Source organism: Balaenoptera acutorostrata, chromosome 2, assembly GCF_949987535.1.
Source record: "Balaenoptera acutorostrata chromosome 2, mBalAcu1.1, whole genome shotgun sequence".
Classification (NCBI taxonomy): Eukaryota; Metazoa; Chordata; class Mammalia; order Artiodactyla; family Balaenopteridae; genus Balaenoptera; species Balaenoptera acutorostrata.
The window spans coordinates 184,439,139-184,574,835 of NC_080065.1; the positions used below are offsets into that span (position 1 = coordinate 184,439,139).

General features: G+C 60.1%; 7 protein-coding genes and 2 long non-coding RNA genes across 15 annotated transcripts in view; 5 read left to right on the forward strand and 4 right to left on the reverse strand.

Moving 5' to 3' along the window:
* The first annotated feature begins 11,099 nt into the window (after window positions 1-11,099).
* On the forward strand, window positions 11,100-29,992 carry ONECUT3 (one cut homeobox 3). Its single transcript, XM_007176662.2, has 2 exons — window positions 11,100-12,285; window positions 29,700-29,992. Exons 1-2 carry the CDS (start codon window positions 11,100-11,102, stop codon window positions 29,990-29,992), a joined length of 1,479 nt encoding a protein of 492 aa, XP_007176724.2.
* Window positions 29,993-34,797: 4,805 nt separating this feature from the next.
* ATP8B3 (ATPase phospholipid transporting 8B3) lies at window positions 34,798-55,810 on the reverse strand. Of its 3 annotated transcripts, XM_057541685.1 has the most exons (29): window positions 55,682-55,810; window positions 54,250-54,308; window positions 53,680-53,771; window positions 53,152-53,265; window positions 52,075-52,173; window positions 51,686-51,747; window positions 51,192-51,264; window positions 51,013-51,083; window positions 50,536-50,618; window positions 48,549-48,707; window positions 48,027-48,115; window positions 47,321-47,511; window positions 46,989-47,197; window positions 45,841-45,869; window positions 45,597-45,753; window positions 45,047-45,235; window positions 44,853-44,965; window positions 43,089-43,253; window positions 42,873-42,984; window positions 41,911-41,986; window positions 41,560-41,680; window positions 40,891-41,275; window positions 40,566-40,789; window positions 38,147-38,230; window positions 37,762-38,001; window positions 37,450-37,588; window positions 37,071-37,198; window positions 35,466-35,789; window positions 34,798-35,372 (listed from the first exon to the last, which is right to left on the reverse strand). In XM_057541685.1, exons 2-29 carry the CDS (start codon window positions 54,296-54,298, stop codon window positions 34,887-34,889), a joined length of 4,263 nt encoding a protein of 1,420 aa, XP_057397668.1. In that variant the 5' UTR covers window positions 54,299-54,308; window positions 55,682-55,810; the 3' UTR covers window positions 34,798-34,886. The 3 variants fall into 3 exon arrangements, with proteins under 3 accessions (XP_057397668.1, XP_057397669.1, XP_057397670.1); XM_057541686.1 differs by lacking the exons at window positions 54,250-54,308; window positions 55,682-55,810 and having other exon boundaries at window positions 34,798-35,789; window positions 53,152-53,263; window positions 53,680-53,729; XM_057541687.1 differs by lacking the exons at window positions 53,152-53,265; window positions 53,680-53,771; window positions 54,250-54,308; window positions 55,682-55,810 and having other exon boundaries at window positions 34,798-35,789; window positions 51,686-51,736; window positions 52,075-52,153.
* Window positions 55,811-56,048: 238 nt separating this feature from the next.
* LOC103011527 (uncharacterized) lies at window positions 56,049-57,794 on the forward strand. Of its 3 annotated transcripts, none has more exons than XR_009007218.1 (3): window positions 56,049-56,097; window positions 56,590-56,883; window positions 57,319-57,418. It is a non-coding gene; the product is annotated as an uncharacterized LOC103011527 (long non-coding RNA). The 3 variants fall into 3 exon arrangements; XR_009007217.1 differs by lacking the exons at window positions 56,049-56,097; window positions 57,319-57,418 and adding exons at window positions 56,224-56,276; window positions 57,710-57,794; XR_450496.2 differs by lacking the exon at window positions 56,049-56,097 and adding an exon at window positions 56,224-56,276.
* Window positions 57,795-58,404: 610 nt separating this feature from the next.
* Window positions 58,405-79,137, reverse strand: REXO1 (RNA exonuclease 1 homolog). The gene is made up of 17 exons (XM_057541279.1): window positions 78,857-79,137; window positions 67,583-69,136; window positions 67,369-67,541; window positions 66,301-66,405; window positions 65,063-65,273; window positions 63,142-63,305; window positions 62,861-62,992; window positions 62,673-62,796; window positions 62,015-62,128; window positions 61,769-61,906; window positions 61,550-61,663; window positions 60,861-60,934; window positions 60,547-60,657; window positions 60,014-60,129; window positions 59,708-59,846; window positions 59,395-59,515; window positions 58,405-59,302 (listed from the first exon to the last, which is right to left on the reverse strand). Exons 1-17 carry the CDS (start codon window positions 79,011-79,013, stop codon window positions 59,214-59,216), a joined length of 3,636 nt encoding a protein of 1,211 aa, XP_057397262.1. The 5' UTR covers window positions 79,014-79,137; the 3' UTR covers window positions 58,405-59,213.
* A 2,966-nt stretch (window positions 79,138-82,103) lies between these two features.
* On the reverse strand, window positions 82,104-92,929 carry KLF16 (KLF transcription factor 16). Its single transcript, XM_057541562.1, has 2 exons — window positions 92,245-92,929; window positions 82,104-84,449 (listed from the first exon to the last, which is right to left on the reverse strand). The coding sequence occupies exons 1-2, from the start codon at window positions 92,699-92,701 to the stop codon at window positions 84,148-84,150; spliced, it is 759 nt and encodes a 252-aa protein (XP_057397545.1). The 5' UTR covers window positions 92,702-92,929; the 3' UTR covers window positions 82,104-84,147.
* A 458-nt stretch (window positions 92,930-93,387) lies between these two features.
* Window positions 93,388-97,470, forward strand: LOC130707350 (uncharacterized). The gene is made up of 3 exons (XR_009007246.1): window positions 93,388-93,614; window positions 95,283-95,440; window positions 96,829-97,470. It is a non-coding gene; the product is annotated as an uncharacterized LOC130707350 (long non-coding RNA).
* A 5,847-nt stretch (window positions 97,471-103,317) lies between these two features.
* Window positions 103,318-108,243, reverse strand: ABHD17A (abhydrolase domain containing 17A, depalmitoylase). The gene is made up of 4 exons (XM_007176577.2): window positions 107,746-108,243; window positions 106,430-106,624; window positions 103,899-104,078; window positions 103,318-103,796 (listed from the first exon to the last, which is right to left on the reverse strand). The coding sequence occupies exons 1-4, from the start codon at window positions 108,075-108,077 to the stop codon at window positions 103,571-103,573; spliced, it is 933 nt and encodes a 310-aa protein (XP_007176639.2). The 5' UTR covers window positions 108,078-108,243; the 3' UTR covers window positions 103,318-103,570.
* A 24,770-nt stretch (window positions 108,244-133,013) lies between these two features.
* Window positions 133,014-135,697, forward strand: part of SCAMP4 (secretory carrier membrane protein 4) — a 19,236-nt gene continuing 16,552 nt past the window's right edge. Inside the window, exon 1 of the mRNA XM_007176578.2 lies at window positions 133,014-133,108. The gene's annotated coding sequence lies outside the window, so the exon portion shown is untranslated. The remainder of the gene's footprint in view (window positions 133,109-135,697) is intronic.
* ADAT3 (adenosine deaminase tRNA specific 3) overlaps window positions 133,023-135,697 on the forward strand; it is a 6,718-nt gene continuing 4,043 nt past the window's right edge. For 2 of the 3 annotated variants that reach the window (XM_057540817.1, XM_057540818.1), the window contains exon 1: window positions 133,023-133,108. The gene's annotated coding sequence lies outside the window, so the exon portion shown is untranslated. The remainder of the gene's footprint in view (window positions 133,109-135,697) is intronic. The other variant, XM_057540819.1, reaches the window with a different exon arrangement.

Here is a 135,697-nt window from a genome sequence, read left to right on the forward strand (position 1 = left end):
ATGCCCGATCAAAATGCAGAAAGCAAGAGCACGTCACACCATGTATTAGTTAGCTACCGCTGCATAGCAAAGCATCGCAAATTTACCAGCTTGGAACAACACACATCTACGATCTGTCAGGCTCTGTGGGTCAGGAGTCAGGGCACTGGGTCCTCTGTTCTGGTCCCACAGGCCACAGTCAAGGTATCAGCCAGGCTGAGTTCTTTTCTAGAGTTCAAGTTCCTTTTCCAAGCTCACGTGGATGTTGACAGAATTCAATCCTTGTGGTTGTAGGACTGAAGTCTGGGTTTTTGGGGTTTTTTTCTGGCTTTCAGTAATGAGTGTGCCAACACGTGCTCCCCTCCAGGGACCCCTCACAATATGGTAGCTCACCTCTTCAAGGCCAGCAGGAGAATCTCTGCTGGGATAGGGTCTTATATAACACAGTGTAATTATGGGTGGACACCCATCACGTTTGCCATATTCCACTGGTGGTACGCAAGCCCACACTCAAGGGGAGGGGGTTATACAGGATGCAACACCTGTGGGTGCAGGTCCCGTGGCCATTAAAATTCTGCTGAGCACACCCTGCTCGGGCACACACTCACATGCACACATCCAGGACCAGGCTTAGCAATGGCCACAAAAGTATGTGTGGCCATAAGTATGAACATACCGGCAAGTGTTTCTCTTTTCGCATTGCCTGCTGGGGAGCTCAGAGCCAATACTATGGCCCACCTGCTGGGTTTAGAACCACCTGCTGTGGGTTTTATGGACTAACTTCTCTTCCAGCTACAGCTTCTCTCGACCTCATTTCTAATTTATTTTCTCTGGCTGCCTTATCTCTCTGCAACCTCCTCCGTCCCAACTTTCTGGACCCAAAACAGGCTGATAAGGACAGCAGTTCCCATCTGCTCAGCAGATGAGCACTGTTCTAAGGGCTTTACATGAATTCTCTCATTTCATCCTCAGTAAAACCCCCTCTTGCAGTTGAGGGAAATGTTGCACAGAGCGGTGTGAGAACCAGCCCAAGGACACCAGCTAAGAAGTGGAATAGAGAATCCGGATGAGAAGCTGGGCTCAATCCCAGGAGATTGGGTTTGAGATCTTAGGCTATAGGCACCCATCACGGACCTTCAATGAAAACACGTACAGAGACTGATCTGCAAAGCAACCTCGGAGAGGGTTGAACCAGCAGGAAGGCTGCCCAGCCGTCACCTCCTCCCCGATCCTGAACCCACAGCTGGACTGTGGGGCTGCCCCAGCATAAATAATCTTCTGCAAACGCGCCTCCACCCACACATCGATCTGTGGGCAGGACGGAAAGCGCTGCTTCAGGGAAACAGTTGCTCCAGCGAGCAACGTGAAGCCCCTGCACCAGCCTGCTGGGGACCCCCTTCCAACCCCCGGACAAAGGCCCGGCCCCATGCCCCTCCCAGAGCCCCCCCAAAGGGAAGATGAGGGGCCCAGGGCTGAGGCAGGATGCTTGCTCACACCATATGTTTAGCTGTCCTCAGGGACTGCACAGGCCCCAGCCTGCTGCTGAAGCACACTTGAACGGACCTTCCGGGCAGGTGTCCGTCCCTACTGAGCGCCCCTGGCCTGAGCGGGGCGATGGGGACACCAGGGCACCCCAAATCCTGTCTGTGCCTTCAGGGGATGCCCAGGCCTGGGAGAGAGACAGCAGGTAAGAGGCAGGGCAGCCCACACACTGGTTGGAGAGCAGATGGAGTAGGACAAGACGGGATCACAGTGGGGTCTCTCAGGGTGTGGTCCTCAGACCCCCCAGTCCCCTCTTCCAGAGCTGCCTCCGTGCAGCTTTGTGCAGCCCCGGCTTCCAAACACAGGCCTGAGTATGCATCCAGCCACTTTCATTAGAACAAAGGCCCTGCACTTCCCTTGAATCAATTCGCAGTAATTCAACGTGATCCCCATTTTACAGATGGGGAAACCAAGGCACAATGAATTGGGTGTGTTACCCAGAGTCCATCAGCGGGGACCTGAGTTCACACCCCAAGTCTGTAATCGTCAAGGTAGCTGGGGAGCTGGGGCCTCAGTCTGCTCACTCATAAAAGGGGAGTGACCACCCTGGCCTTGCCCACCTGCCGGGATTGGGGGCAGGAGGTGAGCTGAGGCCCACACCTCAATGATATCCAAGGATGCTGAATCCAGGGCCCCAGCCCTGCCCCTGCCCAGTCATTTCTGCCCCATTCAGAGGAACTGGGGAAAAAATAGCCCTGGGAAGGTACAAGGAACAGAAAATCAGGGGCTTGGTACACAGAGGCAGACTGGGAATTCCAGAACCAACACACAAAACCAGGGCTGGCTAACCAGAGGCGCCTGAATCCACCACCACGCGCCTGGCACTGCCTCCCTGGAACCTCCTGTGAAGTGTGGCCGGGGTCCTGCGGGGCCTTCAGGGGAAAGGAGGAGCCTCCCTTTGCCTGCCCCTCGCCCTTCTCTCCTGCCTCCTCCCAGGATCAATGTGCAGATCAATGCCAGGCTCTGTCCTCTGGGCCCTGCTTCAGGGACCCTCTGCCCCCCACTCGGTTCGCTCTCCCTCAGACACAGCTCGGTGGCTGCGCCTGCACAAGCATTTCCTGGGCATCACCCAGCTGCCCTCGGGTTTGCACCGTGTATGTTTTTTTTTTTTTTTTTTTTTTTTTTTTTTTTTTTTAATTCACGTTCATTTATTTATTTATTTATGTATGACTGTGTTGCGTCTTCATTTCTGTGCGAGGGCTTTCTCTAGTTGTGGCAAGTGGGGACCACTCTTCATCGCGGTGCGCGGGCCTCTCACTGTCGCGGCCTCTCTTGTTGCGGAGCACAGGCTCCAGACGCGCAGGCTCAGTAATTGTGGCTCACGGGCCCAGTTGCTCCGTGGCATGTGGGATCTTCCCAGACCAGGGCTCGAACCCGTGTCCCCTGCATTGGCAGGCAGATTCTCAACCACTGCGCCACCAGGGAAGCCCTGCACCGTGTATGTTTTGTGTCCATTCCACAGATGAGCACGCTGGGGCGCTGAGAGGGTCCGTGAGGTGGGTAAGGGGGCACTGGGGTTCATATTCAGAACTCACCCTTGACCTTGTGGGGGTGAAGCCCTGGTACCAAGGACCCTGAGCCAAAGAGGCACGCACAGGGGTTGGCGCCCCAGGGGGCTGGGGTCAGTGGCTCCACCGAGCAGCCAGCACAAGGCTCAACCTTCCTATCTGTGAAATGGGCCGCCCCTCAGAGGGATCGAATCAGCCATGGCAGCACTTAGCTGGCTTGACATGGGTCGTCCTCCTGCACCCTGTCCCCCACTATGCTTCTGAGACCTTCAGAGGGCTTTTCCCGGGCAGCCGAGAAATGCTCACCACTCTGGGAGGCAGGAGCCTGGGTTCCGCCTCAGTTTCCTCACCCAGAAAACAAGCAAGGGGTCGACCAGATGACCCTCGGCCCTCCCCAACCCCTCCCCCTCCTGCCACTGCTATGGTCCTGGGGAGCCCCCACCCCCCAGGCCTAGCAGCCCACCCGGGGACCCTCCTGATGGGAGCACATCTCTGATTTCTCTCTCCACCTGGGCCCTTGCCCTCCCGTCTACCTTCCCTCTATGTGGAGGGCAGGCAAGGAGGGGGCTGGAGGGGTTCTTCCCCCAAGTTCCCCTGGGAGACACAGCCAGTGGGAGCCTGGTTTCTTCCCTTCCGATGCACAGGGAGTTCGAGTTCGATAATAATAGAAATGTTATGTTGTGTGTGCGTGCATATGTGTGTGAGTGTGTGTGTGTGTATCTTAAGTGAAGAGGAGGAAGCTGGGTCCCTACCCAGCCAAAGTAGGGGATTTATTACAGAGGCAATTACACAGGGAGCCGGCAGGGACTGTTGGGGGCCAGGGTGCTTGTTAAGGAAGTGGGTTAACCAGCAGTTACAGCTGTTAACACCGGAGGGGAGGGGAGTGGAGAGAGGGCAGGATGGGGAAGGGGAGGAGAGAAGTGGGGGAGGGAAGGAGGGGGAGGAATAGGTGGAGAAGGTGGGGAAAAGGGGAGGATGGGGGAGGGAAGAGGGAGGAGGGGGGCATCAAGACCCCCCCTCTCTTTCCTGGCAGACCCTCTCAGTCTCTCCATGTTGGGGTGTCTGGGCCAGGCTCTGCTCTCCCCACTCCCGGGGCTCCCCAAAAGTCAAGCTGGAGAGAGCTCGAGCGGGACTGCAGTGGCCTTTTCTGGAGGAGCCCAGTTGACCCTACCTTTCCCCAGTTCCTTTAATGATTATCTGGCTGGGTGGGAGTCATGGGGGAGGATGCAGGAGCCCCTCCAAACTTTAGTCCCCATGGCCTGGCTGCTGGTTCACAGGCCCTGAATAGGGGACGCCCCGAAAGTGCAGGCTGGAGTGTCCCTCTCAGTCTCCTCGTCATCACCCCCCCCAATCCCTGGGACTGTCCGAAGTGCTGGGTTGAAGGGAGGGACCCCAGGCAGGGATATTCTGTGCAGCTGGACCCGGTGCCCCGCAGATTCGGCTGGGACTTCAGCATTGCCGCCGAGACCAACTCTATCCCCAGCTGGACACACCGATGTGTCCACAACACATGCAAACTGGGCGCACACTGGGACTCAGGCCTGGGGTCGGTCGGCTCACTCGCTGAGGGCCTGGGGCAAATCCCGGAACCTCCCAGTGCCTCAGTTTCCTCATCTGAAAAATGGGGATGATTAGCGTTGCTCCCCCAGAGTCATCTCCCCAAGTGCACAGCAGGCATTGCTGGGGGTGGGGGGTGGGAGGGCAGGCAGGTAGAACCGGGTTCTGCTGGGCGCATGACCCGCGAGGGTTCAGGGAACCCCCTCACGCCCACACCTGGGGAGGGAGGAAGAAGGCGGCAGCTGATAGGAGGAAGGAGAAAACTGTTTCCTTCCCGCACACCTCGGTGACTCACCTGCTGGGCTCAGGAACAAACAGCTCTCCCTCCCTCACTGTCACCGCCCTGGGGGGAGGGGGAGTCATTCAGCCCCCACCACATCCATGAGGACGCTTCTTTGTACAGACTGGGGTTGGAGGGAGTTGTTCTAGGGGCCACTGGGACCCCCTCCTGCTGGCGTCCCAGCCCAGGAGAGAAAGCCCAGCCCCACTTAGCCTGGCATTCAAGACCTGGCTTTGACACCCACCCCCTCCTGTCAGGTCCCAGTTTTATCTCATTGACTCATTTAACAAATATTTCCTTGATGAAGGCCTGCGAGCTAACGCCAGCCTCCTGCCCCTGCTCCATCCCCTTCTGCCCCAAGTTAGAAGGGGTCTTTCCATCCCTGGACTCAACCTACCTGACTCAAACTCCTGCACGTCCTACAAAACCCAGTCTCGAGGTCCTCCCCTCCAGGAAGTTTGCTCCTCCCCCCCAGTCCTGCTCTCAGGGGCATGAGTGACTGTGTAATCTTTGTCTCCCCCTCCGCAAGTAGAGGAGCTACACCTGGAGGGCGGGGGCTGCGGCCTCAGCTCTGGGGTGGGGACTGGGGCTTTGTTAAATCAGGTGAACAGCCCAGCTCCGTTCCTCCGTCCTTGACGTGTAGATTCTGCCTGGCGGGGCGCGCACCCCGGTCCCATTCTCAACTTCTCAGCGTCCCTCAGACAAGTCTCCTAGATCCCCTCAGCTCCCAGGGGTGCAAGCAAAAGAGACAGACCTAGAGGGCAGCTAGGAGGTAGGGGGCGGTCAGCCTTGGGGATGGGGCCGGGAAGCCTCCTCTGCCTCCCCTCCCCCTTCCTGGCCCAGCGGAAAGGGCACGGGTGTGTTCAGATAAATGGCGCATTAATGGGGCGCCAGGCCAGGGCGAGGCTCCCGTGCCGGATGCCGCGGAGGGTAACCCACCGGGGCGGGGCGTCGGACCCTCCCCGAGTGGGAGGGGCGGAGGCCTCCGTCCCCGCTGGGCCTCCGTCTCCGTGTTGGGAAAGTGGGCGCTCTCCCAGGCCTGTGCTGCCCACCCCCGCCTCTGTCGTCTCGTCCTGGGCTCTGGGGATCCAGGGCAGGACCCTCCCGGGGTCGAAGCTGGCGTGCTCGGGCTCAGCAGAGCCTGCGCTGCGACCCAGACCAAGGTAGCTCCTGGAGGTACCCCCAGGGTCAGCCCCGCTGCAGTCCGGCCGGGATCACCCTGTCTGGGGCCTCCCCGAACCCATCCACCGCGCCCCGCCGCACCCCCAGCTCCAGAAGCCGCGGGCCGTCTTTCTGCAAGGAAGAAAGCGTTGTGCATTAAATATATATATATTTATATCTTTACTTGTCAAAGGAGCGTCCCTTCCGGGAAGGGCCAGAGGACGCTCAGGACCGCCCAGGGGTGGGGGGACTCGCTCCACTGTCGGGGCTGGAGCTTGGCCGCGGGGGTGGCCCGGCCCCTCCGGAGCGGGCGCCAGAAGCGGGTTTCGTTGCGCCGGGGAAGTCAGCGGCCTGCGATGCCCGGGCCGCGCGGTCAGCGGAGTTAGGTAGTCGGGCGCCCCCCTGTCCCATCCTCCAGGAGGCCGCAGCCCGTGCCCTGCCAGGCCTGGCCTCAATTTCCCCGACTGCACACCGCGGAACAAGGTCGAAGTTTCCTCACTAGCAGGGGGTGGGAGGGTGGGGACGGACGGGTTGTGATCGCGAAGGAGCCGAGAGACCAGGGGTTCGGGCCTGAGGGGGGCGTCTTCGTGTCCCCAGCCCCTTCTGGCTGCGCCTCCAACTCGGTCTCTCCGTATTTACAAGGTCGGCGTCCTAGGCTCCAGGCCCCCAGCCCAGCTCCGGGACCTGCACGCGATCCCCGGCGCGCAGAGGGAGCGAAAGCAGGCGGAGGGGGCGGGAGGAGAGCGAGCAGACCTCCAGAGCCCTGGGGTACCCTAGCCCCTGCGGGTCACTTTCCAGACCTGGCAGGAGGTGCGGGCCCAAGCTCCGCCATCCGGGCGCCCCGCGCGCCAGCCCGGGCCTGGCCGCGACCACCCACCCGGAGTCGCAGTGGTGGGGGTGGAATTCTCTCCGCTATCTGTGCCTGGAACTCCCGGGCCCGCAGAGGCCGAGCTGCTGGGGGAGGGGGACGAGGACGCGGGGCCCCAGAGAACCCCCCGCCGGCCGCGGGCTCCCGGTTCCGGAGCCCCGGCGCAAACAAGCGCAGTGTTTGCGGAGAGCGCGGCGGGCGGCTCGGCCCAGGAGCGATGAGGATTCGATGGAGCCGCGCGGCGTGGCGCGGGCAACGGAGCCAGGGCGGGCGCGGGGATCGATCGGGCGCAGCTGTCGCCGACACGCCCGCGGGAGCATCCACCCCGCGGGCTAGCGCGACCGGGCGCCCAGCGACCGCGGGCAGGAAGTTCGGACGTTCTGCCAGCCAGCGGCGAAACCCCAACGTCGTGGCGCCCCAGGTTCGGCGCTGGGGTGTCCACACACCCAACGTCCGAGAGTGGAACCTTCGGGCGCCGTGAGCGCAGCCGGGCCGGGACCCCCGGCCGGGCAGGAAAAGTCTAGCGCCCTCCCCCCACACCCCCAATCTAAATAAAATCCTCCGACCCCGCCCGAACGAAGGCGCAGGAGTCGGGCGGAGCACGTGGGCCCAGCCAAGTGCGAGCCGGCCAGGAGTTGGGGCGTCTGCAGGTTTGGGGGACTGTACCTTAGGCTGACACGGATCTCGGGCTGGGCGGGACTGGAGGGGGACATTAATCGCCACTATTTATTAAAACCTCGCTCTAAAAAAAAAGGAAGGTGCGCAGCGGCTGGTGAGTTTCATTTCCGTGGGCGACAAATCGAATCACAGCATCAGCCGCGAACCTTGCAGGGGCCTAGCGGAGGCCAGGAAAGGGAAAACTTTGAGTATAACACCCCGCCCCCTATATTTTTGGCTGCGATCTGGAGCCAAAACAACAAGGAATGTTGCCTGTCCAAGAAGAGAGGAGGTGGACGGTACTGATTCGAGTTGGGGCGGATTGGGGGTGTTGAACCGGAGGAGATGGCTGGGCCCCCCGGAGTGGGGAGGAGGCCCGAGCCTCCCTGCTGCTTGCTGGACGCTGCAAGCCCCCGGGTTAGGGAGATGCGGGGTTGCGCTTCCCGGCTTCTCCCAGGCCCGGCTGTGCACAGAGAGGGTGGGCATTGACAGAGGCAGCCCAGCGTGGGCCGAGGCACCCCCAGGCGCAGACGCTGGCTCCAAGCGTCAAACTGCAATTTTCCTGGACGGGATACTGAGGCCAGAGAGCTTCCGCCACGTGGCCAAGGTCGGGGCAGGGGCGAGGATGCGGGTCGCCCTGCCCCCATCCAGCCCACCCTTCCCCCTGCCGCAATTTGCCTAATGACCCAAGATCGATCAGGGCCCGAGCCACCGGCCCGTCCGTGGTCAGCTCAATTCTATTTTACTAATTACTAAAAGGCCGCTGGTGGGGGAAGCCGGTTCTGGAGCTCCAGGGGGCTCTCCGCTCACTCTCTGGAGGGTGACAAATTTTTGCTCAGTCTCCCAGGGGGACCATAGCCTCTGCGGGAGTGGGATCCCTGTCCCTGTGGGTGTCTGAATGTCCAGCCTAAAAGGGGTGCAGGGCTGCACGCACCTGGATGAGACTGGTTTCCCCGCCAGGCATCCCCTGCCGAGTGGAGGTACTCAGGGTGTCCTGAGGCAGCAGAGGGGAGGGGGCCCCTTCATCTCAAAGCTGCTGGTCTCCCTCTTTCAAAATGGACGCTTTCCCCGTTAGAAAAGGCACACATGCTTGTTATAAAAATGAAAGTGATAATCAAGCTGGAGGAAATATTTATATAAAGATGGAGGTAAAAGGCTGCATGGTCCTGACCCCCACAGAGCACCCCTTGGTTGACTTTGGGGGTACTTCCTTCCACCTTAGCTTTCCCACCCATAGAGACCCCCCCCCCCGCACCCGCCTGATCTGTGCTTGTTGGGCCTGGGATGCGATCATTTTATGAAGGCTGATTGATTTTTAGATCCCACGATTATTTTCAATTATCTGTGATTGGTGGCGAGTGAGATGGGGGGGCGGGGGGCTGGAGCCCCGCACAGCCAGAACCCAACCTCCCAGACTTGGAATCTGCATGGGGAGGGGGATATTCACTTGTCCAGACCTGCCCATCTCTGACACCTCTGTTTTCCTACCTGGAAGATGGGTGTACTGATATATAACCTGAAATTATACATAAATCCTGAATTGAAAAGTTCATGGACCTGGACCTGGGGGCAGTGTTGGCCCTTGGGAAGAATATCAGAACGATCACTGCCACACTCTACCTTGGGCCTGAGGCAGAAGCAAAGCAGCGATGCAGCTTCCCCTTGGGGCTCGGCGAAGAGTGTGTGTGCCTGGGAAAGAGTAGGCAGCCACTAAATGCTGAGTCCTGAGCACAAGGCGCTAAGAGGGGTCCCTTTTAGCCCTATCCCACCCCAGGACTTGGCTCAGGCCATTCTACTGTCTGATCCTCCAAAGCTGGGGATCAGGTCATCCTGGTTCCCCAACTCCCTCGCACTCAGAGACCCCCACCTCCCTCTCCCGCTATGATGGAAAACACAGATGTGCCCCAGGCTCTCAGCTGGGGCAGGTAGGAAGGCACCCTCCTCCCCGTCAGAGAAGGGGAAACAGACACAGAAAGGGCCCTGGCACAGGGTCCAAGCCCAGTGGCGGTTCAGAGAATCAAACCTCCAATGCGTAGCCACGTCTACAGGGGCGGGAATCCTGTTGAAGGTGGTGAGGGAGGGGCTGCCCCAATGGTTTGCGGGGGGGGGGGGGGGGAGGCGTAACTCGCTGATAGGGTCTTCCCCTCCCTCCGCCTGCAGATTAGAGCCCTGGTCCTCCCCCTGAGGTGGGGGTTCCCAGGGTACCCTAGCAGAGGGCTTATTAGCTCTACCCTTCCCCTCCCCGTTCTGGAAAAGGCAAAGGTTACCCCCTGGGGCAGATGTAGCAGGGAAGGAGGAAAGGGTGGGGCCGGTTCGGGGAGTCCCTCCTCACCCCACACTCTGGCCTTCAGATGGGGACACCCCTTGGGGTCTGGCTTGGCCACTCCAGACTCCCCTCCCTGATCTGCATCTTATTCCAATAGAGGGATCACCTTGGGGTGGGGTCTCTCTGAGTGTGGGAGGCCCTCTCATTTATCCCAGTTCCCAGGGATCCCTGGGCCTCACCTGTCTCCACGTGGTGAGGAAGAGGAGCACCCTCGCTCCCTCCTAAAAGAGAAACCCCAGGGAGAGCGTGGAGCTGGACCAGGGGCTTCGTGGGAAGCTGGGAGGATGTGTCTTCGGCCTGCCTGCTCTGGAGGGGGAGAGGGGTTCTTTAAGAGTCACCCCCATGCTGCTCCCACGCTGGAGATGAAGGAAACTAGAAGGACCTGGAAGTGGGAGGTGCCTTGGGCACCCCTGAGTCCAGGCGCTCCATTGTACAGCTGGGGAAACTGAGGCCCAGGTGCCCACACATGGGGCAGATCCAGACACTTGGGAGGCACGGGCCATGACCCAGCCTGAGGACCCCCCTTCAGCACACTCGCTCCAGAGAGACCTTTGTGGGGGGCTGTGACTCTCTGCCTGTGCTGAGATAGAGGGCGGTGAGCGAGCAGAGGGCCCACCTCCTGGGGGGTCTGTGTGGGTTGGGGGGAGCACGATCACAGACCCCCACTCTGCCACACTCCTGCGCACTCCCTAAAGATGGACTTATGGGTGCCAGGTAGGAAAGTAACCTTCACGACCCTCGGGAGAGACAGGGAATCAGAGACCCAGAGACGAGGTCCCCAGTCCCACCTCGGCAGAGTCTGTCCTCGACCCCCGCCCATTGTCCTCGGGTACGACCAGTCCCCAGGGGGCACGGCGGAGACAGAGGCAGGGGACCCCAGAAGCCCGGAGTCTGGCCCACTCCGGCCTGCCTGGCACTGAAAGGGGCCGGGGCGGGCAGAGAGCGAGGTGGCGGGAGGCGGCGGCGAGGGGAGCCGGTGGGCGGGGGCACTGACGTCAGACCCGGGCCCGGGCGCCGGTGGCCGCTCCCCCGCCACATCCTGGTGGCCGCGCTCTCAGCCGGGCCGGGCCGTGCGCCGCTCAGCCGGGCAGCCTCGCGCGCAGCCACCGGGGAGCGGGCGGGGGCCATGCGTCGGCCTTGAACGCGCCGGGCCGGCGCCAAGGAGCGCGCGCGGCGGGCGGGCGGCCGAGCCGGCGAGGGGCCCGCGCGAGGCGGCCGAGCATGGAGCTGAGCCTGGAGAGCCTGGGGGGCCTGCACGGCGTGGCCCATGCGCAGGCGGGCGAGCTGCTGAGCCCGAGCCACGCGCGCTCGGCGGCGGCGCCGCACCGCGGCCTGGTGGCGCCCGGGCGCCCCGGCCTGGTGGCCGGCATGGCGAGCCTGCTGGACGGCGGCGGCGGCGGCGGCGGCGCCGGGGGCGCGGGCGGCTCGAGCGGCGCGGGCGGCGGCGCCGACTTCCGCGGGGAGCTGGCGGGCCCGCTGCACCCGGCCATGGGCATGGCCTGCGAGGCCCCCGGCCTGGGCGGCACCTACACGACGCTCACGCCCCTGCAGCACCTGCCCCCGCTCGCGGCCGTGGCTGACAAGTTCCACCAGCACGCGGCGGCCGCGGCCGTAGCCGGGGCGCACGGCGGCCATCCCCACTCGCACCCGCACCCGGCGGCCGCGCCGCCCCCGCCGCCCCCGCCGCAGCGCCTCGCGGCCAGCGTGAGCGGCAGCTTCACCCTCATGCGCGACGAACGCGCGGCGCTCGCCTCCGTGGGCCACCTCTACGGGCCCTACGGCAAGGAGCTGCCCGCCATGGGGTCGCCGCTGTCGCCGCTGCCCAACGCACTGCCGCCCGCGCTGCACGGCGCCCCTCAGCCCCCGCCGCCGCCGCCGCCGCCGCCGCCGCTGGCCGCCTATGGCGCGCCGGGCCACCTGGCGGGGGACAAGCTGCTGCCGCCCGCCGCCTTCGAGCCTCACGCCGCGCTGCTGGGTCGCGCGGAGGACGCGCTGGCCCGCGGGCTGCCCGGAGGCGGCGGCGGCGGCGGCAGCAGCTCGGGCGCCGGGAGCACCGGCGGGCTGCTGGCGCCGCTGGGCGGGCTGGCGGCGGCCGGAGCGCACGGGCCTCACTCCGGCGGCGGCGGCCCGGCCGCGGGAGGCGGCGGCCCCGGGGCGGGCGCGGCGGCCGAGGAGATCAACACCAAGGAGGTGGCGCAGCGCATCACGGCGGAGCTGAAGCGCTACAGCATCCCGCAGGCCATCTTCGCGCAGCGCATCCTGTGCCGCTCGCAGGGCACGCTCTCCGACCTGCTGCGCAACCCCAAGCCCTGGAGCAAGCTCAAGTCGGGCCGCGAGACCTTCCGCAGGATGTGGAAGTGGCTGCAAGAGCCCGAGTTCCAGCGCATGTCGGCGCTGCGCCTCGCAGGTAGGAGCGCGGCGCGTACCGCCCGACCCTAGGGGTCCGGCTCGGGGCTCCCCAGCACCAAGGAGTGCGGCAGCGGAGAGCCCCGGCTCCCTCCCCAGTCGGCGGCCTTGCGCCCCGCCGCCCTCTCTGGACCCCCTTGCAGGAGGCTAGAGCGTGATCTGCACCCCTGCCCGTCAGTTCCGTCAGCAAAAGGGGGAAAAGAATTGTGCCGCCGTCCCTCCCGTAGACTCCCGCCCAGCCCCTCCGGGAACTGGGAGGGGGTCCCTGGACCCTTTTTAGACTGCTGGAGGATCCCCAAGCTGCCAGCAGGGTCGCTCATTGTGTGTGTGATGTGTGTGTGTGTGTTTTAGGGGGTGGGTGCCCCAGACGCGCCGCCGCTTTCAGCTCGGGGTGCCACTCCCCTCCTCCCAAACGGCCCCTCGCTGCGCCTCCAGCCCCGGGGCAGAGCGCCGGGACTGTGCACCGGGTGCCAGAACCTTAGCAGCCAGGGCCGGGCCCGCGCTCAGCCCCCGGCCCCAGCGCGCGCTTCTTTGTAGCTGGGCCTCCGCGATCGATAGCCCCCTCCCCCTCTCCGGCCGCTGGCAAAGGTCACCTGAGAACGGGCGGGGGAGGGGCAGCCCGGGGGACCCTCGGCCCGCGCGGCCCGGAGGCCTTTACACCCCAGCCGGCCGCCCGCCCCACGCGTTTGCTCCTGGTTAGGGTGCGCGCACCCCACCGGCCTCTTTTCCGTTTTGTGTTTCTCTCGTTTCTACTTCTCTTTCTGTCCGGCGAACTGGGGTCTATTTTTTTGCTCGATCTCCCTTTTCCTCCTGGTCTCATTCTTTCTCCTTCTCTCTGTCCCGCTCCCTCTCTACCTCTCTCTGCCTCTGTCTCCGTGTCTCACTCACAATGATGCTTATCCCCCCCCCTCGCTCCCTCCTCCCTCCCAGCTGACAACAGCTGGGTCCACATCTGCCCCCAGAGAGCCGACGGCCAGGACCCCTTCTCCTGGGTGTGCGGGGTGGGGTGGCAGGAGAGCCCCCACTCTCACCACGGTGGCCTGGCTTGTGTGTGGGGGGTCTTTTCCTGGCCACTCTGGGGAGGGGCTGCAGCCGCCGCAGCCGCCCCAGCGGTGGGGACAATAGCGGCCCCGGGCGCCTGATCGATCGATTCTCTGCGCACAGGGGCGAGTGGGGCTGGATGGAGTGGGCTGGGGCTCGAAGCAGGCACCCCGTAAGCGGGGAGGCAGGGAGGGACTTGGCTGTGAGGGGCCGGGCAGGGGGGCTGGGGAAGAGGGGGTGCCGTTGGGGGATGGAGAAGGGTCGGTGTTCGTTGCTCCCCTCCCCCCAGGCGTCCTGGACAACCTGGGGGACCTGCACCCACACGCGGGCCTCAGTTGCCCCTTCTGCAGAGCAAGGTGACTGCCTGAGCCTCGGATAGGCTTCCTAGATTCTCCACATGGGGGACTAAATCCTCCTTTTATGTGGCAGGTAACCAAGTGCGTGGGAAGGTGGCCATGAAATGTTAGAACTGGCATCAGGAACCTGGACGGTCTTGTGTAAGGGCAGTACCCACTCTGTCCTGCTCATGACACATGCAGTGACACAGGTGTGCTCACAGGGGACACTCAGTCACACCAACACACAGCTACAGCCTGCCGTGTGTGATGCAGGTGATTAGGGAGCAGGCCAAAGGCATGGCTTTGACGCTCAGGTACTAAGCAGCCCTCAATGAATGGGGTCACTTGTGAGGTTTGACTTATTGCACACTGGCCACCTTCGGCCTCCTCCCCCGCACATGTATTTTGGGGACATTGTGTCTGACACGCGTGTACCCAAAGGACACACCACTTTCCATTTTTGTCCACCGTCACTGTCATGTAACTAACTGGACCTCTTTGTGGTATTTGAGTGGCACACTTCGGGGCCACCCAACAGATTGGCCAGGGCGTCTTAGAATGACAAGCCTCAGGTGAGAAGTCCCTGTGGCGGGTGCCTGCTGTGAGGGATCAGCGCCAGCCATCAGGGCACTAGCTCCCAGAGTCGGTGTAAGTACGGGGAGGGCAGGGGAAACTGAGGCTGCGTTTGCATCCCAGCCGGGCCTCCCCGACTTCTGCGGCGGCAGCCAGACGCCTCACCTCTCTGAGCCTCGGTTTCCCCTTTTGAAGTGGGAGTCAGAATAGTGGCCGTCTCAGGGGTACGTGGGGGAAATGGAGGGGATGAGCGCAGGACCTGGCACATGCTCAGGCCCAGGGGACATTGAACCGCGACACCCGGCCTGTCCCCGACTCCTCCAGGCCGCAGCCCACGCGTGACCCACCCACCCCACGCCCCGTCCGCCTGGTCCGCGCGCCCGGCCCTGGGCCCCTGCCACACCTCTAGCGCGTTCAGGACCCTGTCCACAGCGCGGGGCTGGCCTTAGGATGTCAGAGGTGGCCGGGCCGGGGTAATTAGGCACCCACCGGCCGAGAGGCCTTTAGTTCCGGTCGCTGCGCAAATGAAAAGCGGTTAAGTGGCGGCAAATCGCAGCGGTTGGCGGGGGAGGCGGGGCGCATCCCTCCCCAACGCGCCGACCCACAAGCGACAGCACAAAGCACCTCCCGGCGCCCAGACCTGCACAGTCCAACCCCGGCAGGGAGCACTCACCGCCGCCCTCCCTCCTCCGCCGCCCCATCCCGGGCCCAGCGAAAGCCGCCCACCTTCCCGGGACCCTGCAGCTCCGCGTTCCAGTCCCACCCCCTCGCGCTGGCCCTCCTCCGGCCTCGCCTCTTGGCCGAGCTGCTCCGGACGTCCCGTCCGGTAGTCCCGTCCTTGCGCTGGACCAGGAGGGAGAAAGACACACGCAGAGACAGAGAGAAAGAGAGATAGGTAAGGAAGGACAGAGAGTGGCAAAAAAAAAGAAGAGAGAAAGTCAAAGAGAGAGACAAAGAGACAGAAAAGGAGAGACTGGAAAGGGGAGTTGAGAGGTCCCAGCGGCTGCCCGTCTGCTGGCTTCCACTAGTCTGGATCCTGTCACCTCCCAGCTCCCCCGCCTCTCTCCTTCCCGGCTCTGGGGCTGAGGAGAGAAGAGCAGTTTCTTTGTTTCTCTGAAGCACCCAAGAAATCTGGCCAGGTAGACCTGAGGGTCCCCCACTCCGTTGCCCCCAGGCCTGCCTGTTCTTTGTGACTCAGTTTGCCCACCTGTACAATGTGTGTGCATTGGGGGAGCCAGGCTCTGGGTCTGACATTCTGAGATTCTGGGGATGGCCCATCCTGCAGCCCCCCCAACCCCACTGCCCTTGGGGGGGGTCTAGCCCTACTCCACCCCAGGATCCTCAGTCCCACAGCTTCGGAGCCGCCGCCTCTTCGAAGCCCTCCCCGACTCTGTCTCAAACAGTAATTACGGGAGAGGGGCTGGGGGAGGGGCTGGCGGACTCCGCGGGGGCGGGGCGGTCGATGAATTCGAATTACCGTCTCTAATTCATCACCGTCGCCGGGTCGATAACTTCGGCCGTCTTCAAATATTGTTTAAATTGCAACTCCGGAGGAAAAGTATTTTTTTGTAACTGATCAGAAAATATATATAAAATATCAGATGGTGGCGATTGAAAGAAGGGCCCTCTCCTCCTCCTCCTTCTCGCCTGCTGATGAGCCCCAGACCCAGAATCCCTGAAGGTTGTGGGAGACTGGCTGTGGGGGAAACTGAGGCAGAGAGGGAGCCATTTCCGGAGGTGACAGGGGTGGGCACGGTGAGGGCAGATGTCAGGGTTGGCGGTGGCTTTGCAGTGCGGTGGCCAGGGGCCTGGAGTCTGGAAGGGATGGTGATGGAAAGGGGAAGGGCACACCAGCTGCCCCCCGCCAGGCTAGGACAGGCTTTTCCCCCACCCCTCCCCCCATTCTGCAGCCACCATCCCCGGATAGGTGTTGAATGGGGGGGGGTCCTGAGGCTGAAGAGACTCAACCCACAAGGTCCAATTCCGGAGTCCCACTTGGGGGGACACTATCCATCCCCCCGCAAGCACTCTTGACCCCCTCTCCCCTCCCCCCATCCCCCCACCCCCACAAAGACCAATGTACCTTCAGTAAAACCTGACCTTGATCCACCCACAAGGGTCCACACCTCTTACAGACCCCTCCAAAAAGCCACCCCAGCAGAGAATTTGGAGACCTGGCCTCACCCGGTCTCTGTCACTGACTGATCTTGGGTGAGGGTCTGAGTCTCAGTTTCCTCATCTGAGAAATGGACAGAATCAGATACCACCTCCTAGGTGTTTGTTGAGGTTTTTCTTATCAACCCTGGCCCCCCCCCAGAGCCCCTCAGAATGTATTCACAGACCCTGTACCCTGAGGCCACATTGCTTAATCACCCACTCACACCCACATCTCCTTGTCTTTAGGGAGGACCTGGCAGCCTGTGCTTTGTGGGACCCACAGAGAGTGGGCAGGGGAGCCAGAAGGGGTCTGGGACCTGGAGGGGACACTGCAGGCCTCCTCAGGGAAGCAGGGAGTGGGGGGATACTGTCTGGGGCTGTGTGTGCCAGGGCCATGAGGGGCTGTGCATGATGCCTTGGGTCCCCCAAACCAGTCCCTCCTTCTAGACCACAAGACCCAAGTGGGGCGGCACCAGTACCCTGCCCAGGTTCACTGATTCTGGCTTCCACTTCCATGCAGAGGGGGAAGGAGAGGAGAGGGGTAGGTTGTCAGATATGGAGGGGGCGGGCTGGGATGCCCGGAAGCCCTCCCCCTCCCCCTCGGTTCACTCACCAGAAATGAGGGACCTTTTAAGCCAGTTTGGATATTGAGCCCATTTTACAGACCAGCAAGCCAAGGCTGAAAGAAAGGTGCTTGCCAAAGCTGCACACTCAGGGTGACTCAGAGCCTTTAGTAAATGGGGCTTGAGATGCTCAGGCTCCCACCTCCCTCAGAGATGGGGGGACATTCCGGGCAGGTGGCCCAGCAGAGACAAAGGCTGGGAGGGGAGCTCAGTGGACTGAGGCCAGGGACAGGAGGGAGGCTCTCAAGGTCATGTCAAGGTCCAGTTTACAAACCGCTTGGGTGACCCTTGGGCCGGGAGGGCAGGCCTGCACTTTTCCTTCCGACTCAGAGTTGGACAGGATCACGGACCCATATGAGTCCCCCCAGGGACCACCAGAGACCCTGGGGATGGGGGCCGGGTCCCAGTGTCCTCCTGCCGAACTCAGAACCACCCGCTTCTGCTTTTCCTGGTGAACTGCCCCCTCTTGGCTGCCAGCCCTCAGGGGGAACCTGGGCCCTGAACTGGAGGTCCAGCCCTCCTTGGACCTCAGTCCCGATAATCCCTTCCTGCCTGAGAGACAAGGATGGTCGTTCCCACGTCACAGAGAAGCACACAGAGGAATCTGCCGGGTGAGGGGCTGGAGCTGGGCTTTGGCTCCTTTATTCTGAAGTCCTTAGCTGAAAATCCTAGGACTAACCAAGACCCAGCCATTCTCCCTAAACTCCCTCCCTATCAACCATCACCACTCTAGTCTGAGCAGCCCACCTCTGGCCGCTGCCTTCTCCTTGCTGGTCTCCAGGCTCCACTCCCTCCCCTGATGTCCTCTCTCCAAAGCTGGAGGGGGCTTCTTACAGTAAGTCAGAGCTCATCATTCTTCTGCTTAGTACCGTGCCTCGTGGCTCCCAAGAGCCCAGAAGTAGAGGAAACTTCCTGCCACGGCCCTAACTTTCTGTCCTGCATCAATGCAGGTGGAACCACCAAGGACAAAGGCTGGGAGGTGGGAAGCCAGAGCTGCTGTAAGGATGGAGGCTGGACCGCTGCGGCTGGAGTCTTTGTACGTAGCAGCAGCGAGCTCAGCTTAACCAGGGAAGCTCAGGCTGGTTTGAATCAAGTGTTTAATTAAATATGGCCCTTGATCAATAAGGAAGGCTGTGCTCGTGGGGGAGGGAAGAGGCTGGCCGGGAGCCAGGGGCAGCCTGGGAGACCCACCTGACCTTGGGCAGTCCAGGGACACCTGCGGCCTCAGTTTCCCTTTTCTGAGTAGGTGTGGACATGGTGGGGCTAGGAAACGGGACTCTCCTGCTGCTGATGTCTTGCCCTATGGACAGATGTGGGGTAGGCCGGGGGTTTAGACCTAAAGAGTCACACGCACAAAGCCACAGATTGTCAGCAGATGGAAACGGACAAGGAGAGGCGCCCATGACCGGCGCGGGCTTCTGGAGAGAGGGGACGGAAGTGTAGACGTGCCAGCGACACAGTGTAGACGCACGCGGGGAACGCGAGCGGAGATGCGAAGGAACGGGGATGTAAGTGTAGATCCTCCCGGGACACAAGTGTAGGCGCCCACATCCACACTAGGGCAAGTGCGCGCAGACGCCGGCCCAGGACCCCCACCGCCCTCCGGTCGGGTTCTGGCACATGCCGGCGCTGGGGGCGCAGGGAAGAGCCCACTTCCCTCCCCCGACACCTGCGCTGGCGCCTGGGAATTTTTCAGGGGCCCCCAGCTGAGCCGCTGGGCCACCTCTCCTACCCATCCGCTTCTGGGCAGCTGCTGTCCGGACCCCACTCCCTAGAGCTGGGGGGTTGGGAGAGGGTCGCGTCCGCCCGCGGTGACGGAGGTAGGTGATGGGGGACCTGGTGCAGGCACAGCGGGTTTCATGCTTTTCTACGCACCATAGCGCATCCGCGCCCACTAGGGAAGACGTCTGTGCCTCAGATTCCACCACCAGGCCAACGCCGCCCCGCAGTGCCGGCAAAGCCGCGGAGTGCAGCCGGGGCCGCCGCGTTCCGCACGTCTGTCCTCAGCGGACGTGGGATCTCACAAACCCGAAAGGATCTAGCGTGCATCCGCCCTCCACAGGTTGGAGGGACATGGGCGCACGCAGCCCAGTGTAAGGACCCGGCCCCTTGCCCTGCACACCCGCGTCCTCCGAGCCTCAGGGTCACCGGCGCGCCCTCAACAAGCGCCCGCATCCCACCCCGGGGGAAGTCACATCCCACCCGTGGGGAGCCGCCTCTGGGTTCGCCTCCTTCCGGCCCAACCCAGGGCGGCGACGGACTTGGCGCGCTTGGCTGTGCGCTCGGAAACGTCGGGTCACTGCTTCTGGAAGCAGACATCACAGCGCGGGGGCCCAGGCGCTTGGGGAGGGATGCACGCGGCGGCGGTCAGGCCCGGGACTGTGGACAAGGCGCTTCCCCTGTGCACCTCCGTTTCCCCAAATGGAGACTAGAATCCCCAGCCCGGCTGAGAACGAAGCACGTAAAGAAAAGCCTCCTGCGCGCGTTGGAGCAACGGCAGAGTCCCTGCTCGCTTCCTCCACCTCCCTCCTGTCTACCCACCCTGTTCTTTAAAAAATGCTGTATTATTTTTTTCAAACAGGGGACACATTCGCCAAGTTCCAAATTTAAGTGGAGCAAGTCCCCTTTCTGTAAACCACAGTTTGTATTGCTCCTTCTAAAGAGAGGTTACACTTAATCCGGCAGCCATAATGCACGTACTTTTCCTTTTCCTTTTCCTTTTCCTCTTTTTAAAAAACACCGGTTCTGCTGTGCTTTTGCTTCACCGACACCCGGCACATCCACATCAGGAAAGAGAGAGCCTCGAAGGCATTTTTGCCTGCTGCATAGTATTCTCTTTGGCCATTTCCTTCTGTCTTCAACCACGTCCCTGCCCAATGGACGTTTAGGACGTTCCAGGTGGTTTGTCGTCGCCCCCAGGGCCGCAGTGAGCACGTGCAGCACGACAATTTTGCCTGTGAGTTTATCTGTGGCTTAGGTTCCCAATCACTGAAATGCTGGGTCCTCCTCCCCCACTCCCCCCCCCCCGCCCCCCACCCCCCACCGGCCTCTTCTGCTTTGGCTTCTCTATGCTTTTTCTTATCACAGAAGGTTCCTTTCCTGTCATCTTTTTCAAATCCATTTCCAACTGTCGGCCGCTGTGACTCTTAACATTTTTTAAAAAAATAAAAGCTCTGTGTGCACCCGCTGATGAGGTTTGCCCCCGAGTGCCTGAATGGGGGGGCGGGTCTCAAGGCGTGAGAGCTGCCCCTGGACACCCCCGTCCCCCCGTCCCCAGGCGTTGCAACCACCAGATGGAGCCCCCCGGGAGGGGCAGCCCAGAGCCCAGTGGAAACGCTCATTTCCCTGATAAGTCTTTGAAAGGCTCAGAACTAATTTGAAAATGGGGCCATTAAAATCCCATCAGGGGAAGCAGGGGGGGTGGGGAGGGAGGCTGGGTGACAGCCAAGGTGCGTTCAGAGGCTGGGGGAGGGGGAGGTGTGGACCTGGCGGGCAGGGGAGGGGGAGGTGTGGACCTGGCGGGCAGGGGAGGGGTGGAGGGGCAGAGAGTGGAGAGGCATCGGAGACAGAGGAGGGGCTGCTGAGACTTCCAGGGGGTCCCGCATCTGAGGGCAGGGGCCTGGCTCAGCACCGTCTCCCTGGAGATGACTCCCCTCCCCCCACCCACGGGAACCTCTTCCCGGTGCCCTGAGGGGTGCAGGGTGTGGATAAAGCGGGGTCCGAGGCATGTACATGCTCCAGGCTCCCCTCCGAGTGACTCACTGTGTGACCTTGGGCAAGTCATTCACTGTCCCTGGCCAGGGGAAGCCAGCGGGGGATGCTCAGGGCAGCTCAGCCCAGTGGGGACAAGCCGCTAGGGCGGTGGCATCAATGTGGCCCACATCTGGGGCTGGGCAGCTGGTGGCCAGGGTGGGACGTGTCACCAAGGAAACCGGTCATCATCCCAGCCGGGGACCCGGCTCCGTATTGAATTGTCTGCTCCGAGAAGCCGAGCTGAGCGCAGGAGGTGGCTGGAGGGGAGGGAACCGGACAGTGGCTCTGGCTCCCGCTCCCACACCACCACCCCGTGCCCAGGTGGACGGATACTGGGAAGGGGGTGGTACAGGCACACGGGGCCGGGGCCCTGGGGGCAGGCAAGAGTGGCTCCGTGGTGGCTTTGACGCTGCACAGAGGGTGACACAGAGGGACGAGCACAACTGCTCAGGTGCCTGCATCGCTGACTTCTGGGGCCGCCGTCCGGCTGCTGTCCTCCCCTGTCAGACCCAGGCTTTCACGGCGGGGCGGGGGGGTCAGCCTCCTGATGCCACCCGGCTTCTGCCTCTTCTCCTCCCTGGACTTCACTAGCCCCTCTCCCTGACTGCCCCAAATGTCCCCGATGCCAGCTCGGCCTCCAGTTCCACCTTCCACGCCCAGATCTGTTCCCCCCTAGCCGGGCTCATGTCTTCCCCCCCAGATAGCCCAACCCTGCCCACCTCCATCCCGAGCCGCACAGCGGGGGCAGCTGGCAGCCCCGTCTGGGAACAGTCAGTCATCGGTTTCCCTGTATCTGTGCGATTATTCGGGTGACGTGTTTTCACACCACATCGAGGCTCCGTGGGAGCTTGCACACAGTGCACGCAGGAGGCGCTTGATAAGTGTGTGAGAGAAGGGGGGAGGGGGGAAGGAGTGAGCAGCTGCGGGGTCCGCCCTGGCCCGCATTTGGAGCCAGCTTTGCTAACCCTGGCGACCGACCACTGCGCAGTTGGGACCCTCAACCCCACGGACAGATGGGGACATCAGGACCAGGGGTCCTGGGCCCGCTCTATAAACCAGGAAACCAGTGTCCACAGACTGTGTGCTCAGGGCCACTCGGCCCCTGGAGCCCAGGCCCAGCGTCCCCGCTGACGGGGAAGGGCAGGGCAGTGGGGCAGCTAGCAGGCCCAAGGCCGGAAGACGGACGGGAGCCACCCCGGGGGTCTCGATGGCCCATCCTACATCCTGTAGACTCAGACCCAGTGGGTTCAGCACCACGCACACTGGCTGTCACACCCAGCAAGTCACGTTCCGCCCTTGATTCTTCACACTGCCTCCTCTGTCTGACATCCACACTGTGTCCCCAACCCACGTCACGCTGAGGCCTGCTGGCCCCCGGGTCTTCCCCCGCTGCCCACTGACCGGCCACATCCTCTGAGCCTCTGTCCCCACCGCCCCTCCAGGTCCCCGCCCGCTGCCCACCTGTCTGCCTGTCGCACCGAAGCCTCTGGCTACCCTCCCAGTTCTCCCCGTTCCTCACACGCGTGTGGTCTGCTGTGCGTGGCTACCCCCCCCCAGTACAGCAAAGCCGCACCGCACACACCGCCTTCCACCCGGCCAGGCGGGCACACCCAACTGATGGGGGACAGACAGACTCCCGCGCGGTCAGCCGGCTGGGGCCAGGGATGGCCCAGGACGGGCACAGCAGGGGCACCCATCCCCCCACGCCACCCACCCAGACCACAGTGGGCCTCTGGAGGAGGAGAGGAGGAAGGCGCAGGGTGCCAGAGGGGAGGGGGAGACGGGGGAGGAGGGGAAGGAAGGGAGGAGGGGGAGAGAAAGGGAGGGGAAGTTGGGGGAGGAGGGGGGAGAAGGAGGGGGAAGGAGATGGGTGTTTGTCAGGTGGTGATGGGGGTGAACAGGTGCAACCCCAGTTCCCTCCAGTGCGGGCCTGATCCTCTCCATCCCCTGAGGGGCGACTGAATCCAGGGGCACCCCCCCTCCCCCGCCTGCTGCACAGCCCCAGCTTCTCCCTGGCTGACTGCGGACAGGCTGCTCCCTGCTGAGGGCCCTCCCTGGGGTCCCCCTGCTTTACCGGGCCCTCCAGGGCAGTGGCCAGCCGGGTCTTCCTGCGCAGGGTCTTCTAGTCTGGGCTGAGTCCCCTACCACCCACACAGGGGTGTCAGGCATTGGACAACACAGCCAGCCAGCAGCCTCCTGTGGATACACTCTGTGCTGGGCACCAGAAGGCTCCTAGGGGAGAGAACTGGGGCTCTGCTGAGGGTGAGGGGAAGAGTTTCCTGGGGCAAGGGCAACTGGGGCTGGGCCTTGAGGGATGTCTAGGAGTTCTCTGGCTGAGGCAGCCCAACTCCCTACTCCAGACCTCATTTTCTCCATCCCTCCCCCCTCCAGGAAGATTCTAGGGAAGGTGCTGAAGCTTGAGGCCTGCCCCGAGAGGGGGAGAAACTTCACGGCTGCCCTGCAAGTGGGGCCCAGAGCCTAGCTCCTCCCCGGGGCCCCCATATGGGAGCTGGGAGCCTCATCTCAGCCCCACCATTGCATTCAAGACTTTTCTGGCTAAACCCCTTCTCAGAGCCTGGCAAGGCAGAGATCATGATTAAGACAGTTTTCCATTCGAGGAACCTGAGACTCAGAGACCGTCACCACGCAGTAATCCACGGTGGGGGGCGGGTCTGACTGCCCTCTTGGGCCCCTGGAGGCGACCAACTTTCTAGAAAGGCAGGAGGGACAGAGGTGCCATGGGAGCAAGTCTCCGAGGGTCTGAAATGAAAGGGGACTTGAGGGTCCCCCCAACTCACCTCCCGTTGCCGCCACCTGAAACGCAGACCAACAGGGCCCACCCTCCTACCTGGAGTCCCGGCCAGCGCTGGGGCGGGGACGGCCGCCCTGCCAGTCACTGCGGGAACCGCGGGCCAGACCAGCCGAAAAGCCCGCCGTTAGTGCCTGCTGGGCTCCCCGTGAGGCGGCTGATTTGGGAAGAAGGTCTCTTCTGTAACGCCTTTGATCTCCTCCAGGGCCTCTGGGACCCCCAGGAGCCAGCCCCAGACCCTCCTCATCCCTGGACTCCAAAAAGACTGATAGCAATGAGGGAAACAGGATGGGGTGTACCTACCACTGGGGTGTACCTGCATCCCCTCCTCCACCTGCATCACTTCTCCCTCCATCTCCTCCTCCACCATCCCCTCCTCCACCTGAATCATTTCTATCTCCATCATCTTCCCCACCATCTTTAAGATCAGAGCATCTCGGAATCAGCAGCTCCAAGTATCAGATTCTCAGTCCCTGGGGTCATGGAGGGTGGACAGGAGAGAAAGTTGGGTCCAAAACCGTCACTCTGTGGCACCCCTGGATAGAGTGGGAGAATGGTGTGGAAAAAGGAAAGAAAAAAGCAGAGGAGGGAGAAAGTTGCAGTATTAAATTGGCGGGGGGGGGCGTCAGGGTGGGCCTCACAGAGAAGAGATTTGAGCGAAGAATGGAAGGAGGCAAGGGAACAATGAAGAAACGTGGGAAGAGCGATGCAGGCAGGGACTTCCCTGGTGGTCCAGTGGCTAAGACTCCGTGCTCCCAATGCAGGGGGCCCAGGTTCGATCCCTGGTCAGGGAACAAGATCCCACATGCCGCAGCTAAGAGCCGTCACAGCCAAATAAATAAATAAATATTTTAAAAATAAAAAAGAGCGATGCAGGCAGAGGTGGCAGCCAGTGCAAAGGCCCTGAGGTTGGACTGTGCCGGGGGATGGGACCAGTGTGGCCACGGAGGAGTGAGCTGAGTGAGGGGCAGCAGGAGGGGGTGGGAACAGAGAGGCAGTGGGGGCCCAGGGGCCGAGTGAGATGGGGAGGGCTTGGGCAGCTGATGTGCCCTGAAAAATGTTGGAAGGAGGCAGAATGTCCCATTTTGCAACTGAGGAGACTGAGGCAGGCCCTGCAAGGGAACTGACCCACCCAGGGTCCCAGAGCATGTATGAAGGCCCACCCCGCCACACCAATCCCGCAGGCCAGCCCAGCTGGCTCCTCCTCTGCTGGCTGTCATGGCAACCGTGGTTGGTGGTGAGGGCCTGTGTCTGAGGCCACTCCCTGTCTCCCCACCACAGGCTGGGTGGCCCTGGTGAGGGAACCTGGGCTGAGTCCCCCTGTGCTGGGCACATACAAGGTGGAATCTAGGATGGGGTTTGATGGTGTCGGTGAGGATTTTGGAGGAGACGGTGGTGGAGGTGATAAAATGGAGGTGATGGTGGTGGAGGTACAAGTGGAGGAGGTGATGAGAGCAGAGGTGGTGTTGATGACGGGGTTCGGCTGCGGAGAGAGGTGGTGGTGGTACAGGTGGTGGTAATGGTGGAGGAGGAGGGGCTGGTGGTGGAATTGATGCAGATGATGGAAGTGATGGTGGTAGATGGACACCGATGATGGTGGAGATGAGGTGATGGCAGAAGAGGCGATGGAGGTGGAAGTGATGCAGGTGGAGGAGGTGATGGTGGAGGAGGTGATGGAGAAATGATGCAGGTGGAGGAGGGGATGGTGGAGGGGATGGTGGTAGAAGTGATTCAGGTGGAGGAGGCGATGGTGGAGGAGGTGATGGAGGGAGAAGAGATGCAGGTGGAGGAGGGGATGGTGGAGGTGATGGTGGTAAGACTGATTCAGGTGGAGGAGGGGATGGTGGAGGGGATGGTGGTAGGACTGATTCAGGTGGAGGAGGCGATGGTGGAGGAGGTGATGGAGGGAGAAGTGATGCAGGTGGAGGAGGGGATGGTGGAGGGGATGGTGGTAGAAGTGATTCAGGTGGAGGAGGGGATGGTGGAGGTGATGGTGGTAGAAGTGATGCAGGTGGAGGAGGGGATGGTGGAGGTGATGGTGGTAGAAGTGATTCAGGTGGAGGAGACGATGGTGGAGGGAGAAGTGGTGCAGGTGGAGGAGGGGATGCAGGTACACCACAGTGGCGGTCCCCACTGGAGATCATCGTGGAAGAGGTGGCCGCAGCAGTGGCACCGCAGTGTGAGGCTGCTGGCTGGTACCATGAGCACATCCCAGGCTGCTCCCCCGGCTCCTCTTCCCCAGCCCTGCTCCCTGGCCGGTCCTCTGGCAGCCTTGGTTTTCACTTCTATGAAAGGGGCTCATACCCAGACCTCTCCTCCTTCTGGGGCTGCCTCCAGGGGTGCAGTGGTTTTTAGGGCTGGCTGAGGTGATGCTGGGCGCTGGGGGGCATATTGATGAGGGGCAGGGCAGCGATAGTGAGGACCCGCTGCTGGGGGGCTTTGGGGCACCTCCCATGCCGGCACTCACACCCCCGCCAGGGGCAGGGGCCTCCAGGCCGGCGCCGCCGGGGTCTGTGGGGGAGGGAAGTGGTGACAAAAGCTGCTCGAGGTAAACAGCTCCGACTGGAGCCCAGATCGATCCGGGCTGTGAGGAGCTGTAATTAGATTGAACGCTGGGAAGGGGGGCGAGCGGAGCCTCTTTTTGCTGCGATCGACAAAACGCGAAGTTTTTTCACCACTCTGCTTCGCCCGGCCCCTCCCCCAGCCTCTGCCTCTGGGGCCCCCATTAGGCTCTGGATTGGAGAAGGGGGAGGCTGGGGGCAAAGAGGCGACCCACATCTTACCTCCCTCCCATCTGCCAGTCAACCTTGGCTGCTGTCTTGCCCCTGCCAGGACTTGCTGGGCAACCTTGGGCAAGGGGCTTACCTTCTCTGAGTAAGTAAGAAGGAAAATTCCTGCCCTATGGAATTATAAGGCACTGGACTTGTAAAGCTCTTGCAAGCTAGAGCATTGATACAAAGGAGCATTTGTATCTCTGTCCCTAGTGTAAATGCATAGTGAATTCATGAGAAAATTGCTGAGAATGAATGAATGCATGAGTGAATGAATGAATTGACAATCACAACAGGAGGGCAAGAAAGGCCTCTTTTGGAATGTAAAGGCCTGGCTGAGTTTTGACTCTTCCCTGGCCTTGCTGCCTGAGACCCAGCTTTCCCTTGAAAGAGTGGGGGAGGTGGCCTCCTCTCGTGAGCCTCGCAGGCTGGCCAAGTTCCAAGGAGATGGGAGGTCAAGGCAGTTCCTTGTGCTTCCTTCCAGCATTTCTTTAAGCAGATAAAATATGAACAAATGTTCTCACTCCCCTGTTTTGTATACAAAAGGCTGCCCGGTACACTGTTCATCTCCTAGGTTTTGTCTCATACAGTACCAGGATTGCTTTTCCTTTCTTGTACAGCTGTTTGTTTTTCCAGGAGTTAATGATTGCCAATCACAAACTCTTCCTACATCCTCCAACAGAATTCGAAACCAACACATGTCAGGACATTTCCATTTCCCTTGGTTCTTCTGTTCTGATCTGAATGGGGCTGTCCTCCATGCCCTTGGTGCCTTTGTCATGCTGTCTTTCAGGCTCTCCCTTCTTCATTTGGGGGAACTCTTTTCCTTTTCCTCTAGGTTGAATCACATTTCCTGATTCCCACACCTTCCTTTTTTGATTTACTTCCTCATTTTGATGGAACACACCCTCTAGTAGCTTTCTGAGAAAAGTCAACTTCTGGAGACCTTGAATGTCTGACTATATCTTTAGTCCACCTTCATGCTTATGTTTGGCCGGTCACACAATTCTAGCTGAATACAGTTTTCTCTCAGAATTTTGAAGGCATTGTTCCACTGGCTCCCAGTTTTCAAGAAGCCCAAAGCCACTCTGATTCTTAGGTCTCCAAATGGCATGTGGCTTTCCTCTCTGGGACCTTTTATCTTCTTTTTCATCCTGGGTCCCTGACATTTCATGAGGATGAACCTCAGGGAGTGTATTATTTTTCATTCATTGAGCTGAGCATTTCATGGGCTCTTTTAAACTGAACTCTCGTCTTCCAGCCATGGATTTTTAAAATATATATATAAAATTTATTTGGGCTTCCCTTCCTCTAGTTTTGGATGGCCTCTTGCTCAGATGACAAACCTGCACATTCATCCTCTAACTTTGTTATCACCTTTCCCTCATTTTCCATCTCTGTGTCCACTTGTATTTCCAGGGATATTTGCTTTATGTTCCAATTCTTTTTTTTTTTTTTTTTTTTTTAATTTTTTGGTTCAGTCACATGGCCTGCAGGATCTTAGTTCCCCGACCAGGGATTGAACCCGGGCCCTTGGCAGTGAAAGCGCCGAGTCCTAACCACTGGACCACCAGGAATTCCCTACGTTCCAATTCTTACGCTGACTTTATTCCAGCTATTATATACTTAAATTCTAAGAGCATTGTCTTCCCCTTTCGTGGTCCTGTTTCATGGATACAGTATTTTTCTCTTACCTCTCCAAGAATCTTACTTATAACAGTACCTGACCTGTCTGTTTCTTCTGAGAGCATCACCCCTCAATCCTCCTGCCATTTTTCTCACTTCATCTCTCTCTCCTTCATTAGAGGCTTTTCTGAAATGTCCAGTAAGCTCTGATCATCACTCTTCTTTAATCATGAAACCTGAAACAGCCAATCAGAAGCCCCGTGTGTGTTCCAGGTCAGAGGGGGCCAGGGAGGGGAACCTGTCGTCCCCGAGAAACGAGCCACAGTGCAGGGGACATTCATTTATTTTTGCTGACGTGTGTGGACATTGATCTGGCATGTCATCGGGTTCAGACTGTCCTGGAACCAAAAAAAGCCAGCTTTGCGTGTGGTCCCAGCAGGCCACTAGGTCTGGCAGCAGGGATCTGCTAGTACAGCCTGTGCCACCGGCCACTATGGGGGTGACAGAGTCGCTGGGGCAAGCGGTTGGCGGGGAGGCAGGATAGGGCAGGTGTCCACCGCCCACTGCCCCTGACTGGTATGTGGATGAGGAACTGAGACTCTGATAGAGTTTGTGCTGATGTCACCAGCCCCCGGGGGGAAGTGGCTGGTGAAGCTCATCTTTTCCACCCACTGGCCCCTACGGCATTGAGGGGAGGGGTCCGCTTTGGAGCTGGGGCGGGGAGGAGCAGGACCACAGGCTCCAGCCCAGCTCCACCACCCTGAGATGTTGCCATTTCCCCTTTGCAAGCATCCACCGACCACAGGGCAGCCTCCTGCGGCCTTCCCGGTCCTCCGTGCCAGGTGGCCCTGGGAGAGGGAGGGCTGGCCTCGCAACCCCCCTTAGATCCTCCCAGCTCCAGAAGTTCCTCTGGGGACTTGAGGGGAGCCAAACCTCAGTCTCGGTCTGCTGGTGGGGGGAGGCCAGAGTGGGGGCTCAGATACCAGAATCAGGCAGTGGATGCCCATGTGACCCTGGTTCAGGGTCCCTGAGCTGGCCAGGCGCCAGAGGACACCAGGGAAGGAAGCATGGACTGTCACCCCCTTCTGAGAACCCTCTTGCCCCATCATTCCAGGGGGAGGTTACTGGGTTTTGTGACACACCTCCAAGGACCTATGAATTAACCACTTCTTTCACCCAGGTCTACACTGAGCCAAATAACTCACATGTAGAGTTTCCATGTCATTTCCCCCAGCACCCCCCAGGTGTGGGCTGCAGAAGGGAGGGCGGAAAGCCACCAACACCAGTGGTGCTCTTGAGGTCAGGATTCTTGGGGGGGTGGGGAGGGGTTTGGGGATATGAGGCTGGGGAGGGGGCCAGCATGCAGAAGGGGGATGGGAGGGGGTGGCGACCCGTGCCTGTGGAGGTGTGCTCACACTGTGTCCCCTTCTGTTTCTCCCCACCTCCACATCTGCCTCCTCTGTCTCTGTCTCCCCGCCCACGACTGTCTGCCCCCCTTTCCTTCCATTACTGGTGGTCTCTACTCGCTGCCTCCTGGCCTCTTTCTGTGTCTCCCTGTCTCTTTTGGCCCTGTCCCCGGGTCGTCTCTCCCTCCATCTCTCGCGTTTCCCGCGTTATTTCTGTGTGTTTCCTGGTGTTTCTCCGCTCCGGGACGTGTGGCCTGTCTTCTTCCGTCCGGCCGCGCGGTGGCGCTGCGTCCCGCTCGCCCGCCCGCTCGCCCGCAGCCTGCAAGCGGAAGGAGCAGGAACAGCAGAAGGAGCGCGCGCTGCAGCCCAAGAAGCAGCGCCTGGTGTTCACCGACCTGCAGCGGCGCACGCTGATCGCCATCTTTAAGGAGAACAAGCGGCCGTCGAAGGAGATGCAGGTCACCATCTCTCAGCAGCTCGGCCTGGAGCTCAACACCGTCAGCAATTTCTTCATGAACGCGCGGCGCCGCTGCATGAACCGCTGGGCCGAGGAGCCCGGCGCGGCCCCCGGGGGCCCCGCCGGCGCCGCGGCCACCTTCTCCAAGGCATGAGGCGCCCCGCCCCCTTCCCCCCCCTTCCCCCCCCTCCCGCGCCCTCCCAGCCTCCACGGCCCGGGCGCTGCCCTCCCACGTCCCCCAGCCCCAACCCTGCCGGCCCGGAGACCCGCCCTAGGGGGCGCCTGGAGGGGCTGCCGTCCGGGTTCCCACACCCAGGGAAGGGACGCAGCACACCCCCAGCCCAAGTGCACAAAAAGGGCCCCCCTCCTCCCTCCGTCCCAATCCCCTTCAGGCCAAAGGAAGCCCTCCACACACCCGCCCCAGAGGGGAGGGGGTGACAGAAAGGGGCTCCCGGGCTCCCTTTCAATGCAGGACGCCCAGGGGGCCTCGACGAAAACCAGGGCTCACGTGTCGTCCCGAAAGCGGGTCAAGAAGCACATACTAGAAACATAAACCGGGTATTTAAAAAAGGAATTTAAAGAATAACCCCTCCTTCGCCGGCCCCCCGACCCCACGGAAGGAGGCAGGGAGGCTTCCTCTCCAGCGGTACCCCCCCAAACCCCCGCCACGGACCCTTCCCCGAGAACTCAGCCCCTCCAAAGTCGCCAAAGCCCACGTCGACCTGGAGCCTCACGCTGCCCCCACCCCACCAAGACCACCCCGGGTCCGCCGGCAGAACTGCCTCCGCAGCCAAGACCCAGCCGCCCCTCCCGGCAGCCGGGATTCCTTGTGCCAAGAATTGCCTGCCTTAACGTCTGGGGGGGGGGCCCTGCAGCGGCGACCGCCCAGCACCCACCGGCGAGCACCCTTCCCCACCCTGTCCCAGACCGGAGGGGACGGCAGCTCAAACAAGCGGGTAATTCCAGACGCCTCCCTCCCCACATCCCTCTGCCACTTCACTTTACCGCTAGGCACCTTGATGAATGACGCGCGGGGAGAGACAGACCCCAGGAAACAGAAGAGAACACCCAGATTCCACGGAGAAACGGGCCCCGGGAGAGCAGGGGCGCACCTGAGCCTCTGCGCGCTGGGGTCGCGGCGTCGCGGAACTCCCCCGGAACTCCCCCCACCTCCCAGCGCTCGGGGGAGCGGCGCTGGGCCTGCAGGGGCGCAGGGGTGAACCTGTACTGCTGCTGCTTTTTCTCCAAAGAGAGAAAGAAGATGATGAACAAGGTGGAATCTGCTTGCTCTGATTTTTGCCAAAAGAAAAAAAAAAAAAAAGACAAAGGGGAAGGAAGGGTCAGAAATGAAGATGAGCACGCCCCCCTCCCCCCAACCTCCCCTGCTCGCCCTCTCCAGGTGACCTCCAGGACTGGCCGGCAGCTGGGTCCCAAGAGCCTGCTCCCCCGCCCAGGGCTCAAGAGCTGGAGGCTAGAAGGAACCTCTCCCCACCAAACCGCCTCCCACCCCCTGACCACCGCCTCCCAGGGAGGTGGCCACACCCCTCCCCTTTGAGAATGCAAGAGACATTTCTAATGAAATGCCCCTCCTCCTCCCCAGGTTAAGGCTACCTCACTCAAATGTTCATGTCTGTGATTGGAAAAATCACGCCTGATACCAAAGATTTCCCCCAAGGACTTGTGCTGGATGCTAGGATTCCCTTGCCTGGGGACCAGGTGTGGGCGAGGGTCTGCTTTGGGCCCTGCCCCCCAGGTGCCACCTGTCCACCACCAGAGAGAGCAGAGAGAGAGAGAGAGAGAGAAAGAGAGACAGAGAGAGAGAGAGGGAGAGGGAGGGAGGGAGAGGGTGGTGAGGTCGATGAGTGCCTTTTTCTTGAACCAAAGACGTGTGTGAGATGCTCTCTTGTCCTTATCGACTCGCTATTCTCCCCGCTTTTCAAGCAACCGGATCTGAGTGATGCTTCTAGAACCTTTGGGTGTTGGGGCAGAATCCTAAGGGTCCCCATTCCCGCTCAGCAACCAACCCCTCCCCCCAGACACACGTACACACTCCTGTGCACACACTGGTCCCACCACACTGAGGGCTGGGAGCTGGGGTCTGGGTGGACACAGCCCCTCCCTCGGCCTGCCATGAACACATGGGCCCCACTTGAGAGAGCACCTGCTTTCTGGGGACGGGGCTTCTCTGCTGGTTAAGTCACTTGCTGGTCCTGCATTCAAGGCCCAAGGGTCAGAGGCCAGGGCCTGGGTTTGTCCCCTGTTGGACACCTAGGAATGGACATGGGACCTTTCTGGTGATGGGATCCCTCAAGCCCCAGTGACACCGGTCACAGAAGCGTCCCTGACTCCTGCGTCCCTTTCAAACACCCTCCTATTACACATGCGCACACACACGCATGCACGTGCACACACACCATCTCCCTTCTGACGCCCCCCCCCCCCAGCTTGGCCAGCGCCCCAGCCCCCCTCGCCCCAACACCCAGCTGGTTGTCACATACCAAAGACCATTCTCCACACAGGGAATGACACCTCCAGCACAGCTCCTTCGAGCCTTTGACAATTTTCTCTGAAATACCTCAAGATATTTAATGTATAGTTTATGTGATTAAAAAAAAATCCTTAGCTAGTTTTTGGAATACGTGACTTGAAGCTTTATACTGTTAAATTATAATTTTGCAAACGATGGTATGTCATTTCTTTTGGTGAGCTCCGTGGGAGACGCGTTGAATGTCAGGGCAGGGGAAGCTGGGTGGTCAGAGGCAAAGGGCCGGGGGAGCGTGAGCGAGAGAGAGAGTCTGGGAGCGCACGAGGAAGGACTGGCGGCGTTTACAGATTTCTTATTTCAATGAGTCCTTTAGGAAAGAGAGGAGAGAGAGAGAGCGTTGGATACCTTTCTGTTCTCTGGCGTGTTCTGTTTCTTGTTTTTTGGAGTCATGTCGTATAAGAGTATTTATTATTCTATGTGTTCTGTGTTCAAATGTAATTTAAGAAAAAAAAAAGGAAGAAAAATGAAAAAAAAAGACGCAATGGAATTTGATTTGATGCATGACTAATGTACTTTTTCTTGAAGATACTGTACTAGGTGGAAGGGTGGGGGTGGGGCGGGGCCGCGGGGCTGGAGCCCCGGGGATTCCGTGTCGCATCTTGTGTTTCATGCCCCAGTCGGTGCTGTTCGGTGCTCCTCGGCGCTGCTCTGTGTTAATATCCCCCCTTTCCAAGGATCTGTGTCCAGCCGGCGGTGGGTGGACGGGCCTCAGGTGGAGAAGGAAGGCGGCCGGTGGTGGGGCCTCCAGCTCCTGGCGCCAGAGTCCCTCCGGGTTCTGGTCCTGGGGCACCAGTGGGCGTCACTGCCACCTCGGGCACCCCGCCCAGTGGGTCTCATGTTAGCATGAATTCCCAAGTGTCTTGTTCAGAGGAGACAGACAATCAGCCAATTCGAGTCTTGTCGCCTAGGTTTGTGGGGGACGGGGTGTACCCCAACTTCCTCAGATCTGAAGGGCCCTCCTGAGACAACCCCCCAAGGCAGGCACCTGCCCGGGCTCCACCCAGACGCCCCAGCTCCCTCAGTCCTGGCCTTCACCTTTCTGTCTGGCCTGGGAGGTAGGAGGTGCACACCTGTGGAGCCCTCCCTCCCAGCCCCCACTGGTACCCAGAGAACAAAGGGGCCCCCCAAAAAATCATGAAAGGGGGCTCTGGGACAGTCTCCCGGACTATGACTCTTCTGCCACAGGGCCCATGCTCCCACCAGGGGAGAGCCCACTTTCCAGGACAGGCCCCAGGTAAGGTGGGTTTGGGTGGCCAAAGGGGGTCCCTCACACCCTGAAGGACAGAAGGCCCAAGTTTGGAGGGCTGGGCCTGGGGGCGCAGGTTCAACCCACCTGCAATGAGGGCGGGGGGTGTGGGGCGTGTTCCGGGGACCCTGCACCGGCTGGAACTGGGGCCACTCACATTCTTGGCCCAAAGCAGTTTCAGCCACACCAGCCCATCAGCTCCCTGGGCTCCTCTTGTATCCCTGGCAGGCCCCCCAAGGGCTGGTCTTTGGGGGGATTGTCTCCACCAGGGGTGAGGGGGGCCAAGAGGCCACGTGGCCCTGAGTGTGTAATCACAACTGGACACTAGGGCTGCTTTCAGGGGACACACGATTTGGGTCATCCAAAGTCCTCCCCCGAACCCCCAGGGCTAGAGGGAACGGAGGCCCCCTCCACCCTACCCTCAGGCGACAGGCTTAAAAGTTTAAAAAAATATATCGTCATCGTTGTGAACCATTGCTGTGCTGGATTTGTTGTTTTGTTTCCCTCCAATAAATTATTTTCTAGTCACTCACCTGGGCTTGTGCCTTTGCTGAATGGGGGGGAGGGGCTGGTGCAGGAGGGGGAGGCATGGGGCTCACCCTCCATGAAGGAGGAAGGGGACGAGGGAAAGTGGAAGCGGGCCTCTCCCAGCCCACCCCTCTCCGTTCTGAACTCAGCCCTCCCTGAGCCCCCCCTCCCACAGGGCTCCACCCTCCACGGGGCCTTTGGGCCACCTGAGCCTCAGGATCTTGCTGGGCTCTGCTTCTGAAGTGTCACTGACCACTGCCTTCTGGAGCCTAAAGTGTAAGGTGGTTTGAGAAGAAACCAGGGCAGCCCAGTGGAGGAAAAGGCTGGGTGGTGTCAGGACTGGACCTTATAAACTGCCCTGAGACAGGCCAGCAGGCTGCAGGCAGGAAGCCAGGGCTGGTAAGCAGAGTCTGCTCAGCACCTTTCTCCCTTCTGAGAGCAATAAAGCTTTTATCCACATTATCTACCCCAGGGTAAAGAAAAAAACCCAAAGAAACCCAGCTTTCCCTGCAAATCCCCCATCATGCCACTAGAGGTCACTGTTTTGATTTTTAAAACCAGAAAAGAACTATTCCGTGGGACATCACAAAAAGAAGTATAGGAAGAGAGAGCCTCAAGGAGACCTGGGGTCAGACAGACCGTGGTTTATTAGAGAAAGAAGAGCAGGTGGAGCCCCTCTCTTTGGGGGAAGGCCTCATGATGCCGGTGACACTTACTAAGCCTGGGCAGTCACTGCTGTTCCTCAGGCGAGGGCGGCAGCCCTGCCAGATCAGGTGGAGTTTGACCCTTGCTGGGCCCTGGCAGCCACTCCATGGGTGACGGCTGCCTCTCCACAGGTGAGGGCTCCACCTCCACTGGCTGCTCGCTGGTGGATGATCCTCTCGCAGTTGGTGGCGGAGTTTCCATCAGAGCAGTGAGGTTCGAGTTGGAAACTGGCACCGTCCCCTCCTTGGGGGGCCCGGGCTCCTTTTGCCAGGTGTATGGCCAGTTCTTCCAGGACAGTTTCCGGATCTTCCAGAGGGATGTCTTCTCCTGCAAGTGTGCTGACTGGCTCTTCAAAGACAGCTGGCTTGAAGGCAGCATCTGGCTCTCAGAAGATGTCATCTGGCTCTCCTCCGCTGATAGTGGTGTCTCCTTGGTAGGTGGCAGACTCTCGGGAGTATATGGCCACGGCTCATATGACAGTGACCTCTCCTGCCTCTTCGGCAGCTTCTCCTGGAGAGACCCGGACAGCCGGTTTTTGGTGAGAGAGTGCTGGCTCTCCTGATAAGGAGAGGACTGCCCATCTACAGGCAAGGATGAGCTCACCTCAGAGGCAGGCTGCACATCCTCGGAGGACACCTTCCCCTGGTGCTGGCGCCTGTTCCTCCCCAGGAACGACATCTTCCTGGGGTACCAGGAGGAATCCTCCATGCTCGAGGGCAGTTCATCAGGTGGCCTCGTGTGATCAACCAGCATGTCGCTGTTGACCCCTGGTGACCTCCGCAGAATTGTGCCCTGCGTGATGAGGTCCGCATAGCCCTCCCGGTGGGAGAAGGCATAGCTGGAGCGCCGGGTCCGTGCCTCCCGGAGGACATGGGGTATGGGCTCCACGGTAATGATCTCCTCACTTGTGGTCTTCTCCTCCTCCTCCTACAGAGCAAAGGGGAAAGCAGGAGTCATCAGGCTCCCAAGCCATGTTGACTGCTTTCGGGTCACCTGCCCCTCCAGTAGGGGCCAATCAGAGCCCTTGGCCACCATTGATTGGCGAGGCTCTTTCTTACCCAAGTTGACCCAACTGGAGTCCTCCATGGGACCTGACTTTTTTCTTTTTCTTTTTTATCGGCCACACCGCACAGCATGTGGGATCCTAGTTCCCCAACTAGGGATCGAACCCGTGCCCCTTGCCGTGGAAGTGCAGAGTTCTAACCACTGGACCCCCAGGGAAGTCCCATGGGACCTGACTTTGGACCAGCCCATCAGATTCCTTCCCTAGGACCTGACTTTGGATCAGCCAATCAGAGTCTGGGGCAGCCCTATGTCCAGCCTGTGTGGCTGAAGGTGGCAGGTTTGTGGCCATGTCCTAGTCCACCATTCCAGTCAATTCTGGGGCCCAGCCCAGCTGAGACCCATCCTTCTAGATTCTGATTCCATGAGCCAGTGAGTCCTCTCCCCCACCATTTTTCATTGTGGTAAAATACACATAACTAAAATGTACCATTTCAACCATTTTTAAGTGCACAGCTCAGTGGCATTAAGTCCATTCACATTGTCGTGCAACCATCCCCACCATCATCTCCAGAACTTTCTCATCTTCCCAAACTGAAGCTCTGTCCCCAAGAAACACTGACTCCCCACCCCTCCCCCAGGCCCTGGCCCCAACCATCTACTTCCTGTCTCTATGGATGTGACTCCTCTGGGGACCTCCTGTGAGTGGGATCAGACAGTATTTGTCCTTTTGTGTCTGGTTTATATCACTGAGCATCATGTCCTCAAGGTTCATCCACATCGTAGTAGGTGTCAGAAACTCCATCCTTTTTAAGACTGACTAGTATTCTTCTGTATGTCTATATCACATTTTGTTTATCCATCATCTGCCGACGAACACTGGGGTTACTCCTAAGTCCCCCTTTCGCCTGCCCCATTTCCAAGTCACTCCTGTCACCTCGACCCCCAAGCCCTAGTTACTTCCTGGCGGAAGTCTGACGGCACCAGCACTGGCCTTTTGCGTGTTTCCACTGCCTCCACCCCAGGAAGTGCGGCCTCCCCACTGGGGCCCTGAGGCCTGTCCTCTGGGCCCCCTGGGGACACTGGGCAGGTGTCTGGTCTCCATTCTTGTACCCCCAGCTCTGCGTCTCTGTCGAGTCCCCGGCTCCCAGCTCAGGCTCCAGCTGCTGGGGTCCCACATATGCGGTGGGTACCCCCGCCCCTCACCTTGGGCCCTGGCTTCTGGAGGGCTTGGTAGATGATGCGGAAGGCCAGCACGGGCAGGGTGTTCAGTGACACGTTCAGCAGGATCACCAGCAGGATGGGGGGCTGGGACAGCACGCTGAGGTCAGCGTCTGGTGACAGGGCAGGGTCATGAATGGTCTGGGGTGTAGCCTCCCCAGGGCCTGCTTGGTGCCCCTCACCCCCCAACGCCCCATCTCCTTCCCCTCCCTTTACCCCAGGGATGCCTTTGTGAAAATTCCCCAAAGACACCGACATCCCCTGCACACACACACCCCCACCTGTATGGCCAAGGAGACCGAGGTTCAGAGAGGGTGCTCCGACTGGGGTCCCCCCCACTGCCCCGTCCCTGCTGGGGGCTCACACAGAAATGGGAAGGTCTTGGGGGAGACTTTGAAGAGCCAGATGCTCTGGGTGAGCCAGGTCATGACCCCGTAGAAGCCGAGGCTGAAGAAAATGGCCAGCACAGACAGGACGGTCCAGTACTTGGTGATGAGGATGATCTAAACAGGGAGGGGGCGTTAAGGCAGGGGGGCCAGGAACCCCGGGGTGGCTCTCCGCGGGGAGGGTGGCGGCCTGGCCCCTGGGGCCCGTGAAGGGGCAGGTCACTGAGCGGGGAGACCTCAGTGCCTGTCTGAGGTCCCCGGGGGTGGGGTGGGCAGGCGGCCATGCCTACCTCCATGGTGATGGACAGCAGTCCCGACAGGGCCACGATCACCGCGAAAGACTGATAGTCACTGAAGCTGACAGGCCCAGCTGAGTCCCGGCTGATCCACAGGGTCATGAAGAAGTTGACCAGGGACGTGGCCGTGCCGTGGGCGATGGCTTGGAGAAAGACCCAGTAGTTGAAGAGCTCGTCCTTCTGGCCCGCCATATACAGCTCGGGCAACTCCAGGCTCCGCTCGGCGCTCACGTCCTGTTGAGTTTGCAGTGGGGAAGCCGGCTCTCTAGGGACCGGGTGGGGACGTCCCCCACCCCACCCCAGTCCCCCAGGAGGAGAAGGTGGGGCAGAGACAGGAGCGTCTACAGGGAAGCAGGAGGCAAGACATGCAGCTGCTCACCTGCTCGAAGAGCCCAATGTAGAGAACCGGGAGGGTGGTGTATAGCAGGTTGAAGAGCGCCAGGAACCAGCCTTCATACAGAGGCTGGGTGTGGGGTGGGGGAGAGGGGGAGAGGGGAGGGAGAATGAGGTGAGCCTTCAGAGCCAAATGGCCAGAAACAGAAACCAGCCTTTACCTGAGGAAACCCACCCAAGCTAGGTCGGCACCTGGAGAGGATTCCAGGTGACTTTGAAAGTCAAGTTGCAAGCAAGATTGGGGCTAAGATCAGCGCCACATTAAACGATAAAGACTGAAAGATAAAAGGCAGAGAGGGGCTTCCCTGGTGGCGCAGTGGTTAAGAATCTGCCTGCCAATGCAGGGGACACAGGTGCGAGCCCTGGTCTGGGAAGAACCCACATGCCGCGGAGCAACTAGGCCCGTGAGCCACAACTACTGAGCCTGCGCGTCTGGAGCCTGTGCTCCACAACGGGAGAGGCCGCGATAATGAGAGGCCCGCGCACCGCGATGAAGAGTGGCCCCCACTCGCCGCAACTGGAGAAAGCCCTCGCACAGAAACGAAGACCCAACACAGCCAAAACTAACTAAATAAATAAATTTATTAAAAAAAATAAAAGGCAGAGAGAAAAAGCACGGTCTAATTCTTTTAAAGCAGCACCTTTGAGCCTGTTCTAAGTGGATGACTTCAATAAAAAGCTACAGGAGGGAAAACGGCTAGAGAGTGTGTTTTTAGATCATTTTCGATTTAGGAAATCACTGATGGGTAGGAGAGTTGGAAGAGACCTCACAGACAAATAGCCCAGCTCCCTTCCCGAATGCATGAATCCAGACTAGTTAAAAGAATATCAGTTTCACCACTTTATATGCATTCTGGGATTGAGCAAATAAGTAACGATCAAACTTTTGACCAGAATCAAGTTTCTCACCATTGGAGTTAAGAGTCACAAAGCAGTAAAAGGAAAAGGCTAAGCTGAGCCTTGTTCTGTGGGTCAGGAATCAGAGGTATCGGTGTGAACTCACATACACAAAAATAGATAGATGGATAGGTGCAGACAGAGATATAGATTTGCATCTAAACATGGGTTAATATGTGTGCATTTCCTAGCTCTGTCTACTGAGAGGGTAATGGCATCCCAGTAGCAATGACACACTAAGCACTTGGATCTTGGTGTCTAGCTACCATTCTCTGGTGAACAGAACCAGGGCTCCATATGGGAATGGCTCATTCCAGGGTTGGGGCACGGAAAAGACAAAATGGGCCTGGAACCTCTTGTAGCACCAGGAAGTGAGGATGTACTTGGAGAAGAGCAGGCACATGACAAAGGGGCAAATCGGGGACAACTTGAGCAACAAAGCATAGAATAAAATAAACACCCACGAGTCCACACTGATGGGAATAAATAATTGAATAAATAAATAGGGGAGAAGGAACAGTTCTTCCCATGGAAGAATTCCAATTAACAAATACAGAAAGACTGGACACTGTCCCCTCTAAGATCAGGAACAAGACAAAGGTGCCTGCTTTCACCATGGCAATTCAACATTGCACTGGAAGTCCTAGCCAGAGCAATTAGTCAGGAAAAAGAAATAAAAAGTATCCAAATTGGAAAGGGAGAGGTAAAACTATATTTGCAGAGGACAGGATCTATATGCAGAAAATCCCAAAGGATTCACAGGAAAGCTACTAGAGCCAATAAACAAATTCAACAAAGTGGAAGGGCACACAGATCAACACACACAAAAAACTGTTTCTATACACCAGCAATAAGCAATCTCAAAAGTGAATTACGGAAACAATTCCATTTATAGCAGCATCTAAAAGAAGAAAATATCTAGAAATAAAAAGTAAAACAAAAATATATATATTTATGAGGGGTGCTGCTGTAAAGCTCTCTCTCTAATGCCTGGGCATTAGTGATGGGAAGCTCATTCCCTCTCACAGTAGTCTATCTTCAGACAATTTCCTCACACATAGGGGACATCACTGCCCTACAACTCCTCTAACGCTCTGGAGAGCACAGCTAGTATTCACCATGATACTGTCAAGAGTCTTGAAGTTAGGGACCCAGCCCCCATAGTCTTATCTTCTCTCAAGTTCAAGCTCTCGTTCTCTCCCCTTGAAGGATGTATATTTGGAGCACCTGTCCTGCCCTTGCTCCAAAGCTCAAATTTGCCAAATATCCCTGAAAATGCTTGGCACTGAGCTGGGCATGGAACCATCCCTTCCCTTCATCTGGAATCTACAACTCTATGAATGCAGCCAAATAAAAGTCTGTGTTGCTCTGTGACTTCAGGCAAGTTCTGTCCCATGAGGACCCCAGAGTCTGAGCCTGCCTGCTGCCTTCCTGGAGGCTGTGGGAAGGACACGACAATCCCAGAGCCCCCCCCCCCCGCCCCAAGAGGGGAGTTCCCTCCAGCGCACCTGGGCAGTGAAGCCGCTGTAGAAAGCGAACCAGATCTGGACCATCATGCTGGCCAGCGTCTTGTAGATAAAGTAGCGCAGGAACTTGCAGACGCGCATGTAGGACCAACGGCCATGCACCAGCAGCAGCCGCCGCAGGAAGCAGAACTGGGCCAGCACATAGTCGCTGTTCTGCACCGCCTGCATGCCCTCCTGACCCGCCAGCCCCACGCCAATGTCCGCAGCTGCAGGGGCACACGCAGTCTGTCGGCCCCGGGCCCCTAAGCTACCACCCCCAACTGCTGCCGGCCGCTGGCCTCCCCCCGCGCTGCTGCCCGCCACCCACTCTTGATCATGCTGACGTCATTGGCCCCGTCCCCGATGGCCAGGGTCACCACGTCCTGGTATTTCTTGACCAGTGCCACGATCAAGGCCTTCTGCTTGGGCGTCACCCGGCAGCAGATGACCGCTTGGCACCGGGAGGCCAGCTCCACGAAGGCCCGCTCCCGTCGCACCTCGGCGCTCTCAAGGGCTTTGTAGCCCTTGTCCTGCGGTGCCAGCCCCGTGTTCCACAGCTGGATCCCAAGGACCCGCCACATCAGGGACAGGCGCCTGGCCTGCAGGAAGTCCGCCCTCTCCTCTCCGGGCTCCTGCCAGGGCTCCTCCTCATCCAAGCTCACGTTCTGGACCAGGGCCCGGGGCTCCTTGCGCAGGGAGAGCAGCAGCTGGTCCTGGCCCGCGGGGGACAGGGGGCGCGTCACTCAGCTGCACCCCTCCCCTCCAGGAAGGCCCCGACTGGGCCCTCCTCTCGGCTGGACCTGACTGCGTCCTTCCCTTGCTCTCGCCCTGCTGAGAACCATCTCTCGGTGTGACACTTCAGGCCCTTCGCCTTGGTTGGTCCAGCACCACATCTGGGGGCCTTTTGGTGGAGGCCGTCCCCAGCCCCAGACCGCGGCTCCTCCCAGCCCCCTCCCAGGTACCAGGGCCCCGCTGCCCGCCCTGGGCTGACACTGACCAGGAACTCCCCGTTAATGACCAAGGCCATTTTGACCTGCAGGGGGAGCTGTTTCTTCAGGTGGCCCTTCTTGCCACCCTGCAGGCTATTGTTGCTCTCCCAGTAGACCTCCAGGATCCGCCTGCAGGGGTCCAGCAGGGGCTCAGCCACACCAGCCACACAGGCTTCCTTCTACCCACTCCCCAGCTGTGCCTTGGTTTCCCCCTCTGGGAGCCCCCCACCAGGCAGAGGCTGAGGGCATTCTGCAGACCCCAGAGCCACGCCTGGGCCATGGGCACCCCTGCCCTGCCCCCACCCTGACGCCCCCCAACACAGGCTCATCCACCCAACCACCCAACCCCCACTTCTTACACAATCTCCTTCTCCTCCAGAATGATCATGTTCTCCGAGAGCAGCTGGCAGGCAAAGCCGATGTTCACCGCTGTCTCTGCAAACCAGCCCAGCTCAGCCCCTCCACGGCCCCCTGCCTGGGGGCCACGCCCACTCTGCACATCACAGCAGCATGCCCCTCCCCCTGGCCACAGCAATTGGTTTGGAGGAGGGCATGTGACCAGGCCAGCCAATGAGAGTCAGCCCTGAGACTTTGGTTGCAGCTCTGAGCAGAGGGGGCTCCATTCCACTCGCCTGGCTGGAGCTGGACTGCCGGTGGGAGGTGGGTCTGGGACCAGGGCCAAGGGATCGTTAGACATATCATGCTTAGGGCCTCAGGGCACTTCTAGGAACCCACAAAAATGAATTAATTTGTTTAAAAAAAATAAAGAAGCGGGAAAAAAATGAATATAAAAATCCAGCCTGGATATTTGTCTTTACACCAGCACAGCTGTTAAACGTCATTCTAAATATTTTGTGTGTACGTGCCTCCTGCCCACAGAAGTTCTAATGCAGCCCTGCGGGCACCCAGGCCCAGTGGGGCCCCAGAGAAGCCTCAGCGGGGTGGAGTCAGAGCTCCACGGCCACAGGACCTGAGGCTCCATTCCAGCTTGGCTCCTGGGTGGCTGGGCAACCTTGGCGGGTGCCCATGCTCTCTGAGCCCTGCTGGGCCATCTGTGAGGCAGGGGTAATGAGGGCCCCACCGCATGGCGCTGCCAGGGGGCCAAACCCCAAGGAGACGCTCAGCATGGCAGCGGCCCACCCGAGGGAGGCGCCCAGGGGACCCCAGTCTATTGTTCCCGGTCCTCCCTTCCCAGGGACAAGGTGGAGGGCAATGCTGAACTCAGACAAGAGGGATGGGCCGACGGCGGTGCCTGGGCAGGGGTGAGCTCTCCCCGCGCCTCCCTTCTCCCCATGTTGGGGGTGGCCGCCCTGGGACCCACCTTGCTTGTCCCCTGTGAGAACCCACACTTTGATGTTCCCCTGCTTGAGACACTTGATGGTGTCGAGGACACCGTCCTGGAGCCTGTCCTCGATGGCTGTGGCTCCCAGCAGCTGGAGGTGGGCGTGAGGACAGACTGAGCAGGGACCCAGCTCCCTGGTGGGGCTGAGGGGCTGGAGCTGGGGTGCGGGCGCCCCTCCCCCTGAGCTCCACCCACCTGGAGGTTCTGCTCCATCTCCTCGTACACCTGGTGCAGGGCGTGGGCACGGTTCTGCAGCAGGATGCTGGCTTCCTGGTGCCGCTGGCGCCACTCTTCGTACATGTCTTCGTCCACCTCCTTGCAGGCCACGCACAGTGTCCGCAGGGTCTGCTCGGCGAAGGACTGGGCCCCGGGCGGGCAGGCGGCGCTGCCACCCCCGCCAACCCCTGCCCCCTCACCCGGGCACCCCTCCAGCCCTCTCTCTCTGCCTGGGGTCACCCAACCTACCCGCCACCCACAGTCTGCCTTCCCGGGCAGGGGGAGCTGGGACCACGTGCCGCCCCTGCTCCACACCCGCTCTGTCTCAGCGCGCACCCCACCCCCCCACCCCCCTGAAGATGCCCAGCTCTGTTTTGCCCCCAGACCTCGCACCTGCCATTCCCCCTGCTTTGTGAGGCAAATTCTAACTATTCTGCAAGACACTCCAGTGCAGCCCTGCCAGAACCCTCTGCCGTCAGGGCTCCCCCAGCCCCAGACCCCTCCCTCTGCCTCATTTTTCAAGGAGCTGAGGCCTCTGGGGTGGGTGGAACCGGAAGGATCCTGGGGACTCTGTCTCTAGACCCCAGGGAAGACCCAGAGCTCGCTTGTCCCAGGGGGTCCCATCGTGGCTCCTTCCTTCCCTCCTACGCCCCAACTCTCCCCCAGGCTTTTTGCTTGTTGCCCCGGGTCTTGCTTCTGTTCCTGACTGGAGGTGAGCTTGAGCGGCCGAGCTTGGACAGGTCAGGAGCTCCAGACAGGCCTGTGCTCCTCTCGTGCCTCAGTTTCCCCATCCACTCCATAGGCGGTTAAGCCAAGCCGTCTTGCCGAGCTCCTGGGCTCTGGGTCATGGTTCTGACTGCACTTCCTCAGTTCTGGGTCACAAACCAGATGCCTGCTCCCCACCCCCCCACCCCCGGCAGAGGTAGAACAGGGCAGTCTGGGAGGCCCCCGTGTGGAGGGACACAGGACATTTCTTTGCACAAACAGCCCCGCTGGCCCCTGTGCTGGGTGAGGCTGGGGACCTGCAGGGTCAGGGCTGGGCCAGCACGACAGGACAGCCCCATGTCAGGGTTGGCGTGGGAACAGCTCCCTGGAGGTGGGGACCTAAGGCTGAACCTTGAGGACCAAAGGATACTAACTGAGCGCCAGAGTGGAGGAAGGCATTCCTAGCAGAGGGAATAGCGTGTGCAAAGGTCCTGAGGCAACACCTGAGCATGGAGGAAACTGCAAGCCAGAAACTGGGGTTCCGGGGAACCCCTCGAGGGCAAGGAGGGACCAGGCTAGACAGGACAGCAGAACACAGAAAGACACAGCCTGGAAAGTTGGGCCAAGGCGTTTGGGCTTCACCCATGGAGACAAAAGTTTTGGGGCAGAGAAGGCTGAGCGTGTCCTGAAACCTAGGCCTGGCTGGGGTAAGGGGGTAGCAACCAGAGCAAAAGCCCAACCACAGGGTGTCCTTGCGTGACTGAGAAAAAGATGTTCCCTTTGGGCAGGTGCAGCTTGGAGTTTGGCTCTCTCTCCAGCCTCTGTGTGTGTGTGTGTATGTGTGTGTGTGTGTGTGCGCGTGTGTGTGTGTGTGTGTGTGTGTGTGTTGGGCAGAACAGTGCACAACCTGATCAACTGTACATGGCCGCCCTGGGTACCTGAGGCCATTTCTCTGCACACTCTCCTCTCCTGCCCTTCTCCTCCTGTCCCTGTGCCCTTGACCCTGCCCCTCCACCCTCCCTTCCCACAGGGACTCACGGCCAAGGCCTCCTCCGTGGTCCGCTCCATCAGGCCTTTCTTCTGCAGGCGCTCATAGATGACTGTGTCGGCCCCTTTGGTGTACAGGTAGATGGAGCCCTCGGGGTTGCGGACTGTGGAGGAAGAGCCCTGGCTGCCCACACATGCTCCCCTCCCCGCCTCCCCCCACCCCACCTGGAGCCACGGGGGCTCACCCAGCACCGACATCCGCTTGCGCACGCTGTTGAAGTCCATCATGGCCAGGACCTGGTACACCCGCTCCTCTCCCAGCTCCATCACAGTGATGCTGTTCTGCGTGCGTGCCAGGAACACGTAGCCGAAATTCCGGGCCGCCGTGACCAGCGCCTCCTCGTCTGGGGAAGCTGCCTGGTACAACAGCTGGTCTGGCCCGGGAGGGGGGTGGGGTGGAGGAGGGGGAGGGGGCTGAGAGCCTGCCCTCCATCAGGGACCCACCACCCACCCATCTGCGTGGCCTTAGCACAGGGAGAAAATGGACACAGGAGGTGCCCGTCAGGTATTTGCGGGATGATGGTCTCTTGCGCCGGCACAACCTCTAAGCTTGGCTCCCAATGTCCATGACCTCCTCCTCCCTGTGCGATGACAGGCCCGGACACCCTCTGCGGAAAAGGTTGGGGCTCGGGCCAGGGGCCTGCGCACCCTCTAACCCGGCTGAGAGGGGCCCGGGAGTTGGGCGGGAGAGTGTCTCAGGAGGCCAGGGCGGAGGCAGCCCCGGGGCAGGCTCACTGTTCTTCTCCTGCACCATCACCGTGTGGCAGATGGCCAGTACGCGCCAGAACTCGCGCACCCTCCGGTCCTGGTTGGCCCGCACAGCCTGCAGGAGCTCCGCGTTGCGGAAGTGCAGCTTCCCGTCGGCAAACTTGTTCCAGAGGTAGGGGTCCTCCTGGGGGGCAGTGGGGGGACAGGCCAGCCCTGGGTGGGTCCCTGTCCGTGCCCCCACCATCTGGGGCTTCAGGGCGGCCGGGCTCACCTTGAGTAGGGTGTCCTCTTCCTCTGAGCCTGGGGAAAGACCCTGCTTCAGGCCTCAGCTCCCGGGCCCTGCATGGGGTCCCACAGCGCCCCCTCCCCGGTCCGGGCTTCCTGGGGACGCCGGATGCAGCTGGACCAGCCAGGCCTGCGCTCTGGACGCAACGCCCCAAGCAGCCAAAGGCCCCAGCCTCAGCTTCTGCCCGGAGGAGGCAAAGGATGCAGCCCCGTGTCCCAGGGGCCCTGGGAGGGCGTCCCAGAGTGGGGCTCAGCCCTGTGGAACATGTTTTAGTTTGACTTCCTCATGGTGTCTTTTTTTTTCTTTTTTTTTTCCTCCCCTGCCATGCTGTGCAGCATGCGGGATCTTAGCTCCCCGACCAGGGATCGAACCTGTGCCCCCTGCAGTGGAAGTGCAGAGTCTTAACCACTGGACCACCAGGGATGTCCCTGGTGTCCTTTTAAAATTTGGACTTGGCTACCTGCTTTGAAAACTCGGGTGATTTCACATGAAAACCCGGGTCCGAAGCACTTCTAGAAACATCAGAGGACCCAGCCTGGGGTTGGTGCCGCTCAACACAGGCCCCAGTGCCCCCCATCACTCCGAGAGCCTGGCTGAGGGTCAGGTGGCATCTACCCGAGGGTGTGGGCCCAGGTCTATTTGTCATGCTGGCGACTGCCCAGCGGGGTCCTCTGTGGGCTCCCGGTCTACACCGTGTCTGCTAGTTATAAACTAGACTCCCTCTGCACCAGTTTCTGTGTGGCCTGCGAAGCTAAGAATGTTCTTTGCATTTCTAGATAGTTGGGAGAAAATTGAAAGAGGAATATTATCTTGTCTGACACGTGGAAATGCTATGAAATTCAAAATTCTTCGTCCCTGCGAGAGGCGGCTGGTTTCCCAGGAGAGAGAGGGGGCTGTCCCAGCGGCCAAAGATACTGACTTGTCGTGGGTCCTTTACAGGAATAGCCTGCCGACCCCCAAGTGAGAAGAAGCCCTTTGGCAACGGTTCTGGGGCACCAATCTGGGCGGGATGCTGGGTGCGGGCAGCACCCACGGAGGTCTCAGGACGGGGGCGGCCCTGTGTGGCGGGTCCCAGTGGCGGCGGCGGAGGGCTGGTGGGCCGGGGAAGGTGGCCGGGCGGGGCGGGGCCCCACCGTAGATAACGCCGTTGATGCAGCACTTCTTGAAGGTCATGACGTTCTGTGTGAGCGTTCCCGTCTTGTCGGAGAAGATGTACTCCACCTGGCCCAGCAGGTCGTTGAGGCTGGTGCTTCGCGCTTTGGCGGGCAAGTCCTGGGGCTCGTAGTACATACGCTCATCCCAGTTGATGAAGATGCTGTTTCCCAGGTGGATGAACTCGGCCCTGCGGACGCAAGCGCAGACGCGCGCGCACGCGGGGTCACCGACCAGCCCGCGGGCCGGCTCGCCCTCCCGCCCCTCCCTCCCGGCTCAGCAGAGGGCGGGGCGCGGCGGCCCCGGGGCTCACAGGATGAACATGGCCATGGGCACCATGACGCTGAGCAGGACGAGGAAGCCCCAGAAGATGAAGAAGGTCTGGGTGGCCTCGCTGCGCACGTGCTGGGCAGACACGTAGTGGTGCTTGGCCTTGAACTCCCTCACCTTGTACCGGAAGCCCAAGGTCAGGACCGCGGAGATTACCACCATGGACAGAAAGATCTGCGCGGCGGATGGGGGGGGGCGTTGGGGCGCAGCGTGAGGGGGCCCGGGCGGCAGCGAGACACCCCGGGGACGCGCCCACGGGGACACGCGCGCGCTCAGTGTGAACGAACAAGCACAGAGAGGGGATGCCCCCCCGCCGGGCTTCGTGGCTGCTATTATTTAAATTATTATTTCGATAACTTTTAAAAAGGTAAAGTTGGTTAGGCAAAAAATTAAGGATTGTTAAACGTCCGTAGAGGATAGGTGAGCATTTTATTATCTCCTGTGGGTTTGGAAAATGTCAGGATCAAATATTATTTTATAAAAACTTTTTTTTTTTTTTCCCAAATGGTCATTCTAAGAAAACATTCTCTGGCCCGAAGACCTGTCCGTAGGATCAGGCTGCATATCTGGCAGAGGAGGGAAACTGAGGCCTGGAAGATGACAGCCGGGGCTTCTGCATAGGGGGTAGGGCCCTCTCCTTCCCCTCCTCCGTGTCGCCCCACCCAGGGTAGGGGCTCTGGGAAGCTCACCAGGACCACCAGTCTGTTCATCAGATGGTCTATCTTCGTTCTCTTCAGATGGATCTTGCCACAGTTCTTCATGATCTTTGTGTCAAAACCTGCAAGGTTTCCATCCATCCATCCATCTCTCCATGCATCCATCTCTCCATGCATCCATCTGTCCATCCATCCATCCATTTATCCATCCACTCTTCCATCTACTCACCCATCCACCCGTCCTACATCCCTCTTGGGTGGAGGTTGGGTCATCCCCCCACCCAACCATCCACCTGCCCAGCCACCCATCCTTCCGTCTACTACAATCACCCCATTTTTCCCAGTCAAAACAAAGGTGCCGGCTCAACTTGTCCATTTCCACAGTTTCAGAACTGAGCGTGCAGAGAAACCACGCCAGGAGCCCCTCATCACACAGCAGCAGACATGCAGCGGCCATGCCTGGCCATGTGACTTCTTGCCACTGACTTCAGGGTTCTCACCCACCCACCCCTGACCTGGACGGCGCACGCCCCAGGGTCCCCGGAGTGGCTGTACCGGCGTAGATGACCAGTCCATAGCAGGTGTCCGTGTTCCGGATCTTGCAGCCGCGCAGGAGGATGTTGCCGCTATCCAGGGGGTATTTCTTGCCCTTCCACTCCAGGCACCCCACAAAGTGGTGCATCCGGCTGTTGGGTTCCTCACACACCACTTTGCCTGGGGGCGAGCCAGCGGTCAGGGAGTCTCGGGCATAGCTGGGCTCAGCCACCCCTCTCCAATGTGGGGTCGGGGGGGACTCAGGGAATGTTCCTGTCATCCTCCGGCCGGGGCCACCCTCACAGGCCCTGCCCTGCCCCAAACCTGACCCGCTGACACCTCCACCCCCACCACGCGGCCTCCTCCTGGATGCTCCAAAGCTGGCCATTCCCGGCCTCAGGACCTTTGTGTGTCCTATCCCCTGTGGTTGCACTCATACCTCCTCAGGGAAGCTCTCCTTGATCCTCCAGCCAGATCAGGTACCTCCCCCCATTAAGCCCCCTCCTCGTGGTTACAATCCTGGGATGTCACCAGATATTAATGTCTGTGGGGTTCCTGAGTGCAGGCGCCAGCCTTGTCTCGGTTGAGCTGGGGACCCCAGGGCCCAGCCCAGCACCTGGCACACAGTAAGTGCTCAATAAATGTGTGAGGAGGGAAGGAAGGAAGGGATGCCCCCATCCAGCACCCTAAACCACAGGGGCCAAATGCAGGGTACAGCGTAGAGTTCCCAAGCAGGCGGTAGGGGAGGGCCTTTCCCCCATCACCCTGAGAAAGTGCTACCACCGGCCTCACTCGCGTTTGACAAAACCCACCCAGGATGCAAAGGCTGGCCCCTGGCAGCATCTGGCGGGGTAGGGGCTGGGACCCCGGAAGGGAGTCGGCTGGGGGCCATGGGGCTGCTCCTGAATGACCCTCACCTGCTCCACCCCTTCCTTCTCAGGGTGCAGAGCCTGAGTTTGTCCTGAACGTAGAAATGAAAGCTGTCTGGGCGGGTGGGGAAGGGCAAAGGACTATGGAGGAGCCAAAGGGCAAGCCCACGCCACTCGCCACCCATCTGAACCTCGGTCCCCTTCTCTGGCAAATGGGGCCACGCCTTGCAGGAATTCTGGGGCAGCTGGGCCAGGTCAGGACCCAGAGAGAGCCATCGGGATGGGAAGGCCTTTCCCCAGATTCATGAGCAGACATGCAACCAGTGTTTGGATGTTGGGAGCAGAGGGGCTGTGGTTGGAGAGAAGGGTTCTGGTCTGCTCCAGAACCAATTAGAGTAACTTGCCTCTGCAACATGACAGGGGAGTAATGATAAAAAAGACAATCATTTTTAAAAAGTATCCCCTCGCTGGGTCCTGGCAAACAGTAACTGGCTCCCTAGTGTGAAACGGTGTGAAATGTCATACTTTCCTGGTGGAAAATAAGAAACTTGGAGGTGGAGGATGGTTCCCTGTTCCCATGGGCCTCTCCCACCATGCAGGTGAATTGCTAGCCAGTGTACACAGGCTGCCTTTTTTTTTTTTTCCTGGCCATGCCACGCAGCTGGCGGGATCTTAGTTCCCTGACCAGGGATTGAACCCGGGCCCGGGCACTGAAAGCGCCAAGTCCTAACCACTGGACCACCAGGGAATTCCCACAGGCTGCCTTTTTGCATAAACAACCGAAAGCGTTTGCTTTGAAGTGTGCTAAAAATAAAATGTATCACTTGATAAAACGCCCAGCACATTTCGTAATAACAACAGAAAATGCCTCCACTGTTGCATCGATTTAAGGGATTTGATATGGGCCTGGAATAACCCTGTCTCTTAAAAGCTATCCCAATCCCAACGGTCTGGGCATAAACGAGACAAGGGAAAACGCAGGAGAACTGGCTGTGCCCATCTGGAGGCCAGAAGCCACCCAACACACCCCACTGCACCCCATTACCATCCCCCACCCCAGCAAGTGGGAAACCTGTGCTCCCACCGCTCAGGGGGGCAGACAGGGCCCAGAGCGGGTGGATGGCTCTGCCAGCTCCCACCTTGGAAGGACGCCATCTTCCTTATACTGGTCAGCTCGTGGTGGGTGATCGTCGGGGCCTGCCTGAACTTCAAGTTGGTCTCCCTGGTGACGAGAAGTGGAGCGAGGTGAAAGGTGGGGACAGACAGTGCCCGGGCAAGTCGTCCCCAGCCTCCTTCCAGAGCCCCTCCAGCATTTTCCCCGAGCACCCATTGTGCACCAGCTGCCAAGCACAAGGCTGAGGCCCAGAGAGGGAGAGGGCCTTGCCCAAGGTCACACAGCGCGTTTGCCAACGGGCTGAGGCCAAACCCTAGGCCTTTTTGCTTTGGCACCTGGCACCCAGTGGGGCTTCCAGAAATACTGGTGCATCTTATTGCCCCTGCTGGTTCGCAGGCGCCCCCCCCAATCCATGCTCCCAGGGCAAAGGACCACAGTATCCAAGTGGGCTGGGAAAGCAGCCCCCAGGCCCTTGAAAGCCCTAGTGATGACCTGGTCTCACCCGTCGATGTCAGCCGTCTCTACGTAGCACAAGCTGCTGGGCTCCGTGCTGGCCAGCAAGACCAAGTCGGCCTGGGGTGGGGAGCGGGGTGGGAGGAGACGGTGTTGCATGGGGCGGGGGGTGGGGGGGGAGGAAGACAGGTGGGGGGCGGCCCTGACCCCTGGAGCCCTCCAGCTCACCGGGACAATGCTGTCTTTGTGCAGACAGACCACATCTCCTACACACAGATTCTTCCACTTTCTCCACAGGAAGCTGCGTGGGTGCGGGCGGCAGGGGTGAAGGCGGGGGAGGGGGGGTCCTCCCAGCCCCCACCCACCTGCCCTGGGGGCTCAGCCTTGACCGCCCCCTCCTCCCAGGTTCCAAGCCGCTTCAGACCTTCCCGCCCTCCCCTTGGGCTGAACGCTCAGCTCCACGAGGGTGAACACTTGGGTCTTCAGCCTCTGCCCCTTCACAGGGCCCACCCCAGGCGTGGTAGACAGCAGGCGCCTAATAAGTGCTGTTCTGGGTTGCCCCCCACCCCACCCTGCCGTCAGACCCAACCGGGACGTCCGGGAGCATGGAAGGTGCTGGACCATCTTCCGGGCACCCCTCCCTGCGGTGTCCATCCATCCCCCTCTGTGCTGGGGTCCCCCCGCCCGGGGATGGACCCTGTGCCCGGCTGCCACGGCCTCACCTCTTCCCCATCAGGATCTGGCATGGCCTGTTGTTGATGTTCCTGTCGCTCCTGTGTCGCCCCTGGGCCGACAGGGACGTAGGTCAGAGCGATGGCGCTGCCCCCCATGCCGCCCAGGTGACCGTACACACTCAGGTGCCCCACTAGCAAGCCCACACCCTGCTGTGTCCGTCCAGCGACCCTGCCCTCAGGACGGCGGGGGCAGCGGCAGAAGGAGGGCAGTTTCCTGCCTCTGCCGCCCGCGTTGACACCAAGGTAACCTCATCGGCCCCTGCCCCTTGTGGCCACAAGGCACGATGGACGCTGCAGCCCACCGGGGCTGCCCGGGCCGACCTTCCTCCCGCCGTGCCCAGGAGCCCTGAGGCCCCGCCTGCCCCCGCCCCACTCACAATGTCATCCACCAGGTCTCGGGTGGCCCGGATGGTGAGGAGGCCGACAAGCGGGGCGAACAGAGTGAACCAGGGCAGCGTGGAGATCTCGGGGATGCCCTGACACAGGAGTGGGGGGGTCACGCTGGCCAACCGTCCTGGGTGCCCCTGCCCTGCCCCCGCCCACACGCCCAGCAGCCCAACCCGGCATCGTGTGTTCTGACCTCGGTCCCTCTCCCTACCCAGACCTCCTCCCCAGCAATGCCTTCTCCTCTCCCCTCCACGCCCCGCTCCTACGTTCTCTCCTCCAGGAAGCCCTCCCAACCCCAAGCTTGTTCCCTCCTCAGGGCCTTGGCTCTCTCTGGCTCCCCTCCCTGTAACCCTCAGGTCTGAGCTCCGAGTGGCCCCTAGACCAGTCTGGGGGGGGGTCCCCGTCCCCATCACTGGTCCCCACCATGTGGTTTAATGACAGTCACCTCCCACACTCCCTGGGCCACCTGAAGACAGGTGTTAGGGCCACTGCTGGTCCCCAGTACCCACAATAGGACCTGCACACAGTAGGTGCTCAATAAAAGTTTATCAGATCAACGGATAAAAGCAGAGCGTCTCATTTCACTCAGAACAGAATGAGAAACTGGGTGCGGTTGGGATGCTCTGGAAACTGCCCATCCCTCACCCATCTCCCCCCATGACCGGCCTGATGCCAGGAAGTGACCCGGCGGGTCCCAAGAACCTGATCCTTCCTCCTGGCCCTCTGGGATCAGCTCAGCCTGCTGGGGCCAAACGGGTCAGGAGGCCTCCTCAGACCTGGAGGGGCCACCCATGCACCCTCGGCATCCAACATATACTGAGCACCTCCTGTGTGCCAGGCCCTGGGCTGGGCAGTGGGGACCCAGCCATGAGGGTGCTCCCAGTGTGAGGGGGGCCGGACACTGACCCACCAGCCACACAGACAACCACGGGGTAGGACCACCCTGGGTCTACAGAGCCACGTGGGAAGGTGGGAAGGGAGGGCTTCCTGGAGGAGGTGGCTTGAGCAGGTAGAAGGAGTGGAGTGGGCACAGGCACTGACCCCTGGGGCTGCCCCACCCGCCCCACCTGGAGGATGATGATGAGAAGGAAGTAGAGGTTGGACATGCGGTGGAACTGCTCGTACAGGTTCAAGGGCAGGAAGGAGAAGACGTTGTACTTGGCCGTGTGGATGACGTTCCTCTGGGACAAGAGCCGGCAGCCGGCATGGGGGCGCCGCCCAGGAGGGCCCAGGTTCCCACCCAGCCCCACCCGGCCTCCCCCTTCCCTCCGGCCACAACCAGCGCGGGTGCAGACCCAGTGAGCCAAGCTGTGACCCCAGGACTCCCCCCGTGAGACGCAGGCAGGGGGTTTCTGGTAGAGCCCAACGGACATGCTGTACCGTGAAGGTTTCCTAGTAACTTATTTAGGGCGGAGGAGACACGCGAAGCGCCAGCACCGGACCCCACAACTCGGCGAGGGCGGCGCTACGGTCCTCAGGACTTAGTGGACTGACCCAGCGTGCAGAGCTTGGGTGGCAGGTCCCGAAGGCCCGCGGGGGTGGGGTGGGGGTGGGGACGGGGGAGGCCTGTGCCGTGGGGGGCTGGGCCTGCCCACCTTGTACTTCTTCCTCTGCCAGCACAGGAAGACCTTCTCCTTGAACTGGTTGTTGTAGGACCGGTTGTTGGCTTGCACCTCCCAGGTGAACTCTGAGGCCCGAGAGGACAAACACGGGCTAACGACACCCCGGAGGAAGGCTAAGGGGCCCCCCAGGGATCCAGCCGGTAAACAGATGAGAGGGCCCACGCGGCCCCTGCACAACAGTAGGCGCTCGGGGAGCCCAGGTGGATCTGAGCATCCGGCTCCCCTTGAGCCAATCCCTAGGCCCTGGGAGACCCACTCACGCACATTCCGTCTACAGAGGGGTAAACTGAGGCCCAGGGACGGGCGCCGAGGTGTCCGAGGCTGCACTCCCTGCCCAGATAGTTCTGGGCTCACAGGCCCACAAATCCTGAGTCCACCTTTCAGTGATAGGGTTTTGAACTCTTTGTAACCCACTGAGAACCCCGCGCTGGGCCTCCCGTCTCCCCACTTCAGTCACTGCACTCTAACGCCCCTTGTAGGGGTCCCCCTGGCACCCCCTCACTCTACCCCCAGCCCTGCACCCGCTCTTGGCCGGACACGCACCTGAGTTCTTCTCCTCCTCAGGGTCTTCTCGGTACGCGAGGCTGCCCATGCTGGTGGGGCTGTCGAGGAGAGGGGCCTGAGGTCACACTGGCGGCCGGACAGTGCCCACCACTCCACCTTCTTTGATGTCACTTCCCACGTCCATCTGCTGTCCCCTCCCCAGGCTCTGGAGGTCCAGTCACCAGCTGTGAGTCCTTCCCCGTTACAGCCGGTCACCCGGCCGCTGCTCCCCACCCCCACGGCCCCCCATGGCCCCCCATGGTCGGCCCCCATCATCTCTCCGGGGCCAATCGCACGCACATCCTCCCGGGGCCCCCTGCTGCCCCTCCTGCCCCAATCCCCACACGGCACACGATGCCCAGCCTGGTCAGGTGCTCAGTCAGTTTGTTGACAGACTAAATGGGGCCCCAGGGCTCTCCATCATGTCTCGAAGTGTGTTTGAGGACCAAGGGGCTGAGAGGTCTGAGTGTGGTGTTGGGGCAGGGACCACCAGCCCTCCACAGAGCCCGGAGCCTTCCCACCAGCTAGTTCATGGTCAGTCCTAGTCCTTCGATGCCCTTGGCAGCTCCCCAGATGACTCCCACCCCCAGCACTCGGCAGCTCCCTACTCCCCACGCCCTGGCCCCGCTGTTCCCTCTGCCCTGAGCACCATTCCCCCTCGCATGGCCGAGCCTTCTCACCCTTCGGCTCTCAGCCCCTACTTCTCCTACTGCCCAGCCTTGTTCTGGCGCCTCCTCTGGGCTTCCCCTCTGCCTTCGGGATCCCCCATCCCAGTTCTGATCACCCTCTCCCCTCTGCTTCTTCCCCTGTCTGGGCTGCCTGCTGAAATTGGAACCTCCCAGGGCAGGGACTGCTGGCGTCTGGGTCACTGGTGTCGAGGGGGGCGGGCCCCCAGGGGGAGGGCCTGGCTCAGGGCCAGCTCTGATGCTCCTGGGGGCCCAAGCAAGGCCAGTGCCCATTCACCAGATGAGGAAAAGTGAGGCTCAGGGTGAGGCTCATCCCGTGGGGCCAGAGCCAGGATGAGCTCTGGCCCCACCGGAGCCAGAGCCGGGGGAAACCCGGCCGGGGCCAGATGGGGTTAGACGAATGCTGTGGGCCAGAATCCAATCAAAGCGTATCAGGGGGAAGGGACACGCCCTCCTCCCTCGCTTTCTCAGCTCACCGGAACGCCCACTACCCCCCGGGATGCCCTGAGCATTCCCGCAGCGAAGCGGCTCAGGGTTAGACGCCCAGCCCCCTGGGAAATGCACCTGGAGATCCGGGCCCACACGACACCGGGCGCTCCGGCGCTCGTCCGGACCTTGGCCCACGCGAACGTCTAGAGGGCGCCCCCGCCGCCGCGGCTGCGGCCTCCCGCCCTCAGGCCGGGCGGAGTCCAGAGAGGGTTCGCGGGCGCCCGGGGACGCACAGCTGCGGGAGTGCCGCCGCTCACCTGCGCGGGCCGGGGCGGGCGGGGCCGGGCTTCCTGGGGCGGTCCGCGGGCGTCCAGGGCGACGGACGTGGTGGAGCTGTTAGCCCGGTGCCAACGGGCCTGAAACGGGCCTGAAACGGGCGGCGCGGGCGCGGCGCGGCGCTGCGCGGGGCGGGGCGGAAGGTTGGGGCCTAGGGGCGGGGCCTGGCAGAATGCAAGGGGGCCGGGGGCGGGGCCAGGGCGGAAGGTGGGGCCAGGGTAGAGGGGGCGGGGCGGAACCCCAGGGGTGGGGCCAAGACAGAAGGCGGGGCGGGACAGAGGCGGGGCCGAGCTAGGCCTCCTCGCTGAACAGGGCCAAAAGGGGCGGGGCCTAAGGCGGGACCGAGCGTGACCTCGAGGAGCGGGGGCGGGATGGAGGAGTCTTAATCTGGGCCTGGGTATTAAGGGGCCAGTCGCTGGGGAGGGTGGGCTGGACCCGGCTGAAGCTGGGCGGGGCCGGGTGGGGCGGGGGGAGAAGCTAGGGGCGGAGAAAGGACGCAGAGGTAATCGCAGGTATGCGGGGCGAGAGTCTGAGCTGTGTGCGCGTTCCAGTTCAGCGAGCATGTCGTACGCGCAGGTAGTGTTGGGCGCCGGGCTGGGGGAGACTGTTAGAACCACCGAGCTCATCCCGCCAGGAAGAAGCCCACAGGGTTCTAGCCCGGTGTGTGCCTACCCAGCGCGCGGCCGGGACTCCGGGGGCCTTTCTGGAGGTGGTGACAGGGGTGGGAGACAGCGATGAGGCTGGGGCAGCGTCCAGGCCGGAGATGGGGGACTTGAGCCAGGGCGGGGAGGGTGTGTGGGAGACGCTACTGAAGGTAGGGTCCTCCTAGGAGGGGCAAACTTGGGGGTTCAGGGGTGGTGATTAAGCTCTGTTTTTCATATTCTTTTAGGAACCCTCTGAAGTGCAGAGAGTAGGAAGGTACTGGACACCTCCACCACCCTTCTCCCCAGCCTCGGGGTTGCTCCCTCCCTCTGGCCCAGCCGTCACCCAACGGACCAAGGGTGCCTGTCTGACTGTGCCCTGCCTGGGGCACGGGCATCACCTCTGAGCTGATGTTGGGTGAAGGAATGAATGATGGGGTGGTGACAGCACACAGGAGCTGACCGCCCCCATCAGAGCAGCAGCCTCCCACTCCCATTTCTTGAGAAGCCCTGCACACCCAGCGGCCTCTGGGGGATGCCAGGTAAACCTCTCCTTTCCTTCATTCACCGGGGAAACGTTCGTCCATCCCTACCCAGCGGTTACTGAGAAAGGCCCTGCGGGGAGGGGCTTGGACAAACTGCTCTAACAGCCTTTAGGAGACACCTCACCCGGTGTGCGCCTGTGAGGGGAGGGTCGGGATCGGTTCTCCCCCCTGGGACGGTGACAGAAGGGAGAGGAGTTTCCCAAGCAGCGAGTTTGCAAAAGCTCTTTGGCCTCCAAGAGGCAGCAGGTTCGGCAAGCTGAAAGCTTGCACCCCACCCCCAACCCCCCCCCCAACCCCCGGGAGCTCCTCCCCCAACTGCCCAAGGCCTCCCTGGGGCACTCATGCTCTGGGGAGGGGGACAGACCACACAGAAACGGGGCTCCTGGGATGCTGCCTGCATCTTTTCTTTAGAAGAATACTCCTTGTTCACAGAGGGTGGGGGAAAGTCAACTGGTCACAAGAACAGCCCCGGAGGGACACGACGGAGGGACACGACGGTGGCAGGGGCCTGACTTCACCAAGAACCCTCCCCTCAGGGCCCCTGTGGACAGAGAATGTTGCCCACCATCAAGCCTTCTGCCACTGCAGCGCCGCCCCGCTTCCCCACAGTGGTGCGCCCTGAGGGGATTCAGGATGGAGAAAAAACAGATACTGGCCCTAGATAGCTGAAGTGCATATCAAAGGAATGATTTCAGTGAGCCCAGACAGCATCTAGCATCTTCCCATACACAGAAAAGCACTGCAATCATTAACTAGAGATGTCAGCTTTTTGCGATTAGCAGGAAACTTTTGATGTTTGACTCTATGGTTTTGTTTTCTTCAGCAAAAACTCCTAGGAACAGTTCCTCAGAGCTATATGAGAAGCAATGTCTTGGGCTACAGTCCTCAGTAAGTTCCTGGAATAAAACATAACTCAGCTTTCAGGTCTTGCATTTTTCAGTCGATACCCCCTGGGGACCCTGCAGCGCTGGCTGCTGTGTCCTCACATGGGAGCCTGCCCTCTAGGCCTTTAGCAGAAGCCAGCGGAACTTCTGCAGAAGTGGAGTGGCAAGGGGGCCTCCTCCAGGCAGCCCTCCTTCCAGCATCTTTGTGCTCCTGCACTGGGACCTGGGGCCCCCCAGCATCTCCCCGACCCATGAGGCTCTTTGGGCTTCACTTTTTGCTTTACCCAGTGGCTGCCCTTCCCTTCCCAAGTTAGCTGCTCAGACAGGGAACATGCAGCGGTGGCCGGGGTCTCCCCACTCCCAGCCCCGTACGCAGGCCCCACCTCATGGGTGGGCAAGGCAACTCCAGTCCCAGGGCCTGGCCGCTGGCCCCACTGTCACGGCACCCCGAGGGGCCAGAAGCATGGGGCCCTGGTCTGCTCTGGACACTGGTCCTGGGGGCAACCCGGGCACTGGGCTGGTTTTTGTGAAGGACAGCAAGGTCCCATTCCTGATTCCCCCCCGTTAGGGGTGACGGTGACCTCCACTGTGTGTGTAGAGCCACACCTGCCACCAAGAACACCTCCAGATGCCATGAGCTCTAAAATCCATACAAACGTTTATTCTGCCCCTGCCTGGGGGTGGGGGAGAGGGGATGCAGGAACTGGGGCGCTGCGGACCTTTACAGACAGCCCCCGGAGGAGGGTGGGGCTCTGGCGGGAAGACAGTGTCCAGAGGCCGATGGGCCCTGGGGCATCCAGAAGGCAAGGCCCTGGGGGCTGATGGAGGGGCTGGCTTGGTTCCCAGAACTCCCAGGTCCTGGCGGCTGCTGGGGTGCCGGCGCTCCACTCCCAGCCCTACCCCCGTCCCCCAGGAGGGAAGGCAGCACCAGGGTCTTGCTCCTCCGGGTGGGGGAAGACAACTGTGCAAGTCATCAGGTTTAAATTACAAATAATAAAAATAACAATACAAAATAAAAAGACAACTCCTGTCACAAACAAACCCTCGACAAGCCTGCCTGGCCGCCCCCTGCCCACGAGAAGGAGCAGGAGCAGGAGCGGGGGCAGGTGGTCTCGCTGCCCGGGGCACGAGCAGGGCCCGCTGGGGGTGCCGGGCGGGAGGGCCCCGGCCTCGCCCGTCGAGTCAGCAGCAGTCTCCAGAGGACAGAGGTCTGGGGCAGAGAGGCAGGGACGGGCGACAGGGTGCGGCGGGGGCTCAGGGCTCCAGGGTCAGTCTCGGCATTGGGCTCTTGCAGCCTCCGGCTCATCCCGTTCTCTCGGTTTTCTGTGTCTTGGCGACGTGGACAGGGTTAGCTCTCAAGATTTATTGCACTGTTTTGGAAGAGGCCTGGGGTAGAGAACGGGCCAGGGCGGCAGGAGAGGCGGGCGGGCGGGCAGGCGGCGGTCACCGCTTGGTCTTGGCGTCTTCGCGGATCTTCCAGATCACCAGGTGCATGCAGGCGCTGGCGTCCTCACTGGAGCTGTGCCCGTCCACTGCGGGGCAGACAGATGCGTCAGGGCAGGGAGCCCGCGGCCCCCGCGACCCGCGGCCCCCGCGACCCGCGGCCCCACGGCCCGGCACTCACCATTGTCCTGGATGATCTGTCTGAGGTAGTCGGCCATGAGATTCCGCAGGGAGCGCTTGTAGGGGAGGCCCAGGCGATGCGGGAATAACACGGACGTGTCCACCACGGTGCTATGGACAACCTGCGGGCAGTCGGGCGGTTGGGTGGGCGGTCAGGGACCTCAGGAGGGCTGGGGTGGCACAAGGGGGAGGAGGACGCTGAGTGCCTGGTCCCCAACCCCACAGCTCCCGCCCTGGGCTAAGGGCAGCGGGCCCCGGACGGCCCCACCCGCCCCGAGGACCCTCAGGGAGCCGAAGCCTAGGCAGGCGGGTACCTTCAAGGCCAGCAGGTCGCTCTCCAGGCTGTGGCCGATGAGGATGGTGTCTGAACTGAACATGCTCAGCAAGACGGCCTGGACGTCCCGCAGCGAGATGCTCGTGTCTGTGAGGTCGGCCTCGGTCACCCCTGAAAACCTGGGGCGGGAGGATGGAGGCCTTAGGGAGCTGGGGAGGGCACGGGGACCCCAACCCGGGGGCTGGGCTGCGGGCAGGAAGGCTGGGCCGTGGTGGGGAATGGGGGTCCCGTTAGGGCTCCCAGCTCCTTGGTCAAGGGGTCGGGGGTCAGGGTGGGAGGGGCACACCTAGTGTTATAGTCGACGATCTCATTGTCCGGCCTGACGAAGGTGTCATACACAACCTGGAGCTCCGTGTCCACCACCGTGACGCGTGTCAGCTCCAGACCATACGTGGTGTAAGACTGCAGGGCCAGAGAACAGGCCTCAGACAGAGCGCCTGGTGGCCCTCCCCGGCCCCGCACACCAGCACTCCCGCCTAGGCGACCCCTGTCCCCGAACCCTGCGGGCGGAGGCTCAGCTCCCACTCTCAGATACAGAAACCCGGCCAGAGGCCTTCTGGGGCTTCTCTGCTGGTCGGAGAGGGCGTGAACCCAGGCACCCTCCCAAAGCCAGAGCTGTGCTCGTGAGGCACACACAGCCTCCGAGCGCCAAGGTGGCCCGTGTGTGCCAGGCCCGCGGGCGCAGGCAAGGCTGTGATGTGTGCTCAGCGGGCAGGTGGGCCCGGCTGCTGTACACGCTCTTATCCTGGCACCTGCGCTGGCCCGAGGCTCTGGGTAGAGGGACCGGGGCAGCCCCGCTGGGCAGCCGGGCCAACTCACCATTTCACAGTCGAGGGCGTAGACTCCTGGGTGTGCATCTCCTGAAAGTTCTTTCTCAAAAGTCTTCACAAACCCTTCGAGGTTTTCCTTCCGGCCGTCCTGCACGTGTTGCTGAGGGTGGGAGGGAAGGAAGGTCATGGCCAGGCTCAGGGGGCTGGGCTGTGCTGGTGGCTTTCACAGACTGTCCTCCTCTTCCCAAAGCCCCCAGACCAGGCAGGTAGATCAAGGATGGGAAAAGGGACGCTCAGAGGTCAGGGCTCTGGCCAGAATGGGGGAGGGGCTTCCCAGGACGAGGAAGGGCCCAGGACACCCACCTTGGCGACCTGACAGCCGGTGGAGCCGATGGCGGCCGAGCAGCACGTGTACTGAGTCTCCCAGCCCCCGGCCACTGCAAGGGAGACGTGGTCAGCAGACCTCCTTGATGCCCTGGGCCCAAGCCTCCCGCAAGGAACTACAAACGCCGGTTTGCCTGCGCGGAGCAGGGGCTTCCCAGTGCCCTTCCCTGTAGGGGCCGCAGGCCCGACCAGGCAGTAAGGGGCAGGACAGCTCGCAGACCCGCCCCCCCCACCCCCTCCCACCCCCGCCCAGGCCTAGCGCGAGCCCTTCGCATTTGGTAGTGAGGACACGCCTGGCGCGGCCCCCAGGGAGGCCTGCCCACCCAGAGATGGGTCTGTGGGCGGCCAGCCGGCAGCTCCACCCCGTGTGTTCCCAGGAGAGGGAATTTGGCCACATCGGCGACAAAATGAAACAAGCAGGCGAAGGACAGGATGAACGCTTTGTTCCCGCTGGGGCAGAACCGCCCACGTAGCTCCACAGGGACAGGCGTGGAAAGGGTGCGTGGGGGCCCCATGGGGTGGGAGGCCTTCCTTTTATCTGCCCGGGAACACTGTCACAGGAAGACCTTTGTATTACTTTTCCCGTGAAGAACAACCAACGGAAAAAAGTTACAACAAATGGTCAGAGCTGGCGCCAGCCCAGCCCAGCGGCCCGGCGGGGGTCTCACCTCGGTTCCGGCGGAGCCGCCCCCAGTGGTAGTAACACTCCTCGTCGCGCACGCAGCGGCCGGAGGAGGACACGAGGTACTCGGCGCCGCAGCGGCAGCAGACCCTGCAGGCGGCTGCGGGTGGGGACGGGGCAGGAGGAAGGGGGAGGCGTCAGGCCAGCCTGGGCGGGTGTTCCCTGCCCCCTCCGCCCCCAGGGCGGTAGCACAGGAGGTACTCACAGTCCTTGGGCTTCTTCTCCTCGGCCGTGAAGATGACGGCGCCCCCTGGCTTCTCGGGGTGCGGGAAGGGGTAGCCGTTCTCCTTGAGCTGGGCCTCGGTGAGCAGGTACTCCTTGAGGCGGCTGTACAGGGTGGCCCCTGGGGACAGGGGAGAGGGGTCAGCCCCCAGCCGGGCTGGGGCTGGACCCAGGGGCCGGGGAGGGTGGGAGAGCCTCCAGGGGCCGCACCCGGAGGAGCCAGGCTCACCTTTCAGATCCTCCACGCGGGGGCTGCTGGGACGGCTGAGCGAAAAGCTGGTCTTGGCAGCCAACTTGCCCCCCAGCACCACTTCATGGGACACCACCCTCCGGCCACTGGGTTCTGGAAGGGGAGGGGAGGGTAGACGAGGTTCAGCCCTCGCAAGTGCTCCTGCACCCCCCTCCAGAAGGGGACGGCCTGACCTCCTGTGACCTGAACTCTCTGGGGAGCAGCAGGCTGCCCGGAAGCCCCTCCACCTCCCCTGGACCCCCCGGGGGTCTTCACCCCCTTGGAGGAGAAGGGAAAGGACTCGACACAGGCTCTGATGGCCACCTCGGGCGCTGTGCGCAGCCGCCTGCCGGGGAAGCGGGGCCGAGCGGGAGAGCAGGCGGAGCGGACGGGCGCTAATGCATCCTTCGAGAGGGGTCAGGAAATGCCCCCCTGCCTTGTGCTTTGAAGAGGCCTCCATTAGCGGCGGCCCCTCGGCTCGCTGAGGAGGGTGGTTAACAGCGAGAGGAGGCTGTGCTGAGGGCACGGGGCCAGCGCCATCCTGACAGGAGCCTGGCAACCGGGTGGCCGGCGCGCAGAGCCTTTGTCTGACAACCTGCGGGCAGCCCGGGCATGGAGGTGGGGAGGGCTGGGCCCCGGTTCTCCGGAGGCGACTTACTGTTGAGACCAGGCCCGGTGCCAGGGCCCAGGCCGCGCAGCTTCTTGAGGGTGTTCACGGCCACGTTCAGGTAGATGTTCTTGCTGGGGCTCCGGTCGTAGGCCACCTTCTCCTCATTGAGCGCCTGCAGGAGGACACTCGGCTCAGCCCCGCCCAGCCCCGCCTCCCGGCAGCCCCGCCCCACGCACCTTCTCTACGGCTTCCTGGTTAGAAGAGCAAAACTTGAGGCACTCTTCAATGAACAGGTTGAGATAGCGCTGGCGGATGACAGTGGGGACTTTGCCCCCGAACTCTTTTGGGATAACGGGCTTCTTTAAACTCTAGGGGAACAGAGACCAGCAGAGCGTGGCACGCTCCCGCCTGCACCCCGCTCAGGGTCTGCAAACTGAAACTGCTCGAAGCAGTAAGGCTGCGGGTTAAATGGAAACAACGGGGGAGCCAGGAAAGGCAAGCCGAGCAGAGGGCTCACCTGTAAGGATGGGCTGTGCGCCACACGCTTGGGGGCCACGGTGGCGGTAGTCTTGGACGCCATGCCCGACAACGTGCGCGTCTTCAGGGGCTGGCTGCCCGGCTCGGGGCCATTGGGGGGCTGGCTGCTGCTGGCCGAGAGGGTCCTCTTGGCACCTGTAGGGGCTGGAGGGGGACAGGGGACGTGAGTACAGGAGGAGAGCACACCCATCACTGAGCTGCAGAGCACCAGGCAGCTGCGGCCGTTCAGCGTCAGCAGGATATGCATCTCGGGGCACAGGCGGAAGGGCCGGGGTCTGGCCTGTGGGCTCTGGAACGCCATTAGGCTCTATCGGCTTTTGGGCAAGTCCATCGAGAGGGGAGGGGACGAAAACGGGGCTTCGGAGGCCAGCTCAGGCAAGGTCGCCACTGGGGTGGCCCCACAAGTGGGGGGGGGTGTGGGGAGCCTCTGCCACATGCTGCGGCCCCGACCCCGAGGCGCTCAAGCGTGAGGGACGAAAGGCCCTGGCTCCTGGGCAGAGGGCCTGCTCACTGTGACCGGCCAGCCTGCCCCCAGCGGCCTCTGTATTCTGTCTCTCCCTTTGATGAGGTCACAAACCAGACAATCTCCTGTGACCACCAGCAGGGCTGTTTCCAAGGGCCGGGGGGTGGGTGGGGTGGCGGGAGGGCTCAGCCCCGAGGAAGGACAGGAGCAGCGAGGAGACCGAGGCACAGACACAGAGCGGGGGGGGCCCACACCAGGCCCACCCTCTCGGGCCACAAAGGAGGCCGGCTGCCGACCGGCCTCGGCTCTAAGAATGCACACTTTTCAGTGACGGAGGAAGAAACGCTTTTACGGTCATCTGGAGCACGAGGCATTGGATGACAGGTGAGTCCCCCTGGGGCTCGGGAGAGCCACCACCCCACCCGAGTGCGTGCAGTGACAACGGTGGCAGGACTGTCCCAAGCCACCGGTGATGACCAGACAACCTGAGAGCAGGTGTAGGCTTTTGAGAGTGTCCGTCTCAGGTCCACAGCCTAGGGCGATCTCTGTTCACATCCCCAGGGCCAAACCACTGCTAAAGCCCAGGCCGGAGATAGAGCCCCTGGCTGACAAGCCCCCTGGCTGCAAGCTCTCCCTCCAGCATCCTAGGGCGGGGGGAAGGATGGGGATCTGGCCAGCTTCTCCTAAAGGAGGCTCTAGCACCCAAGGAAACCAGGGAGGCCTGCGGAAGCCTGTATCCGCAGGACCAGCGCGTGGAGCCGTCTCCTCGGGGCTGGCTCCTCAAAGGGGTCCCCCCGGCCTAAGGGGGCAAATGACGGCATCTGAACGAGCCTCCAGGTGGCTGCAGAGCCCCGGCTCCTATCCCATATCCTCAGCCCCAGACACACCACTGAGCACCCCACGCATCAGACTGCTGAAGGGCAACCGAGCTTTCAGACAAACCCAAGTGGGGGGAAAGTGGCCCTCAGGGTGGGAGGGGGAGGAAAACCAGCCCCCAACTCCCACTCCAGATCAGTTGGCTTGACTCAAGGGTGAAGGCCTCCAGGGCCACCCCCCCATTAACACCTTACCAGGTGCAAGCCACACCTGGGTGGGAGCCCCCCCACAGAGCAGGCAGCAGGGGCAGAGCGGAGTCACAGGCAGACCTCTGGGGCTGGTGGACAAACAAGGAAGGGAGGAAGACACCCCTCAGACTCCCTACGGCCCGCCCCACTGCTAACACCAAAGCCCACAGAGGCCCAGAGCCGCCGGGCACCACACCAGGCCTGCCTCAGCCTCCCACTAGCAGCCGGGAGACTTTTATCCCCTTTTGACAGATAATCACCGAGACACAGCCAGGCCCTGCTCAAGGCCACCACTACTGGCATAAAAGGAGCCCGGCCTTGGGATCCTCCTGCCGGACAAGAAGCACTCCCGAGACCAGAACCCTGGGACCCACCTGCAGCCAGGAGGGGGTTGGGGACGTGGGCAATCCTCCTCTTCTCTCCGGGGGCTGAGATGTGCATGGAGGACTGCTTCTCAGCCAGCGGCTGGGCAGCCTGGAGCCGGCTGGCTGACTCCCTCTGTGCCTGCTGGGCCCGGCGGTAGCACACCTCCTGGGCAGTCGGGGGGCGGGTAGGAAGCGCTGGGCCTCTGCTCGTGGGCTCTGCCTGGGTGACAAATTTCAAGTCCAGACTGCACGTCAGAGGTACCCAGAGCAGGCCTCCCAGGGTGTCAGTAGAGGAGTAGTACTGCGGCACGGGCGGCAGGTGCTCCAGGGCTGGGATGGAGCAGGCCACCTCAGAAGCCTCCTCCTGAGCGTGCAGGGGCCCCGGAGGGAACCAGCTCTCCTCCTCCTGAGTGTGCAGGGGTCCCGGAGGGAACCAGCTGGTCTTCTGAGTTTGCTGATACCCTGGAAGGAACAAACTACCTTCCTCCCAAGTTTGCAGATACCTGGGAGGGAACCAGCTGGTCTTCTGAGTTTGCTGATACCCTGAAAGGAACAAACTACCTACCTCCCAAGTTTGCAGATACCTGGGAGGGAACCAGCTTGGTGCTTCGGCTCTCAAATTCACCATAATGCTTCACTATCCCAGGTCCCTTCCCAGCCCTGCTGTCCTGGCTTCTAAGTGTCCAGACTGTGCTCTCAGCCCTTATATAGACACAGAGTGGGTGGGAACGCCCAGCCCCTAGATTAGATCCTGCTTGATCCAATCTTCTCTGAACTGTACTTCCAAAATCCCCATCGGGGTGGGGCAGGGGTCTGGTGATTGGATCACCTGCAGTTCTTCAGCCAGGAGCCCTGTCTTCTGCTCCAGCCTTCCCTGTGCTAACTCACTGAGCAGCCTCATAGTGACTGACAATTGATCCTGTCTCTGGACCACAAGGGAGGAAACCTAGGCTCAGAGAGGTCACACCACTTGCCCAAGATCACACAGCGTACCTCTGAACTGGGACTGGGATGGGGCAGTGTGACCCTGCTGGAGGGCTGCCCCTCACCTTGCTGCCCCTGCTCTGCGCCCCACTCTGCGCACTAAGTGCAACTTGATGACTGGACATGGGTCCCAGGCATTTCTCTGCAGGACACGGGCAGTGCTGGATCCACGGCTGCCAGAGGCACCCATGGGCAAGGGAGAGCGAGGCCCGTCTCCCCCCCGCCAGCCTCTACCCAGGACCCAGAAGCGGGCCCTCCCTTACCTCCTTGCCTTGCTTGGAGAGGTGGGAGATCCTCCTCTTCTGCCCAGGAAACAGAGTGGTCAGCCCCGAGCGCCCCTGTTCCTCGGCCTTCTCCTCCTTGGGGGGCTGAGACACACATCCGGCCCTCAGCGAGGCCCCCTCCCCCCCACACCGAGGCTGCGGCTCCTCTCACCCTGGCCTGCAGCACGCGGAGGGTCTGACTCCCAGGCCCGAGGTGGGGAGCGGGTGGAAGACAGTACCGTGCTGAGGGAGGGCTGCCGCTTCTAGACATGCGATTTGGGGTTCTCACCTCCACCCCGGGAGGTGCGCAGGCCCTGCCCTGCCTCCCAGGTGAGCAAACAGACTTGGCGCCCCGGAGCCAAGGCCCCTAGCGCTGCCTGAGCCCCGGGCCCCCCTCCCAGGCCCTGTGGATGCTGAGTTCTGCAGCCTTGGCCCAGCCCACGCTCACACCTGCCTCTTGCTCCTCACGCACCCAGCCAGCACAGGGACGAGCTCAGAATAGGGAATGAAGGGGAAGAAATCGTAAAAGCAAAGGGCCAAGAACAGGGTGGGGCACTAAGGGAGGGAGCAAGGGGCGGGGCCAGGGTCCCACCCTGGGATCCCTCAGAAGCGGCAAGTTCTCTGCACGGACTGGCTCAGCCTGCTTTGTTTAGAGCAAGCTCCCTCTGCTGGCGAGGTGGGGACACTGCAGCAGGAGACCAGAAAGGTGGAGGCTGGCTGAGTTTGGGGGGTCGGGGAGCGGGGGAAGCCGGGGAAGGAGAGAGGAGGGGAGAGGCAAGAGAGGCAGGGGAGAAGCAAGGCTTCAGGGGAGAGGGCCAGGGAAGGCGGGATGGTGGTGCCTGATACCCCTTGGCCGGGATGCTCTCAGAAGGCTGCCGGGTGGGCCATAAGCCAGCGTCCTCTTTCTGGACGGGGTGCAGGGGGGCAGCAGGCAGCCAGCGAGGGGTCCTGAATTCTGAACGAGTTGAGAGGCCGACGCTGAGCGAGCCGTCTCCACCGGGCGCTGGGACTCCAGTCACTGGGGAAGCCGGGGAGGAGCCCGGCTGCCCGAGCCCAGCCCGCCCTCACCTGCCGGGCCAGGCGGCCCTTGTCCTCCGTCTTGACAGCGGTGGACTCGTTGAAAATGCGCAGGCACTCCTCCATGGGGTCGGAGTCAAAGTCGACCTCCTTCTCCAGGGCCGAGTAGTCCACGTCGGAGCCCGCCCCCGAGGAGGAGGAGGAGGAGGAGGAGGAGGAGGAGGAGGAGGAGGAGGAGGAGGAGGAGGCGGGGGAGGGGAGGACCGGCAGGCCGAGGGGGGCAGGGAGGCCTTGAGGCGTTTGGGCGGCCCCTGCGCGCAGGAGAGGCCCAGGCTGGAGTCTGAGTCCGAATCGGAGCTGGAGCTGAGGCTGGGGAGGGCGGGCGGCCGCGGGGCGGGCGCCTCGGGCCCCGGGTCCTCGTCCTCGCTCTCATCCCCGAAGAGCTCGGCGTGGCTCAGGGCCCGCCTCGGCAGCTTGGGGGCGCCCCGGGGGGCACCCTCATCCAGCGAGCGGGCCTTCCGCTCTGCCAGCTTCCCTGACGGGGTCTTCCTGCCCGTCCTGTCTGGCAGCTGGTGGGCAGCCCCCTGTGCGGGGCTGGGCCGTGGGCCCGGCCACTCGGGCCGGCCTTTCCCTGAGCTGGCCACCGGAGTGGCTGAAGATGGCTTCTTCTTGGTCCCTTGGGGCCGCTCTGCCCTGTGCCGGGGGCTGCCGGCCTGCGGGCCCCTCCTGTCCACACAGGGCTTCTCGGCTGGCCTCCCATGCTCTCCACCCTGACCCCTGCCTGTCTTCCCGACACCATCCTTGCGGCCGGCGGCCGGCGGCCCCCCGCTTTTCTTCTTCTTGGGTCTCCCCTCCTTGGGGCTGCTGCGCTCCTGCGAGGCCCTGCCCGGGGAGCTGGGCTTGGCAGGAGGCAGCCCGCCTGGGCCCTTGGCAGGCTGACCGAGGTCCCCCACGTCGTACTGCACGGCCATCTCCTTGGTCTCCCGAAGGCTGCCCTCCTCGGGCTCTGGGCCCTCCCTGGAGCCCGGCTTCCCCGGGGCCTTGCTCTCAGGGCCCGCTCGGGCTCTCGGTGGGCTGGCGGTGGCGGGCCTGTCGCCCGGAGCGGCAGCGGTGTCATCGTCCGAGTCTGAGAACCTGGCGTCGCAGCCGCCGAAGGGGTCACAGGGCTTCTTGGGTGCAGGTGTGTAGGGCTCACTGCCGCGGGAGCCCCGGGGCCGCTTGGGGGCCCTGTCGTCCTTGCTGCTGGCCCTGCTGAGCAGGCGGGCGGAGAAGTTGGACAGGGGGTCGTACTCCAGGTCTGTAGATGGCTTGGAGTTGTCCACCACGTACTTGCCGCTGGAGACGGGGCGGCCATACCGCCGGGGCTGGCCCACGGCCTTGGGGACGTACTCCAGGGTGCCGCCAGCCCCTCCACCATGGCCCTGACCCCGGTCCAGAGAGGCCAGCGAGTACTTGGTGCCAGGCTCGGTGGGGCTGGCCAGAGGCGTGGGCTGGTAGCTGGCATCGGGGCTTAACAGGCCCCGGCCGCCGGGGTTGTATTCGAAGGATAGAGGGAAGGCGTCCCCATCCAGGCCGGCAGTGGGGCCGTGGGGCGCCAGGGCGGGGGCCTCGGCCGAGCCGTGCTCCCGGGCCGTCTCCAGGAGCTCCCGGTAGCGCCTCTGCTCCAGCTCCACCTCAGAGCGCACGGCCTCGATGGCCTGGTTGACCAGCTCCAGCTCCAGGATGTCTGAGCGGGGCTCGGCGCCTCTGCCCAGGGCTCCATTCTCCCTCTGGGCGGGGGGCTTGGGCAGCTCGGGGTTGTACGGGTCGTAACCGAGCCCTGAAACGGAGAGGGAGAAAACAGCATTGAGCAGGCGGCTACCGCAGCAGGCCCGACGAGCCGGGGACCGGTCACTGCCTCGTCCCGGGCTGCGACCCCAGGGGCCAGCAAGGAAGAGCAGAGTACCAGCCTCCAGAACCCACCGGGGGCCAGGCCTCCGGCCGACCCCCGCCAAGGCTCCAGCAGCAAGTCAGGGTTTCCAGAGGGCCCCTCCCTGCAGGTCCTGCCCCAAAGAGGCTGCCAAGTGGGGTGAGGGCACAGAGCCCAGGCCCCAGAGGAGGCCACAAGAGCCCGGGGACTTCACCGCCTGGGACAGGGGATGGTGAGGCCTGGGGAGCTGGGCGAGAGGGTGGCTCCCCTCAGGGCCCAGCCCACACTGAAGCCACACCACGCTGCTCCCTGCAGCCGGGGAGGCCGGACACCCAGCCGGGGCAGAAAGTGCAGGGTGCACAGACGCCTGACTGGGGGGCAACAGGGGTGAGAGAGGGAGCAGGAGGCGGGGCCGACACAGCCCGCCCACAGCAGCAGGTGGGCAGGCGGATGCACACGGCCCTGCCTGGCAACAGCGCCTTTAAGGCTCTGTCCCCCACACGCGCTCTCGCCCACAGAGAACTCCGCCGGCTGCGTGTGTACCAGTGAGGACACAGAAAGCCCCGAAGCGTCCACTGGGAAGGGGCAGCGGGTGCGGTGGACGAAGGACAGCACAGCACATCTCACGGGGGAAGCGAAGCACGATGACGTCCAGGGAACAGCGCCACGGCGTGAAAGACGTTCCGGCAATGGGCAATGTTGGGGAAGCACAAAGTGGGGTGGACGGCAAGGCGGGCACAGGACACACTTAGGTTTGTATCCATCTGAACAGGGGTGGCGGAGCGGCTGGCGGGCTACCTGGCTCCAGGGTGTATTCCACGAGACCAGTCCAACCCCAATACCACCCACGTTGACACGAAGCTCACGGGAGACTCACTTAGGACAGAGGTGCGGAAATTCTCAGTAAGATGTAAGCAAATAAAGCCCAACGTTCCGAGAAAGGAATAACGTACCATGTTCAAATATTCCAGAACGTAAAGACGATTCATTGTTAGAGCGTCTGCCAGACATAATTTGTAAAACCTCTGACAAAAAAGTGGATCGATTTGGTGCCCTCTGGTTAGCAGAGTAACAGCCAATTCTCCCAGAACCTCCAGATAGGACCAGCTGTGCCCACACCTGGACTGTAGCCCAGGGAGACCCACTTTGGACCTCTGACCTCCAGAACCACCAGAGAAAAAAAACCCTGTGTTGTTTTAAGGCACCGGTGAGTGGGGTCTTGCTGCAGAAGCCCCGGGAAACGCACGCATCACTGACTGAGGAAGCACCAGAGAACCCGGCACTGCCGGGGCCAGTGGCTGGGCCTGGGTCGCCTGGGGGCCCAACGTGGGGCGGAGCCCATTGCAGGCCTGTTGTCTGGCTTGTACCTTGGAACCTATTTTTCAAACGATGCTTAGAAAGGAGAAAGGACGCGCGTACACCTGTGCTTCAGAACACCGAGGACACGCCCAGGCTGCGGGTTATAGATGGGGAGGTAAAACCAAGATGCAGAGGCCGCAGGGGGCAGCGGGACTGGGGTGCCGGGAGCAGTCACTTCATGCCCACACCTCCCAGCTGAGGACGCCAGGGTGAAGGGCGGAGTGGGGGACAGGTCAGGACACACAGCCACTGGGCCCTCTGCCCCACACAAGGTTCAAGATGAAGGCACCATCGAGAGGGAAGGCTAGAAACCCCAACAGCGAGATCCAGGGCCCTCTTCCCAGCCCACCCTAACCCTCAACAGGTCCGAAGGCACTAAAGCAGACCCACCCCTAGCCCACCACCCGCCCGGATGAACAGAAGAGCCAGTGCCCCCACACGCCGTAGGGCCCAGGACGCAAGCCGGGGGGCACTTACAGGGCATGTCAAGTGAGGGGTGGGTCGGGTCTTGCCGGTCTCAGGGGGCCTCCAGCCCAACCCACCTCACTCCCAACCTCCCTCCTGAGGCCAAGATGGCTCCCACCCAAGCTGGCTCCCCTAGGTGGGGGACAGGAGCAAGGGCCCAGCTGGTGGGAATGCCCCTCCCCCAGGAGAGGTGGGCAGGGCAGGGTGGGGATCGAATGGATGGGGGTCCTTCCCCACCCCTGACCTGCTCTGGAACAGGTCACAAAGGGCCACAGACAACATGCAAATCACCCAGGAGTGCCTCTAGCCCTTCCCAAGTAAGGGCAGAGTTCAAACCCCTGCACTTCGTATTCTGAAAGGAATCCCCCCACAAACAAGTCTGTGCTTTGGAAGCAAGGAGAGGAAGGAGGTGACCTGGGACCCAGCCCCTTAGATCTGAGCGTCCAGGAGCTCTGTCAGCGTGGGGTGTTTTCAGTCCCAGGGGAGGCTGCCTGCTCACACCCCATCAGGCTACACCAAAAAGCAAAAGAAACAGCCCGAGGTGGACGTGAGCCGGTCTAGGTCAACACCCTCCCCTCCAGAGCCTCAGTGTCCCCAAGGTACCATAAGGCCAAATCACCAGCCCGAGGAGCTCCAGACAGGTCTAGACGCGTCAAGGACACAGCTGCCAGGGGCTCGGCTGCAGCCCCCTGTAGCTCAGAAGCTAGTGCATGGGGCCCAGAGCTTGGCCCCTGGAGCAGCAGCCCTGAGCACCCCCCCCAAGGCTACTGGAGGCTCGTGGGGGGAGGCGAGCGAATGGAGAAGATATCTGTGATGTTACCTAGCCCCCCCACCCTACCCTGCCTCAGGGACCAGTAGGAACTGGAGAAGCTCCCCGAGAAAATGTTTTAAAAGTGACTCGACAGGTGACCCTCGAGAGGTCAGGAATGGCCGTGGGAGCGCCTCAGAAGCGCCTCCCCGTTACTGGGGAGTTAACCTGGCTGGAAGCCAATGGGAGCTCCTTCGGGGCTTGCACCAGGGAAGCATGCCTTTGGTAAACAAGATTAAAAGGGGGCGAACCTCAGGATGACTGGAAAAGCACCTTGAAGGCCTGGCTACTGGGGTTACACTCTCAGGAGAAGTTCCTGCCCCCGGCCCAGGGCAAGGAAGGGGTCGGCTACTGCCGCTCGAGGGACACCCACAAGGCCAAGGGTCTGCCCAGGTGGGCTGCCGCTTGAAGGACGCCCCTTGGGAAGGCTCCTGGCCAGCTCATGGGTCCGAGCCTTCTTCAGCCATCCCTGTGCCCAGTTCTGTGTGCGCCAGCTCCCCCTCCCAGCTCTGGTGCTGCTGGACGCTCTCCCAGTGACCCAGTCCCGACCGGCTCTGATCACCAGCTCTGAGCAGGCATCGGGCACGTCAGGGCCCAGGCCAGCTGCCCCACCTCCACGCCGGGAAAAGCAAACACTCGGGGCCACAGCGCTCAGGGAACGGATCACGCGGAGCCCACGGCAGGTCGAAGGACAACGTGGGGTGGTGGCCACCTCCAACCCCTCCAAGCCTTCCCCCTGCTCCTCTCTGCTCCCACCACGCCCCTCCATTCCAGAAAACACTCCGCACCATTCCATAACTGTGCAGACGCCTGGCCCACAAGCTCTAGCTGCATGTAAAATTAACGACAAGCGAAAACGAGCAGACATAGGAGCGTGAAGACCCCACTGGGAGGCACGTGACCCCCACCCAGCCGGCTCCGAGGCCTTCCCCTTTAATCCCGACGTTCGCCCTGCCCGCATCAGCCCCCCTCACAGAGGAAAGAGGAGGCTGGGTCTAGGGCAGCGAGTGAGGGATCCGCCTAACCCCAAACCCTGGCTCCCCGCCCCCAGACCAGAAGACCCAGCGCCGCGCGATCCTTCCCGGGTCCTGAAAGACTCCCCATCACCCCACCCCTCCTCCCCCCTGCACCTCCAAAGACGATAAGCACACAGTGGTCCCACCCCCCGCCCACTTGTGCCCTGATTAGACATCAGCGGGGACTCCTCCAACACAGGGGACGATCACAACACAAGGGGGTGGGCAGGGGGACCAGGAGAAGACAGACACCGTCCCGCCACACGAGAGGTAAGCAGGACACAAGGATGAGTCAAAGAAGAGCAACTAGACCACCCCTGCCCCAGGAAGCTACCCAGGTGGCAGAAGCCTCAAAGGCAGCGAAAGAAGGGAGGACATTCCACTTCCAGCCACTAGGCAAACTTCTATTCATCCTTCAAAGCCCAGCTCGGTAACTGCTTGCTTGGGGACACTTGCCCGACTCCCTGCAACCTCAGGTGCCAACGGCTCGCTCTCCTGGACTCTGACCCTATATCTGTGCTGCTGGACACCCCTCCTTCCCTTGCAGAGTCCCCACAGCCTGGTCCCCAGATAAGTACTGAATTCAGACAGACCCAGAGAGCCCTTGGAGGGCCCCAGAACCAGCTCCTGATTTTACGGACGACACAGAGGCTGTGCCGTGCCCGCGTGCATGCCCAGGCTGAGGCCACAGCTTGTGAGATGGCCAAGTCCCAGCCCCCAGAGCACCCAGGTCCATCAGCCACCCGTCCTGCTCCCCCCAGCAACTACAGCAGCAGGCAGGAGGGCAGTTCCCCCAGAAACGTTCCTGGGCTTCCAACACTGTCTGCCACCCGCACAGCCCTCGGGGGCAGGGTGCTCTGCACGGCCCTTCACAGAAAGCCTCAGTGCTCAGAGGAAGCCACAGACCCAGCACCCTAAAACCGCTGGCACACGTGCCTGCTTCTTCAAAGGGCAGACTGGCTACTGCAGGAGCCTGAGGACCTGCCACCACCAAGGAGGACAGGGGACCAGGAGATGACCCTGTGGGGCTCCTGCTGGATCTGCCCTGACCACCTCCCAGCTCCCGTGACCCTCCTTCTGCGCTTTTCCTCTTTAGCGTTCCAGGTTTTGCTTTGAGTCAGATCAGACCAGCAGAAATCCACCTTCCGCACTTGGACAGCTTAAATGATAATAAACCAAATTCCTATGCACCCAGCACTCGCTCGTCACTGGAAATGATCCTGTGTGGGGGATTCTGAGGGCAGAATGGGAGTGGAGGAGGACGGCAAAGCAGGAGCATTGCGCAGCACAGCTGAGCGAGACGAGAGAGGCGCACTGTGTGTAGAGGGTCTGCGTCGTGACCCCGTTTTGCAGAAGAGGTAACTGACGCCAGGCTCTTCGCACAATGGAAGGTGGAGCCAAAAGGCCTTCATCTGAGGCCCTACTCCACCTGCAGGGCTGAAAGCCAGCCGTGGCGCCTGCACGTCTTCTCTGGAGGATGCTCTGGGGGTGGGGGGTACACTCGGGCACCCACGTGGTCCTCTGAGCTCTCCCAGCTGGGTGCAGTCCCTGTCCACCCCAACCTGGGCGCCTGGGCCGCCCTGCCTCACCTCCAGAGCCGGAGGAGCTGGGGCGGTGACGATTCTCGGGGCTCTTCGCTCCCTGCAGGCGTGGCCAGCTCTCCTGTCCTATTCTCAAATACGCAAAGGGCCAGCTGCTGGGATACTGCTCAGGCTCCTCCATGGCACTCGGCACCGCTGACGTCTGGGGCTGGGTAAGTCTGTGTGCGTAGGGGAAGGGGGCCATCCTGGGCACCGGAGGGCACTGAGCGGCATCCCTGGCCCCCGCCCCCTCGTTGCCAGGAGCACCCCCAAGTCACGACAACCACAGATGTCCTTGTTATCGCCCTGTGTCCCCCGTGGGATCAGGGTTGTCCACGGTGAAAGACACTGCTTTACTGACTGACACTAAGCAAAAAATCCTAAAATACCAAAAACAGCTTTAGGGGCAGATGTACCCTTATTCAAATGTCCCAAGCCTGGATCTGGGCAAGAAGGCAGGTTTTTAAAGCTCCCCAAGTGCTTGAAGAGGGGCCGTAGGCCTGGGGATGGCCTCTCACCTCACTGGGGTCTCTGGAGCCTCGGCAAAAGAATGCAACTTCACCAGTGAGGCAGGGTCACAAGTACAGGAAAGAGACACAGAGCCTTTTGTTTCTGAGGCTGGGAGGACGCACACCAAGCTGGCAGATGCAGGACTTGGGACAACGTACGAAACATCTTTCCTTTGACTTTGCGGCATTCTCCAGTGGTTTTAAAATGAACGTTTCTCCTAGTCCAGAAAAAAAAGTGCTCTGAATGGAGAGACAACGTGTCCAGGCTGCCGCTGGCTGGGACACTGCCCCCGAAGACAAGGGCTGCATCTGGGTGGGGCTGAACCACCAACAGAACCTAGATTCTTCTCATCCTGGTGTAAGAGACGAACTCTGCTCTGAAAATCCAACAGCACCTCTCCTCCACTCCCTCTTTACAGAAAAGTCAAGAACAATAGAACAAGAGAACCACCCACAGGATGGCACTGAAGGCCCCTCCTCTGGGAGGCCATAAGCTTCTGTCCTCTGAGTCTAGTGGCCCGGGCTCCCTGGGGCTGGAGCTGCACCTAGGCACACAGCTCCCTGGGAGGGGCAGGGAGGAGACTTTAAAAAAAAAAAAGTGGCCTCAGCAAGAAGCAGCCTACAACCAGGGAGTCTCACCCAGGGTGATCCCGCCCCCCCCACCCAGGGGACACTGGGCCACATCTGGGGACATCTGACATCTGCGCATGTCGTGACTGGGGGGCTGCTGGCATCGAGGGGCTGTGGCCAGGGAGGCTGCTCCACACCCCAAAGTGCCCAGGACGGGCCCCAGAGGATAACCCCCCATGTCCCCAGTTTCTGCTCTTCTTCATAGCTCCCCCCGACCCCCCGACGAAGTGAGAGGCCCTGGCTGGCCTGACCAAAGACCACACCTGACAGCCAGCTAAGAAAATCCCTCCCGGGGCCTCAAGTACCCTGGCTGGGCCTCCAGACACAAAGGCGATACTGCTCTCTGCTGGGTTTTCTCAGTATCAGTTCTCTCCCAGGAAGGGGAGGGAGGGAAGTGCACACGGCAGTTCACTCTGGAAGAGAAAGTGTCAAACCGAGGAAAGCACTGTCATCAGAGCAGTGGGAAAGCTGCTGGCACCCAGCCCACGGGGAAGGCAGCTAAGGGGCAGCGTGGCCAGCGGCCCGGGGCAGTGATACTGCAGGGGCTGCTGTCCCCTCCTGTCCCAAGTCAGCTCATGGAGAAAATCAAACAAAACCCACCCTCTGCTGGAAGCACTCGTTTCTCTGGCTGCACCCTCCCTTCCCTGCCTGACTCCTGGCTGCTACCTTCCCTGGAGAAGCAGGGCTTGCTCTCAGGATTCCAGACTACAAGGGGCCGCTGCCGAGGCCCAAATCTGAGACCCGGGGGAGGGGGCTGCCCAGGAAGCTGCCACTGCCACCCAGCTGGGGCCACCCCCGCCTTCCAGCCTCCTTCTGGCCCATCCTTGGAAGGTTTCAGTGCTCAGGCCCTGCTATACCGCCTTTCCCAGATCTCACTGTTACCTCCCAGCATCAGGGCACAGCACTGAGCCCACACGTAATGGGTACCCAGGTGCCCAGGTCCCACAGGTGCCAGGCAGCAGGAATCGGCCGCCGGTGGTGAGGGGCAAGGGCCTGACAGTCCAGATCAACCCCGTGTCACCCACTTACCAGCCATGTGTACACAGGTGCGTGGCTTCCCCTCTCTGGGCCTGTCTCCTTGTCTGTAAAATAGGGACAATCGTCCCTACCACTGATTAAAGAGCACCCCTGAGGGTGAGTGGCGGTAACTGGGCATCCCCCAGCTGAGTGCCAATGTGGGGACCCTGGAGCACTGGAGGGCAGATTTGAGGGCCGGGAAGAACGGGATGCCCGCCCAGCCCTCAGGAGGCCATCAACCCAAGGCCAGAGGTGCTGGGCCACACAGGGACCCCCACATCCTGCCTGCAGGTGGCCATCACCCAGCACTTCAGCATCCCTGCGCAGCCCACCCTTGCCAAAGCACCTGTGTTTGGGCCGTGCCTATCTGGTCAAAAGTGGACCCAGCCAAAGCCTGGATTTTTGCAGTCTCTCCAAGCCCGATGGGAAGTGGGTTTATCAAAATCTGGAGCAAAGGGAGCTGAAAGGGTGGGGGAGGTTTAGGCACACACTCCCCCTGGCCCATGAGCACACCACAGAGGAGGAAAGAGAGTGTCAGAGAGGCCCCGCAGCGAGAAAGAGGCCGAGCTGGGATCTGCCCCTGCCTCTCTGCAGGGCGAGGCAGCCCTCGACCAGAAGGTAACCAGAGCCAACCCCCCAGGCCCCACCCTCCGTGATGGGAAGAGGGCTGCTTATTCTCACCTGCAAAAGGAAAATGCAGACACACTGGGGTCAGGGGTAGGCAGCTGCACTTTTTCCTGCGGGAAAGTGAAGCAGACAGGGCTACATCACCGAATGGATTCTCAAAAACGATCCTTTGGGAAATTGGCCATTTGTGGTGTAGGAAGCAATCAAGAGACTGACTTGGCACAAGGAATGCACGGGAAGAGAAGTCAGCGCCCCAGAGCGCAGACGGCTGGAAGGCCACCTGTGGGCCTGCAGAAGAGTCAGTCCTGGGGTCTGAGGGAGCCGGCCCGCCCGATCTGTCCCGACAGTGAGGAGCCTAGACACTAGGGGCTCTTTACAGAACGCCACACACCGCGCCAATAACTCAACAGATGGAGTGAGAAACTGCACTGTGATAGGGTGACCACCGAGAGGCCTCCCACTCACCCCCTTCCCCTCTCCCAGACCTGAAGCTCAGGCACCTGTGTGCACGGCTATCTTCCCTCCTCGAGGGAAGGTTCCTGAGAGCCAGGCCGGCGCCCAACGCAGGTGTGGAGCCCGACCTTGAACGCTGGCATCTGCCCGGCTGCAAACACTGGGCCACAGGAGCCAGTGGTCTGAGCAAATTTACAGTAGAAATTTGAAAAAATTCTACCTTTTTTCTTTTTTTTCTGGCAAACTGGGAAAACAACCCTATGGTTTCATCCTAGCAATGACGCTCCTCTCTTCAAGTAAGAAAGCTCTGAGATGACGACCAGTGCCTTATGGGGGAAATCTAGGCCCTGATGGAAAGGGGGAGCCAGTCCCAGAGGACAGGGGCCACAGCGGGAGCCTGAATTCCCCTCGGAAAGAATGACACCACACTCGATCCTCCCGGCGGGCCTTTCCTTGTGATGTCCCTCTTTTTGCCCCCGTTCTTCACGTCTCGGCTCAAGGCCCACACTTCCTACGAGAAGCACTGCCTGCCCCATGACAGCTCTCACCGAACTCTACCATGACATTGATAATCACCACGCTGATGGGATGCGCAGTCTCTGAGCGTTCTCTCGGAAGCCTGCCCCCGACCCCAAAACACACACACAGTCAACCGGGTTTGACTCACTCCCTAACCCTGGCGTGACACACAGGGCTCGACACACAGTCGGCGGCCGCTAAACAAGACCCTCTCGACTCCGCTGTAGTAAACAGGAGCGGCCACGAGCAGAGGCGCGGCGGGGGAGGAAGCGCGGAAATAAACAACGGCTGCAACCAACCCCCCGGGCCGGGGAGGCGGCGGGAACGGTTCCTCGGGCAGGAGTCCCGAGCCTGCAGACCAGTGTCAGCCGCGCTCGTTTCCCGAGCCCCGCGCGCTCCACCCTCGCGACACCTCTAGGAGGGCAGGTCCTCCCATTGTTCACGTTTTACACTTATGGAAACGGTGGCTCACAGAGGTCCCGCGACTGGCACTGGGCCCCGGGGTGGGTGGTCCCGGCTTGGGGGGACGAAGCCCGCGACCATGCAGGGAGAGGGCTGAGCGGGGATCAGGAAACCATGGAAGCCCGGGCGCTGGGGTCCAGGCCCGCGCCAGGGAACGCAGCCCGGGGCGGGCGCGCAGACATTACCTGCTGCGGGGGGCGCCGCTCCGCCTTCGCCAGGTGCGCCCGGGCCCCGGGCCCCGCGGTGCCGGAAGTGGCAGTAGGGCCGCCGGCAGGGTCCCCCAGGCGCCCCGGCCCAATAAGGGCAGTCGATGGTCCGGAAGAAGCCGGTGGAGCGTAGCATGGTCCGTCCCGCGGCGGGGCCCCGGCCCGGAGCCGCCCGGGCCCCCGGGCCCCCTCACTGGCGCCGCGGTCGCCGCCGCCCGCGCCTCACGGACCCCGCCGCCGCCGCCATCTTGCTCCGAGGTCCCCGGAGGCCCCCGGGACGCAGCCGCAAGGGACCCCGGGAGCGGCTGCCCGAAGTGCGCCTGATCAGAAACGCCTGCTCCCGCGGGACCGAGGCGTGTCGCGGACCCGTGGCCTGGGACAGGTGGCTGCGGGGGGAGTGATGGGGGGCGCGGGCTGCCCTGCCTGCGGCCTCCCGGTGTCTTGCCGCCGCCGCCGCCCGGGCCTCTGTGGCGGCAGAAGCACCATCTTCAGCCCCAGGCCCCTGCGGCACCTGGGCTGTCCAAGGCGTGCCTGATCAAAAAAAAAACGCCCCACACGGCCCGGCTGTGGCTCATTTGCATTCAATTTGCGTTTTATTAGCTTGTCTCCCTAAAGCGCCCTCTGCGGGCCGATTCGAGTCCTGCGGGCGCATCTCACCTGCACCTGGGAACCCTCAGCTGAGTTACCCAGTTCAGGCTCTGAAACTCAACTCCGCCCTGGTTGACTGGCAATAAGTGCTTCATTTCTCCCACCTGGACTCTTGTCAGCAGTCTAATCCCCAGGTCTACCAGAGGAGACCTGTTCCAATTCACTCATTTGTCCATCAAATATTGAGCACCTACTGTATACCAAGGCCCTGCCCTAAATCGTATTTTATCCATTCATCAGATGATGGACATTCGGATTGTTTCCGCCTTTTGTCTATTGTGAATTGTGCTGTTGTGAACATGTGTGTATGTGTATCTGAGTACCAGTTTTGTTTCAGTACTAGTTTTTCAAATGATGTAAATTTGCCTGTTGCCCATTTTTAAAATGTAGGGAGATGTCACATACAACTACAATTCCCAGCCTGTCCACCAGCTGGCAATTACCAAGGATCCTCCTGTGAGCAGGTGGTAGTCTGCGCAGGTCACCTCCCCCCTCTTCCAGCCCACCTCTCTCCCTACCTCAGCCACCTGGCCCTGCAGACATATGGGCTTGAGACCCCTCACCCCAGGGGTCTCTCAATGCCTCTCCTCCACTGCCAACAGGAGGGTGGGCTCCTGAACAAAGCAAAGATCCCCACCCTCGTGGCTGTAGCATTCTAGATGCAGATAGACAGACAACAGGAAATCAGTAAGTATCTTGATACAAGGTAAAAAGTGCTATGGCGGAGAAGTAGAACAGGGTAGGGGGCTGGGACAAGGGGTGGTTCACATAGTCCTATGGGAAAGGTGGGATTTGAGCAGTTCTAAGGAAGGGAATGAGGAAGCTAAGCAGGCATCTGGGGGAGGGGCTTTCCAGGAAGAGGGCATAGCCCGTGCAAAGACCCTGGGGCAGGGCCGGGCCTGGCATGTTGGAGGAACAGCTAGAAGGTCCATGTGTCTGGAGCAGAGTGAGCAAGGGGGAGAGAGGGAGGAGGGGAGGGCAGGGAGGGGATGGGGCAGGTCGTGCAGGTCCCTGTGGGCCACGGGGAGAACATGGGCTTTTACCCCCAGGGAGGTGGGAGCCTTGCAGGCTTATGGGCAGAGGAGGGACTGGACCTGGTGCAGGTGCTCACTGGTGCCCTGTGGCCACTACAGGGTGGACAGACTGTCAGGAGCGAGGGTGGGAGTCAAGGACCACGGGGGAAGCCATGCTGGTCCAAGTGGGCCATGATGAGGTGGGACCAGGTGGAGGCCGAGGAGGGGGGAGAAGTGGGTGGATTCTGGATATGTTTTGAAGGTAGAGCTCTAGGGAGATTTCCGGGTGGACTGGATGTGGGTGGTGAGACAAAGAGGGGAGTCAAGGGTGACCCCAAAGATTTTGGCCTGTACACCTGGAAAGATGAAGCTGCAGTGATGAAGGGGAGCCGACCAAAGCAGACTGGGGGCAGGGGTAAGAATATCCCGGGCCTGGAGTTGAGGGTGAGGTCCAGCTGGCATGGACCAGGGGGTGTCCTCAGCACACCTGGGGAGGAGGGCCAGGGGTCCCCGAGGCCACCTGCCAGTGAAGCGTCCAGGAGGCAGAGGGGGAATCTTCGAGCTGTTTCCGGGGCATGTGGGAGTGCGACCAAGAGAGACTAAAGTGGGGGGCTGCCCGCGTGGACCCAGCATTCCAGGAACCCTGCCACAAAGGAGCAGAGAAGCCTGCCAGAGCTGGAGGGGGACAGGGGTCCAGGGAGCGAGATCTGCGGGCTTTCGGGCCAGATTCCAGGAGAAAGGGAGCAAGGGCAGTGCCAGAGGGAGGCCACCCTCGAGTAAAGGCGAGGGCCCCGTGCCCAGGTTGGGGCGACCTTGGCGGCCCCAAGGACAGGACCCTGGGGAGGGGTGGGCCGGAGCCGGTGGTGCAGTACCAGGGGAGGCCACCAGATGGCGGGTCTGCCGCCTTCTCGGGGGCGGGAAGCGGGGAAACCCGTGGGGAGGGTCCGCGCTCCCCCCACCGCAGTCCCACACGCCTTCCGGGCTCTGGAGACCGCTGGAACCTGGGATGCACTTTTCCTAAGGGGTTCAGAGCCCTCACCAGTTTCTCAACGCTCCCGAGGCCCCTTGCCCTCTCAATTGGGAGCCGGCATACAGCAGGCATACGATACAGGAGCGGCCAGACGACGGGCACAGGAGCCGGGCAGGGGTCGAGGGGAACCTCCGGGGAGGAGCCCTGTCGAGCCCGGGAGTCCTTTAGAGTCTAGAGAAGCGCGGGCTCCCCCCACCCCCGGTTCCGGAAGGGGGCGGGCAGCGGACGCCCCCGGGCGCCGTGTCACCGCGCCTCGGTTGCCGGGTAACGGAGCCGGAAGGCGGGCTGGGGGCGCAGCTGTGCGAGGCGTGGGTGCCGCTGGACTGCAGCACGCGCCGCAGAGGGCAGCCCCCTCCCCGCGCCTTAGGGCTGGAGGGGCGTTGCCAAGACCGCCACCAGGTCCCCCGATTCACTAACCCACTGCCTCAGTTTCCCCAAGAGGAGGCTGGGGACCCCATTGGCGAGGGGGACAGAGGAACTCAGAGGGCCCACCGGCTCGGACCAGCGATGGGAAAAACCACACAGGCTCTGGAAATCGGGTTTAAAAAAGACATGTTTAATTAATTAAATACCAGGATGAGGCCAGGCAGGGCAAGGGAAGGGGGGGGGGTCACCCGAAAGCACAAATCCCTTGGGACCCTACCCCCCCCCCACATCTCGAAAGGCCACAGCTAAAATGGCTGGAGCCAGATCCCAATGACCATCGGTCCCTCCAGACCCCTGGACACGGGGGGGGCGGGGGAGGCCAGGGACAAGTTCTCAGCTCCCTGGGTCCTCAGACCACAGCCCACCCACTGCGGACATGCACCGGCCAGGGCTGGGACAATGAGGGGGGCGTCCAGACAGACACAAAGGGAAACAAGGCCCTGGCCCGCCCTCTGCCCCCTGGACTAAGGCATCTCACCACCGCGGGAAGATCCTCCGCAGCCCCGCCCCCCTCCCCAGGACCCCAGGCACCTGTCCCTGGATCCTGCCAGGGCCGGTTCCGGTCCACGCTAGTGCCATCCAAATGCCCCAGCCCCCAACTGGGAGGCAGGAAGGTTCTGGAACACAGAGGGGTGCCACAGACCTCGTGCAGCCAAAGGCGGGATAGGCCTTTTCACGGTATGGGACAGGAAGCCTGGGTCCCTTCCCATTCCAGGGCCGGGGTCTTCAGTCCCTCTGTCCAAAATGAAACCCAACCGCAGCCACAGTGGGAAGACACCAGGAGGGGACGTGACATCTGTTCCTCCCCATCCTAAGTTCAGACCACGCAGACCCTCCCTCCCACACCCACAAAGCCTGAGGACAACAGACCACCCACCGGGGCCCAGATCAAGGAAGAGATTGGCGCCTGAAAAAATATTCTACCCGGTCCAAAAAAATCGAGCTATCCCAGGGGGTTCGGGGGGTCAGCCCTCCCGCTTCCCGCCCGCCCGCGTGAGCGGGACCTCAACCGCTGGTCCAATGGCCACGCCGGGGGCAGGATGGAGCCAGGGCCCGGGGCCTCCTCACCCCCATCCGCAGGGCAGGGAAGGGGTGCACTTCGCCCGAAGGCTGCCCTGGTCCCAAATAGGAGGGATTGATTGTCACGTGATGCTGCACAAGGCCAAAGTCGGGGACTCTTCCCCTTCAGGAGAGGGGAGCCGGCCATCCAAACTGGGGGCCAGCTTCCCCCCAGTCTCTCTCACTGACACACTCGCACACCCACCCAGAGGGGCAGGGCAGCCCCCTGCGCCAGCAGACAGAGGAAAATAAATAAGCCTGCAGTAACTCCCATCCCGTGATATTCGCGCCCCGCACCCCGCCCCCACCGTGAGTCAAATTGCTCTTTGGAAGAACCCCCCCTTCTCTCCCTCCCTACCCCAAGTCTCAGAAGCAAAACCGGTACCCCTATGGAAACCCTACGACCTCCCCCGTCCCCACCCACCCAGCCCTCGAGGCTGGGGAGCTGAGGGGCCCCTCCCATGAGCAGTGGGGCAGAACCTGTGGACACCTGAGATTGAGTACCCGAATGGGGGCGGCCGAGCCACACCCCGTTTCCCTGAACGTCTCCAATGGCTTTCGGCGGGGTGAGGGGCTCCCGGGGCGGGGGATGGGGGACACGAGGCAGCCCGCGGTAACCCCTGGTTCACCTATGGCTCTTTGCATACTTCATCCCAACGTGGACAGAGGGGCCTGGGGACCAAGTGTGAACACCGGTTAGGGGGTGCCTTTCCTGGGCCACCTCCCCCCAAGGCCCCCACGTCCCTCAAAGCACGGAAGTGGCGAAGGGGGAAGGGGGACGCCTCCTGGCCACCCACCCAGGGTCCCTGTTTAACAGCTGGGAAGAGAGTTAACGATCATGGCTATATACAGACACGGGGCCACTACCCCTCCCGAGAGCAAACTCCAAGGCCCGGATGACCCCGGTCCAGTCTCAGACCCCTCCTTGTTTTCTCGAGGGGGCAAGGGCATCTTGGGGGCCCTCAGGGGGACACTGGAAGGGGCCGGGCTGGCGGTCAGTCCGTTCCCCGCCCCGGGCCGGGACAGTAGGCGTGTTGCTGGTGCTCCATGCCCAGGCCCAGCGGGGGCGCGCTCAGGGCGGCTGGACTGGGGCTCTACAGGCCGGCGGGGGCCGGGCTGGGCACCGGGCTGGGCGCGGGGCTGCCCGCCAGGCTGCAGGGCAGCGAGTCGCTGGGCGAGGTGCTGCGGGCGCCCGGGCGCCGGAGCAGTTCCGGGCGGAAGCCGGGGTGGCGGCGCGCGTGCTTGGTCAGGTGGTCGCTGCGGGTGAAGCGCTTGGAGCAGAGCGGGCAGGGGAAGCGCTTCTCGCCCGTGTGCGTCCGATGGTGGCGGGCCAGCTCGTCGGAGCGCGCGAACTTCTTGTCGCAGCCCGGCCAGTCGCAAGCGAAGGGGCGCTCACCTGCGCGGAGGAGGCGGAGGACAGACAGACAGCGGTCAGTGTGGGGGCAGAGAGGGAGAGGAGGAAGTCCCATCAGATCCCCAAGGGTCCTCGTCATCTGCCTCATCTCTCCCCACCTCGTTCTAGAGGCTGAATTCTGGACGTGAATGTTTTAAGAAAACGGCCCCAACTCATTTCGCGAACCCCCGTGAATACTCTCCCCTCTATTTCTACGACTAATGGTAATCAGACTGAGAGCAGCTGCCATGAATTGAAAGGAGAACCTAAAGAGACCGCGTTCTCCCAGGACCGCGCGCCCGCGCGCCCCCACCCCCAGGACGGCGCCACCTCGGTGACATGTGTACTTGGCACACACGTGTCCGCTCCGAACGCACGTCGAGTTTTCGGAGAGGCTTCTTATGCAAACGGGTCCTGCCGTCCCCACCCCCGCGAAACTCCCTTCTGCCCTTCCTGTGGGGGCATTCCGGGGGCTCCCAGGTGCTCGCGACTCCAGTCAAGCCCCTTCCTTTTGGAAATGACCACCCGGTGGGGGGCACCGTCTGGGCAGCTTCCCGTGCCTGACGCCACCGCTGACCCTCATGGCTCCTCTACGAGCAGAGGGACATGTGAAGGGACTCCCAACCCCGGCCAACCCCGGGGCCGCACTTGCAGGGTGCGGAGTGACACAAGGCGAGGCGGGGACAGCCCCTGGGTGCGGTGCGGGAAGGGGCGGAGCCCGAGGCAGCCCAGGACTCGCCCCGCCCCAGCGGAGCAAAGGCGAGGGGAGGGGCGGGCCGCCACCGGCAACTTCCTCCGCAGACCCCTCCCACCGCCAGGCCGGCCTCGCCCATCCTGCCCCTGCGGGCGCCGCCATCCCGCCTGCCAGTCCCCACCCGCCCATTCCTTGGGGGGGTCTCCGCCCCGGAACAGGGTCGCCCGATCCCCCCTCATCAACCGTGTGTGTTGTCAGCGTGTCCCCAGCCGACCCGGGGGGACCCCCGCCACGCCCCAGGCCCAGGGGCCGTGAAGCACCCAAGAGTTTGCACCCTTCTGGACCCAGAGCCGGGTACCTGGGACCCTGGAATCCCCAGGCGTTGTGTTGCCCAATGCCCAGGGGGTTTGCAGGGTGTGCTGGGGGTGGATAGAGTGTGGACACGTGAGCAGGGTCGCCCCTCGTGGCACTGGACGGAACCCGGCAGAGGAAGAGGGGGAGGCACAGTGGGGTCAGGGTAGGTTACACACTGGGAGGCCCACACCGAGCACTGGGGACTGCGGTGACCCAGGTTGACCCTGCCTCAGGAAACACGCCCTTCGGTGGGGGAGGTGCTGAGGGAGACAGACTGAAGGGTGTCCTCAGCCGAGGATCAGAGAAGCACCCCCAAAGCAGCACCCTAGTGGGGGCGTGCACAGCTGACCAGGAGCCGGCGGTGGGGGCCATGGGACAGACCCGCAGCCGTGGGGTGGGGGAACCTGCATTCTCAGGGTGACCCAGTGACATCTCTGCTCTGGAAGCTCAAGGCCCGCCCTGGGGAGAGGGCTGGCAGGGGGAAGGGATCGCGAACCACTGAGGGGCACCAGTGGACTTCAGAGGGGCTGCCCAGGAGAGAGCGGCACTAAAACCTCCCCTCCCCCACCCCTTCCTCCTGGTCGCACTCGGACACCACCAGCGAGGCAGAAAACGGGGGGTCAAAGCCCAGCAGCCTCCCCCAGAAAGTTTCTTGTGGGATACCTGTCGGTTATATTCACGGCTGGGGGAGGGCAGGCCCCAGGAGGCTGGGGACCCAGACGCGCTGGTGCCACCTCCCCCAGGGGTCACAGGCCACAATCGTGGTGCTCGTGGAGAGCAACTGTCCAAGACCACAGGTGGCCCCAAATCCCTGGGGCTGTCCCACCCCCCACACCCCATGCTTCCCCTGGAACAATCCAGCAGGCAGAGTCCGCAGCCGCTGGGGGAGGGGCCCCAGCGGGGACGTCCTCCATAGAATCACGGGGCTCAAAACAGCCCCAGAAGGGACACCCCACCCCACCCCACTTGGAACCGACAGGTCCCGAGGGCCGAAGTCTGGGGGCGGGGCTGCTGGCTTCCAAGCAAACGGGGGCCTGGGGGAGCGACGCCCCTCCGAGGGGTATGCGGCCCTGTCGCCATCTTGCAGGACGCAGGCGGGGAGAAGGTGGGGGAGAGGGGGGCCAGGCCACCGCGGGTGCGCCCCGCAGTTGGCTCACTTCCCCATTTAGGGCAGCGGGGCCCGCCTCCCGCCCTGCCCTCCCCTCCCTCCGTCCCGCAGCTCTACTTTGCCACCAGCAGGTTGCAAGAGCGGTGCCAGTGCCCGCAGGGGCCGGACGCCTGCAGCCGCCGGGAACACAGCTGCCGCACGTAGCTTGGCGGCGGCAGGGACATCCGCAGCCCCAGCCGGCCTCGCTCACGTGGTCCCACTCCCGCCGGGGCCGGGGGTCGCCTCACCGGCTGGCCGCCTGCCAACCCCGCCCCACGCCCGGTTGCTGGGTAGCGCAGCGCACGTGCACACGTGGGTGGCGGGGCCCAGGGCGCGCAGGCTTCCCTCCCCACAACGTCGGGCGGATGCCTGCAGGATGCCAGGACCTGCCACCCTCTCAGTCCTCTGGTCGGGAAGGAGGGTAACATTCAGAGGCTCAGAGCCGGCATGCCGGGTGCGGCCGCCTGTCTGCTGAGTCCACCTGGGTGCCGGAGGAGGATGCGGTGGGCGGGGCTGCGGTGGACTTGACTCTCTGACTTGGGCTGGGACTAGGGGTGAGCTCAGGACGGCCGGAAAGGAGGTCCTGGCAACCGTGCGCCAGGCCTGGCTCAGTGTGCTCGGCCTTCACGGGGGACAGTGCCCCACCTCCCTGGGCTGGGGCTGGGGGCCAAGGGTCTGACAGGGGACCTTCACTGTGACCTCCTGAGGTCATGACTAACCTAAGGGGGGTGTGTGTGGCCCGCAGCCAACCCTTGCGCAAATGGCCACCTACCAGGTGAACTGCACCGGGGGAGGGGCCCAGGTAAGGCAGCATCCCAGGAGAGCTGGAGAAGGCTGGGACTGCAGCACGTGGGGGGGCAGGGGGCTTCCCAAAGGAAATAGGCCTGAGCAGGCCGCGAAGGACAGTACGGACATACAGCCAAAAGGATTGAAAATTGATGGTGAGGTCCGGGGGGCAGAGCACAGGGTCCCCGTGCGGCTGGCCATCCTGATGGCTTTAACAAAGACCAACCCGTGCGAAGTTCATCTGCTCTGTGATCTTAGCCACCCCCATCTCTCTCCCTGTCCCCGCCCCTCCTGTAGGTTTTCCATTTCAATTGCTCTGCGGTTGCCACCAAAAACCGTAGGCAGAGGTCTCCCAGACTCTCACCTCCCCACGTGGTACCTGGCAGCAAATCCCATCAGAGCCCCTTTCAAAATATGTCCAAACCCTCCCTGGCTCTTGGTGGCTCCAGCCCCCGGCTCAGGCCGGGAGTGGGGCGGCAGCCCATCGGCGGGTGCCTGGGCCGCCCAGTCTGTGCTCTGCTCCCTGGCTCAGAGTCGAAACTGAAGTCTTTACTGTGGCCTCACTTCTCTGCAGCCCCGGTAGCTGCTCCTCACGCACCGCCTGGAACCTCTCCCCCATCACTCCGTCCCTTCTCTGTGCTAACGTCACCCTTCAGAGCAGACTCTCCTTATCCCGCTGGGGTACCCCCCCCCACTGACCCCGTTCTCGGCTTTCTTACGCTTATGCTCAGTCTCTCCTGGGTATGATATGTGCCCCCCACCTGACCATAAAGCTGACAGCACAGGCCTGGCACACCGTGGGTGCTTAACACATGCGTGGAAAGCGTCTACAAGCCCCGAGAATGGCACTCAGGTTGCTACAGCTCCAGCAGGAGCTAACCAGCTAGCTTGCTGGTGCGTCATCTGGTTTACCTCCCCACCCCCCCAGGTAGGAGCCACCACTACCCCCGTTTACATAAAAAGCGGGCCACCTGCCACCCCACACCTCTCCTCCCTCCTGGGGAACCCAGGCTGCCCTGGCTTTGCTGCCCCACCCGGACCGGCATCTTCAGCATCGGGGGTGATGGTCTACTCAGTGCCTGTGTGTTCAGGCCCCCCAGAGCATGTGTGTTCCGGAGCCCCGCTGTTCTGGAAACGGGACTGGGTGAGGGTGGCGCCCCTCCCTCCCCGGGAGGCCAGCTCCTCAGGCTGGTATCGTGTGCCAACTCCCGGGCCATCTGGGCCACCTTTATCAGGGAGCCTGGGTGGGGGGTGGTTATCACCCCTTGCAAGGTGGGGGCGCCGACACTGTGAGCAGTCCCAGCTGCTCACTGCACCCTGCTGCGGGAGGAGGGGGCTGGGGGGCAGGCAGTCCTGGGCACTCGCACCCCACCCCGTGCCCTGGCACTGCCCCATTCTGGCCCCCCAGATAAGCCACCAGTCTCCTGCGCCCCACCTGGTGCGCTAGGGGCGCTCACAGCTCTGCGAGGGGTGGAGGTGGGGTCTGCTGACTCAGACAGCCCTGGGGGGTGCGGTGGCTACTTCCCCTCTGGGCCTCAGTTTCCCCATCTGCCTCTCCTCCTGGGGGCCTGTTCAGCAAAGAATACCACCACCACTCACCCCCCTCCTTAGGCTGCTCGGCAAACAGCGGTCGCCCTAGCCGCCTCTTGTCCCCCAAGTCCTGGGCCTTGTCCCTCCCACCCAATTCCTGCGGTGGCCCACTGCTCTCCCTCCCACACAGCGGCCCCCCTCCTCGATCCCTCTGCTGGATCCTAATCCCTTCCCCATAAACGGATTTTCCTCTGCAAAGCCGGGCTTGTCCCCCCCACCCCCGCCCTGCCCTTGGGATTAAAGGGCACACTTACCTACTCTGCCCCCTCCCCACCTCCCACCACAGCCTTCCAAATCCACGCCCCAGGGCCCCTGCCCCCACCCCCTGCAGCCAGGGTGCCGTCCCCTCCCCTGGGACACACCCTTCCCTGCTGCATCTGACTCCGCGGTGTCGCTCAGAGGCCTCTTCCTCCAGGAAGCCTTTTCCTCCATCACCGCTGCTTTCACTGTCCCCCCAGTGTTCCAGGAGTCCCGGGGGACGGGGACTGGTTCATCCCCACAGTGCCTCTCACACACTGTAAAGGCTCAGCTACTCTTGCTCAGGCTCAAGCAGACAGGGTTTTACAGGGGGTCTCAGCTGGAGGTATTGCCGCAACGCCCAGGGGACACTGGATGACGTCTGAGAACATTTGTCATTGTCACAACGGGGGGTGCTCCAGGTGGGGGCCAGGGAGGCTGCTCAACACCCTACAGTAGTCAGGACGCCCCACACAGACAATGAGCCAGCCCCGAAGTCAGCAGGGCCGAAGGGGAGACCCTAGACTAACAGCCCCACTTCCAGATCTCAGCTCCTTGCGGGGAGGGGGCCTGAGCCCCCCAGAGGTGCTGGACACTGGGGGCTCTGGGGCAGGGGAGCAGTCCGGAGACGAGGGAGGTTGGGAGAGCGAGGAGTAGATTGCCAGCTTCTCCGCCCCCGCCCCACCTCCCTCCCTCTCCCTCTCGGTATCCACGGCAACCGCGTCAACATCTCCTGCAGCTTCCCAGTCCTTCCCTGCCCCACACTGGAGGCAGGAGAGCTCCTTCTGGGCCAGGGGCTGCGGGCCAGACACAGGGGACCGGAGGACAGCCGTCCCCGCTCCCCCACAGCTGGGTGGCCCTGTGAAAGACCCCATCGCCCCTCTTGGTCTCCCCACCCCAAGCCTCTGTGCCAAATGGAGCAGGGATGATGAGACGCCACACTCAACTCGCCTGGCTCCTGCTGGGCCTGCTTGCTCATCTGTAAAATGGGGCCAGGCCAGTATGGGAGCTCTCTTTACTTTACAGAGAGGAGAGCGGTCATCAGGCAGAGGCGGGTGGAACGGGACTCCCTCCCAAAGGCCCTCGGGGGACAACGGCGCAGCAGACAGCCATCATCTAATTAAAGCTCCTCATCAGATCACTCCCCAGGCCTGCCCCCAGCAGTGAGCAACAAGAGGTCCAAAACAAACATGGCTTCCCCACCCCAAAACAGGCATAAAAACAGCTGCCCCCTCCCCTGGGGGCTGGAAAAACCCAAAGGCCTTGACACAGACCTTGGGTAGGGTTTGGTGGTCCTGAACACTAGACAGATGCTGAATTAGCAATCACTGAGCACGAAGGTGCCCCAAACCCTCCAAAACCGGAACCAAAGGTGCCTGAGTGCACGACTTTCACTCTTAGGAGCAGCACCCCCCCCACCCCAGGGCCCAGCACCATTATTATCCAGGGGGCAAGGCATGGGGGGATGGCACCCTGCCCTCCCCCACCCATCACTGGGACACCTCAACTCAGTACCCTGGGCCTCACTTTCTCTTTAACACCAGAATGGTAATACTGACATCCAGGCCCTCGACAAGGAGTCCTCCTTGCTCCCCCAAAGGCTTAGGGGGGCAGCCAGTACTGCCTGGGGGCCCACGTGGGTACTCAAGGATCCCAGGATACCCTGGGGAAGTGTCCCTACAAAGCCACAGGGGGAAGGGAGGTGGCCACCCCCTTCACCAGACCCAGAGACTCGAACAGAATGTGGAAAAAACCAAACTAGAGCACTAGGGGGTCTGAGCCACTCTCAGGGTTCACACCATCCATGTCTCTGCCACAACGCTAGGTCCAACCCCTCTTCCATGCACCTGCTCCACGTGTTCCTACAGTGGGAGCGTGTCCACTGAGCCAAGCTGATGCACCCTATTGCCCGACGTGACCCCCATAACGGCCCTCAGGAGAAGGCAGCCCAGAGGCGGTACGTAATGCGCTAGAAACGGACAGAACCACCAAGTCCAAGTGCACTTCCACCCAGCTCCCCTGCCCTTCCCAACAGAAGGAAAACCTCCAATGTTCAAATTCAGGCTGGTGACGAAGGCCCACCATCCCCAGACCCCCAGCCCAATAGAAAATACTCAGGGTTGAGGGTGGGACTCCGTGGGGAGGACTGGAGGGACCCACAGGAGGAAAAAGAGGAGGTGACAGAGTAAAAGGGTGGCCAGAGTCCCCTGCCTCCGGCTCCCTAACGGCCCAACCCCACCCCCGGCTGGGCTGTGAGACGTGACAGTGTCGCGCGGAACCCTCCCCCGCCCCCAAGCCTTCCAGGCTCCCGCTGCAGGCGGGGGCGTGGGGGGGGGACCCAGGAAGCTGCGAAACGCACTGAGGACGTGACACCCTCTGGGGTCCCCCTCCTCCCCAGACTCAAGCCCTAACCCACACTCCCAGCCCTGCCTTCCGCCTTATTAAAATACATATAAAGGAAGAGAAAACGTGCCGGGCACCCCCCAACCTGGCTCCGCACCAGGCGCTCCGCCGCTCTCTGGGGTGAATCCTCGCGGCCACCTCGGAGGCAGCGCGCGGTTCCTCCTGCCTTTCTACAGAGAAGGAAACCAAGGCAGGAGAGAGAACGAGAACCTCAGAATTGGACGCTCCGACCATAATGCCCACCAACCAGATCCGAAACCAACGGAAAATAAAAGAGAAACGAGGCCGAGAGCGAAGGAGACTGCCCGGGAGCCCCGATCCCGCCCGCGGACCCCGCCGCGACGCGCGCCCCGCGAGCCCCTGCCGCTACCTCGGCGCCCGCCATCCGCTCGCCGCCCGACCGCGTGGCCGCCACGCCCCCCGCGCGCGCCCCACCCACCAAGGCCCCGCCCTCCCGACCGGCGCGGCGGCGGCCCGGGCGCGCCCCCCTCCCCGCCCCCGACGCGCCACGCAGTTTCGGGGTCCCGGCGGGGGGGGGGAGCGCGGGAGGCCGCCCTCGCGCGGGCCGGTCGCGCGGCCAGACTCACCTGTGTGCGTCCGCAGGTGCGACTTGAGGTGGGAGGACTTGTAGTACGCCTTGGCGCAGCCCGGGAAGGGACAGCGGTGGCTCTTGGCGGCGGCGGGCGCGGCGCCGGGGGCGCGGCCGGAGGACGGGGACGAGGCGGCCGAAGAAGAGGAGGCGGGCGAGGCGCCCCCCGGAGCGGCGCCGGGCCCGCCGCGCAGGTCGGCCAGGATGCTGGCGGCCAGCAGGTGGGGTGCGGCGGCGGCGGCGCCCGGGCCTGGGCCCGGGACGGCGGGGGCCGGCGGCGGCGGCCCCGGGGGCCCGGGCGGGGCGGCCTCGCGGCGCGGCGCGCGCACATCCAGGCCAGCGGCCGGGCCCGCGCCCTCGGGGCCCGGTCGCCCGCGGTGCACCACGGCGCCTGAGGAGATGGCCATGAGCACGTCGGCGGCGAAGTAATCCACGCACGCCACGGCTGCCGACATGCCAGGCAGGGGCGGGCGGCGCGGCCGAGCGGGCGGAGCGGAGGGAGCGGCGCCCGTCCGGCCGGCGGCGGCTGCTCGAGTGCGGGAGGCGGAGGAGGAGGAGGAGGAGGAGGAGGCCGGCGCGCGCCGCCGCCGCCGCCGCCCGCGCTCGGCCTGCCCCGCCCCGCCTGACGCGCCCTGACGCACCGGAGCCCGCGGGGGCGGCCGCGGCCCGCCCCGCCCGGAGGACGCCCCCTCGGGGCGCGCGGCCACGCCCCCCGCCCGGCGCGCCCTCCACCACCCTGCCCGCTGCGCGCGGCCGCCGGGGGCGGGGCCGGGCCGAAGGAGCCGCCCCCTGGCGCGCCTACTCTGGCAGCAGAGTACGCCTCCTCTTCTTCTCCGAGCGCTCCTTACCCACGCGGGGCGCCAGGCCGGGGAGCCAGCCCCTTCTGGCCCTCCTCTCCCCCTGCGGCCACCCCTGGTCCGCTTCCCCGAGCACCCTCTCCTCACACCAGGAAGCTCCGCCTGGTCCCCGCTACGGTCTCGCCTCCGGAGGGCGCCCCGCCCCGTCCCAGCACGCCTCCTCGGAAGGCCCCGCCTCCTAGGGCGCGCCCCTCCCTGCTCGGCGCGCGCCCCGCCTCCCCGCGGGCTCGCCCACCCCACGCTGAGGCGCGCGGCCGGCGGGGGCCCGCCCCTTCCTCGGACGCTTCCACCCCGGCCCGGGCGCGCCCCAGGTCAAGATGGGGGAGGGGTCCGTTCCCCACGTGGCCCGGTGGGGGTGCGGAAGCGGCTAGCCCCGCCCCCCGGCCACGTGCGCGACCCTTCCCCCTCTTCTCCTCCCCAGTTTGTGGCCCTGCTCGACCGCGCGCCCCCTGCCTTCTCTCGCCCGCTTTCATGGGGGTCCCCCTCGCCGCTCCCGGAGACCCGCAGCTAGGTAGGGGAGGGGAGGACTCCCCGCCTGGCAGGGTCGAGCTAACGTGCGCTCGTTCCTCTTTTTTTGCCCCATTCGGGAGTGAGGAGGGCTGGGGTCACAAAGGGCGGGGCTCGGGGTGCTTGGGGAGGAAGAGTGGGCCGGCCCCTCCAGGACAAGGGGGTCGGGAACATCGCTACCGGCGCCAGTCAGGGAAATTTGGGGCGCAGACGGGGAAAGTGGGGCCTCGGCAAGCCCCCGAGGACGTCCTGGCCAAGTTGTTTAATGTCGTCGATGACGCCGGGAACGCAGATGCCCGGGGTCCGCCCAACCCGCAGGTCTGAAGCAGCGGGCGCGGGGAAGTGGGGCGATGGGGTGGTCCCCTCCATTGCGACCACGCCCCCGCCCCTTACTAGGCAGGCCACGGGGACCGTGCAGTGGCAGGAGCGGCCTCCAGGGGGCCTTCCTGCACGGCTTCTTGTCTTCTCGGTGACCCGCCCTGAGCTGGGTGTGGACAGAGGCCGGGGGCTCTGGCCCAGACCCCATCCCCGGACTGAATACTCACCCTGGCCACCTGCAACACGTACCCGCTCCGCGCGCTAGCTGACAAGGCCTGGCTCCGCCCCTCTGGCCCCAGGCTGGCCTCTGCCCCATGCGTCCCCCTGGTCTAGGCCCGACCATCCTTGGTGGTGCCAGCTTGTGCCAGCCCCCTCTGGGGGCCCGCCCTTGCACAAGGGTGGACAGAGGGAGGGAGAGGAGAGGGGCACTGGAGCAATGACTTCAGGCTTCAGAGAGGAGATGCCGCTTCTTCCTTTAACAGATGAGCCCACTCCCACTCCAGGTGGGCACTTGGTGGGCACCGGCTCTCAGCATTCCTGCTAGTTGGGGCCTCCTGTGCCTTTGAAAGTCTAGGAGGGTGGCCCACCTGGGCAGGCCCCCACCCTCCACCATCTCAGTACACCCACCCTCAGGTCTTCCCCAAGTCCCTCTGCCTGGCCTCTCCCAAGTCCAGACAAGGCAGGAAGTGCTTTGCGGGCTGCCCCCATAGGCCGCAGCTCACCCCAGCACGTGGGGAAGAAGCAGGACAAGAAAGAGGCCGGGACCCTTTGTTCATTCCTTCCACTGATGTTTATAGGGCCCAGAGCAAGATCTCCCCAGTGGCTTTGCCCTCCAGGGGCTCAGAGTCTAGGGCAAGGCAGCTGGGACTCAAGATAGTGGCACAGGGGATGGACACAGGCCTGACAAGTGGAAGAAGTGGGGGTAGCATCCCAAAGATGGCTCCCCCTGGGGCCTGTAGTTCAAGGGGGCAGCCACGGGAAAATGGGGTGATAACTGAAGGGGGTCCTTCTTCCCACAGGCAAGGGGGGGGGTGGACCGTGGTAAAGCAGAGCTTAGGACTGCCGTCCTGGCTGTGCCTGACAGATCTCACGGCCCCAGACAAACCATTTTCTCAGAACCCCAGGTGTGCACTAGCTCCCACGGATAATCAGGGTCTTGGACCTGTGGCTTTCTTCCACGGACCACTTGTGCAGGCAGGAGACCCCAGGCGGGGGACCACACTCCACCCATAGTGTTTCTGTTCACACCCCAGGCCCCCGGGGATGCCTGGGTGACCCCTGATGACACCCCCTGCCCCACCCTGACCCCATGCTCACCTCTGCCTTATGTTTTGTCACCCTATCCTCACTACAGCCCTTCAGGAGTTGTTACCCCATTTCATAGATGAAGACATCAAGGCTGGGAGAGGCCCCAGAAGAGGCCTGAAGTGGCTGGCCCACATGCAAGAGCTAGGAGGCAGCAGAGGGTTTGGGGGCCTGAGCTTCTGTCCTGGCCGGGGCACCCACACAGAGGTCAGTCCCTTCTTTCTCCAGACCTCAGTTTCCTCACCTGTAGATGGGGGCCCATCTCTAGCCTTCCCTTCTGGCACCAGGGGGTTCAGGGGGGCTCTCGCCAGACCACAAGGCCCACGGAGCCGAGCTGGGCAGGAGCAGACACAGGGAGGTGTGGAAGGGAAGGGGGCTCAGAGGGCGAGCCTCCCAGCTGCCAGTGAGGGGAAGGCAATATAAAGTGGAGCGCATCGGAAACATGGATGCCCTGGGGCCCCGACAGGTCAGGGTGGGAATCTAGGCTCGTGTACCTGCGTGTATGTCTGTGTGTCTGTATGTATAGACATTCTGGAAGGACCATAGCTTTTTTTTTTTAAAGACAGTGAAGCCTTTACTTTTTGTTTTAATAGTACTTTCTGTATAGTTCAACCTTTTTTTTAATCCATGTGTATTTATTTTCTTTAAATGTCAGTAGATATCTAGGCAGTGCCATTATGGGCCATGGGCCCTTTCCTTTCATACTTTTCTGTATGAAAAGTTTTTGTTTTTCTTTTTGTTTTGGACATGCCATGTGGTTTGCAGGATCTTGGTTCCCCGACCAGGGATCAAACCTGGGCCCCTGGCAGTGAAAGCACGGAGTCCTAACCACTGGACTGCCGGTAACCACTGGACTCCCTGAGAAGTTATCTTCTAAATAACTCCCCCGCTTTGGTGTGGGCTGGGCTGAGGACAGTAACCTGCTTGTGGGGAAACCTGGGGACCCCACCTTAGCCAGGAGGTCAAGGTCGTCTTCAGGGTGTCAGCAATCCCCAGTGGGATGTGATGAGAAGGGCACCTCACTTCTGGGTGTTCTTCCCTATACCCATAGCCCTGGTCTGATCACGAGAAAACCTCAGAAAGGCCCAGATTAGGGGATATTTTACAGAAATTCCCAACTGGTTCCCAAACTGTCAAGGTCATGAAAAACCAGGAAAGACTGCAGGAGCGTCACAGATTTTAAGAGGGTAAGGAGACATGATGACTGAAGGCCATGTGGGCTGCCGGGTCGGACCCTGGAACAGAACAGGATGTTAGTGGGAAAACTGCGGAGATGGGAAAAAAGTCTGAAGTGTGCGAATGGGCAGGTACACAAGTTAGTCCTTGGTTTTCACAAGACCCTCCCACGAGGGGCGCTGGGGGAAGGGTAGGCATGACAGCTTTCCTGTAAACCCCAAACTAATCCGAGGTGAACATTTGAAATTAAACACGAGGAGTGGACGCTAGCAGCCCACATCGGAGGCACCAGGAGGAGTTCTACATTCTCACAGCTGTGTACAGAGCTGTCACAGCCGTAAATGTGGTACCTTGTGACCCAGCAATTCCACTCCTGCAAAGGTACACAAAAAATATTCTTTTCTTTTTCTTTTTTAAAGCCGTGCACCATGTGGGATCTTAGTTCCCTGACCAGGGATCGAACCCATGCCCCCTGCATTGGGAGTGCGGAGTCTTAACCACTGGACTGCCAGGGAAGTCCCCCAGAAAATATTCTTAAGGAAACAGAAACGTCTGTGTATGGCTGCACTGTTGTAATGGGGTAAGAGGAGAACAGGTGGACCAGCCTGTGTCGGTCACTGTGTCACGGAGCACGAGGCTATGGGAGGGCCAAGACACAGGGTCAGCTGCGAGCTCGAGCTCACCGGAAGCCACAGCCCCTTCACGCTGTGAACTCTCGGTGTTTCCACCTGTCTCTGCAGCCTTTTAGTGCACAGTGGCCTCTGCCAGCCCGTCCACAGCGGTCACCTCTGCAGGGGCCTGGAGACGCACGAAGAGGAAGGGGACGTGGGGTGGGGGGCTAGGGGCGGGTGGTTCAGCTCCTCAGAGCGTCAGGCTGGGCAGGCAGGTGCACCCGTTTTTACCACCTGCCTGGCATTGGGCATTTGTGGGTGTGACCCCCAGCCTCTCCACGTGGGTCCTGCTTGCAGCTCTCAAAGGACAAAAGCCCCCACCCCTCGTGGAGCAGACGTTCCAGCAGGATGTTGTACTTTGACAACAGAGCATTTTTTAAGATTCATGCATGATTTGCCTTCTCCTCTGTAACCCATCCGTGTTTATTCTTTTTTTTTTTTTTGGCTGCATTGGGTCTTCGTTGCTGCGCGTGGGCTTTCTCTAGTTGCGGCAAGCGGGGGCTACTCTTCGTTGCGGTGCGCGGGCTTCTCACTGCAGTGGCTCCTCTTATTGCAGAGCATGGGCTCTAGGCACACGGGCTCAGTAGTTGTGGCTCACAGGCTCTCGAGCACAGGCTCAGCAGTGGTGGCACACGGGCTTAGTTGCTCCGTGGCATGTGGGATCTTCCCGGATCAGGGCTCAAACCCATGTCCCCTGCATTAGCAGCCGGATTCTTAACCACTGCGCCACCAGGGAAGTCCCCATCCGTGTTTATTTCTAACGTGTGTCAGATTACTCACCGTGGTCCTAGGGGTTGGTCACACGTAGGAAGTGCAGAAGGCCCCAGCCCAGGCCTAGCCGGACAGTGGGCATGTGGCTATCTTCCCCCACAGGAGGTGCCAGGTCCCTGCTCCCAGCTGCTGGGGAGAGACCCAGCCCGCCCGCCCCCGCAACCCGTCCCTTCTCTAGGAGCGGGAGGGGGCGGGTCTGGCCTGAGCCGTGTGAATTCCCTCCCCAGGGCCCCTTCTCATTCTCCATTCCTTGCTGGCCCGGGACCGACCCCTGGAAAGCAGGGGCTTCCGGAGGCAAGTTTCAGATGGTCAGCTGCAGTGGGGGCCACCCGTGGGCCTGGCCTCCCCGTGCCCTGCTGGGGGAGATGGCAAGCCCTCTTCAAGGCCCTCTCCTGTAACGTGGGTTGCGCGACGCTCTGCTGGGCTTCAGAGAGCACCTGGCTCGGCTCCTCCCAGCGATGACCATGACCACAGCCAGGCCCGTCCCTTCCACTTCACCTGGACGTGCTGTGGACACACACGGGGCTCTGACCTGTGCCCCCTGGCCCTGGGGTCTGGCAACACAGAGCTCACTGTCCAGCAGGGGCACACCTGTGTTCCAAGACCACTTGAGCACCAGAGAGCCCAGGCCTGAGTCCAGTCAGGGTCCCAGGCCTTCTTCTCTGGGCAGCTTGGCCAAAGCCATCTCCCCTGAAGTGGGGACAGTGGGGACGGCGACCCCAGTAGCCCAGGGTTGTCGTCGTGAAGATCCACTTGGCACACGGCAGGAGCTTCGAAACTTAAGGGGGACCCTGACGCTGGGCTGGCACTCCCACCTGACGGAATCGCATAGTTAACACGTTGGCCCTACACCCTGACCGTGAAGCAGACAGACAAGTGCCTGCTCTGGGGGAGCACCCAGGCCCTGGGTCAGGGTGCCAGGGGCCCTGACGGGTGGCACCCACCGCGAGGCCCCATCTCAGATCTGGGCCCTGGGGGGGCCACAGCTCTTCACATAACCTCAGCCACCACGCATCAGGGAGGACACTGAACTCCCCACCCTCTTCTGGGACCCCTGGGACCCCCAGTTCACACGGAGACGACAGAACCAGAGGGGTGGGTCCCACCAGCTCAGCTTGATTGGGGGGGCAGTGAAGCAGGGTCGCCAGAGGATGGACGGAGGGCCCTCGGCGGCTGGGCCCCCGCAGGAAGTCCAGTCGGGGCTCCTCAGGGCGAGGGGCATGCGCACAACCCGGACCCCACCCTCGGGGAGGGGCCTGTGCCTGGCTGAGGCTGCCCCACCCCCTGGGCAGGCTGTGTCCCCCAGGGTCTCTGGGTGCCAGGCGTGCCTAGGCCGCGGAACAGAGAGCCTGGACCCTGGTTCCGGGACCCAGGGGCCAGGTGTCAGGTGAGGTGCGCCAGACCAAGTGTCGAGCGGAGAACCAGAGGCTCCGGGGAGCCGGGGGGCGCCTGCTGAGAAGCGCAAGAACGCTGCCCGGTGTGAACACGTGTGTCCTGGGAAATTCACAAAATGGAGAACCGAAAGTTGGCCCTTGTCCCAGGCGGCCTGGCTCATGGGCTGTACCAAGTGGAAAGGAAGGGGGGGGGTGCATCCCGGAAGGTACCACACCCCCATCACAGCCCCTGCGGTTCAGAGGCTGAGCCCCTCAGAGGCACCCCCCGTGGGAGAGGCGAGTCCCCCGCAGAAGGGCAGAGCCCGCCGGCCGGGCCAGCCTGAGGAGCCCCTGGCCTTAGCTTATCCCTTCCTTGCAATGGGCAGGCACCGGCGAGTAAAGCACTGTGCTGACCTCAAGCAAGGTCAGCACCTCGCACTGTGACTGTACACGGGCGCCAGGGGGGAGGGCCCAAAGGCTTAAGTTTTCAGAATCCTATCTGTTAGAACTAGCATTACAGAGAACATGTTCAAGCCATCAGCTATATTTATTATGACAGAACTTCTCTTGATTTTCATGAGGGGAGTTGGGGCCTCCAGACAGTAAAGAAGTCAGCAGGGTTCAGGATGACTAGGGTGATAGGGTCTAGAAACAGAGCCCCGGACACGGAGAGCGCCTCGTGCGTGCGGTAAAGGCGGTGCTTCAGTCGGGGAAAGAATGGCTTTATCGGGAAATGGCGTTGGGGGCGAATGATTTGGGAAAAAGCAGTTTGGGTTCCTACCTTACTCCTTTTCAGAAGTCCTTTCTAGAGTTAGACCAAAAATTTAAATACATATTTAAAAAACAAACCATTATATTTACAGAAGAAAACATCAAACTTTTTTTTTTTTTTTTAATTTATTTATTTATTTATTTATTTTTGGCTGCATTGGGTCTTCATTGCTGTGTGCGGGCTTCTCATTGCGGTGACTTCTCTATGTTGCGGAGCACCTGCTCTAGGTGCGCGGGCTTCAGTAGTTGTGGCGCACGGGCTTAGTTGCTCTGCGGCATGTGGGATCTTCCCAGACCAGGGCTCGAACCCGTGTCCCCTGCATTGGCAGGCGGATTCTTAACCACTGTGCCACCAGGGAATTCCCCCATCAAACGTTTTACAGTCGTGGAGTAGGGAAGATATCTCTGAGCATGATACAAAATGCAGAAGCCATATTGATAAGGTAATGACTGATAACGATTTTAAGTGCCTGGCAAAAATAAATAAATAAAATTAACAAACAAACGAAAAAAAAAAACAACCAAAAAACCCCACACACAATCCAAGTCAAACACAAATGACAAGTTGGGAAAATATATCTTTTTTAAGACAGTGGGCTAATTTTCTTAATCTGTAAAGTGTTCCTAAAAAACAGTAACACCAAGAACCCAACAGAACCCAAGCCAAGAACCCAATAGTAACATCAAGAACCCAATGGATGGGCTTCCCTGGTGGCGCAGTGGTTGAGAATCTGCCTGCTAATGCAGGGGACACGGGTTCGAGCCCTGGTCTGGGAAGATCCCACATGCCACGGAGCGGCTGGGCCCGTGTGCCACAACTGCTGAGCCTGAGCGTCTGGAGCCTGTGCCCCGCAACGGGAGGGGCCGCGATAGTGAAAGGCCCGCGCACCGCGATGAAGAGCGGTCCCCGTACCGCGATGAAGAGTGGCCCCCACTTGCCGCAACTGGAGAAAGCCGTCGCACGAACTGAAGACCTAACACAGCCAAAAATAAAAAATAAATAAAAATGAAGTAGCTATAAGTACCCTAACCCTAATGCATACCCTAACCCTAACCCCTACCCTAACCCTAACACGTACCCAAAAAAAAAAAAAAAAAAAAGAACCCAATGGACAAAGAATGTGAAATACAAATGGCTTTTAAGTATATACATGTTTATAATAGACTTCCAGTTTCAAAATGATTATATTAGTGGTAGAAATGATCAACATAAAAACAAATCTGACAGAAGCACTGAGATGTTTGATTATACTTCTAGGAAACACAAATGAAGCTACAATGAAATACTATTTTAAGGGATCACATACCCATTTAGAGTTCTATGGAAAGCCCTTGGACCTAGCCCTTCTGTATTAAGGAATTCATCCTCCAGAAGTACTCGTACTTGGGTAGGAAGATATTTGTACGAGGATACTGGACCTAGCATTGCCTGCTACAGAAGACTGGAAAAAACCTACATTTCAACCAACAAGAAACAGGATGAATAAATTATAGTGCTAATAAACTATGGCGTGGCCACAAGGAGGACTGGATCCAATCTATATGTAGGGGAAACTCAACACTCTCCAAGGCACGCTGAGTAAGAGGATCACACTTTTGTATAAACTCATTAGCTACACATGCACTTTCTTTGTTGACACATAAGAAACTGCTTCCTCTCTGCCCCAGTGGAGGGGAGCACTTGAGGTCAGGGGTGGGAAGAACACTGAGTTTTCACCCAACACTCTTCTGTACTCTGAATTACTCTGTGTGTCTGAAAACATTTTTGTTCAATCGTGAGCCGTCGCTTTGGACTTGCTGCACTGCGGAGTCCCGGCATTCAGGGAACTTACATTCTGATGGGGTGAAAAGACGGCGGGCTCTTGTGACACGGGCAGCAGTGGGGTCAATGGGAGCACAGGGCTGGGGGGGCGGCTTCGGGGAAGAAATACTGCAGCGGGAGGCTGAGGAGCCGGACGTGCTGAGGGGGATCGGCAAAGGCCGGGCCGTAGTGGCGGCACGTCGGTCACGAGGACCAGCCCGTGCAAAGGCCCCGCGGCGGAAAGGACCGATGCTCTCTGCTCCCGAGAGAACACACCCCACTTTTCGTTTTGCTCCCAGACGTCCTGGATTATCAAACGCGAGCCTAGACTCCCAGCGGGAGGGCCCGTGGGGCTCGGGAGGGTCAAGGCCGGGCACCGTCCTGGGTCAGGGACGGCGTGCCCGGGGCCACTCCCGGCTCTTCCAGCGCCCCAGGCCCGAGGCCCAGCTGTGAGCCACAGACAGCGCTGACACACACCCGCCGGCGTCGGCCGGCCCGCTGGGCGCGCCCCCACAGCCGGGACGGCGGCAAGGGCAGGGCCGGCCAGCCGGAGCCCGAGCCGCCGCCACTTACCGCGCAGGCCGCGGCCTCCTCGCGCTCAGCCACCCACCGCCGCCGCTGTGCGGGCACCACCCCACTTCCGCTTTCGCCCGGCCGCGCCCCTTGCCGTCTTCCCCGCCCCCAGGCCTAAGCACCGCCCCTTCTTAAAGGGGCCGCGGACCCCCAGGGGCCGAGGCGGAAGCATCGCCGGCTCCCGGCCTCGCCACTGCCTAGTGTCGCCACACACGCCGAGCCGCCGCCCGACCTCGGGGTGGATGACAGGCCTCTGAGGCCTTACCCACTCTAGAGTGCCGCCCTTGGAGGTCGCAGGGGGTACTCCGGAGGCCGCTGATGAGCCAGGCGTCTGGCCAGGGTCCAGGGTGACGCAGACCGACCCTGTCTTCAAGGGCACCCCGGGCGGAGGATACAGCTCAGACCAAGGTCCGGAGGCGTGTTGCGGAGTGCTCATCGTGACCTCACTCCTGGGGAGGCCCCACGGGGCCTCAGACCTGCCACTGCCCTCCACTGGACCCAAGCGTCCCCGTTTGCAAGACTCTCTTGGCCCTCTGTGCAGCGGGAGCCGAGGACGGGTGGGGTGGGATGGGAAGAGCAGCCCTGCGATGTCTACCACACGGGCACGGAAGGGTTGTCTGCCTCTCTGGGGGCCCGGAGCAGGCCCAGCCTAAACCGGCGGCGGCCACTTCCACCCCCAGGGTTGTCTCGGAGACAGGAAGCCCACCACCCTCCCCAGGCGCGCCCTCCGAGCACGCAGAGCCCTGGGTTCGAATACTGCCGCCCCTCCGTCACCACCCAGGCAACCGGCAGCCCCAAGGACCCGAACTGGACCCCTCTTCTGTAGGGAGTGACCTGACATCCGCAGTTGTGAACTTTCCTTGGGGGGTTGGGGACAAGCTCGGCCCCCTCTTCGTGCTTGCTGAGCCCCAGGGAGAGCACGCATGAGCCAAGAAAGGGAGAGGAACCTTAAAATTTTAAATCTTTAATTTCTGTTCTCACGTTTTTCCTTCGTTTTGCTTCCAAAAGGAAAGGAGAGCATAGCTCCGTCGCCTGTACATTGTCCACGGCCTAGGGGCCGGGTCAGGTCCTGACCCCTACCGGCCGGCTGCTTCGAGGACGTGGGGCGCCCGGGGGTTCACATGCAGCCCCCGGGGCCGGGGCGGGGTCCGGGCGCCGCCTTATTGCTGATGTCCCGGTGCGGCTCGGGCCTGCCGCTAGGCTAGGCGCGCTGGCTGGGCAGCTCCTGGGAGATGAAGCGGCGCAGGCGCTCCAGGTACTGGCTGTAGAGCTCGATGTCGTTGTGCCCGGCACCCTCCACCCACAGAGGCTCCACGGCCTTGGGACAGCGCTCGTAGAGCGCCAGCCCGTGCGAGAAGTCGATCACCTCGTCCTCCGTGCCGTGGATGATGAGCACCGGCGACGTGATCTTGGACACCTTCTCGATGCTGCGGGGCGGGGCACGTTAGGCCTCCGCGCCCCAACACCGCCGAGGCCCCGCCCCCTGGGTCCCCGCCCCCGCCCGCGGACCCGCCCCGCTCCGCGCTCACTTGGGGAACGCGTCAAAGCAGTAGGTCTTCTTGGTGTCGGGGAAGGCGACGCGCATGCCCGAGGTGAGCGGGGAGTGCAGCACCACCGCGGCGCACTCGTAGCGCGAGGCCAGGTCCACGGTGGGCACCGTGCCGATGCTCTGCCCGTACAGGACGATGCTGTCTGGGCTGATGCCGTACCTGGCGGCGGTGGGTGCAGATCAGCCGCGACGCAACAAGCACACCCCTCCCACTGCCTGCCCTCCTAGTGCAGTCCCCCGTTCTCCGCGCAGGCTCCAGGTAATAGGGTGGCGCCCAGGCACCCTCCCCTGCCTCCCAGCCCCGAGGCGGTCCGCTCAGCAGGGGGGGCAGGGCCCACAGGTGTGAGGGGAGCTGGCTGCCCGCAGCCCCAGGCCCCCGGCTCTACCCTCAGTTTCGACAGCATCTACTTGGTCACACCTGGGCAGTGCACCTGTGCGGGCCCTACCTGCGCCGTGTGGTTTCTGGGGGCAGATCCCTGGGGCCTCTCCTGCTCCTCCTGGTCACCAGGCCACCCCCACCCCTACACACACTCGACTAGGGCCACATGCAGAACCTGCTTGGGGCCCTCCTGTCCTCGCTGTTCGGAATTCGACAGCCTTTCCAGGTCGCACGGCAAGGGGGCGTGTCTTCCTCCCAGCACCCGTCACCCTCACCCACCCCCTTGGCCTCGGGGAATGGAGGCAGCCTCGTCCTCTCTCATCTCAGCCAGTTTGCGGCCCCTCAGCTGCTTAGTACAACGTGGGTGAGCAGGCATAGCGGCTCCTGAGGGGAGGTGGGTGGCCACCACCTCCCTCCCTGGGCACCTTTCCTACACAGTGGCCAGGTCCTGACCCCCCCACGCCCCCTCCACACGGGCCTCCCCCAGCGGCGCCCCAGCACAGTCCTCTCCTGACCCCACAAGGACCCACTCACCACCCTCCCACTGCAGGGGGCCTCCACGGCCTTCCTCCCCACACCCACATCCTGATCTCAAAGGGGGTGCCCCTCCTCCGAGTGGCCAGGGAAGGTCTTCGCCTCACCTGGGCAACCCACCTGGGCACCCAGGTGCCATCTGTACCCGTCCCCGTCCTCCGGCCCCAACCCCCAGGCCTCAGGGATGCCATTTGGCCTTGCGCCTACCACCCTGGCTGCTCCTCCCCGACCTGCTCCCTGGTTCACCATGAGCACTGCTGTGCTGAGCACCAGCCTCGTCCTATCACCCAGCTCCAGGCAGGGACCCCCAGCTGCCACCTGGCTGTCTCCACCTGGACAAACGTGACAAGTGCCGGATGACACAGCTCTTCTTTCCAGGCCTGCCCCGCCCCGGGCCACCACTTGGGCCCCAGCCTCCCACCCTCCTGATGATTCTCAGCTGTTGGGTCTGAGGGACCAGGTCTCTGGAGGTCAAGGCTGGCAGCAGGACAGACGGATGGATGACAGAGCTCAGACCCCTGGCCCTTTGGCGGGGTATGATTCTGCCAGCGACCCCCAGCCAGTGGGGACAGGCTGCGGCAGCCGAGTGTGGACATACACCTGCACCACGCCACCCAGCATGGGTCCCCAGCGCCAGGGTGGTGCCAGGGGACCCTGCTCCCAGGGCCTGCATCAGGGACTGCCTGGTGCATCACTCCAGCAACCAGGGCCCCGCCTCCCCAAGGCAGGCTGGCTGTGGTCCCTGAAGGAGCTGCTTGCGCCAGTCGGCCAGGCAGGGCCAAGATGGGGTGGCCCTGGGCAGGCAGAGGGCACCGCCTTCGGGAGGGTGGGGTTGGGTGGGTCTCCCTCTAGAGCAGCACAGGGCGCCAGGCCATCTCTGCACAGAGACTGAGCTATTGTGCTTCAGTGAGCGAGCACGGGTGGAAGGGGGCTGCCAGGACCTGGATGACCGGGGCGGTGGGGTCTGGGGACGGAGATGTAGACCAGACAGCGGGGGCCCTGTCTGAGTCAAGCAAGCAGCTGTGTGCTGGGCACCATGCCTGGGGAGGACCCAGCCTCTGGGAGCTGACCTCCCTCCAGCCACCAGGACTGTGCTGGGTACGAAGCTGCCCGACAGAACCTTCCAGGCCCAGAGGAGACCCTCCTCAGGATGAGGCCAAGCTCCATGACCAGAACCCTGATGCAGAGGCCCGGCCCCTCCCCGCACCCCAAGTGCTCCCTCAGCCTCGGGGCTCCCAGAGTCCTTTCACACCGCCCTCACACACCACCTCTTGGGCTCAGGAGGGGCCTCGTCCTCTGCCCGCCCCCTCCCTCCAGGCGGAACCTCCATTTCCATGGGGACAGTCCCAGGCCAGCGGCTCCCAGGAGGGGCTCCCCCCAGGGAGGCTGGAGGACCGCCCTCCCCCTGCACACCAAGCACGCCTGTCACCCTGCAGAGGGAACAGGGGTCAGGCCTCTTCCTGTGGCCCAGTGTGGCCGCAGACCAGCTCCCTCTCCTGCGGGGCTACCCACCTGGGCTTCCTCCCACCTGGTCTCACCAGGTCCAGCCACCTGTGAGGAGACACGCCTGCCAGCCCCTCCCCGCCGCGTGAGCTCACCTGGTGCGCAGGGCCTGCCAGGCGGCATCGATATCGGCGTAGAGGTTCTTCTCGGAGGGCTTGCCCGAGCTCACGCCGTAGCCCGAGTAGTCGTAGGAGAAGATGTTGCAGTTGAGGCGCGTGCCCAGCCCGATGTAGAAGCTGCTCATCTGGCCCAGGTCCACCGCGTTGCCGTGCGAGAAGAGAACCGTGTACCTTGGGGTGGGCAGTGGGGAAGCACAGGTCAGAGGGCGGAGGGGGCAGGAGCCCTGTCGAGGGGAACAGTGCCTGGCTCTGCCCGGCGTGACTCAGGCCACGACACACAGTGGAGTCTCGGGCTTCCGCTCATCAAAGGGGGCCGCTGGGCCCACCGGTCACCTTCTTGGCACAGGTGGACCCCCAGCGTGAGCCCAGGAAGCCGCAGTGACCATCACATTGACACCCTGGGCAGCAGCCACCTCTCCCCTGGAATTGTTCCTGTTGGAGGGACTCTGACGGCCCGAGGATGGGAGGCACGTCTGCCCACTGCTCGGAACCATCCTGGAGGATGAGACGCGGCCCCTCCGACCACAGGCAAAGAGAGCCAACCCCTGTTCACCACGGTGCAGCTCTTCCCGCTCCTCCAGGGAATGACCAGGGCCGCCACCTCTGCCCTGTGCCCCATGGCGGCCCTGCCAGGCGGTCATGCCGAGGGCAGGTGACCAGGCTGGATCCCGGCCGACAGCCTTGCAGAGTTTTCTTCCTCCAGCCCCGCTGTGGCCCTAGCCCAGCCCAGCTGAAAGGTAAAAGCTTGCCCTTTGGACCCAGCCTTCTCTGAGGCAGAAGCAGCTGGAAGGCCCCCCTCTGCACCACTGTAGGGCTCCGGCAGTCAGACCTGGCCCAAGCTGCCAGCCAGGCCTCAGGAGCCACCGGCCCAAAGCGGGTGCTGGGCCTCACCAGGCACCCAGGGCCCAGGAGACCAGCCCTGGGCAGGTGAACACTGAGACCCAGAAGCAGATGGCTCCACATCGAGCAGGTGACATGACACAGCCACTCAGAGCCACCCCCAAGCCTCAGGGTCCTCGTCCACAAGGCAGGGTGCCGAGAGGGCCCCCCAGAGGGCTGCACGTGGAAGGGCCCCCGGCAGTTCCTCGGTGGCCATGGGCAGATCTCATCTGCCGCCCCTTTGGCGAGAAGAATCCCCGAGGTACCCGCACCTCCAGATGGGCTTTCGCCGGTCTCTGGCCATCCAGGGGCCACCACTGGCCGAAACAAGAGCCCTGAGGATGGAGCACATCCTGGGCTCCCACCCCCCACCCGGTCCCTCCACCCTGGGGGGTCGAGTCCGCGTGGCTCACCTGGCGCCAGGCACGCAGCGCACATACATGCAGGAGATGCGGTTGCCCCGGCTGCTCTTGGTCAGGAAGACCTCGATGGTGTCCAGCTCGCGCTGGCTGTACTGGAAGTCGGCGCGATCCATCAGGTGGAGCTTCCAGCGCCCAGGGGTGCCGGCCGAGGCCCGCAGGGTCCCCGAGGGGGCGGCCCCGGCCCCACCGGGCCCGGGCTCGGGCTCAGGCACCAGCGAGTAGGTGGGCTCTGGAGGCAGGAAGGCGAGCTTGGCGGCGATGCGGCCGGGGCAGGGTGGGCAGCAGAAGAGGCAGCAGAGCTCAGTCACCGACAGGCCGTTCATGGCGGGCGCCGGGCCCCGGGGCGGGCCTTGCCCGGCAGGGGAGGGATGGGGGTGCTCGGAGACACGGGCAGGGGGCAGGGCGACCCCCGGCCACCGCCCCAGACGAGAGCCCCGTTAGGAGGCCGCAGCCCAGCCCCATCGCGGTCCAAGCTGAGCCCTTGGGAGCCTCGCAGCCTCGTGTGTCCATGTCGCACAGAGGGAAACCCTGCAGGGGGACAGCAAGATGTGGGGTTCCCCCGGGGCTCCCAAGTGACCTTGGTGGGACCTAACCCTGACCAGGACCCCGCCTGCCACAACCCTTCCTCCGCTGGCAGACACCAACTCTTGACATTTAAGCCCATTCATCAGTCCAGCCTCGGCCTGCAGGCTGTGTGGGGCGATCAGAGCCCTGGCCCACCAAGCTCTCCCCAGCACAGCTCCTGCTCCAGGCCCCGAGAAACGTCACCCCACCCCACTCCCACCCCGTGCCTCTGTCCAGACTCTGCCCTGGGGCCCATCACCATCTGCCACCCCCAGGTGCCACAGCTCAGCCAGGCGAGGACCGACTGCTGACCACAGGGACCCAGGAGCACGCTCCCAGCTCCCAGGGCCTGCGAAGTCCGGAGACAGGAGCCCAGGCAGAGGAAATACAACAAACAAAGGCTCTGGAAACAAAAGCAGGATACATCTCGAGGCTGGGAAGGCCTACTGGGCTGAGACAATGGCTCTCTCCAGTGCTTGGGGCCAGGCCCAGGGGTCAGCCTGCTGCGGGGGGAGGCAGGGCAGGGTCATGGGAGCCTGGGGTTCCTTCCCCAGCTCTGCCAGCTTAGGTGTCTGTGACCTTGGGCAGGTCGCTTAGCCTCCCTGGGCCTCAGTTTCCTCATCTATCAATCAGACACCACTCAGGTCACAAAGACAGTGAATAAGATGAGGGGAAAGTGGTGGAATGGGCCAGGCTCAGAGAAGAAACGCAGAATGTCGTGTGAAACGTGGCCTTGAACAGACTACAGCGAAATTGCTAAAGCAACTACAATCGTACATGGAGCTGCCAACAGGGAGACTGGAAGAAAATACAGAGGTTTGAAAATACAGAGTACTCATTTACTACGTTTTCCCTACAGCCTGGAGTAAGGGAGGGACACACGCTCACAACTCAGTGTCAGCAGCAGAGCACCTGAGCCCGTTCTGTTTCGGGGCCACAGCATTTGTAAACCACTGGGCCAGGGACACGCAGATGCAGAGCAGGTCGGCGCAGTCTGAGGCCCAGAAATACACCTGCTCCCTCCAGACCTGTGATCTGAGACCGGGGGCTGCAGAGAGCCGCATCGCAGTCACTTGGATGGGGGCACATGGAGTGGCATGGGAGAGGGTGGCAAAAGCCGAGGCGGGGACACGGACTGCCTCCAGGAGCCCCCAGACTCCCAGGTGGGATGCTCGCTTTACAAGTCCATCACACTGTTCTCAGACGAAGGCAAGTTTGCCCCCCGGGGACACTTGCCAAGGTCTGGAGACATCTTTGGTTGTCGTGACTTGGGGGCGGGGGGGGGTTACTACTGGCACTGAGTGTGCAGGGCCAGGGGTGCTGCTCAACACCCCACAGTGCCCAGGACACCCTCCCTCCCCCTGCAGAGTGTCAACCAAACCGATGTTGCTCCAACATATTCTCAAAGAGGCCCAGGCCCCAACAGATGACACTGCACTGGTGCTTTGGTGACTTGGCGGGTCTGGAGTTTGGGTGGCACAGGGAAGGCTCGTTTTGAGAGGAAGGCCTGGCTGAGAGCCAGTGGGCAGGTAGGAGGCCTCTGGTGACCCGAGGATGAACAGGTATACTAAGGTGGACACGGTCCTGCTGACCAAGCCAGAAACTGGGGTGCCATCCTTGACACCTCCCTGCACCCTCAGATCCGCCCGTCACAGGGCCGGCTGACTCTGCCTGGGGCGTGCACAGTCTCCTTCCTCGCCGGTCCCCCCCGCTCCCCGGCTGGGCCACCATCACCCACTCTGGGCCATTCTCACCCCAGCTGCCAAAAGATCTTTTCACAACACAAATCTGATCACGCTACCTCCCTTTTTGGGTGCCCCAGTAGCCCCCCTATTTTCAGGATAGAGATCAAAGCCTTCACCACGATCTGCCAGGTCGGCACCAGGCGTGGGGCCGACCTCTCCAGCCTCACGCATCTTGTACCTCACCCTCCCCTGATGAGCCCCACTGCCTCCTCCTGCCTCAGAGCCAAAGCCCCAGCAGTTCCCCTAATCTCACCAGACAGCCCGTGACCCTTGTCCCACCCACCCTTCACATCTCCCTTCCAGCACCCTTCCAAACAGGGTCAGCCCCCCACACACACTCTCATGGTTCAGATCTGTCTCTGCAGCTTTTGGTTGCATGTTCAACCATACCCCTCAAACCAAAGAGAAACTCCATGAGGGCAAGACTACTACCTGTTCTTGCTCAGTAAACACTGACTGAACGAATGGACAAAGTACCAGGGGCAAAAGGGAAAGGGGGATGTTACAGTCCGCCAGGTCTGACATCTGACAGAGACGGGGGAAGGTCTCTTCTCAAGCCACGCAGACCTGGGACCTCCCGCTGTCTTTTATGGATGTCACTGAATGTGACCTGAGAGCCGGGCCTCGGACTGGACAGAGCACACCCAGATGCCTCACTCACTGGGCAGGCACCCCTGGCACCAAGAGCCCAGCGATTTCACCCACAAGCACATAATCGGGCACCCCGCTGCCGGGCCTGGTGCAGGCTGGCAGTGTCATGAGGACCAACAAGGAACCAGGCAATTACAATACTCCAGGACGACCTAAATACGGACGACTATGACCGCACCTCATTCAGCCAGTCAGCCTGAAAGGCACAGGCAAAGTGCCGGGTGACAGGGAGCAGGGCGGAGGGGAGAAAACAGGCAAAACCCAGAAGTGACAGCGGGTTCCAGGAACTGCGGGTCCCAGGCTAGAGGGACACTGGGGGGAAGAGGAGAGCAGAGGGATCCTGGAGAGAGCCAGAGCTGGGTCGGGCCGCGCCCGTGAGCCCTACTGCAGTTTGGACTTCATCCTGGGGGAAAAGGAGGAGCCCTGGAGGAGTCCCGGGCTGGGAATGGAGCCCGTGGGTTAGGAGCTGTGGATATGCCCTAGCTGTAGCCTGGAGGTGGGACTGGAGCAAAGGCTGGGAAGCCTGTCCAGGTATCCCAGCCCGCCAGAGGACGCCCGCGAAAGGGCAGAGGTGTCTTGGAGACGTTTAGGAAGCAGGGCTCCGGCTGCTTCGGCGGGTCCGGGTGTCAGGCTGGGGCACTGGTTCGGGGCCGGGGATAGAGTCCGCGGCTCAGACAGCGCATTCCCCGAAGGCAGGGCCACGTACCCGCAAAGGTGAGAACACACCCCACGTCGGAGGGCTGAATGGACGGCGGACGGCGCTCTGCCGGAATCGGAGACGCCGTCCCGCGGTCCCTGGCCCTGATCCGGGGGTCCTCCGGCTGGGACCGCGGCCGCTCCGGGAGTGCGGGGTCTCGGGGGCGTCCGGCCGGACTGCCCCGGCCTCGCGGCCCGGCCCGGCTCTCCAAACGGCCGCGGGAAGCACTGACACCGCTCCGCGCAGCCGCGCCAGCCCCTGCAGGACACTCACCGCCGCGGCCCGCGCCCCCCGGCCCCGGGGCCGCGCTCCATGGCTCCCGGCCGCCCGCCCGTGCGTCCGTCGATCCCCCGGGGACCCGGCCCGGTCTCCTCCGCCGCCACCGCCGCCGCTCCCCCGCTGGCGGAAGTGAACCTCACTCCCACCGCCGCCCCGGAAGTGACGCGCAGGTGTGCGCGAGGGCCGGAGGGGCCGGGGGCCAGGAGCCGGGCGCGGGGCAGGGTTTGGGGGTGGAGCTGGCTCCCTGGAGGGGCGGGGCACGTCGTGGTGGGCGGGGCACTAGTGGGTGGGCGGGGCCAGGGCTTTGGGTTCCCCCTAGGTTTCAGGCAGTGGAGACTCACAACCATACATTCGATCCTTCACTCATTCCAGGGCCAGGACTCGGGAGAGGCAAGTGAGGCACTCGCCTAGAAAATAAGCTTACAGCGTGCCAAAAAACTCAGTAGTCAACATAAAAAAAATATTTTAATGCACTACTAAAAAACCCACAAAGTTTTGTTGGAACCAGGCCCCTGACTGGGGTGAGGCGAGTCATCCTGCCTTTATTTAAAATCTTGATATTTTGTTCATCATGGGTTCTTTTGCCTTGGTTTTGGCTTTTTTACTAATGCAATTAAAATATTATGGATCGGGGACTTCCCTGGTCGTCCAGTAGTTCCAGTGGTTAAGACTCCGCACCTCCACTGCAGCGGGCACGGGTTCCATGCCTGGTCAGGGAACTAAGATCCCGCATGCCGCGCGGGGCAGCCAAATAAATAAATAATATAATAAAATATTATGGATCGCGAGCCCCTCCCACTCAGCTCACCCCGCGGGCAGGGAGGCGGATGGTTACAGAGCTGAAGGTAGGAGAGATGAAAAAGGATGTCAGTTGAGAGCAAAGTGGCAGTGTGGCTGAAGGTGACCAGGGAACCTCTTCGAGGGTAGTCAGGGCAGGCCTTCCTGAGGAGTGACAGGGACAGGGGCAGGAAGGCTGCAGAGGCCAACAGGGCCCAGCCTGAGGCAGGGAGATGAGTTAGTGAGACAGCCTCTTCATTCCAGGCCTCCGCCCTTTGCGTGTGCCTTTCCCTGGGCCGGCAAGCCTATTCCAGCTCAAAATCCGCCCCACCAGCTGCAGGCAACCCCAGGCCCCTCTCCTCCCCGGGGAGCCTAACCTTCAGCTTCATTTGCAGAGATAAGCCTCCCTGGGCAGCCCTCCCCCAGGGCCCCATTCCCGGAGAGGCTTAGGCTCAGGAGTGGACGCTGTCCAGAGGTAGTTTCCAGCCGGTTTCCTCTGGCCCCCGGCCCCGGGCTCAGCTGCCACCTTCCACAGCCATGTGCCAGGGGGCTGTTGAGGGGTGCCCCGGAGTCCCCCTGCCTCAGCTGCCCCCCTCAGGGCTCCTGGCGTCAGCTGTTCTCCTGAGGTCCAAAGGTCACACCTGGGCCAGGCTCCTTCCAGTTTCCTTGTGCCAGAACAGGAAGAGGCCTGTCCGCAGCTTCCTTTCCCCCCCCCGGCCCCGCCCATCTTCCCCTCCAGGCCCTCTTCCCCTGGGCTAGAAAGGGCCAGAGCAGTGGCGCCTCCAGAAAGCCTAGCTCCACCAGGACTGAAATGCCCTAAGGGGAACACCTGTGAAGGGGGTGGCCAGGAGGTGGGGATAGGCTTAATCCCCACCCAAATGTGGCCTGCCCCGCTCCCACGGAGTTCCCCCACCAACCAGAGGGCACTCTGCAAGGATGAAGGCGCTGCTGTGAATGTCCCAAGGTCTCAGAAGGTCAGTCACCCTTCTCTCCTCCCCTCCCCAAAGCCCCTGCTTGGTGTTGCCATGCAGCTGCTGGCCCATTTTCCCCACCTCTTTTTTTTTTTTTTTGGTTGCACCACGAGGCGTGTGGGATCCTAGTTCCCCAACCAGGAATCGAACCCATGCCTCCTGCATTGGAAGTGCGGAGTCTTAACCACCGGACCACCAGGGAAGTCCCTTCCCCACCTCTTTTGCCCCTGCTCTCTCTGCCCCAGCCAAACCATCCTTGCCAAGTTTGTTCCTACCTCAGGGCCTTTGCACAAGTGGTGCCTACTGCCTGGAGTGCCCCCAGATAGACACATGGCCAGCTTCTCCTCCTCTTCAAGCACCTGCTCAAATATAACCTCCTCAGAAAGCCCTCCCTGGCCACCCCCAGTCAAAATCCCTACCACACCCTATTCATTTCCATCATAGAACTTGACATCATTTTATTGAGTTGTTTGCTTGTCATCTGTCTTCCCCCCATTCCATGAGCTCCCCGGGGCAGGGACCCAGGCTCTTACCACCAGGCCCCCAGCTGTCTCCCATGCTGTCTGATGAATCAATGGATGCACAGGAGGAGGGTAGTTCCCAGCCCAGAGGAAGGCTTTCGGGAAGGTGGAGGGAGGCTTCACGAGCTTTTGGGTGCCACCGGCACAGACCTCAGGCTGGCGGGATGCTGTGCTTTTCCTTCTCTCCCGAGACACTCAACCCACTGGCAAAATAACGTGACCACAGGAATCAATGGTCTTAAAAGCAATCCTGTTTGAGGAAAACATCAAGAGGTCACATATTTCCCATCCTTGTGGCAAGGGAGACACCGCACATGCGCAGAAAGCCTCCTTCGGGGACAAAAAGGAGGGGGCGTCACCCCATAATAGGTGATGCCAAGGCCCCCCATAGGCCTCTGGGCTGGAATCCATCTTGGAAAAAAGTTGCGCACATGTGCTGGGGAGGGTCCTAGGGCAGTTCAGGTGTGGAAAAATAAGCCAGATAATTGGCCAAAGGTAAACAAAGACCCGGAAGAACTGCCCTATATGAATGACTTAACCGCCTCTTTACTGCGCTCCTCCTCATTAGGGGGGACCCCCATATCCTTTCTGTCCAGGGGTGCATCTCTGCCTTGCTTCTGTCTTAACTAAACAAATTGTTTTTCTGTGTGCTCTGCCGCTTGTTGTGCTGTGTCTCTAATAACAGACTTTGTACCTGTTTTTTACAGTTTTTGCCTCCTTGAGAAATGCATTTTTCAATGGGAGCAAGAGCCAGGGGAACCTTGCTTCTAGCCTCTAGCCCCTGGTGGACCAGCGGCTAGGATTCCTGGTTTTCATCCAGGCTGCCCAGGTCCAATTCCTGGGTGGGGAACTAAGATCTCACTTCAAGCCCCCGCTCACTGCTGTCTCTCTCCGAGATCAATCCCACCTGGAGCCATGAGTTCCAGCCCCGCACTATCCAGTATGGAGGCCATCAGCCCCAAGCCATTATTTAAATTGAAATTACTTGATTAGAAGTAAATAAAATTTAAATTTCAGGGCTTCCCTGGTGGCGCAGTTGTTGAGAATCTGCCTGCTAATGCAGGGGACATGGGTTCGAGCCCTGGTCTGGGAAGATCCCACATGCCGTGGAGCAACTAGGCCCGTGAGCCACAACTACTGAGCCTGCGCGTCTGGAGCCTGTGCTCCGCAACAAGAGAGGCCACAATAGTGAGAGGCCTGCGCACCGCGATGAAGAGTGGCCCCCGCTTGCCGCAACTAGAGAAAGCCCTAGCATAGAAACGAAGACCCAACATAGCAATCAATCAATCAATCAATCAATCTTTAAAAAAAAAAAAAATTTAAATTTCACTTCTCCAGTCGCTATGGGCTCATTTTCAAGTGCTCAAGAGCCACCTGGCGCTGGGGGCTCCCATTTTGGATGGCACAGATGGAGAACAAGTCCATCACCTGGAAAGTTCTAGAAGCACCAGTCTAGCCCCTGAGCTCCAAGAGGAAAGGCATCTGCATCGGTATCCGTTTGGTTTCCTGTTGTGTCTCTGGTGCCTACCTTTGGGCTTAGCATTCAGTCAGTGCTCAATGAATGTTTGAAGGAGGGAGGGAGGAAGGAAGGAATTCTCCTTGTAGGAATCAAAGTAAATAATCTGATGAAGATAGCAAGTTCTATCCATAGATAGCCATCCCTGCATTATTTACAATAGTACAAAGTGTCCATCGACAGAGGAATGCATAAAGAAGATGTGGTACGTATATACAATGGAATATTACTCAGCCATAAAAAAGAACAAAATAATGCCATTTGCCGAGACGTGGATGGACCTAGAGATTGTCACAGAGAGTGAAGTAAGTCAGAAAGAGAAAAACAAATGTCGTATAATATCGCTTATATGTGGAATCTAGAAAAATGGTACAGATGAACTTATTGGCAAAGCAGAAATAGAGTCACAGATGTAGAGAACAAACTTATGGTTACCAAGAAGGGAAGGGGTGGTGGTGGGACGAACTGGGAGGTTGGGATTGACATATATACACTACAATGTATAAAATAGGTAACTAATGAGAACCTACTTTATAGCACAGGGCAGGGGTCCCCAACCCCCGGGCCGCGGACAGGTACCCATCCCTGGCCTGTTAGGAACCAGCTGCACAGCACGAAGTTAGCGGTGGGCGAGCGAGGGAAGCGTCATCTGCCTCTCCCCATCGCTTGCATTACTGCCTGAATCATCCCCCCCACCCCCTCACCCCCGCCCCCGCCCCCTGCCCCCAGTCCGTGGAAAAATTTTCTTCCGTGAAACCAGTCTCTGGCGCCAAAAAGTTTGGGAATGCTGGCACAGGGAACTCTACTCAGTGCTCTGTGGTGACCTAAATGGGAAGGAAATCTAAAGAAGAGGGGATGTATGTACATGTATGACTGATTCACTTTGCTGTGCAGCAGAAACTAACACAACATTGTAAAGCAACTATACTCCAAAAAATAAAAATAAAAGAAAATATAAAAGAAAACAGAAAAACATCCTCAAAGTGAAGAGAGGAAATTAAGTAAAAAGATTATTGTCGGGGCTTCCCTGGTGGCGCAGTGGTTGAGAGTCTGCCTGCCAATGCAGGGGACACGGGTTCGAGCCCTGCTCTGGGAAGATCCCACATGCCGCGGAGCGACTGGGCCCGTGAGCCACAATTACTGAGCCTGCGCGTCTGGAGCCTGTGCTCCGCAACAAGAGAGGCCACGATAGTGAGAGGCACGTGCACCGCGATGAAGAGTGGCCCCCGCTTGCCACAACTGGAGAAAGCCCTTGCACAGAAACGAAGACCCAACGCAGCCATAAATAAATAAATATTAAAAAAAAAAAAAAAAAAAAAAGATTATTGTCAACCCTTGATGAAAAAAACTGCAGCCCTGACGTATGCGGACCCATACTAGGCTGTCGGTCTTTTTTTAAAAAAAACAGTTTTGGGGGACTTCCCTGGTGGTGCAGTGGTTAAGAATCTGCCTGCCAGTGCAGGGGACACAGGTTCGAGCCCTGGTCCAGGAAGATCCCACATGCCGCACAGCAACTAAGCCCGAGCGCCACAACTCCTGAGCCTGTGCTCTAGAGCCCACGAGCCATAACTACTGAGCCCACGTGCTGCAGCTACTGAAGCCCGCGCGCCTAGAGCCCGTGCTCCACAACAAGAGAAGCCACCGCAATGAGAAGCCCGCGCACCATAACGAAGAGTAGCCCCCGCTCACCACAAGTAGAGAAAGCCTGCGCGCAGCAATGAAGACCCAACGCAGCCAAAAATAAATAAATTTTTTAAAAAAAGTTTTACTTTGATTTATGTTTTTATGGGAAATATATTTACATGGTTCAAAATTCAAAGGGTTTAAAAGGCTGTGCAGAAAACATCTCTCCCCCAAACCTGTTGCGCAGGAAACAGATGACCCCATCCTAAGGCGGCCAGTATTCCCAGTTGCAACCGATTCAGTGCTGAGAAACCCAGGCATCTGTGTTCACCTGTGAGCAGGTGTAAAGACACAATCCCCATTCTTCTTATTATTTTTTGACACATATAGTAGCTTTCAGCAACACTGCGCTTGCGATCCTCTCACGCAACCCCTAGGGCTGGCCCACTGTTTGTGTACACAGTCCGCTCTTGCTGGACACTTAGGTTGTTTCCGCTGTGGGCGGGACAAAAACAGCACTTGGGGCATTTCCCACTTGTGGGTGGGACTTGCGGGGAAGATTCCTGGAAGCAGAGGATTCTAATGAGAAGATTCACGCGCCACATCCAGCAAACAGTGCAACCAGCGCAACTGTAGCCGACACCCCCGCCCCCAAACACACGCCACAGTGGGAACGGGGGGGGACGCTGGGGGATGAGGTTACAGGAGATTTTTTTTTCTCTTCTTCACTCCTTGATGTGTCTTCTGAGTTTTTGTTGGTTTTGCCAGGCAAAGGGAGTGTTTCACTGTTAGGATCAGCCAGAAGCTGAGATAAAACTAGATGCCTAAGGGAAGGCTGGCTATTAAAAATTAATGTTTGTGGGATTTTCCTGGTGGCGCAGTGGCTAAGAATCCACCTGCCAATGCAGGGGACACAGGTTCAAGCCCTGGTCTGGGAAGATGCCACATGCCACACGGAGAAACTAAGCCGGTGCATCACAGCTATTGAGCCTGTGCTCTAGAGCCCACGAGCCACAACTACTGAGCCCGCGTGCCGCAACTACTGAAGCCCACGCGCGTAGAGCCTGTGCTTTGCAACAGAGAGAAGCCACCGCAGTGAGAAGCCCACTCACCGCAATGAAGTTTAGCACCCACTTGCCGCAACTAAAGAAAGCCCGCGTGCAACAATGAAGACCCAACGCAGCCAAAAATTAATTAATTAATTGATTAATTTTTAAAAATTAATGTTTGTGCTTCTGGGTACAGACCCAAAAGAACTGAAAGCAGGTACTCAAACAGATACCTGTACAGGAATGTTCACAGCAGCATGGTTCTCAGCAGCCAAAGGTAGAAGCAACATGTGTGGATCGATGGATGAACAAAACGTGGTCCATCCACACAGTGGAATGTTATTCAGCCTTATAAAGGAAGGAGATTCTGACACCTGCTACCATATGAATGAACCTTGAGGACATGATGCTCAGTGAGAGAAACCAGACACAGAAGGACAAATATTGTCTGATTCCACTCATGTGAGGTCCCAAGAGGAGTCACATCCACAGAGACAGGAAGTAGATGGTGGGGGCCAGGGGCTGGGGGAGGGACTGGGGAGTCAGTGTTTCATGGGGACAGAGCTTCAGTTTGGGAAGATGAGAAAGTTCTGGAGATGATGGCGGGGATGGTTGCCCGACAAGGTGAATGTGCTTAATGCCACTGAGCTGTGTGCTTAAAAATGTTTAAGATGGAAAATTTATAGTATGTGTATTTTAACACAATAAAATAAATAAAACTTTATGAAACCAGGAAGTGGAGGGAGGGCTGCAGGTGGTTGGGGGCAGTGCCAGCCTCCTGGGCTGAGACCCGTGGAGTCACCCAGGACCTCGCGCTCAGAAGGGCCGCACCCATGATTTACTGCTCTGTGGCTTGTGTCTTGAAATTCCTCATAGTATTTGAACAAGGGCATCTTCATTTTCATTCTGCACTGGGATCTGTACATTATGTGGCCAGTCTTGGTTCGGGGAAAGGACTCAAGGTCGGGGTCTGGGACCCTGGAGTCGGTGGAGAAACGCCGCAATATGCAAGTTTGTCTTTGCCCCACCCTGAGGGGAGAGGATGAGACCCAGTCAGGAAGTGGGCTTCTGACAGGGCACGGAAGGAAGTGGGGGGGAGGGTCTGAAAATAGCACTGCTCACCCAGCTGATTGCGGGCGGGGACGGGGAGAGGGGCTTGGATGGGACTTTTCTGAGGAAGCCCCCTCCCCGGAACCCAGCCCCGCTCCTTCCCTGGACACAGCCAGACCTTGCACCACGGCCCTACCAGCCCAGCCTCAGGAGTTGGGTTTCAAAGCAAAGAGGTGCAGGAGGACCACCCTAAGAGCTTGGATGAGGGTTCTCAAGAGAAGCAGAACCAATAGAATATATAAGGATACAAATATAGATATATTGTGGAGGCTTCCCTGGCGGTCCAGTGGTTAAGACTCTGCACTTCCAATGCAGGGGGTGGGTTCGATCCCTGGTCAGGGAACTAAGATCCCACATGCCACGCGGCCAAAAAAATAAAGAAAGAAAATTTAATAATATATAGATATAGATATATTGCTACCCAGAAAGAGATGTATAATCAGGATTATGGAGGCTGAGAAGTCCCTCTATCTGGATCTACCGTCTACAAGCTGGACACCCAGGAGACCTGGTGCTGTAAGGCCAAAGGCAGGAGGTGATGGATGGTCCTGCCAGCTGTCAGGCAGAAGGGACAGATTCTCCCTTCTTTTGCCTTGCTTGTTATTCATGTCCACAATGGACTGGTTGATGCCCACTTAGGCGAGGGCCATCTGCTTTACGGGGTCCACCAATTCAAAGGACCACCTCATCCGGAAAGCCCTGCACAGACACACCCAGAAATCAAGTTTAAAAAATGAAGATATATTGGGAATTCCCTGGCGGTCCAGTGGTGAGGACTCGAAGCTTCCACTGCAGAGGGCGCGGGTTCAATCGCTGGTTGGGGGACTAAGATTCTGCAAGCCACGGTGGTGAGGACAAAAAAAAAAAAAGATGTATCTTACAGAGCGTAATGTGGCACGACTGAATGAAATCACACACATACAGGCAAATGTTGCGACGGTAAAAAGATCCGTGGTGGCCAGGAGTTGGGGGATGGAGGGGATGACTAGGTGAAGCACGGAGGGGTTTCAGGGCAGTGAAAATACTCTGTGTGATGCCATAGTGATAGATGCCTCTCATTATGCATTTGTCCAAACCCGTAGAATGTTCACCAGGAAGAGTGAATCCGAGTGTCAACTGCAGACAATGGCTGATAATGACCTGTCAGTGTAGGTTCATCCTTGTCACAAATGTCCCATCTGGTGGGGTATGTTGATAGCGGGGGAGGCTATGCGTGGGGGGGGGGAGGGGAAGTGGGAAATCTCTGTACCTTCTGCTCAATTTTGCTGGGAACCTAAAACTGCTCTGAGAAATTGTATTTAAAAACTGCACACAAGGGGGACTTCCTCGGTGGTGCAGTGGTTAAGAATCTGCCTGCCAATGCAGGGGACATGGGTTCAAGCCCTGGTCCGGGAAGATCCCACATGCCGCAGAGGAACTAAGCCCGTGCGCCACAACTACTGAGCCCGCGAGCCACAACTACTGAAGCCCATGTGCCTAGATCCCGTGCTCCGCAACAAGAGAAACCACCGCAATGAGAAGCCCGCGCACTGCAACGAAGAGTAGCCCCCGCTCGCTGCAACTAGAGAAAGCCCCCGCGCAGCAACAAAGACCCAATGCAGCCAAAAATAAATAAATTAAAAAAAAAAAAAACTGCACACAAGGGACTTCCCTGGTGGCGCAGTGTTTAAGACTCTGTGCTCCAATGGAGAGGGCCCAGGTTCAATCCCTGGTCAGGGAACTAGATCCCACATGTGTGCCGCAACTAAGAGTTCGCATGCCACAAATAAGGAGCCAGCAAGCCGCAACTAAGGAGCCCTCGAGCCGCAACTAAAACCAAGTGCAACAACAACAACAGCAAAAAGAATACCTTAAAAAAACAAAAACAAAAACAAAAAAAGCTGCACGCAAATATCTACAATCCTGTGCATGTGACCCACTGCCAACCCCAACCTCAGCCCCCCTCCCCAGAGGCCCCTCCTGCCCTGTCCCAGTCCCTCCCCTACCAGAGGTCACCACTGGTTGACTTTCATCACCATTGACATGTTTTGTCCAATTTTGTACTTTCTGTAAAAGGAGTCTTACAGCTTGTTCTCTCCAGACCAGCTTCATCCACTCCACACTGTGTCAGGGAATGCAGGACAAGGTTGCATGCAGAGGGCACTCACCTTTTTCCTTGTTGCATAGTATTCCATTGTGTAAACATACCACCATTTCTTTTTTAAAAAACATGTTAAAAACCGTTCAATTTGGGACTTCCCTGGTGGTACAGTGGTTAAGAATCACCCGCCAATGCAGGGGACACGGGTTCGAGCCCTGGTCCGGGAAGATCCCACATGCCGCGGAGCAGCTAAGCCCCTGCACCACAACTACTGAGCGTGCGCTCTAGAGCCCACGTGCCACAACTACTGAGCCCGAGTGCCACAACAACTGAAGCCCGCACACCTAGAGCCCGTGCTCTGCAACAAGAGAAGCCACCACAATGAGAAGCCCCTGCACTGCAACGAAGAGTAGCCCCTGCTCACCGCAACTAGAGAAAGCCCACACCCAGCAACAAAGACCCAACGCAGCCAAAAATAAATAAATAAATACATACATACATATATACATAAAGAAATGAATTTATTTTAAAAAACCGTTCAATTTCATTAATTTACATATATTAAATTCACAAATAGTCTAAATGAAGTCTTTCACAGTGCACTGTATGATCCTAAGTCAAAATACAGATTACAAGAATTCAGAAGCGTTCTTGTTCTTCTGATGCACTGACCTGAGAATTGTGATTTCTCTTTTTTCTTTTTTTGAAGTGTACTTGATTTACAATGTTGTGTTACTTACTGCTGTACAGCAAAGTGATTCAGTTATACATATATATACTTTTTTTCTTCGGCCGCACTGTGTAGCATGCGTGATCTTAGTTCCCTGACCAGGGATCGAACCTATGCCCCCTGCAGTGGAAGCGTGGAGTCTTAACCACTGGACCGCCAGGGAAGTCCTTACATTCTTTTTTGTTAAATATATATTCTTTTTCACTATGGTTTATCATTGTTTATTACGTACCACCATTTCATGACCCATCTCTTGCAAATGGACACTTGGGTGGTTTCCACTTTGGGGCTATTATGAACACAGCTGCTATGAGTCTTTTCCTGGCTGTGTATATATATATATTTTTTACTTTTGGCTGAGTTGGGTCCTCGCTGCTGCGCACGGGCTTTCTTTAGTTGCGGTGAGCGGGGGCTACTCTTCGTTGCAGTGCGCGGGCTTCTCATTGCAGTGGCTTCTCTTGCTGTGGAGTATGGTCTCTAGGTGTGCGGGCTTCCGTAGTTGTGGCACGTGGGCTCAGTAGTTGTGGCTCGCAGGCTCTAGAGCGCAGGCTCAGTAGTTGTGGCGCGCAGGCTTAGTTGCCCCGCAGCATATGGGATCTTCCCGGACCAGGGCTCGAACCCATGTGCCCTGCATTGGCAGGCGGATTCTTAACCACTGAGCCACGAGGGAAGCCCGCACTCATATTTTACTGGGCACTGTATTCGTTTGCCTGGGCCGCCATAACACAGTACCACAGTCTGGGGGCTTAAACAACAGACATTGATTCTCTCCCAGTTCTGGAGGCTCCAAAGATTGACGTGTGGGCAGGGCTGGTTCCCTCTGAGGCCTCTCTCCTTGACAGCCATCTTATCCCCATGTCCTCTCATGGTCATCCCTCTGTTCAAGCCTGTGTCCTAATCTCCTCTTCTTACAAGGGCACCAGTCAGATGGGATTAGGGTCTAGACCCATTTTACCCTAATTAACTCTGTAAAGACCCTGTCTGCAAATACAGCCACATTCTGAGGTCCAGGCAATTAGGACTTCAATGTGTGCATCTAGGGAGAAAAAATTTAGTCCCTAACAGACACCTACGCCTTCAGGAGCTGATTTGCTGGGTCACGGAATACCCGTGAGTTTAGATTTTGTCCAAAATGCCGAATGGTTTTTCAGAGTAGCCGGGGTCTCTGGCTCCCTGGCTTCATCTCCTCTACCTGCCCCTGTTTTCCCCAAACTCAAATCCCAGGGAATCTTCCTGGTTTCAATGTGCAGAGCCAGGTCCTGCCTGGAATGCTTTTCTGACAGAAAATGTCTCATCATTCAGGATTCAGGGAAAGTGTCACTCTGCAGAGATGCCTTCTTGACCATTCCATTTACCATGGCCACATGGTCATCCTGAAGGCAGCAACTACTTTCCATTCTCCGTAGAGCACTTCCTGTGACCTCACCTTTCTTTCTTTTTTTTTCTTTTTGGCTGCACAACGTGGCACGTGGGATCTTAGTCCCCCGACCAGGGATTGAACCTGGGTCCCCTGAAGTGGAAGCTCGGAGTCCTAACCACTGAACTGCTTGTGAAGTCCCAATTTTATCTTACTTGGTTATTACCTGTCTCCTTCCACTGTTCATGAGTGCTCCTGGAACAGGGACCAAGTTTGCTGTCCACGCTGTATGTCCAGAGCCCAGGAAAGAGCCTGGCACACAGCAGGCATTCCAACATCATAAGCCATCAGGGAAATGCAAATCCGAACCATGGTGAGATGGTACCACATGCCCACTAGGACAGCTGCATTCAAAAAGGTAGATGATAACAAATGTTGGTGAAGGTGTGGAGAAATCAGAACTTCACACGTGGCAAGTGGGAATGTAAGATGGAGCAGCCCCTGTGGACAACGGTCTGGCAGCTCCTCAAAAGGTTAAACACAGAATTGCCATATGATCCAGCAATTCCGCTCCTTGGTACATGCCCACAAGAAATGAAAATGTATGCCCCATAAAAATGTGTGCACACATACAGCAGCATGATTCATAATCACCAAGAAGTGGACACAACCCAAATGTCCATAACTTGACGAATGAATAAACCAGTGTGGTCTGTCCACACACTATTACTCAGCAGTAAAAAGTAATGAAGCACTGACACTAGAATGTGGATGAACCTTGAAAACATGATGCTCAGAGAAAGAAGCCAGTTACCAAAGGACAAATGCTGTATGATCCATTTATATAACATTCCAGAACAGGCGAATCCACGGAGACAGAAAGTGGATTAGTGGTTGCCAGGGGCTGGGGAAGGGAGTGGGGAGTGACTGCTAATGAGGGGGGCAGGGTTCCTTTTGGGGTGATGAAAATCTCTAAAATAGATCGTGGTGCTGGTTGCACAATCTTGTGAAAACCACTGAATTGTACAATTTAAATGAGTGAATTGTAAGGCATGAAAATTATGTCTCAATATACATGTTACAAAACTTAGTCATTGTACCTAATTAATTAATCAATTTTAAAATGTAAGGCCAAAGGAGCCAGGGCCCCTCCCTCTCCCCCCCAAAGGTCAGATCTGGGAGTGATGATTTGACCCCAGCAGCTGGAGGCCCAAGAAGCAGCAGCAGATCCCCTGGGCTCACTTGCCTGGATCCTTCTCTGCAGAGGTGGACTTGGGTCACGCCAGAAAAACTCAGTCATAGAGGTAAATACCATTTTATTGCAATATATTTTAAAAATCATAATTAATGCAGAAAACAAACTTATGGTTACCAAAGGGGAAAAGGGGGTGGGGGAGGGATAAAGTAGGAGTTTGGGATTAGCAGATACAAACTACTTTATATAAAATAAGTAAACAACAAGGTCCTACTGTATAGCACAAGGAACTATATCCAATATCCTGTAATAAATCATAATGGAAACAAATATGAAAAAGGATATGTATATATATGTATAACTGAATCACTTTGCTGTATACCAGAAATTAACACAACATTGTAAAGCAAATACTTCAATAAAAAATTTTTTTTAATTAAAAAAAATTAATGCAAAAAAGCCATGGTGGAGGAAATAAAATTTTGAATAAACACTCAGTTTCTCCATCTGAGAAAGGAAAAGAGAGGGTGGGAGCAAGACAGGCAATCTCCCCGTGGTTGCGGTTCCACCCCTACGAATCGGCCCCTGGGCAATTCCGCGGGGGCTGGGGAGCTCTGTCCGCCCCCTCCTCGCACCCCATTCCAGCGGCCAGAACCAGCCTACGCGCGCTGAAAGCTCTCAGGGCCCCGAGGCCCCGCCCCCTGTCTGTCCATCACTCGCCACGGCCCGCCTCTCGGCCAATCGGCCCTCGCCACTGCTGCCCCGAGACCAATAGAAAGCGGTCTTTCCCGGCGGAGGCGGGATGGGCAGCCAGTATGTCTCCGCATTTCTCGCGGAAGAGACGCGGCCAGGCATTTGTACCTGCAGGCTAGAGCAGGAGGCGGAAGGACAAGGGGGCTCCCCCACTCCCTGGCACAGTGGCACGGGCTTCTGCAGAAAGGCCCCCATTTCCTTAAGTAGGTCTCCCCAAGTCCCATACGGGCCTCCGTTTTAAAGGGGAGGGGTCTGCCGCCCCATAGATTCCTCCCAAACCCAGGGACTGGGTCTTTCCTTGTCCATGCTCGTCGTTGTCTTTGCAACATCCTTAGGCGGATGGGTCCTGTCATCATTCCCAACTTACAAAAGTTGGGGCTTGGAGGCTCGGAGCCCCAAGACCCTTGCCCAAGGTCCCCCACTATGATTAGCATATCTGCTGGGCTCTGGGGCAGGAATTTCAGTCTAGACAGTAGACTGGATGGATGATTCTTGGTGCGGGGGGGCCATCCTGGGCACTTCGGGGTGTGGAGAGCATCCTTGGCCCCCACCCACTGGATGCCAGGACCCCCGCCCCCCGGTCATGACAATAACAAATGTCCCCAGACATCTCCCAGTGTCCCCTGGGGGGTTGGCAGGATCACCATGGATGAGATTCACTGGATTAGGGGATTTCATGGACCCCCCAGGACAATGTACTCCATGACCATCTGACCTCTGAGGTCCTGGGATACTGCACACATTTAAATACACACCTGAGGGGGAGGGAGAGGAAGAGACACAGACACTGGGGGTCACCCTGGTTTACCCTGTCTCACCATCGGGGATTTATCCTGGTGCGTAGTGTGAGCAGGGACTCAACTGAGTCAGATTCCATTTTCTCCCCCAAATAGTGTGAGGCTTTTTAACCTCGGCACTGCTGATATTTGGGGCCAAATCGTTCTCGGAGTTGGGGCCCTTCTGGGCACTGGAGGGTGTTGAGCAGCATCCCTGGTCCCCACCTGCACGATGCCTGGAGGACTCCCCACTTGTGGAAAATGTCGGGGAGCAAACGTGGTTGAAGACTGCTGCTCAGGGCGGGAGGGGTATCCCCCGGGGGCCCCGCTGAAGCACAGAAGGCCCAGCCTCGCTCCAAGTCTCTGATTCCGCAGGTTTGAGGTGGGGCCCAAGAATCTGCATTTCTAAAGGCCCTCAGGTGCTGCAGGTGCTGCTGGTGGTGGGGAATCCCTCTTGGAGACCCACTGCTGTAACGCCGCCCCTGCCAGACTGAGAGCCACTCGGAGCCAGGTGCTGCCTCCTTCTGACCGGGAGGAGCCAGAGGCGGGCGGGGGCGGGGTAGGGGTGTGGTGGTGGGTGGATGTTTTGGGGGAAGCGCTCAAATGACTGCATCTCCAGATCTGGCCTGAAGCCAGGGATTCGGACCATGGTGCCTTTCGTCGCTAGGTGGCGACAGTGCCCGCTTGATCCTGGAGGTCGGGGAAGGGGTGCAGGGAAGGGGGGGGTTGGGGCGGGGCGGGGCGGGATGCGTGAGCGACTGACTTGCCAACATAATAACAATAATAACGTGGTCACTTCGCATGAATTGCTCTCTCACTCTGGACTATGGGGATACCTCCGTAGACAACATGTCCAGTCATCCTGGAGCAGACATTCTAGGTAAATATCACCAGCTAATATAAATGCTGGAAAGACAATACAATAAAGAGCTGGCCGGGAAAGAATAGGGAGTACTAGAGATGGGGGTTCCTCTCTGACACCCCACTCCCACGTGGCCAGGGGTTTGGGGAGGATCATTTGGAATGTGTGCCTGGTGGGGTGCATTCCAGCCCCCTGACATGAGAAGGGGTCATTCCGTGGCCACAAAACTCAGAGACGAAGGTTTGTGGTCTTCCTAGCTGTGCCAGGCCCTGTTTTTGGCTAAGCTAGAACCACAGTGGACAGCTAGGCAGACCTTGGGATGTTAGTTGGGGAGGTGCACACATAAATGTAAGCATAAATGTAAAATAATCAAAAGGAAACAGATTCAATGAAAGATAGCTGGGTGGTTAGGAGATTGCATCTCTGTTTCCTCATCTTTAAAACGGGTTACACTGCTGTCTTACAGAGTTATTGAAAAGACTAAATGAGATGATATAAAGTGTTGAGAATGGTGTCTGTTTCCAAATAAGCACTTAGTAAATATTAGCCACTTTTTTTTTTTTTTTTTTCCTGCATCACACGGTTTGCGGATCTTGGTTCCTCAACCAGGGATCAAACCCATGCCCCCTGCAGAGGAAGCATGGTGCCCTAACCGCTGGACCGCCAGGGAAGTCTCAATATTATTAACCACTATTGTTTTAAAAATTTTATTTAGTTTTTGGCTGCATTGGGTCTTCATTGCTGTGCACGGGCTTTCTGTAGTTGTGGCAGGTGGGGGCTACTCTTCGTTGCGGTGCACAGGCTTCTCATTGTGGTGGCTTCTCTTGTTGCAGAGCACAGCCTCTAGGCACATAGGCTTCAGTAGTTGCAGCACATGAGCTCAGTAGTTGTGGCATGCGGCCTTCAGTAGTTGCAGCATGCAGGCTCAGTAGTTGTGGCACACGGGCTTTGTTGCCCTGCGGCATGTGGGATCTTCGTGGGCCAGGGATCGAACCCATGTCCCCTGCAATGGCAGGCAGATTCTTAACCACTGCGCCACCAGGGAAGTCCCTAACCTCTGTTAATTATTATCATTACTTTCAGCATCTGAGACCTGGGAATGCAGAGAACGCTGTAGGTTTTAATTGTGTGTAAACTAAGCATTAAAGGGCTGTGAGAAAAGGGGTTGTGTTTTAGAATTTTACAACACTTGAGTTTGCTTTTTGGAAACTAATGTTTTCCGGCCTGGGGGAATGGCCAGATGAGCTGTGTGTTTGTGTGTGTGTGTGTGTGTGTGTGTGTGTGTGTGTGTGTGTGTGTGTGTTAGAGTCTGGGTAGGTAGGCAGAGATTCATTTATTGAAAGTGTCCTGTAACCTCCGGGAAACAGGAGACGGCAACCTTCCCCTCCTTGTCAGGCTCTCACAGCCTTTAATCTGCCTTTCCTGGGCAGTTGAAGGAAGCCCCCTGCAACCCATTTCCAGGAAGATCCCCAGAGAGGCGGGAAACACCTGGGGCCTATACAGCTCCCCATAGCAACCTCAGAAAGTCAACAGGATGAAAAGGCAGATAAACACAAGCCACACAACTTGGCTGAAGAAATGTTGACTTTGGCCCCAGCCGCATGGAGATAGGGGTGGCTTGGGGGGAAGCCTCTCTTCCCCCTGGACTCATTTATTGACTGACTGCCCTGCAGAGGTGGAAGTCTTACCTCTGAAGCTGACACAGGCTTCTGACTGACTCCAGGGTGCTTTCTGCTGCTGTTGAGCTTACAATTGGGGAACCGATTCCATGGTTTTGCCACATTTTGGTGGCAGACACTAACCTACCACCGTGAGTTTTGAGGGTCACGTTACTTGTGAGAGGTGCTGGATGATGAATCACGTCAAAACAAAAGGGACATGGGACTTCTGTGGTGGTCCAGTGGTTGAGAATCTGTCTTGCAATGCAGGGGACGCCGGTTCGATCCCTGGTCGGGGAACTAAGATCCCACACGCTGCAGGGCAACTAAGCCCGCACGCCACAACTACTGAGCCAGCACGCCACAACTAGAGAGCCCGCATGAGTGCCGCAACTAAGACCTGATGCAGCCAAAAAATAAAAATAAATAAATAAATAAATGCAAAATTAAAAAAAAAAAAGGGACACTATCAGTCGAAACTCTTGGTTTACAAAAGACTGAAGTCATGACTCAAATTAGCTTAAACCAAAAAACCAAAACAAAGTACACAGGAAAGGCTAAGGGCTACCTGCTTCAGGTATGGCTGGATCTAGGTGCTTACACAGGGACTTTCCTGGTGGTCAAGAGGTTAAGACTCCATGCTTACAATGCAGGGGGCACGTGTTTGATCCTTGCTCTGGGAACTAAGATCCCATATGCCGTGTGGCACAGCCAAAAAAAAAAAAAAAAGGTGCTTAAACAATGTTGTGAAGGCATGGACTCCTCAACTTCTCTTTCTCTCTAAGATCTGCCCTCTTCTGTTTTGTCTTCATTCTCATTAAAAAAATTTTTTTTTTAACTGAGGCTCATGATCCAGAGATACAAAACAACCACAATGATGCTCCCAGAAGGCTTAAGCCCAGCTGATAGGTGGGGGTGAATGCACAAAAGAGGAACAGCAGAGTGGCCAGTATCTAGGGTCAGAGTCTATGTGGGACATGGTCACGCCCACCAGATCTCAGAGCTGTTGGGTGGCAAAAAATGACTCCTGGCAGCTCCAGGCTTCCACTGTATGGCACCATGAGCGACACTGCTTATATTTCAGACGAAGTGCCTGGGATGACACTCATTGGTCCCACTTGAGTCACATGTTCATTCCCCGAACCAATCACTGTGGATGGAATCTCTGTGGATGGAAATTCTCTGATTGATGGGGCTAAGTTGATAATGGATCTGTAGAACCACATGAGCATGTGAGAGGGACAGTCCCCCACAAACATTGGAGTGCCATGTCCAGAAGGGTATGCTGGATCCTAAGAGAATAGAACACAGACACCACTTACAAGTGCCCGGCCTTGATGGGGTTTCCAGTAAGGAGATGACAACCCATTTCCATTGCCACCCCATCCCAGTCCTGGAAACATAAGCACAGGCAGCTCCCCCATCTTCCTGATCCAGGACCAATGTCGAATAATACGCTAGTGTACGGAAGTCCCCTGTTCTGTTTATCCACTTGCGTCCATCGATGGACACTTGGGTTGCTTCCAGGTCTGGGCTATTGCGAGTAGAGCTGCTAGGAGCACTCATGTACAAGTATTTGAGTCCCTGTTTTTAATTCTCTGGGGTGTGCACCTGGGAGTCAATGCCCTGACTCCAGTCTCACCCCCTCTCTCACCCCCTCTGCTGTATCCATGCCGATGACCAGGAAGTACCCGAGTGGAAGAGACACCCCTGGACCAAGCTGTTATGTGTGTGCGTCCTGTTCTGCCCACCCTGCCACACTGCCTCTCCCTCCCCACCTTGGTGCCCTGTGGATGCACAGACTTGGTGCGTGACTTCCATTAGAAAGATTCAGTGGCGGGCATGGGGGGGAAATTCCCTGGCGGTCCAGTGGTTAGGACTTGGCACTTTCACTGCCGGGCCCGGGTTCGATCCCGAAATTCTGCTGCTGTGCAGTGCAACCAAAAGAAAAAAAAAAAAAGAAAAGAAAGAAAAAAGAAAGATTCAGTGAGCCTTTGTTGGTTTTTCTCCCCAAAGTGGAGTTCTTTGTGTTGACACAGAGGATGCATGTTGTAGGCGGACATTTGTCTGCATGGACAGCCTGACAGCAGAGTCCCTGGACAAGGGGACCCCACTGGTAGACAGGTGGGTTGGAGACCAGCCAGCAGCTGTCAGGTTGCAGCCAGAGGATTGCAGAAATCCTGTCTGTCCCTGTCCGGTAAGGAAATGAAGGCAGCATACAAACAAGAGGCAGGAAGACAGGGATCATTTCTTTTCTCTCTTTTATGTCTTTCTTGTTTCCAGGAGAATTTCACACAACACAAAATTAACTGTTTCGACAGTACAATTTGGTGGGATAGAGAGTACATCCACGATGTTGTATAACCGTCAGTCCTATCTAACTGTGGAACATATTTATCACCCCAAAGGAAACTCCATGCCCATTATCAGGCACTCCCCAGCCCCTCCCCCAGCCCCTGACCCCACCATCTACTTCCTGTCTCTATGGATGTGACTCCTCCAGGGATGCCCTGTGAGCGGAATCAAACAGTATTTGTCCTTCTGTGTCTGGCTTCTCTCACTGAGCATCACGTCCTCAAGGTTCATCCGTGTCATAGCAGGTATCAGAATCTCCTTCCTTTTCATGGCTAAGTAATAGTCTGCTGTATGGATGGACCACATTGTGTTCATCCATTCATCTGATGACGGATATTTGAGTTGTTTCCACCCTTTGTCTATTGTGGATAATGCTGCTATGAACTTGGGTGTACAAGTATCCATTCAAGTCCCTGCTTTCCACTCTCTTCTGTATATACCCAGAAGTGGAATTGCTGGAGTTTTGGGTAATTTTTTGTTTAACTTTTTGAAGAACCACCACAATGTTTTGCACAGCAGCTGCACCATTTTACATCCATACCTGTATGTGTTTTTGCATTTTGAGAAATTAAAAATAAGCAGAAAGATACATTGAAGAGATTCATTTTTTAGATGCAAATAATCTAGGCATTGCTTTTAACAACATACTAATTAAAGAGCATTAAAAAAAAATCAGCAGGGAATTCCCTGGCGGTTCAGTGGTTAGGACTCCGTGCTTTCACTACTGCCAAGGGCCCAGGTTCAATCCCTGGTTGGGGAACTAAGATCCAACAAGCTGTGCGGCAGGGCCAAAAATTAAAAAAAAAAAAAAATCAGCAAAACAGGGACTCTTGGCTAGCTTGGCTAGCTTGAGTGGGACATACAGGGATGGAAAGATGTCTCTAAAAAAAAAAAAAAAAGTTAAACTAAAGCACACATTAATCTGAGTATTTAGAAAAGAAAAGAGTGATTAGCTTCCAGCAGGATGGTTTCCCGGAGTGCTGTTTCACATAGGAATAGATTGGGACACCAGGAGATGCTTTGCAAATTAAGAGGAGAAACACAGGGGGTTGGACTCTCAGGGTCCTGCAAGGTTGAGGAGCTGGGCTGCGGTGGGGACCCCAGGAGGTGGGTTTTCCCCTCCAGCCACCGCCTTCCAAGGGTAGACGTTGAACGGATCTTGGCAGGGGATTCCTTGGTTCTTGCAGGAGGGGAGCAGGGAGAAAATGGAAAGATTGAAAATTTTCCCCCTTCAGGGTCCTTCTAGACCTAAATCTTTCTCCTTGCTTAGCAGTGGGGTTAAACCACGGTCTTCCAACCCCCCCCCTGCACTGTGGACAATTGGGGAGGTTGTTTTGGGGGCGTCCGTCCTATGCATTGTGGGGTGTTTGGCAGCATCCCAGGTTTTGATGCCAGGAGGAACCCCAGGCGTAACAACCACAAATGTCCCCAGACATCGCCCAGTGTCCCCTGGGAGTGGGGGGACAAATTGCCCCTGGTTGAGACCCTCTGGGTTTATCCTCTTTAACCAGAATGAATAACCGGATTTGCTCATTAGCATGTTTTAAAAATTAGCATGTTTTGCCTGGGAGAGTCAAGAGGTCCCTTTCGCCTACTGTAGAGATGGGAAAGTGAGGCCGGAGTCGGCTGGGGCCCCAGAGCAGAACTGGAACCAGACCGCATCCTGGTCTCTGGGAACAGGCTCTCTGGTGCCACGTGGCAGCAGCAAACTGGACTCGGGGAGTGACTGCAGCGGGTGGCGTGTGCCCCTCCGCCTCAGTCTCTTCACTCTGCTGATTTCCCAAAGGGCCCCCAGGATCGGACTTTTCCCGCCGCCCTGATGGGTCTCGAACCCTCGAGTCAGAGCTCGCCCCTCTCTCCTGCGGGTCACGGGAGCAGAGCTCAAGAAAGGGGCGGAGTGAGGTGGCACGCGCGCGCGCGGCCTTGTGGGGATTGTAGTCCTGGCTCCGCCTCCACCTCGCGCTGACTCCGCCCCTGGAACTACGCTCCCGTCGTGCCCCGCGGCGCCAGGCGGTGGCGGAGGCGGGGAAGGCGGGCCGGTTGCTAAGACTTGGTGAAGCGCACCGCTTCCGCCCGTCTCCTCAGGTAAGCGCACGGCCCCGGGGTCTCGGGCTCTTGCGTCCCAGGCTCCCGCGGAGGGCGAGGGGGAGCTGGGGCGGGGATCGCGGCTGCAGCAGACGCCGGCCGCGCGGGGAGCTAAGAAGCAAACTGGGCCGGGCTCGTGCGCGCCTCGGGCGGGCGCGGGGAGCGGCGCGTGTGCGCGTGCGCGTGCGCGTGCGCGTGCGCACGGGGCCGCCGGGCCGCGGGACCCAGCTCTCCGCGCCATCGCCCTTCTGCGCGTGCGTGCGCCCCTGCCGTCCGTGGTGGAGACCCCCCCCGTGCCCCAGCTGTTTCTGGCGTGCCTTGCCCTGGGGTCATCGCGGCCAGCCCTCTGCCTCCCGGCTGTCCACTGGACTGTCCACTTACCAGCTTCCCGCCCGCTTTGGGGGAAAGGCCCCAATCTTTCTGTACGTCCTAAACATTGATAATCCTTCCTGATACTTAAGGAAAGTGTGAGTTTTCAAGACCTTTTAAAATTGTGACCTCGGGTCTCTCCCACACCCCGCATGCACGAGGTTCTCGAATTTTCATGCACGAAGGCCCACTTATAGGGTGGCCAGGTTCTGCAAGTAAACACGCAGGTTGCCCCCTTAAATTGGAATTTTGTGTAAACAACACATACATATATATTTTAGAATACGTATATCCCAATAATTGCATGGGACACAACACTTATGTTAAAAATTTATCTGCTCATCTGGAATTCGAATTTAGCGAGGCGTCCTGCATGTTATCTGCAGACCTCACTCTGTTGGGGAGCTTGTCAGAAATGCAGATTTCGGGGCCCTCCCCCTTCTGTGGGGCGGAGTCCTGGAAACCGTATTTCAAACCAGCGCCCACCCAGAATGTGTGAGCGTCGGAGACTCCAGCCCTGGCTGTTCCTTCTGTTCAGGGCTCCCCACCCTCCTTCTAGGCCCAGCTCTGGGTCACCGCCTCCGAAGAGCCCTCCTGGAGTCTGCCCGTCACAGGGCACTGGGCCCCTGAGCCTCCTGTGGATTTTCTCACTTTCTGCCCCAGGCAGCCGTGCATGGCGGCAGTGGATCCCATTTCACAGAGGGGGAAGCTGGGGGTGGAGTTAGGACAGGTAACATCAGGTCTCAGCCAGGAAAATGTGGGCTGGGTGAGGGCTTCGGGCAGGGCCGGGACACACCCAGGGGTGAGATAAGGCCCCTTCCTCTGGTTGGGTGTCACCTTCAGAGCCTGACTCAGCTTGCTGAATAAGCCCCGTTGCCTCCTGGGACCCCAGACCCACAGCCCGCGGGCACCACAGGAGTTCCAGGGCACCCAGTGAGGGGACTGGCGGTTAGGTGTCCTGGCTCCCTGGTTCCGCAGACCCTCCAGGGCCTGCCCCACTCAGTTGAGCCCTCCCTGAGCTTGGCAGCCGGTGCCCGCCGCAGAGGCTACAACCGTAAATGTAAACAGTTGTGAAAGGGGCTGCCCGCCCCATTGGAGCACAGGCACCTTTAGCAGGTGCCCTCGCTGTAGGCAGAGGGAGGTAGACGCACCCAGGGAAGGGCCTGAGCTTGGAGGGAGCAGCGAAGAGCACAGCGGGGAGGGTGGGGCGCAGTGGGGCGCCCAGAGCTGGGGGTGGATGCGGGGCTTCGAGGACGAAAAGAGGAACAGGTCGGCCTCCGAGCGCGCGCACTTAGGTCCCCGGGGACGATGAAGCAAGTCGCTGGGCGGGTCACCCTCTGCGGACCCTGTTTCTCATCTGTAGAAGGGGCTCAGGACCCCCATCGTCTGGGGCTCAGAAGGCAGTCGAGGAGCTCCTGGCCACCTGGCCTCAGCATCAGGTCCTGGCTCTGTCCTCCCAGCCACGTGGCCCCAGGCAAGTTCCTTGGCCTCTAGAAAGGGAACAGCCCCATAGTCTCTGTCCCGGGTCATGGGAAGGAGTCGGGGAGCCTGTTCACGGCAGTGTGAGAACGTGCAGTGGTTCCAGCATCAGCAGCGGTCATGAGGTGCTGGGCCTCGTTTGGGGCCGGCTGCCCTGGCGACCACCAGATGTCCCCTACCACCCCCAAGGAGCAGCAGCTTTACTGAGATACGATTCACACACTGTGTGGTTCACCCACTTAAAGTGTATGTTTGAGTGTTTTTTAGTGTATTTACTATGTTGTGTGATCATCACGTCTGTCTGATTCCAGAACATTCCATCCCCCCAACAGGAACTCTGTCCCCATCAGCAGTCATTCCCCATCCCCTCCACCAGCCCCTGACAACCACGAAGCCACTCTCTGTGTCTGTGGATTTGCCTGTCCTGGACGTTTCCCATCAGTGGAATCACGCACTCTGGGTCCTTCTGTGTCTGGCTTCTCTCACTGAGCATCGTGTTCTCAGGGTCCACCCACGTTGTAGCGAGTGTCAGTGCTTCACCCCTTTTCATGGCTGAGTGATGCTCCCGTGTGTGGAGGGACCACGTTGTGTTTATCTGTCCATCTTTCTGTGGACATTTGGGTTGTGTCCACCTCTTGCTGTGAATCCCGCTGTTGCAAACATGCATGTGCAGGTGCCTGTGTGGATGTGTGTCTCAGTTCTCCTGGACACACACCTAGGAGCGGATGGTGGCCTGCTGTG

Excerpts from the sequence above, each read along its gene's own strand:
- ONECUT3 (XM_007176662.2), top strand. The coding sequence starts at position 11,100 with ATGGAGCTGAGCCTGGAGAGCCTGGGGGGCCTGCACGGCGTGGCCCAT. Across the intron at positions 12,286-29,699 it reads GTCGGCGCTGCGCCTCGCAG|CCTGCAAGCGGAAGGAGCAG; the intron begins GTAGGAGCGCGG and ends GCTCGCCCGCAG.
- ATP8B3 (XM_057541685.1), bottom strand. The coding sequence starts at position 54,298 with ATGGGCAGCCTCGCGTACCGAGAAGACCCTGAGGAGGAGAAGAACTCA. Across the intron at positions 51,748-52,074 it reads GAGACCTGGTGGATGACATT|GGGCGACACAGGAGCGACAG; the intron begins GTGAGTGGGGCG and ends CTGTCGGCCCAG. Across the intron at positions 51,084-51,191 it reads ACAAAGACAGCATTGTCCCG|GCCGACTTGGTCTTGCTGGC; the intron begins GTGAGCTGGAGG and ends TCCCCACCCCAG.
- REXO1 (XM_057541279.1), bottom strand. The coding sequence starts at position 79,013 with ATGCTACGCTCCACCGGCTTCTTCCGGACCATCGACTGCCCTTATTGG. Across the intron at positions 62,797-62,860 it reads ACCAGGAAGCCGTAGAGAAG|GCGCTCAATGAGGAGAAGGT; the intron begins GTGCGTGGGGCG and ends GTCCTCCTGCAG. Across the intron at positions 59,303-59,394 it reads ACAGATCATCCAGGACAATG|TGGACGGGCACAGCTCCAGT; the intron begins GTGAGTGCCGGG and ends TCTGCCCCGCAG.
- KLF16 (XM_057541562.1), bottom strand. The coding sequence starts at position 92,701 with ATGTCGGCAGCCGTGGCGTGCGTGGATTACTTCGCCGCCGACGTGCTC. Across the intron at positions 84,450-92,244 it reads GCACCTGCGGACGCACACAG|GTGAGCGCCCCTTCGCTTGC; the intron begins GTGAGTCTGGCC and ends TCCTCCGCGCAG.
- ABHD17A (XM_007176577.2), bottom strand. The coding sequence starts at position 108,077 with ATGAACGGCCTGTCGGTGACTGAGCTCTGCTGCCTCTTCTGCTGCCCA. Across the intron at positions 106,625-107,745 it reads CGCTGCGTGCCTGGCGCCAG|GTACACGGTTCTCTTCTCGC; the intron begins GTGAGCCACGCG and ends GCCCACCCCAAG. Across the intron at positions 104,079-106,429 it reads TGGCAGGCCCTGCGCACCAG|GTACGGCATCAGCCCAGACA; the intron begins GTGAGCTCACGC and ends CACCGCCGCCAG.